Source organism: Pongo abelii, chromosome 6 (genome assembly GCF_028885655.2).
Source record: "Pongo abelii isolate AG06213 chromosome 6, NHGRI_mPonAbe1-v2.0_pri, whole genome shotgun sequence".
Taxonomy (NCBI): Eukaryota; Metazoa; Chordata; class Mammalia; order Primates; family Hominidae; genus Pongo; species Pongo abelii.
Genome location: NC_071991.2, coordinates 78,154,217 through 78,298,395, shown reverse-complemented (window position 1 = coordinate 78,298,395; position 144,179 = coordinate 78,154,217). Strand labels below are relative to the sequence as shown.

Here is a 144,179-nt window from a genome sequence, read left to right as displayed (position 1 = left end):
TTTCCCAGAACTTGGAAAGCCTTGCTCCATATTTTTCTTAGCATTTCATGATGCTGATAAGAAGTTTGATGCTGGTAATTAAGTGTTCTGTTCTCCTCTCTCTCATCTCCGGTTTTAGAGTATGTGAGTTGTGTTTATGTGTATAATTGCTAGATAAAAAGGAAAGTGTATATTTCACTGTAGTGAGCCGAATAATGCTCCTCCTCCTCATCCCCCTCAAAGATGTCCATGTCCTAATTCCCAGAACCTGTGAGTTTGTTGTCTTACACAGCAAAAGAGATTTGACAGGCATAATTAAGGTTACTGACCTTGAGATGGGGAGATTAGTCTGGATTGCCTGAGTGCACTCAATTTAATCACACAAGTCCTTGAAAGTAGACAACTTTCCTGTCTGGATCAAACTTGAAACAGAAGGAAGAGATTTGAATCGTAAGAGGGACTGGAGCTGCCATTGCCAGCTTTGAAGAGAAAAGACTATAACCATGAGCCAAAAGTACAGGCAGTTTCTAAATGATAGAACTACTCTCAGCTGATAGCCAGCAGGACCACAGGCAATTTGGATTTACATATTATCTGCAAGGAACTGAATTCTGCTAGCAACCAGCATAAGCTGGAAACGGATTCTAGAGCCTAGAAACCCTAGATCCTAGGAATAGATCATAGAGTTTCCAGAAAAGAACACAGTCCTGATGACCCTTTGATTTTAATCCAGTGAGACTCATACCAGACTTCTGACCTACAGATCTTAAATTAATAAATTTGTGTGTGTCTTTAAATATGTGTTGTTTTAAGCCACTACGTTTGTGGTAATTTGTTACAGCAGCAATAGAAAACCATTTTTTAAAATAAATGCTGCCAAAATTTCATCCCCCAAAGCTAAATTTATTTATACTTATACCAACAGGTGATGAGAAAACTCTTCCTCAAAACCTTCACTGACAAGGGATATTTTCAATATCTTGATTTTTCCAAGCTGATCCTGAGAAATATTTCACTTTTGTTTTCATTTGCAGGCCAGGCCTCTAATTTTTTAACAAGGTTGAGCATCCTTTATATATTTGTTTAACACATTCTGTTTTATTTGGAATTACACCATTTTGTAAAAGTCCTTAGATTTCTAAAATTTCAAACTATTAATATTTATACTATGACTATGCATATAAAAATATGTCCTGTTTGGTATTTGTTAAACACTTTTAATTTAATGATTTATATCTCCCGCACTGGAAATTATTTTGCATAGTAAACCCTGTGGCAGAATCTGCTAGCTGCCTAGCTGAATATCAACACTCCTCTCCTTAATAAGCACATCTTGATCTTTTTAACATCATATTGCTGCCCAGAATAAAGGACTACATTTCCCAACTTTCCTTGCAGCTAGGTTTGGCCAGGGAGATATAAACGGAATTATTGAAAAGCTGCTTAAAGTTAGTTCCCACAGCTTAGAAGGGCCTTTCCCCACACCACCCCGACTTCACTTCTTTTTCTCGTCTGGATTTAGACTTAAAGGATGCAGTTCCAGCAGCCATCTTGAACCATGAGGTTGCCGTGCACATGGAAACCATTTAGGGCAGGGAGTGGTTGCTCAGCCTGTATTCCCAGGACTCGGAGAGACCGAGGTGGGAGGATCGCTTGAGCCCAAGAGTTTGAGATCAGCCTGGGTAACACAGCGAGACCCTGTCTCTACAAAAAATAAAAATATTACCTGGACGTGGTGACTTGTGCCTGTAGTCCCAGCTACTCAGGAGGCTGAGGTGGGAGGATCGCTTGAGCCAAGGAGGTCAAGACTACAGTGAGCTATGGTCACACTATTGCATTCCAGCCTGGGCAAGAAAGCAAAACACTGTCTTAAAAACAAGAATGAAACAAACATTTGGTAGATGATAGAATGGGAAGGTAAGAGCCTGGTGATCCTAATGCCTCACTGAAGTCACCAATCCACCTCAAAATTTTCTTTTATGTGAGTGAAAAACTTATGTCTTTTCAATCTTCTATCATTTTGTGATTTTTCTATTGTATGCAGTCAAATCCATTCCTAATACAGAATTCTCACAGTGATCTGTTATGTATTTTATGTTATCTTTTGATCCCTCTCTCTTTTTATTTTCCAGGTGAGTGCCTTGATTTCATCTTTAAAACTTTTTTTAAAAAATTTCTGCAATTATAATTTCATTTTCTAAGAGTTATTTCTTTTTCATAGCATGTATTTTCTTGTTTTGTGTATGCATAGCTTTTCAAATCTCAGAAGTCACTAGTTGGAAAGTCTGTCCTATTTTGAAGTATACTTCTGTTCTCTGAATTCTTTCCTTTGATGTCACTTTTTTCCCGATGGTTTATTTTGAGTTTTCCTTTTCATGTTAGAGACTTTCATCTGATGTTTATTGATCCTTGGTTACTGCTCACACTAAGAATGAGACAATAATGGGGTAAATTTACATTACGTGCCTTATCACAAGATATGCACTGAGGAAAACACTGACTTCGGTGGTATTCTTGCCAAAAGTGCATGACCTGAATTTAATCATGAGGAAACATTAGACAAACTCAAACTAAGGGACATTCTACAAAATAATTGACTTGTCATCTCAAATATCAATACCATGAAGCACAAAGACTAGGAGATTGGGCCCCATTAAAGGAGATTAAAGACATAAGACAACTGAATGCAACATGATCTAGACATTTCCTTTCCTGAAAAGGACTTTTTAAATAATCAGCAAAATCTGAATAAGGTCTATATTTAGATAATAGTATTATATCAGTATTAATTTCCTGCATTTGATATTCTTCCTCTAACTATGCAAGAGAATGTTTTTAAGAAATAAGCACTGGAATATCTAAGTATAAAGGGGCATCATGTCTACAACTCTGAAATGGTTCCACAAAAATAAATTGCATATCTATCTATTCATCCATCTATCTCTCTATATATCTATGGAGAGAGAGAAGAGGATAAAGCACATATGTTAAAATGTCAATATTTCAGAAACTTAGGTATACTGTATATGGGAATTCTTTGTACTTTTCTTCCAACTTTTCTGCAAATCTAAAATTATGCCAAAGTGAAGCCTTTTAAAAAGAATATGGCCCATATAAAGATTTTCTGGGAGCTTTGTGGGCATAGTCAGGACTGGTTAATGACAGGCTTCAATAGTGTGTGTGTGTGGAGGCATGAAGCCAGCTGTAACTCTGGGAACCTTTAAATGCCAGACTTAAGAGGTATTTACTCTAAGAGTGCTTTCCCTTGCCATCTGCCCAATTTTTTCCTGGGCAATGTCTTAAGATTATTTAAACCCTCTAATTTTTGGCTTGGGGCAAACGGCTGCCTGCAAATCCTTTCAGTCCAATTTCTCAAACCCATTTCCCACACTATCTACTACAGCCTTTCTGAGTGTCTGCCAGGACAGTCAGCTTCATGGTGCTCCCTCGGCTATGGCTGTCTACTCAGCTTCATCAATCTTGAGAAAACTTCCAGAAATGTATTGCAATCTCTTGTCTACCAATTATTCCCTCATTCTTTTTATGGTGCTATTTTTGTTTTTATTCTTTATATACTTTATTTTTATTATTTATATAATTGTATTTTTGTTTTTATTCTTTATATACTTTATTTTTGTTCTTATTCTTTATATAATTTTATTCCTAAGCATGTGCTTCATCCGCCATCTTGAATCAGAATTCTTTAGATAATTTAATGTTAATTTTTATCTGTAACTGGTTATGCATTATTTAGGAATGCATACTTTTTTTTCTTTTTTGGCATATCTGATAACCCTTCAGCTTTTCAACATTCCATATTGTCATAATATGGAATCACTATGGATCATATTGGATTCTCACTCTTTGGTACTTTTTGTCATATTATTATTCATTGGGCCATTTAGTTAACTTACATAATTCTTTCATGTGCATTGTCTTCTATAGCTTCACCTCATAGATACTAAGTTTGCTATTAATGTTGCCTAACGTCAAGTACATTATTTATTCCTTTCTTTTACCTGAAGTAAATATATGCCCAGAAGAATAAGCAGTCCAACACATTACATGCTACCTCTTCTTCCCCCAGCCATGGATGATTAGGTCAGGTATCTGCTCCAAATGGGCAGCCAATCTGTTGGCTTATCACAGACCTCTGATTGGTATGGCTTGACTAGGACAGATGATCTCCATCAATCAGATTCCCTCCATCATTATTTTAAACTATAAAATACAGAGATTGTTACGAGTCAGGGGTGGACATTGAAGTGGCAAAGTCATGTCCACTTAGTGGTGGAGGAAGCCATTTGCAAGATGATGAGTAAGCAAATGAAATTGATTTTTAGAGAGATGAAAGTGGTATAGTGGTGGAAAAAGAAGCTGAGATTAAGTGAGAGAGAATTAATATTGGTTCTAAACAGCTTTCTAGTTTGTATGAGGCCCAGTTTCACACAATTCTGTGATATATCTGTAACATTGAAATTAATCTTCTTTTCTAAGCTAGTTTGAGTGAGTTTCTAATTCTTTCCAACCAATAAAAAAAGTTTCAACTTTTAATTTTATGATTTTAATTTCCTGGTTTTTGTTTTTCCAAAGGAAAAGAATTCTTTATTAACAAAACTGTGCATAAAAATTAACATCTATACTAATCATTCCACAATTTTTTTTTTTTTTGAGATAGTCTTGCTCTCTCACCCAGGCTGGAGTGCAGTGGCACAATCTTGGCTCACTGCAACCTCCACTTCCAGGGTTCAAGTGCTTCTCCTGCCTCAGCCTCCCTGAGTAGCTGAGATTACAGGTGCATGCCACCACACCCAGCTAACTTTTGTATTTTTAGGAGAGACAAGGTTTCACCATGTTGGCCAGGCTGGTCTCAAACTCCTGACCTCAGGTGATCTACCCACCTCTTTCTCCCAAAGTGCTAGGATTACAGGTGTGAGCCACCACACCTGGCCCATTCCACAAATTAAAGTGTCAAAGAATTAGAATTTTTTACAAATCCTCTGATAGAATATGGAATCTTCTTCACTAATCCTTGACTGTTTTTACTGAGTTTAATCCCATCACTAAAGTAAAAGTTTCTTTTGGGGAACTTTGTTGCAAGAATCAACGATCAGGCACAAATTTTCCATTGCAAGCTCGCCTGTCAGAGTTGCTACCAAAAATGGATTAGGGAAATGCCATGCGCCCTCCGTTTCCTTCATTTGTCCTTCTTCTTCTTTCTCCAGAAGCAACAGGAGAAAGACCCAATGCTTCAATGTGTTTCTATAGTTGCTCTTGTGAAATTATGACCTTTATATGCACTTTGGCCTTTGAAGCTAGAATTTCTTCTTGTTTTTACATCAGATCAATCAGATATATTATAGGTTTTAAAAAGAATATATAGAATTATAAAAATATCCAACCAGGATAAAATTATTTAAACACACTTAAACAAATCTTAATTTTGAAAGAGGGTTACAAAATAATTTTACAAAAGACCTCCAAAGTGAGTTCCCAAATGTAGGGACCACATCTTTTAATTCCTTTGTATGTTCCCTCCAAAATGAGAAAACAAAAAAAGATTCAGAGTTATAGCAACTTTCAGCTGTCCAATAAATGTGGTTGAATTGAATCACTTCAATTACCAGAAGAAAATTGTATTAAACTTCCATGCCAAGTTTCAATTTGAAAATACTTTTAAAACAATGTTTGGAAATGATATTAAAATTTTTGAGTTGCAAAAGTCGGCAATTAAGAAAAGTACTCCAAAATAAGCACGTCTCATCTCCTGTGAATAAGCAGTTTACTTTGGCAATGGCAGAAGCTTGTCTTGGGTGGATTCATAATATCCCACTCCATAGCTGTTAACTTCCAAACCAGTGAGAGATTTATTTTTTATTCAACTATCTAACTGATTGCTAAAGCTAAAACAAATGTGTTTTCATAACAACAATTTTTTCCACTTTAAAATAGTTTATGTTCATAAAAGAAATTTTTGAAAAGTATGACAAAGTTGGAAAAAGAAATTATCTAGAGTTTTATTCTCCAGCTAGATCCACTTTTAATATATTCTTTTTATTATTTCCTTATTACAGTCCAAAAAATACACTAATTGCTTTTTTCATAAGATAATCTAATCTGCATGAAATGTTGAGTAACTGATTATCTAAATTACAATGTACCACTTGTTCGTGGATTCTCCCAGACTTACTTCTGTGCTCCAGATTAAAGTTGCCCTGCTGGGGGAAACACTTTGGCCTCAACCACAGGATGTTCAAGTATATATATGTTAAGGAAAGAGAGGGAAGCATCCAACAACAGTGCTTCTCAAATTTTTCTGCACTTAGTAATCATCTGGCAATCTTGTTAAAATGCAGAGTTGGCATTTTAACCTAGAATATAGGATAATTAATGGAAATTTTTGCCTTAATACATCTATCTACCATTAAGCAATTACCCCAACTCTAACCCATTTCTGGGAATACGTAAGAGTATTTTTCATACCTGGAAAGTTTCCCATAGTCTGAGGGTGGGGTAGGATTTATTTATTGCAACGCAAGTGAAAGTGTTGAGCAACTATGGTGAGTCCCTCTGCACACGAAACCTTCCAAGGTTCGCGAAATACTTGTTCATTTCTTCTCCCTTGGTAGTAATACACATCATCTCTGGGCACATAGCTTCCTAGAATAAAGTTTGCATTTCCCAGCCTCCTTTGAAGCTGGATGTGGCCATGTTACCAAGTTGCTGCCAATGGGATCTAAGCAGAAGCAAGTGTACAAGCCATGTTTTAGGATGGCAATTATATTTAATTAAGATATTTTGTTTGTCCAATTCAGGTTAAGTTACAACCCAAGGGCAGTCAGCTAAAATTTCAGTTGAAAGTTTGCACTCCAGAGGTGGCATTAATGTTCTAATTAAAAAGCCTATATCATAGAAGTGACTGTTTCTGTCATATCATATCTGGGTCTTTGCTAATATTCTCAGTGAATTTCAGAAATGGGCTTTTAAGGGTGAATAAAATTAACAGTCTACTAATGAATGCTAGAAAGGAATTGTCATTGGCTAAATTAATGATATTTAAGGTACAAGGTTAGCTAAAATATTTTAGAGACACTCCCCACCTTTGCACGAGTGGAATAAAAGGATCCAGTGTGACCTGTGGCCTATGGTCTGTACCCTTAGGAAAAATGCCCGTGGCTTAATCTCTAAATGATCCTGGGTTCAGTATTTGGTTTTAACGACTTTTTAGCTCCCTGACGCTGACTACACAGATAACAGATTCCTGCTTCTGGAATGCTGTCATAACTGCCTTGGTTCAATTTTTCATGTCAGGTGAGATTAGAGATTGGAGGAAGGAGAGCCAAGACTACGTTCAATTGAAAGAAAAGACTAAACTATTCTTATGCTTTCTTATAATTAAATGTTTTGTTATAAATGATTGCTTTTGTGGCAGAATTTGTTCTGCGACTTGCTTTCCATACAACCTGATAGCAAGGTTGAAGAAGCAGCTGATACTTTCATCTCAAATCTAGTATATTCTACCAAAAACACCCTAAGAGTTGTATGGGACCAAATGGGCTTGTGTCAGTCCACAGTACAGAGCAATGGGATAGAAAAAGATACGTCTCCTAAAATGCTCTGGACTGCTCTCCTCCAGACAGGTTGTTGTGTCCAAATTGAAAAATAAATTTCCAATGTGTGCCAACCTTTACCATCCTATGTTTTCTGTTATTCACAGCAGAACCTATCTGATAGCCCTGTTGGCCCCAGTCACCATCACAGGGAAAACTTCTCATGGAAAACTTTCATGATTTAACCTCCCCCCTCCTCAGGCTTGTCCTCCTCTTTAGTTTAGGGTTCTCTCTTGCTCCTCCCTCACTCTACTTTCAGATACTCTGCATTCCCCTTTAATGTTTCCAATCAGAAATATCTACTCTCCCAGAGAAGGATCTTCTGTAATATTGCTGCCTTGGTGGGGACTTAATCACTTACCATTACTATTTCAAAGAAAAGAGTTTTGTTGTTGTTGTTGTTGTTATTGTTGTTGTTCATCTTTTTGAGATGGAGTCTAGCTTCATCACCCAGGCTGGAGTGCGGCGGTGCCATCTCAGCTCACTGCAACCTCCGCCTCCTGGGTTCAAGTGATTTTTCTGCCTCAGCCTCCTGAGTAGCTGGGATTACAGGTGCCTGCCACCACACAGGATAATTTTTGTATTTTTAGTATTTTTAGTAGAGACAGTGTTTCACCATGTTGGTCAGGCTGGTCTCAAACTCCTGACCTCAAGTGATCCACCTGCCTCAGCCTCCCAAAGTGCGGGGATTACAGACATGAGCCACCACACCTAGCCATCAAAGAAAGAAGTTTCTAATCCTAATTATTTTTCCAATGACAGATATATCAGAAGTCACATATTTAACCCTTAGACTCTATATCTTACCACATATAATTTTAAAAATAAAAATGATCAGTTGTTCAGGATCAAATATAATCCAAAGCCCATATAACATGATATAGTATTTCCTTATTTTTTCAGGTACTTTTTAAAAAGCTCATCTTTTCACATGAAAAAATGCTCATCATCACTGGCCATCAGAGAAATGCAAATCAAAACCACAATGAGATACCATCTCACACCAGTTAGAATGGTGATCATTAAAAAGTCAGGAAACAACAGGTGCTGGAGAGGATGTGGAGAAATAGGAACACTTTTACACTGTTGGTGGGACTGTAAACTAGTTCAAACATTGTGGAAGTCAGTGTGGCGATTCCTCAGGGATCTAGAACTAGAAATACCATTTGACCCAGCAATCCCATTACTGGGTATATACCCAAAGGATTATAAATCATGCTGCTATAAAGACACATGAACACGTATGTTTATTGCGGCACTATTCACAATAGCAAAGACTTGGAACCAACCCAAATGTCCAACAATGATAGACTGGATTAAGAAAATGTGGCACATATACACCATGGAATACTATGTAGCCATAAAAAATGATGAGTTCATGTCCTTTGTAGGGACCTGGATGAAGCTGGAAACCATCATTCTCAGCAAACTATCGCAAGTACAAAAAACCAAACACTGCATGTTCTCACTCATAGGTGGGAATTGAACAATGAGAACACATGGACACAGGAACGGGAACATCACACAGCGGGGTCTGTTGTGGGGTGCAGGGAGGCGGGAGGGATAGCATTAGGAGATATACCTGATGTTAAATGACGAGTTAATGGGTGCAGCACACCAACATGGCACATGTATACATATGTAACTAACCTGCACGTTGTGCACATGTACCCTAAAACTTAAAGTATAATTAAAAAAAGAAAAGAAAAAAGAAAAAAAACCTCATCTTTTGTGTTCATTTCACAATTTTTTTTAAAAAACCGGTTTTTCAAGATTACAAATGCCTCAAAATTACATAATATTTAAGATTACATAACATGGCTTTACCCATTACAATGCCTTTTAGGCCTATTACCATTCTTTGTCATTCTCTTCATACTTACACTCCACTTCTCCAAATAGTAAATAGAAAAAGGAACTAAATAAACTAAATAAAGGATCTAAGACCTCTCCACTATTTGCACAGATCAGTACCATAACTTGAATTCTTCGAGGATTTCTCTTTGTGTAAAGTTCAGCCTGTGATGAAACAGGAGAGTCTGATGATTTAGCATATGCTCTAGAGGCAGTCTGAGTTCAAATTCTGACACTACCTGTGTGCCCTTAGGCAAATAACTTAACCACTTTGTGCCTCAGTTTCTCACATGAAAATGGGAATAATAACAATACCTACCTCTTAAGGTTGTAAGGATTAAAGAAGATATTAAAGAGCTTAGTATAGTGCTTAGCATGAAGTAGCATTTAATAATATTCAGTTATTCAACAAATAATTACTCAATGTGTGCTTTGAGCAAAGTACTGCTAAACACTGTAGGGAAATAAACACTGATGCAGACTGGCTTCTTAGTCTTAAGGAATGTACAATCCGGTAAGAGAAATAAAACATGCAAAGTACATAACTAGAATAATAGAAATGGATATATGTGAAGCTATTCAGATAAATTATTTATTGCAATATATTAAAGATGGTTGCAGATCATTTGCTATTCCTGCTATTGAGTTTAATTCTCCTCACTTTGAATCTGGAGCAAGTCTTAGTACTTTGCTTTACTAAAAGAATGTGAAAATGATCCTGTAGGACTTCAGTGTGTCTCTTAGAATGCTTGCTCTAGGGGAAGCTAACCATTATGTAAGAACTCCAGGTATCTGGGACCACCATGTATAAGGAAGCCCAAGATATCCCCCTGGTAAATCTGCATAGACATGGCACTAGGCCTAGCTATTCCAGCCATCCCAACCAAGACATCAGACATGTGAGAAGAAGTTGTCTGGCAGCATCTTGGCTACCTCTGTGAACATGAAGTAGAGAAGAACCAAGGAATCCAACTAACAGCCAGAACCAAGGGTTCAGACCTATGGTCCCAGGTGAACTATCGTAGCCAACTAACTAGATAAGACTTACAACAAGCTAGTCAGCCTGTCTGTGCTACAGATGAGTTATCTTAAATGAGATTATGTCAGTTGTCATTCTTATGTCTCTCTGAATGCTGGAATGAAGAAAATAGTGTGAGCAGAATAGTTAACAGAGCAGGCCTGAGCCTGCTATCCTTTGAAAGGCCCACTTACAAGATCAGCCTTTAGCTGGCATCTGGGAACTTGGCTGGTAAAAAGTTTCCTGCACACATTTAAAAAATTGCCTAAATAACAAAGGTGACTCACTATGGCTATACCCTTTGTGTAAACAATATGTTTACGGTGAACACCTCCCTGGGAGGGGAGCCTGGAATTTTGGTATATGGTAGGAAGAGGGTTCCTATTTGACAAGCCTTCAATAAAAGAAACCTTGGACACCAAGTCTCTTCTGAGCTGGCCCAGTAGAAAGCACTTTGCATGTGTTGTCACAACTCATTGCTGAAGGAATTAAGCCACTCCACTATGGAAGAACCCTTGGAAGCTTGTGCCTGGTTTTCTCCTGACTTTGTCTCATGTGCCTTTTCCCTTTTTTGATTTGGCTTTCTATCTTTTCATGGTAATAATATCATCCATAAGTACAAATATATGCTAAATTATTTGAATCCTTTTACCAAATCATTGGAAATGAGGGGTGGTCTTGGGAACCCCTGACACACAGCATTCTAAAAATTGTGAGAGAAAAGTTGGGAGAAATGAGATTGCTCTTCTACTTTCTTTTTACAAAAGGAGATTTCTCTCCTACCTTTCCCATGTTCTTCCTCTTTTCTTCTTCTTTCCCAGAATATGCATGCTGGACTTCCTTACTTATTCCCCACCAAAGTCCACAGTGGCTTGTGGACATAAACATAACTCTCAGGGACAACACTCTTAGTTCCTCAGCCCTGGAAAAGCTATATAACTGCTATCTTGCATACAAATACAAGATTGGCTTTGCCTGTATTTTACTTTTTATCTAGTTGTGTTTACTTTGTATGGGTATAGTATAAAGACCTTTATCTTATTGGGCTAAAGATATTGAAATTTATTTTTAAAGTATTTACCCAAAGACTAAACTAATGATAAAAAGTGTTTTCCTTGCAATTACATAGCAGCCTTCTTATATTTTTGGCTAATCTCGAAAAGAACTGACACTATAGCAGGAATTTATGTCTACCGCATAAAATCTATGCAGCATCTCCTGCTATGTAGTATATCCTTCTCACATCACACAATATGCATGACTTATTTTCAGATGATTTTCCTGATAAGCTTTGTGATTATATTTTGACAGGTCTGAGTATCGTTTCTTTAATCTTGGAGAATGACAAGAGCTTAGGCACTATGACAAGCAAAGTTCTTGGATTTGGCTCTAAAAATTACTAACTGAGCACAGTATATTTTAAGAAGTCATGCAAGAAGCCAGTAAACTACTGAGAATTATGTGCAGGAATTCTGTTAAGTACTTTAAATCACGTTGTAGACATAGGGACTGAGAGTTAGGAGACCAAGTTCTGACCTGGTCTATGTTTTAAAGATATGGCCTTGGGAAATAATTTTTCCTATTGGGACCTCTGTTACACCAGCTGTAAAATGACAGGTTTGAGTGAATCATTTTTTTCCATCTCAAACATTCTATGGTTCAATGATAATAGGAAGTGTGGGATAAGTGTCAAATGAGAGAATACACATGTATTTCATGGGAGGGAGAAGTCCCCAGAGGCTGAAATGAGAGACTTTAGTTGGCCAAATAGAGAGAGATACTTCTGGGGAAAGGAGCTTGAGTGAAGGTAAAGAGACACAATGCACTTTGTGGGATCTTAGTGAAATGTCAATGTGCAATCATAATGATATTAATGATAGTTAACCTTTATGGAGCATTCACTAAGGTAATATGTGTTATCTCATTTAATTCTCATACCAATCCTAGGTATTATTATTATTCCCATTTTACAGAAGAGAAAACAGGCACAGAAAGATTCAGAATTTGCATGAGGTCAAATAGCAAGTGGTAGAATCCACATGTGAACCTAGGCAATCTGATACTCCAGAGAATAACTTCTAATTACTGCTGTGGCAGTAATGCATGTAAGTCAGAAATAAAAGGCTCCATAGAAGCACTATAGTTTTCGTGAGTTTGACTGGAAAACTAGCATAAACAGAAAATGATAGGCTGTCATCAAGAAGAATAATGATAGCTATTATTTACGTAGTGCCAATTGTGTGCTTTTCATACATTAGTTCTAATCTTCACAGATGTTTTTGTTTTAAATGACCATTTTACGGATAAGAAATCTGGGCTCAGCACATGCAACTTGTACAAGGTCAAAGTTTGTAGGTAGAAAGCTGGGATTCAGCTCTGAGTTTGCCTTATTTCAAAGACCTTCCTTAATCCACTATGCCACGCTAGATTCTTGGCTAGAGAGAAGAAACTATTTTCAAATATTAAAAACAGCTGTATATTACTGTAGGCTTTCATTTATATGAAATTCTAGAACAGGAAAAACTAGTCAATAGTGACATGAATCAGATCTCTGGTTCCTTGGAGTGGGAGAAATGAGGGGATTGCCTGCAAAGGAACACAAAGGAACTTTTTGGAATGACGGAAAGATTTCATATCTTGATTATGGTGGTGATTACATTTACATCATATCTGTCAAACTCACTGAATTGTACACTTAAGATAGGTGCATTTTATCATACACATATTATACCTCAATACAGTTGATTTTTGAGAAGCCCAGCTGAATCTAGTATTTGGTCTTTGACAGAGGCTGGGGCCACTGGCATAATGTGTCTTTTTATATGCATGGGACCATAGTGATGGATATAAAACCCTAGCTTTTAGCAACCATTCCAAACACCTTCTATACTACTTTCCTGTATTGCAGAGGCTGAAAATCTCAAAATTAGATTTCTCTCACTCCTTCATAGCTAACTTTCTGATTGTAAGTGACATACTTCCAATTAAATAGCTTTGAGTGAGACTAGGGCCACCTGCCTGCTATGATGTTTGTTGCTGCTTGGTAAGCAGGACCATGCAGGCGATGGGTATTTCTGCAATAGCATTCCAATATCCAATGCCCAGCTTTATGAATGTTATGATTAGTAGCTACAAGGATGATGGTGGCTTCACCATCCTCAGATTGCAACTATAGCAGTGTGTTCAAGAATCCAAAAGTTTCCATGGCATACTCCTGATTTCACACATTTAGGACTGGGACAGAAGATACAGCTCCTCAAGCAAATCAGCTTGATGGTTATCTCCTGGGAGTTATTTCTGGAGGCTCAGTTTAGAGACTGCTCTTCCAGCTCTCCAATGATTTGACAAGCACATAGTTACCCTTATTACATCTCTTTCTATATGAAATTGCTGGAGTGATTTCTGTTTCTCTGGAACTATACATTGACATCACCATGAAAATTGGTATGTTTTTCTTCAGTCAAAATTATAACTAAAATGATTACCAGCATCATCAGATTAACAGCAACGTTTTCAGGGTACTGACTTTCTGCTAGGATAAATGCAGTAAGATGCAAACAGAGCACACCTTTATTCTTTTTCCCATGCTACTTAAACTGTATGGGTAGATTGTCCCCTACTGCATGAATGAAATGAGGCAGGTCTCAGATCATAAAATCAGTCACTCTCAGATCATCAAAAGTTCTCCAATTCATGTCAGTCCCCAAAATGATCTCATTTTAGTTAGTAAAATGTCCGATCTGGGGTTAATACTACATAACCCAATGCGCTTCTTGTCCACTTACATACACCCCCAGCTTGAGATTCCTTGGGGTTGGAGGAGGACATGGTTGGCTTTTGCTCAGTTTCTCTGTAAGATGCCTCTCCATTTCCCTTCTCTTTCCTCTTCCCCTTCTATTTCTCATATCTTTCTCTCCCACTTGGTGTCCTCTCATGTGGGAATACAACTGGGAAGAGGTAAAACTGGGAAAGGGGAAGAGCCTCTAAACTGGTCTGGATGTCATCTGGCATCGAGCCCTCTTAGTATGGCAGATTCTCAATGCTGATTCTTCCTCTGCTGGGGTGCTGGCAGAGCTTCCTCAGAGAACCTCCATTGCAGCCTTCCCACCGCAGCTTCTTACTAAGCTGGCCAGTGTTGAATCCCTCTCAGTTTCTGTATCTGACGGTATACTCCAATTTCTTTTTGCCAAGATCCAGTTTGGCAGGAAGCCCCCTCAGACAAGTCCTTTTGAAATGACTCCAGGCTAGCGTCATCCCTCCAGCTCACTGGGCACACAGGAAATTCCTCACTTCATTGTTCTGCTGTCAGTGGCAGAGCATCTGGACCCCTGCAGCCATCAGGCAGGCAACTCCAAACATAGCCTCCCACATTTAATCTTCACAGGTGTGAGTCAAACATCAGGTCCTACTTCCCCTCAAGCCCTCAGAAGGGTTCCTGTCACCTGACCTGAGGTGAGGAGGAAGCATTGGGAGCAGGAAGAAAAATTCTCTCTAAGAAACAATTTCCCTCTACTGGCCTTATCAGCCTTGATTCCTTTTTCAGTAGAGCTGAGTGGTTGCATATACCAGCCCCAATAGTTTTATACTGTCTAAGCATGTCTTGCATAGGTGGTCTAGCAACTCACTTTAGAATGTGAATACTTTGCAATTAATTCTTTTGTTTTTGTTCTTTGAGGCCATGGCCAAAATTGAGACAGAAGGAGCTCTACTCTAATATCATGTTACTCATATATTATGTAATGATCTCAACAACCCTATAAAATAAAAATCAATGACCCCATTTTAGAAACAGAGGTTCAAATGGCAGCAAATGGGATTCCAACACAAATGAGTCAGCCGCTAAGTCCTTTGCTGTTAACCATCACGTTTATATGATTGATATCACAAATACTGATGATTGTTGTGGGTTGAATTATGTACCCCAAAATTTATACATTGAAGTCCTGACCCCTAATACTTCAGAATGTGACCTTACTTGGAAATAGGGTTATTGCAGATGTAATTTGCTAAGTTACAATGACGTTGTAATGGAGTAGGGTGGGCCCCTAATCCAATGTGACCAGTGTCCTTACAAGAAGGAAAATATCTGGACACAGACACACAGGGAGAAAGCCATGTGAAGACTGAGTTATGCTGCCACAAACCAAGGAATGACTAGAAGCTAGGAGAGAGGCTCAGGGTAAATCCTTTCCTTGTGCCTTCTGAGGGAGAATGGCCCTGCAGACACCTTGATCTCAGACTTCAAGCCTCCAGCTTGGGAGACAATACGTTTCTGCTTTACAAGCCACTTTGTGTTGGTACTTTGTTAAGGCAGCCCTAGAAAACTAACAAAACTACTCTGTGACAGCCATAGAAATATGATGGAGATTTCACGGTTGAAATCTGCCTGTGTAAGGGAGCACCTGAGCTCTGAGGGAAGAAAAGGCACTGGAGCAGCCAAAGTAGAGCCTGCTATTGTCCATGTTCAATGACAACATTAGTTTGGTCACTAAAAACTTTGGATAGGCTGTGAAGTAGAAAGCTTCTAAATTAATTCTACTTCCCTTATAACAGAGAAAGATTACTTGGAAAAACTTGAGAAAGTTTGCCTTGAAAAACTTTTAAGAAAATAAATCTCAAACTAGAATTTTGCATAATTGTTTCTGAGAAGGCCTAAAGAAATTTGAAAGCGCCTCAAACAGGATATTATACCTGTATCTGAATGTACAGAACTAGGGGTAAACGAAAGGACAATACAGTACAAGCTTATATTTAATATTTAATGTCTTGCTGGCTTTGAGAACAGGAGCGCTAAGATACTGGAATAAGTGTAATGGAATTCTCTTATACATCCATGGGACGTCCAAATGCGTAAATAATTATAAAGATTTTCAAATTGTAATTCATGCAGAATGTGAAGACACATCTGCATGTTCTGATCAATATATGCACACACACATTATTGTTTTAGAGATTTTAGTTTCAATCAATTTCCAAAAATATTGGCTCAAGTAACACAGATATGCAATTAAATATTAATGCAAATATCCAAAATATCTCAATTGCTTATCAGAATAAATATTTATTTTTTGCTCACATCACAATCCAGGGTGGGTCAGATGGCCCTTCTATAGTTTGTAACTATGCCATCTAGAACATTTGACCTGCACTGCAGGGGAAGAAAGGGATAGAATAAGGCACTCTGGCTCTCAATTGCCTCAGTCCAGAAGAGACATAACACTACTTCTGTTCATAGTTCACTGGCCAGAACAAGTCACATGGCTCCCAACCTAACTGCAACTGAGTAATATAGAAAAACAGCTGGAAAATTTTGGAAATGCTAATTGTCTTTTCCATAAAAACAATACAATAATACAAAGGGAATAAGTGTGTAAAACACATTAACTCAAATAATAAGATGTTTGTTAGATGATAGTCCAGTGAGAATCTGATCTCATTAATCTTAACAAGGGGACAGTCTGGTGCCTTTCTATCTATGTGAAAATTATTTAGTATGGCTCGATTACTAAAATTAAATGCTGCTCAAGAGATCCCTATTTCTTCTGGAAATTCCCAAAGTAGTGGCTCATATGTGACCTCGCCACAAAAAAGCTAAATTGTTCCACATATAAAACAAAAAGGAACTCAAGAGTTTCCAGGGCAGCCTGGAAGCAAGGAGATAGCAGTAAGAGAATGCCAGGACTTGGAAGTGAAGTAAAAAGATGGAGGAGAGGGTCTCAACAGAGGGCAGGGGGCCCAGTCAGATGGCAGCAGGGATGAGCCCTTGAGAGAAGGGTGGACAGTGATACATCCCCCATGTCAAGACAGTGATGTCTAATGTTCAAGTTTAAATCATTGTCAATTCTTTCATGAGCTTTTGTACTGTCCGTTAGTCTAAACAATACAAAAAGTCTACTATCCTTGAGCAAGAGTCTGACCTTCAGGGTCAGGGAAGTTTGGAATAGCTGCAGAGACTTTATTCCTACATTCTCCGGGGTAAGGCCATCGTCTGGTCCCACATTCTACAAAAAGTCCACTTCCCAGACCTTGTGTCCCAATTTTGTCTTCAAAAAATATTGTCATTGTGAAATCATCCCTGTGGAAAAATTGGAAAGAAAGATTCTTCTGTGCTGCAGGGAAGGCCCCATAGAGAGCAGATGACAGCACAGATTTGAAAGTGGAACCAGGCAGCATAGCTTTTGCCAACAGTGTTCAACAGAAAGAAAAGAAAGATCTATATTTTTATTGTATTAGATTTGCATAAGTAAACCCTAGAGGGATATCAAAGAAGCTAATCAAGTAAGTACTTAGGGTGGGGCGAGGTGGGGGATAAGGCAGATGATGGCAGAGGTGGGAGTGATAATTTTTACTATGCATACTTTTATATTATTTGATTTTTGAACTATGTGAATATATTATATATTCAAAACATTGAAAGCAATTGAAAAAGAAAAAAGTCTTCCAACCATCACAGCCTTGTGTTCAAGCTGTTTTGGGAGAACAAAGGAGTAGGACAGAATCCATCAAGAGGGAAGCAACATAGACAGAGGACAGTAGTCAAGGAAAGAACTACAATGTCAAGATAAGCAGGAAATGTGAACATGAGGGAATCAAGGGAACCAGGAGTCCCTGACTCAACTCCCCCTTCCTTGAAGTTCCAGAAATACTTAGGGGGAGAGGCTTAGGATGAGGAGGAGGATGTTGGGCTTTCCAGAGAATGTGGAATAGGAGCTAGAGACTTTGCAACTTTGAATATTAGAAGAAAGGGTGGCCCTAGAAGGGTGGTGTGACTTGAGGACATCCAGGTGGCAGATACTTAGATTATATTAGCATGGCATCCAAGGCCCTTGACAATTTGATCTGACCCCTTACTGACCCTCACTTCTTTCCTGCAGCACTTTTCTCATTAAGGACCAGTCCAAGCTAACTGTTGGGGACACAGGATGAATGCAGGATTAAGGAGCACCCAGTCTGATTGATAAAAGCTGATTTAAAAACAAGATGTTACACATGCTCTACTAGTGAAGTGTACAGTTTCAGTAGGGACTCAAGTGCAAAGTGGACAATTGTGTGTTCCAGGGCTTCATTCACTTGTCAGGCACTCTAGCCAGGGTGATGAAAATAGCCAGGGATTGGCTGGGTTTCTCTCTTTTCACCAAATCTCTCATCATTCCATAATCTAGCTCTAGCTTCAGTACATGGAAGCTGGATCCCAAGAGTCTAAAGAAATCTGCAAGCCCTCTTAAGGTCTAGGCCAGCAAGTCACATTGCATCATTTTCACCACATTCTATTGGTGAAAGAAAGTCATGGGGCTAGTCCAAATTCAGTGTACAGGAAACAGATACTACCTCTTGATGGGAAGATTAGAAAAGTCACATCACAAAAGGGCAAATAGTATGACAAGGATTATGGAGGCTGTCTTCAGAAATGAACTACCTTAGTGGCAAAGCACTAATTTGAGATATCTACAACTCAATTACAGACTCTCACTTAACCACTCATTAAAGACTTGCTCTCTAAATGTAGTGAACTTAGATTGATAACCCAATATCTGGACTGCCATTCTAAGTATGGGTATCTTCCTTATGGTACCCATACCCTTATGGCCCACCACTAGACTTTAACACCCAAAGAGTAAGATTCTATCTTAATCATCCTCTACATTCAGGATTGAATATGATACCTGGCACTTAGTAACAACATAAAGTATTCAGTAATTACATTTGTTGAATTAATAAATAATAAAAGTAGGTATTTATTGGGCACTCTCTTATACCAGAGACTATTCTAAATACTTTAGATGTTGTATTTTTGGCTGTTCTCATGCTGCTAATAAAGACATACCCAAGACTGGGTAATTTATACAGAAAAGAGGTTTAATTGACTCACAGTTTCACATGGCTGGGGAGGCCTCAGGAATCTTAGAATCATGGTAGAAGGGGAAGCAAACATGTCATTCTTCACATAGCAGCAGGAGAGACAAGTGCAGCAAAAGGGGAAAAGCACCTTATAAAACCATCAGATCTTGTGAGAACTCACTCACTATCATGAGAACAGCATGGAGATAACCACCTTCATGATTCAATTACCTCCTACCGGCTCCCTCCCACGGCACATGGGGATTATGGAAACTACAATTCAAAATGAGATTTGGGTAGGGACACAGCCAAACCATATCAGATGTTTTGATTTATTTAAGTAGTACAACTCTGGCTATAATTTGCCTAAGATTATATACTTTGTGTGCAGTGGCCCTGCATGTAGATCTACTTTATTTGGCTCCAGAGCCTGTGCCCTGAAGGCTTTGCTGCCTTAGCAAAAGAGTAAACAACTGTAGTGAAGACAGGATTGAAAATTGCAGAAATAATGGACTTGTAAAAGGACAATTGTCCAAGGCATGAATCACTTAGAAGCATTTTAGTATACTGGTTAAGAGTGTAGTCTCTTTTAGTTTGAATTTTAGTGCTGCCAAATACTATCTTGGGTGGGATGCTCTCCGAGTCTGTTTTCTCATCTGAAAAATAAGTCTAAGAATAGTGCTTATCTCATAGGGCTGTGGTGAGGCTTAAATGAGATAGGGCAAGTAAAGTGTTTATCTTAGTTCTTCAAACATAACGAATGCTCAGTGAGTATTTACCATTAATCACACAGACAAGCAATTAAAAAATGAAATGGCAAAACAGTGCTTAAAAGTAAAAATTGGAGTCAGATGTAAGTCGTTTACACCATGCATGATAAAAATTCCCTTCAGAAATGTTTATTTTTTAATACAAAGAAACCTAAATTGGAAAAAGAAAAACAATTAAAACTATTAGAAAGTCAAAAGAACTTTGAACACTGAGCAACTTTCTCTTTATCGACAATGTTTTGCTAACCTTTTGAAGAGGAAGATTACATCAAAAAGGTTTTAAAGGCTACTGCAGGAAGAAAATAAAGGCTAGCTATAATAAAATCATTAAGCATTATAAATCTCAAGAGTCAAGAAGACTATCCGATGAGCAAAACACAGAAAATGATTGAACTCTATAAGAAAGGAAAAGAAAGAAAATTCCAGCATGCTAAAAAGCTAATACCAGCTTTCAAATTAAGATTCAAGAACACTATAAAGAAATCAATATGTAAACACCAAGTGATGAAACGCATGAAACCTATTGACACAAATTTTATTAAAAGGAAACCATGCTAGATAAGTTGAATAAGGCTATGATTGATATCTGATGAGAGAAAAGTCACAGACATGATCACTAGGGTTGTCAAATAACGTTTTTTGGCACTTATATGAAACCTTTATTAGAAAATTAGCAAATAACTTCTAGAGAAATAAAAAATGATGCATCTTAAATTACATTTCAGTCATCATCCCTCAAGCTACTGTGGCTTCCCCTTCTCCTATGCCTTTCCCTTCGTCCCTCTCTCGGGAGAGTAAAGGAAGTGGGAAGGAGAAGAATTTGAGTGGCAGCAGTGGTGGTGAGGAGGAGATGGGTGCAAGCTTCTGAAGCTATTGCTTTCTTGTTTCTATAACATATAACAACACCAAAAAAGGCTTGTTTTCCATGTAGATATTGGACACTTTGTTTTGGCTTTAAATTATAAATGTCAATTGAAGTAGAAGTTTATAATAAACTATGTAGGTTTTTCAAAAGAGGACTTTTCTAAAAGAACTGGCTTTATAAGGCTCTATAAGACTAAAGACTATCAGGTGTTTACAGTGTTCCTTTTTCACTTCGCATGTTCCTCATGCAGCTCTGTAGACTGTAAATGATGCAGCACTATAAGCACTTTGTGGAAAAGAGGCATAAGAGGCAATATTTATCTTAGGTATAGGAAGCGTAAGAGCATGTTTTAAAAGGGAAGATAATATACAAGGCTACTTGACTTTCATTGACTAAAATGATGGGATTCATTTAATCGTGCATTCAGCAAATACTTGTGAAACGTACCCTATGTGCCAGGCACTATTCTAGACACTGGGGAGACAGCAATAAACATGACAAAGTTCCCACTCTCTTGTGCCTTGCATTCTAGTGGAGGGAAACAGACAATAAGCAAAAAGACTTATAAAAAGTTATTGGGCCCTATGAAGAAAGATAATTCAGGGTAAAGAAAGGAGGGAAGAGGTTACAAATCTCTTTAGGTAAGGTATTCAGGGAAGGCCTTCTGGGGAGCAAAGACCTGAATACAGTGAGAGAGTCTTGCAGGTATATGAGGAGAGAACATCCAGGATCCAGGCAGAGGACATGCCAAGTAGAAAGGTCATGAGGCAGGGTTTGTGATCCATATACTCACATGGGTCCCCACTCTCAGAAGGACTCTGTGCTTTCTTCAATGCTCAGCAGTCACTGTCTTAAAATTCTTAGTAATTTTTGAGCAAGAGGCCCCAGGTCATTTTGCACTGGGTACCAAATATTATGTAGCCAGTCATGTCATGAAATGGGAGTGGTCTTAGCATGTTTGAAGAACAGCACAGAAGGAGCAGGGATGGAGATGAGTGATCAGGTGAGGAGTAGGAATGTAGGAGATGCAATGAGAGAGGTAGAAGAGGAGGGAGCAATTAGGACACTGCAATAATACTGCTAATTAATGAGCTGTTACAATCTCAGATGATCATCATGGTGCTTGATAAGATACTCATAAGATATGTTTCCTGATAAATGGATCACTGATATCAGATCTACAAATTCCTTGTCGTTCATTATAAATTGCAGTACTATTGGTACAACACTGTATAGTCATGTGCTGCATAACAATGTTTCCCTCAAGGATGGACCACATACCCTTGGGTGGCCCCAGAAAATCATAACTGAGCTGCAATATTCCTATAACCTAGTCACATTGTTGATGTTGCAGCTATCATAATGTTATACTGCAACCACATTACATTTTCTATGTTTACATACACAAATACTTAACATTGTGCTACAATGGCATGCAGTATTCAGTATAGTAATATGCTATACAGGTTTGTAGCTTAAGAGCAATAGGCTATTACCATTCAGCCTAGGTGTGTACTAGGCTATGTTGTCTAGATTCGTGTAAGTACACTCCATGATGTTTATACAACGATGAAATCACCTAATGATGCATTTCTCAGAATGTATCCCCATCATTAAGCAATGCATGGCTGTATTCAGGATCAAATAATTGAATGAAGCCCAAGCCCTTCATTTCTAGGAAACAACTAATTTGGTATCTGTTACTAGAGAAACTGCTAAATAACAGTAGTGAACAAAGGATTTCCTGGGTGCTGACACCCAGTGCCTGGCTCTCTCTTTTAACACTCTTCACAGGTATTAAATAAAAATCATAGCAGGTCATTGTTTTGGACTAAGCTCCTGCACTAGGGTCCAATAGACCAGACCAAAAATCAAAAGGGAGTCAACTGTGCTAAAGTTCCATACTACCAAAACAAAACTAGATTGTTAGGTGACTTTGAGAGAAATCAGAATAGAGAGATGACAGCCATCTGTCCAAACAGGTCAGTTTTAATCTTAACAGGCATGATAGTGACATTCCCTCTGTTTTTGTTTGTTTGTTTGATTATTGTCCTTTAAGTTCTAGGGTACATGTATACAATATATGTATAAATGTGCCATGTTGGTATGCTGTACCCATTAACTCGTCATTTATATTAGGTATTTCTCCTAATGCTATCCCTCCCCCATCCCTCCACCCCAAAACAGGCCTCGGTGTGTGATGTTCCCTGCCCTGTGTCCAAGTGTTCTCACTGTTCAATTCCCGCCTATGAGTGAGAACATGCGGTGTTAGGTTTACTGTCCTTGCGATAGTTTGCTCAGAATGATGGTTTCCAGCTTCATCCATGTCCCTACAAAGGACATGAACTCATCCTTTTTTATGGCTGCATAGTATTCCATGGTGTATATGTGCCACATTTTCTTAATCCAGTCTATCATTGATGGACATTTGGGTTGGTTCCAAGTCTTTGCTATTGTGAATAGTGCCGCGATAAACATACGTGTGCATGAGTCTTTATAGTAGCATGATTTATAATCCTTTGGGTATATACCCAGTAATGGGTTGCTGCGTCAAATGGTATTTCCAGTTCTAGATCCTTGAGCAATTGCCACACTGTCTTCCACAATGGTTGAACTAGTTTACACTTCCACCAGCAGTGTAAGAGCATTCCTATTTCTCCACATCCTCTCCAGCACCTGTTGTTTCTGACTTTTTAATGATCGCCATTCTAACTGGTGTGAGATGGTAGCACATTTTGGTTTTGATTTGCATTTCTCTGATGACCAGTGATGATGAGCATTTTTTCATGTGCCTGTTGGCTGCATAAATGCCTTCTTTTGAAAAGTGTCTGTTAATATCCTTTGCTCACTTTTTGATGGGGTTGTTTGATTTTTTTTCTTGTACATTTGTTTAAGTTCTTTGTAGATTCTTGATATTAGCCCTTTGTCAGATGGGTAGATTGCAAACATTTTCTCCCATTCTGTAGGTTGCCTGTTCACTCTGATGGTAGTTTCTTTCACTGTGCAGAAGCTCCTTAGTTTAATTAGATCCCATTTGTCTATTTTGACTTTTGTTGCCATTGCTTTTGGTGTTTTAGTCATGAAGTCCTTGCCCATGCCTATGTCCTGAATGGTATTGCCTAGGTTTTCTTCCAGGGTTTTTATGGTTTTAGGTCTAACATTTAAGTCTTTAATCCATCTTGAATTAATTTTTGTATAAGGTGTAAGGAAGGGATCCATTTTCAGCTTTCCACATATGGCTAGCCAGTTTTCCCAGCACCATTTATTAAATAGGGAATCCTTTCCCCATTTCTTGTTTTTGTCAGGTTTGTCAAAGATCAGATAGTTGTAGATGTGTGATGTTATTTCTGAGGCCTCTGTTCTGTTCTCTTGGTCTATATCTCTGTTTTGGTACCAGTACCATGATGTTTTGGTTACTGTAGCCTTGTAGTATAGTTTGAAGTCAGGTAGCATGATGCCTCCAGCTTTGTTCTTTTGGCTTAGGATTGTCTTGGCAATGCAGGCTCTTTTTTTGGTTCCATATGAACTTAAAAGTTTTTTCCAATTCTGTGAAGAAAGTCATTGGTAGCTTGATGGGGATGGCATTGAATCTATAAATTACATTGGACAGCATAGCCATTTTCACGATATTGATTCTTCCCATCCATAAGCATGGAATGTTCTTCCATTTGTTCGTGTCTTCTTTTATATTGTTGAGCAGTGGTTTCTAGTTCTCCTTGAAGAGGTCCTTCACGTCCCTTGTAAGTTGGATTCGTAGGTATTTTATTCTCTTTGAAGCAATTGTGAATGGGAGTTCACTTATGATTTGGCTCTCTGTTTGTCTGTTATTGGTGTACAGGAATGCTTGTGATTTTTGCACATTGATTTTGTATCCTGAGACTTTGCTGAAGTTGCTTATCAGCTTAAGCAGATTTTGGGCTGAGACAATGGGGTTTCTAAATATACAATCATGTCATTTGCAAATAGGGACAATTTGACTTCCTCTTTTCCTAATTGAATACCCTTTATTTCTTTCTCTTGCCTGATTGCCCTAGCCAGAACTTCCAACACTATGTTGAATAGGAGTGGTGAGAGAGGACATCCCTGTCTTGTGCCAGTTTTCAAAGGGAATGCTTCCAGTTTTTGCCCATTCAGTATGATATTGGCTGTGGGTTTGTCATAAATATCTCTTATTATTTTGAGATATGTTCCATCAATACCTAGTTTATTGAGAGTTTTTTAGTGTGAAGGGCTGTTGAATTTTGTCTAAGGTCTTTTCTGCATCTATTGAGATAATCATGTGGTTTTTGTCTTTGGTTCTGTTTATGTGATGGATTACGTTTATTGATTTGCATATGTTGAACCAGGCTTGCATCCCAGGGATGAAGCCAACTTGGTCTTGGTGGTTAAGCTTTTTGATGTGCTGCTGTATTCAGTTTGTCAGTATTTTATTGAAGATTTTCACATCAGTGTTCATCAGGGATATTGGTCTAAAATTCTCTTTTTTTGTTGTGTCTCTGCCCGGCTTTGGTATCAGGATGATGCTGGCCTCATAAAATGAGTTAGGGAGGATTCCCTCTTTTTCTATTGATTGGAATAGTTTCAGAAGGAATGGTACCAGCTCCTCTTTGTACCTCTGGTAGAATTCGGATATGAATCCATCTGGTCCTGGACTTGTTTTGGTTCATAGGTTATTAATTATTGCCTCAATTTCAGAGCCTGTTATTGGTCTATTCAGAGATTCAACTTCTTCCTGGTTTAGTCTTGGGAGGGTGTATGTGTCCAGGAATTTATCCATTTCTTCCAGATTTTCTAGTTTATTTGTGTAGAGGTGTTTATAATATTCTCTGATGGTAGTTTCTATTTCTGTGAGATCAGTGGTGATATCCCCTTTATCACTTTTTATTGCCTCTATTTGATTCTTCTATCTTCTTTATTAGTCTTGCTAGTGGTCTATCAATTTTGTTGATCTTTTCAAAAAACCAGCTCCTGGATTCATTGATTTTTTTGAGGAGTTTTTTCTGTCTCTATATCCTTCAGTTCTGCTCTGATCTTACCTATTTTTTGACTTCTGCTAGCTTTTGAATGTGTTTGCTCTTGCTTCTCTAGTTCTTTTAATTGTGATTTGTGGTGTCGATTTTAGATCTTTCCTGCTTTCTCTTATGGGCATTTAGTCCTATAAATTTCCCTCTACACACTGCTTTAAATGTGTCCCAGAGATTCTGGTACATTGTGTTTTTTTTCTCATTGGTTTCAAAGAACATCTTTATCTCTGCCTTCATTTCGTTATTTACCCAGTAGTCATTCAGGAGCAGGTTGTTCAGTTTCCATGTAGTTGTGTGGTTTTGAGTGAGTTTCTTAATCCTGAGTTCCAATTTCATTGCACTGTGGTCTGAGAGACAGTTTGTTATAATTTCTGTTCTTTTACATTTGCTGGAGTGCTTTACTTCCAACTATGTGGTCAGTTTTGGAATAACTGTGATGTGGTGCTGAGAAGAATGTATATTCTGTTGATTTGGGGTGGAGAGTTCTGTAGATGTCTATTAGGTCCACTTGGTGCAGAGCTGAGTTCAAGTCCTGGATATCCTTGTTAACCTTCTGTCTCATTGATCTCTCTAATATTGATGGTGGGGTGTTAAAGTCTGCTATTATTATTGTGTGGGCATCTAAGTCTCTTTGTAGGTCTCTAAGGACTTGCTTTATGAATCTGGGTGCTCCTGTATTGGGTGCATATATGTTTAGGATAGTTAGCTCTTCTTGTTGAATTGATCCCTTTACCATTATGTAATGGCCTTCTTTGTCTCTTTTGATCTTTGTTGGTTTAAAGTCTGTTTTATCAGAAACTAGGATTGCAACCTCTGTTTTTTTTTTTTTTTTTTTTACTTTCCTTTTGCTTGGTAGATCTTTCTCCATCCCTTTATTTTCAGTCTATGTGTGTCTCTGCATGTGAGGTGGGTCTCCTGAATACAGCACACTGATAGGTCTTGACTCTTTATCCAATTTGCCAGTCTGTGTGTTTTAATTGAAGCATTTAGCCCATTTACATTTAAGGTTAATATTGTTATGTGTGAATTTGATCCTGTCATTATGATGTTAGCTGGTTATTTTGCCCATTAGTTGATGCAGTTTCTTCCTAGCATTGATGGTCTTTACTACTGGGCTTTTTTGCAGTGGCTGGTACTGGTTGTTCCTTTCCATGTTTAGTGCTTCCTTCAGGAGCTCTTGTAAGGCAGGCCTAGTGATGACAAAATCTCTCAGCATTTGCTTGTGTGTAAAGGATTTTATTTCTCCTTCACTTATGAAGCTTAGCTTGGCTGGATATGAAATTCTGGGTTGAAAATTCTTTTCTTTAAGAATGTTGAATATTTTCCCCCACTCTCTTTTGGCTTGTAGGGTTTCTGCCAAGAGATCTGCTGTTAGTCTGATGGGCTTCCCTTTGTGGGTAACCCGACCTTTCTCTCTGGCTGTCTTTAACATTTTTTCCTTCATTTCAGCCTTGGTGAATCTGACAATTATGTGTCTTGGGGTTGCTCTTCTCAAGAAGTATCTTTGTGATGTTCTCTGTATTTCCTGTATTTGAATATTGGCCTACCTTGCTAGATTGGGGAGTTCTCCTGGATTATATCCTGAAGAGTATTTTCCAACTTGGTTCCATTCTTGCTGTCACTTTCAGGTACACCAATCAGACGTAGATTTGGTCTTTTCACATAGTCCCATATTTCTTGGAGGCTTTGTTCCTTTCTTTTTACTCGTTTTTGTCTAAACTTCTCTTCTCACTTCATTTCATTAATTTGATCTCAATCACTGATACCCTTTCATCCACTTGATCAAATCAACTACTGAAGCTTGTGCCTACATCACATAGTTCTCGTGCCATTGTTTTCAGCTCCATCAGGTCATTTAAGGACTTCTCTATACTGTTTATTCTAGTTAGCCATTCGTCTAATCTTTTTTCAAGGTTTTTAGCTTCCTTGCAATGGTTTCGAGCATCCTCCTTTAGCTTGGAGAAGTTTGTTATTACCGACCTTCTGAAGCTTACTTCTGTAAATTCATCAAAGTCATTCTCCATCCAGCTTTGTTCCATTGCTGGCAAGGAGCTGCGATCCTTTGGATGAGAAGAGGTGCTCTGGTTTTTAGAATTTTCAGCTTTTCTGCTCTGGCTTCTCCCCATCTTTGTGGTTTTATCTACCTTTGGTCTTTGATGATGGTGACCTACAAATGGGGTTTTGGTGCAGATGTCCTTTTTGTTGATGTTGATGCTATTCCTTTCTGTTTGTTAGTTTTCCCTCTGACAGTCAGGTCCCTCAGCTGCAGGTCTGTTGGAGTATGCTGGAGGTCCACTCTAGACCCTGTTTGCCTGGGTATCATCAGCAGAGGCCACAGAACAGCAATATTGCAGGACAGCAAATATTGCTGCCTGATGCTTCCTCTGGAAGCTTTGTCTCAGAGGGGCACCTGACTGTATGAGGTGTCAGTCAGCCCTTACTGGGAGGTGTCTCCCAGTTAGGCTACACAGGGTTCAGGGACCCACTTAAGGATGCAGTCTGCCCATTCTCAGAGCTCAAACACTGTGCTGAGAGAAGCATTGCTCTCTTCAGAGCTATCAGACAGGGACGTTTAAGTCTGCAGAAGTTTCTGCCATCTGTTTTTCAGCTATGCCCTGCCCCAGAGGTGGAGTCTACAGAGGCAGGTAGGCCTTGTTAAGCTGCGGTGGGCTCCACCCAGTTCGAGCTTTCCAGCTGCTTTGTTTACCTATTCAAGCCTCAGCAATGGTGGCTGCCCCTCCCCCAGCCAGGCTGCCTCCTTGCAGTTTGATCTCAGACTGCTGTGCTAGCAGTGAGCAAGGCTCTGTGGGTGTGGGACCCACTGAACCAGGCACAGGATATAATCTCCTGGTGTGCCATTTGCTAAGACCATTGGAAAAGTGCAGTATTTGGGTGGCAGTGTCCAATTTTCCCGGTAGAGTCTGTCATGGCTTCCCTTGGCTAGGAAAGGGAAATCCCCCAACCCCTTGCACTTCCCAGGTGAGGTGATGCCCCGCTCTGCTTCAGCTCACCCTCCGTGGGCTGCACCCACTGTCCAACCAGTCCCAGTGAGATGAACCAGGTACCTCAGTTGGAAATGCAGAAATCACCCATCTTCTGCGACGATCACGCTGGGAGTTGCAGACTGGAGCTGTTCCTATTCGGCCATCTTCAATGTTTTCCTGACTTTCCCTGTTTTAATCTTCACAACAAAAAGTCACCTGCAGCCAGGCACAGTGGCTCATGCCTGTAATCCCAGCACTTTGGCAGGCTGAGGTGGGTGGATCACAAGGTCAGGAGATTGAGACCATCCTGGCTAACACGGTGAAACTCCATCTCTACTAAAAATACAAAAAAATTAGCCAGGCGTGCTGGCAGGTGCCTGTAGTCCCAGCTACTTGGGAGGCTGAGGCAGCAAAATGGCGTGAACCCAGGAGGCAGAGCTTGCAGTGAGCCAAGATTGTGCCACTGCTCTCCAGCCTGGGTGACAAAGCCTGGATCTCAAAAAAAAAAAAGAGTCATCTGCAGTAAGCAGATGTCAGTCAGTTATATTTCTATTTTTCTGTCTCTCTATTCCTGTCTTATAATAAAAGTAACTTTAAAATGACTGCATTGTGTTCTTTGTTTCTGTTTTCTTCATCCCTTTCTGTGTGTAAAACCAAACCCTTCTGCACATCTCAATGGAACACTTATTTTATGGAATGAAGTGTCATCCTATTCTAGAATTGCAAATAAAGCCAGTTAAGCCAATAAATATCTCAGTTAAGATCTTTGTCTAAATTGATTGTACTTTTTTCTTTTGACATGAGCTAATTGTTTTCTGCTGAGAAGGTTTTGCAGTTTGCATTGTGGGCTATTAAAGATGCTGCCTATCTGAGCTGCTTTACCTGCCTGAATGGTAGGCTCAGTGGCAACAATGACAAATCATACACATTTTTATCTTTCTTTATCAAAAGTCTTTCATTTTTCTTCTGTATACAACTACATTATCAACTCTTATAGGAAATGTTTTAGCTACATATATGAAAGCAATCAGTGACTCTGAACCCAGGACACATTACCATTATCCAAAAGAAGGCTGTTTGCTTAAAAAGTTCCTTTGATTAAAAATGTCTTGTAGCTTGATAACATAAGCCCAAATCACCTTAATAAAATTACAATTGTTCTCTTACTGATGCAGGTAGGGTACCTCAATGACTTTCCTCATTGGCCTGGCCTGTAGCTAGTTTACAATTTTACAAATGCTTTTCTAAGAACAAATGACAGGTAAACCACACATTTAAGTCCATGCTAATAACCAATTGTAAGCATCTTCCTCAACCTTATGGTCAAATTTACAAAGCGGTCATATTCTTGGCATCAGTGGGAACCAGTTGGAAAGGCCTTTTTGAGGTACGTCATGCTGGTTCTTTTGAGTAGGAAGAGGCTGGGTTGGCCACATATATCATAGACTACCACTTCCCTCTTCTTTGGACCTGGAGATTGGCTGTGGCAGTGAGTATTCTGAAAACTGCTCCTCATGGGTTCTATGCCATGGATAATTACTATTGTGGGTAGCAGTTTACACCCTCATTCTGGTTCACATGGGGCTCACAGAAACTACTGGATTCTCCATCAAGCCTGCACTGAGATTCTGCACAAACTCCTGTTATCATTGCAAACAGTTTATCTCCTCTCCTTTAATCATATTCGGTATTATTTTTTAGTCCCCTTGGGCATTTGGATCATCCCTGGTGAAACTGAGATTCCAATGAGTAGTACAACTATCATTAAGAATTTCTTATAGGTAGCTGTAGATATGCGGCGTTATTTCTGAGGGCTCTGTTCTGTTCCATTGATCTATATCTCTGCTTTGGTACCAGTACCATGCTGTTTTGGTTACTGTAGCCTTGTAGTATAGTTTGAAGCCAGGTAGCGTGATGCCTCCAGCTTTGTTCTTTTGGCTTAGGATTGACTTGGCGATGCGGGCTCTTTGTTGGTTCCATATGAACTTTAAAGTAGTTTTTTCCAATTCTGTGAAGAAAGTCATTGGTAGCTTGATGGGGATGGCATTGAATCTATAAATTACCTTGGGCAGTATGGCCATTTTCATGATATTGATTCTTCCTACCCATGAGCAGGGAATGTTCTTCCATTTGTTTGTATCTTCTTTTATTTCATTGAGCAGTGGTTTCTAGTTCTCCTTGAAGAGGTCCTTCACGTCCCTTGTAAGTTGGATTCCTAAGTATTTTATTCTCTTTGAAGCAATTGTGAATGGGAGTTCACTCATGATTTGGCTCTCTGTTTGTCTGTTACTGGGGCATAAGAATGCTTGTGATTTTTGTACATTGATTTTGTATCCTGAGACTTTGCTGAAGTTGCTTATCAGCTTAAGGAGATTTTGGGGAGACAACGGGGTTTTCTAGATATACAATCATGTCGTCTGCAAACAGGGACAATTTGATTTCTTCCTTTCCTAATTGAATACCCTTTATTTCCTTCTCCTGCCTAATTGCCCTGGCCAGAACTTCCAACACTATGTTGAATAGGAGTGGTAAGAGAGGGTATCCCTGTCTTGGGCCAATTTTCAAAAGGAATGCTTCCAGTTTTTGCCCATTCAGTATGATATTGGCTGTGGGTTTGTCATAGATAGCTCTTATTATTTTGAGATACGTCCCATCAATACCTAATTTATTGAGAGTTTTTAGCATGAAGGGTTGTTGAATTTTGTCAAAGGCCTTTTCTGCATCTATTGAGATAATCATGTGGTTTTTATCTTTGGTTCTGTTTATATGCTGGATTACATTTATTGACAAACCTGAGAAAAACAAGCAATGGGGAAAGGATTCTCTATTTAATTAATGGTGCTGGGAAAACTGGCTAGCCATTTGTTGAAAGCTAAAACTGGATCCCTTCCTTACACCTTATACAAAAATTAATTCAAGATGGATTAAAGACTTAAACATTAGACCTAAAACCATAAAAACCCTAGAAGAAAACCTAGGCATTACCATTCAGGACATAGGCGTGGGCAAGGACTTCATGTCTAAAACACCAAAAGCAATGGCAAAAAAAGCCAAAATTGACAAATGGGATCTAATTAAACTAAAGAGCTTCTGAACAGCAAAAGAAACTACCATCAGAGTGAACAGGCAACCTACAAAATGGGAGAAAATTTTCGCAACCTACTCATCTGACTAAGGGCTAATATCCAGAATCTACAATGAACTCAAACAAATTTACAAGAAAAAAACAAACAACCCCATCAAAAAGTGGGCAAAGGATATGAACAGACACTTCTCAAAAGAAGACATTTATGCAGCCAAAACACACATGAAAAAATGCTCACCATCACTGGCCATCAGAGAAATGCAAATCAAAACCACAATGAGATACCATTTCATACCAGTTAGAATGGCGATCATTAAAAAGTCAGGAAACAACAGGTGCTGGAGAGGATGTGGAGAAATAGGAACACTTTTACACTATTGGTGGGACTGTAAACAAGTTCAACCATTGTGGAAGTCAGTGTGGCTATTCCTCAGGGATCTAGAACTAGAAATACCATTTGACCCAGCCATCCCATTACTGGGTATATACCCAAAGGATTATAAATCATGCTGCTATAAAGACACATGCACACATATGTTTATTGCAGCACTATTCACAATAGCAAAGACTCGGAACCAACCCAAATGTCCAACAATGATAGACTGGATTAAGAAAATGTGGCACATATACACCATGGAATACTATGCAGCCATAAGAAAGGATGAGTTCATGTCCTTTGTAGGGACATGGATGAAATTGGAAATCATCATTCTCAGTAAACTATCGCAAGGACAAAAAACCAAACACCGCATGTTCTCGCTCATAGATGGGAATTGAACAATGAGAACACATGGACACAGGAAGGGGAACATCACACTCTGGGGACTGTTGTGGGGTGGGGGGAGGGGGGAGGGATAGCATTAGTAGATATACCTAACGCTAAATGGCGAGTTAATGGGTGCAGCACACCAGCATGGCACATATATACATATGTAACTAACCTGCACATTGTGCACATGTACCCTAAAACTTTAATAATAATAAAAAAGAAAAAGAATTTCTTATAGGAAGTATTTGAATTTCATTACAGTATTTGGACTGAAGCAGCATTAATGTCAGATGAGTGCCTTCACCCTGTTATCCTCAGTCTGATATGTACCAGTGTGCTCTACTCTGCCCCAAAGTCCCATATGTGGATTTAGTACTACATATGGCTTTAAATACCATCTATTCACTGATGACTCCTCAATTTATGTTTCTAGCATAGGCTTCTCTTGTGAACCCCATACTTACAAATTCAACTACCCACTTGACATCTTCAACTGCATGTCTAATAGGCATCTCAACTTAATGTGCCCTAAAACAAATTTGTAATCTTTCCTGAAATATGTTCCTTTCTAAGTTCCCCCATCTCAGTAATAAATAAAATCTCTCCAGTTGTTTAGGTCAAAAGCTTGGAATCATCTTTGATGCCTCCTGCTTTTATATACCCCACATTTGATCTATCAGCAAATGCTGAAGACTGTGCCCTCAAAATATATCCAGAACTCAATGACTTCTCATCCCTTCCTTTGGAGCCAACCTAGTCCAAGTTATATTACCTTTTGCAATAGTCTCCCAATTGATATCATTGCTTCTGTTTTTGCCCCACCACAAAGAGAGTCAGATCATGTCACCCCTCAGCTCAAAACCCTCCAATGTTTCCCCATCTCACACAGTGCAAAGTTGAAGTCCTTTCACAGGCCTACAAGGCCCTACATGATTCTCAGGTACTTCACCTATTTCAAATCTCTTCTTCCTTCATGCATCTTCAGCCTCACTTATCTCACTGTTCTCCCAAAATACAGGATATAGGCCTGCCTCAGGGCATTTGAACTTGTTACTCCCTCTGCTATAAATGCTTGTCCCTGAGATAGTCACATGTTTTTCTCTGTAATCTCTTTTAGGTTTTTCTTCAAATGTGCATTTCTCAGTGGCCACCCTATTTAACATTACAGCTCCTACTTGCAGCACTCTCTGCTTTTTTTTTCTCCATTGCACTTATCACTATCTGACATCGTGATTGTTTATGGTGTTACTCTCCCCACCCACCAAAATTTAAGCTTTATAAAGGAAGGAATTTTTGTTCTCCTGCTTCAAAAGTCTAACCCCAGATCAAAAGCCTGGCCTATACAGCTAATCTTCTGTATCTGTGGGTTCCACATCCATGAGTTCTACCAACCCTGATTAAAAATATTAAGGAAAAGGTTCAAAATAACAGTACCATAAAAATAATGTAAATATAGCATTATAATTATTTACATAGCATTTACATTGCATTAGGTATTACAAGTAATATAGAGATTATTTAAAATGTACAGGAGGATGTATGAGGGTTATATGCAAATACTATGCCATTTTATATAAGGGTCTTGAGCATCTAGAAATTTTGGTATCCTGCAGTGGTCCTGGAACCAATCCCCCTCAAATACTGAGAAAAGACTGTATTAAGTACTCAAGAGATCTGCATTGCATGATTACCACAGCTGTCAGTAGTCTCTGGTGAGCATGAGTCTCCAGTGTGTTTGCTGGTGAGTAGGCTAGGGTATGACAGGTCCTTAGGACCAGTGGAATTAAAGAACCTGACAAGAAAACATACAACTGCTCAGAATTCTCCTCCTGGAATGCCTGGGAGGTTAGGGAGACCAGAATGGCAGCCTGCCTGATGGGGAGACATCTCTCCACTCCCACAAGCAGCCTCAGGAACACAGGGCTGGGTAGGCCTCCTTATCTGGCCATCACATGGGGTATGAAGCAATACTCACTTACAAGAGTTCTTTTCATTGTACCCAGATCCTGACGCTTCCTGGGCCTCATGCAAATCCCCAGGACCCCACCCCCTCTCCTTTAGACCCTTGGGCACAAAAAGTTCTCCCGTTTCTCTGAAAACAGAATTCCACTACCTTTGAGAAAGCTCCCAGAACTTAGAAAAGCTAGTTTATCCTACATGGAGGGTAAAAGGTTCTGGAATTCAGAAACTTTAAAGAACAAAGACCTTCTTTTATCCTGTCTCAATACCTGTACTGTGTGTGTGTGTATGTGCGCACACAGGCGCAAATACCTACCATTAGTCTCTTACAGTCACCAGCCCCTCCCTTCTGTAGCAGGTCACCACCTTGCTAATCCTGTTATTTGAATACTGGAGGAAATTGAAATAGTGCTAGAAGTCAAAATAAAATCATTGAATCCAGTTTTTAAATAAATAATAATGAGGGAAGATTTGTTTTTGACCAAGGGCCTATGAGATGATCAGGAAGCTATGTTTAATCAATCAAATTATATAGCTATATCATAGGAGTATATGGAGGCTTATGTGACAAATCTAGCATGTTGGCTTCTTTTTAAAATATTTTAAAATTATTTTAACTGGCATTTTAAATTTTAAATTGGCATTGTAAATTTAAATTTTAAATTTTAAAATAAAAATTTTAATTTTTTCTTAGCAGAGATGGGGCCTTACTTTGTTACCCAGGCTGGTCTTGAACTCCTGGGCTCAAGTGATCCTCCTGCCTCAGCCTCCCAAAGGGGGATTACTGGTGTGAGCCACTCCTCCCAGCCTGCATGTTGGTTTCTTAAACACAAAAGTTAGTTGAAGGCTACAAGATAAACGAGCTTTTTACTAACTAAAGAATCAATAATTTCTACTTTTATTTTTTGAGACAGAGTCCTGCTCTGTCATCCAAGCTGGAATACAGTGGCACGATCTCCGCTCACTGCAACCTCTGCCTCCCGGGTTCAAGCGATTGTCCTGCCTCAGCCTCCTGAGTAGCTGCAATTACAGGCGCGTGCCACCATGCTGGGCTAATATTTGTATTTTTAGTAGAGATGGGGTTTCACCATTTTGGTCAGACTGGTCTCAAACTCCCGATCCACCCACCTTGGCCTCCCAAAGTGCTGGGATTACAGGTGTGAGCTACCATGCCCAGCCAATAATTTCTACTTTAAAAAATATATACTAATTAAAATGCTCATTTTACTAAAATATATTTTTAACTGGCATTTCTTCTGAGAGAAATATGGAGACAGAAGTGCCATAAAGGGCAAAATGAATGGACTGAATTGCTTCAATCAGTAAAGGTGAAACTTGGCCCACCAAAAAACAAGGTCATCTCCATTTACAGGTGCCTAATACAACTTAATTAAAGGTAATAAAACAAACTAATAGTTACAATAAGTAATAAAGCTGGAAAGTAAGCCAAGGTCAAGTACATAGAAACAAATGGTTCCAAGAAAAGCAATTGCCTGAGGAGTGGTAAAAAATAAGGTAACAGAGACTCACCTACATAATGGTGATATATTAGCTAGAAAACGATAATCTTTGCTATTCAAATGTGGCTGGAAAAGAAATTTGAAGTCACTGTCATGCATATTTCTGTTGCAATCTTTGATCTGCAATAATTCAAAGGAAGGAAAGAAAGGTATAAACACATACAAATTTAAATATAGTTTTTTAAGGAACTATATTTCCTTTGAATTATATTTAATAGTTCCTGAAGGAAGGAAAGGTGTAAATTTAAACATATTCAAATTTAAATACATAAAACATAGGTTGAAACTAACATTGAGGGGTATTTATGCCACACATATCCGTTATGCTATTAATATTTCATCAGCCACAAACCCTACTGAGATGGGCATTATCTTATCCATTTTACTAATAATAAAATTGCCTCACAGAGAGATCTTGTAACAGATTCAAGTTACAAAACCAGCAATCACTAGTATGGGATTTGAACCCAGGTCTGTATAACTCCAAAACCCTTGTTTATTCTACTTAATGACCCAGCCTCTTTTCTGATCCTAATTAAACAAGTCTTGATAAGTGAAATGCAGGCAATGATTGTGGAACCCAGAATGCAGGGTAGAACAGGACTGAACTTTGGGCTGCAGAGCCAAAGGCCAAAGATATTTAATGACAAAAACAACAATAATTATATATATATACACATATATATTCACATATATATACATGTATATATATACATATTATATATACATGTATATATGTATGTGAGTGTGTGTATATATATACACATATATGTGTGTGTATATATATGTATATATATATACATATGTGTGTGTGTGTGTGTGTGTGTATATATATATATATATATATATATATATATAATTTCAGTGGCTGGTAACCACTGAACCAGAATACAAAGCCAAGAAGACAGTCCAAAAATCTGTCAAAAAGATGTTAACCAGTGTTCCAAGAGGAAGTGGGCCGTCATTGGACACTCTCTCTTTCAAAAAAAAAAACCCTGAAAAAAAGGGTGGGGTTTTTAACACCAAGAGAAATAGAGTGGTATAAACGGAAAAGCCAATCACCCGTAAGTGGGTGAAATTTGACAGTGACAAAAGCTATTACATAAATACCCAAGGGAAGTTAGGGTAGGGGATAAATGGGGCATTTATATCTCTTTCATGAGATAATAGTAATGATAATAATGTCAACAACAATAGGAGCAACAGAGCTAACACTTATTGAAACTTGTCAACAACTATGTTAAGCACTTTGCAAACATTACATTATTTGATCACAATATCCCTCCAAGGTATATGTTCTCAAGGAGGCCTGCAGAGGAATTTGGCCCCAGAACTCTCAACTGCTACATTATAGATTCCAATTTCCTAAAGAAATAACCTATGCTCACTAGGGAAATTTTCTGCTTTTAACATAATTTTTGCCCCCTCCCCTCCCCTCCCCCACTACCCCCCTCACTTCCTCTCCCCTCCCCTCCCCTTCCCTTCCCATCTTTTTAAAGAGACGGTCTCACTCTATTGCCCAGGCTGGAGTGCAGTGGTGTGGCCTGGCTAATTTTTTGATTTTTAACTTTTTTATAAAGAAAGACCTCACGATGTTACCCAGGCTGGTCTCAAACTCCTGGCCCCAAACAATCCTCTCACCTTGGCCTCCCAAAGGGATGGGGTTACAGGTATGAGCCACTGTACACTATACCTGGCCTCTATTTCTTTTCTTTTCTTTTTTTTTGAGACGGAGTCTTTCTGTGTCACCCAGGCTGGCATGCAATGGCATGATCTCGGCTCACTGCAACTTCTGCCTCCCGGGTTCAAGCGATTCTCCTGCCTCAGCCTACCAAATAGCTAGGATTACAGGCACCTGCCATCATGCCTGGCTAATTTTTTTATTTTTTAGTAGAGACGGGGTTTCACCTTGTTGGTCAGGCTGGTCTCGAATGCCTGAACTCAGGTGATCCACCCACCTAGGCCTCCCAAAGTGCTGGGATTATAGGCGTGAGCCACCACGCCTGGCCACCTGGCCTCTATTATACTCTAGTCTTATTATGCAAAGATTTATTATTTCAAAATTCTTTTCTTTCCCTCAACTATTTAAAAGTATAAGAACTGGCTGGACATGGTGACTCTCTCCTCCTCTCTCATATTCTCCCACTTCTTCCCCCACAACCCCCCCTCTGCCCCCACAAAGGGAAAACCCTATCAGATGACACTGCCTTCAGGTTTTAACAGGCACCAAGGAGCTATAAGTGATCATCTTGGCAAGCTTAAAATTTATGTCAACCAAATATAATGGGAAAACATAAATTAAGGACACATAAAAGCTAAACTATTTATAAATGACATTGAATGAATTGAAATCATGAAATGCTCAGGAAAATAAAATATAAGGTAACATTAAAATTTACATTTTCATTGATATAAAATTCATTTTAAAGTTTGTGTGTATGTGATTTAGTTCTATATTTATTGAAAATGAAGGATGATTATGACATATTTAGAGAAAAAGACTGCAAAAGAATATGACCATATGATTCTATTTTTGTTTTAAACATGAGTGTGCATTTGTTCAAAGAATAAAAATGTCTTAAAAGATAACAACAAAAATATGTATAACATAGTAGTTATCTCTGAGTGATAGGATTATAAATAAATATTTTTTCTAACTTTTCCAGAGTAAACATAAATTGTTTTTGTAAATTTTAATACTTAATGAAACAAATCATGGCCTGGCACTCAAGAAACATTTTACTCTGGGATAGGGAGCAGGATTTATTTATTCGGGGGCCAGAGAGGGGAGTGAGTAACAATATTTAACAGTTATATTTTGCTGGTTACCAAGTTTTGTTTTTCTGTTTGTTTGTTTTTGCGATGTTTTTGAAATGGAATCTCGCTCTGTTGCCCAGGCTGGAGTGCAGTGGCACGACCTCAGCTCACTGCAACCTCTGCCTCCCAGGTTCAAGCAATTCTCATGCCTCAGCCTCCCAAATAGCTGGAATTACAGGTGTGTGCCACCATGCCTGGCCAATTTTTGTATTTTTAATAGAGACGGAGTTTCACCATGTTAGCCAGGCTGCTCTTGAACTCCTGACCTCAAGTGATCCACCTACCTTGGCCTCCCAAAGTGCTAGGATTACAGGTGTGAGCCACCGAGCTCAGTCAGCCAGTGACCAAATTTTTAAAGAGATCCTCACTAAGCATCAGAAAATTCTGGATCCATTTTCTGGCTCTGCCATGGGCCACCTGGGCATGTTGGACAAGTCACGCTGAGACACAGTTTACCTATTTAAAATGTGAAGGTGTAAATGTACTTAATCTAGAATTTCTTTCCCAGAACTAATATTCATTGACTTCACATTCCTAGTTCTGTGGTAACCAGTAACATGGTGATATGGTTTGGCTGTGTCTCAGATGGAGATAAGGAACTTTTGAACCTCTGCCTAGATTTCAGAAGATATATGGAAATGCCTGGATGCCCAGGCAAAAGTTTTCTGCAAAGGCGGGGCCCTCATGGAGAACCTCTGCTAGGGCAGTGCAGAAGAGAAATGTGGGGTCAGAGCCCCCACACAGAGTCCCTACTGGGGAACTGCCTAGTGGAGCAATGAGAAGAGGACCATTGTCTTCCAGACCCCAGAATGGTATATCTACCCAACAGCTTGCACTGTGCACCTGGAAAAGCCACAGAAACTCAATGCCAGCCTGTGAAAGCAGCCAGGAGGGAGGCTGTACCCTGCAAAGCCACAGGAGTGGGGCTGCCCAAGACCATGGGAACCTACCTTTTGCATCAGCATGACCTGGATGTGAGACATGAGTCAAAGGAGATCATTTTGGGCTTTAAAATTTGACTGCCCTACTGGATTTCAGACTTGCATGGGCCCTGTAACCACTTTGTTTTGGCCAATATCTCCCATTTGGAATGGCTGTACTCACCCAATACCTGTACCTCCACTGTATCTAGGAAGTAACTAGTTTGATTTTGATTTTACAGGCTTACAAGCAGAAGGGACTTGCCTTATCTCAGATGAGACTTTGGACTGTGGACTTTTAGGTTAATGCTGAAACAAGCTAAGACTTTGGGGGACTGTTGGAAGGCATCATTGGTGTTGAAATGTGAGGACATGAGATTTGGAGGGGCCAGGGGCAGAATGACATGGTTTGGCTGTGTCCCCACCCAAATCTCAACTTGAATTGTACCTCCCAGAATTCCTATGTGTTGTGGGAGGGACCCAAAAGGAGGTAGTTGAATCATGGAGGCCAGTCTTTCCTGTGCTATTGTCGTGATACTGAATAAGTCTCACGAGATCTAATGGGTTTATCAGAGGTTTCCGCTTTTGCCTCTTCCTCATTTTCTCTTGCTGCCACCATGTAAGAAGTGCCTTTCTCCTCCTGCCATGATTTTGAGGCCTCCCTAGCCATGTGGAACTGTAAGTCCAGCTAAATTTCTTTTTCTTCCCAGTCTCAGGGAAGCAGCATGAAAATGGACTAATACACATGGGTAGAGCTTTTCTTTTCCTTCCCAGGTATTAATTAATTTAGTAATTTATTTATTCCTCCATCCATGCATTCATACATCTATCTCTTTGCTCGAATAATATTTATTGGCAAGCTATTATTTGTCTAGAACTTAGCTGAAGCATTTCCTATGATTTTTTGGTTGAAGCTTGTTTTCTCTGTATATTTCTCAGGGAATAATATTCATTCAGTTCTTGCATGCTCACAATTGCTTTACTTTTCTGTAGCTTTTATATTTTAAAGTAAGTTTGGGTATGTATAAAAATTTCATTTTTTTTTTTTTGAGACAGAGTCTCGCACTGTTGCCTGGGCTGCAGTGCAATGGCATGATCTCAGCTTACTGCAACCTCCGCCTCCCGGGTTCATGCGATTCTCCTGCCTCAGCCTCCCTAGTAGCTGGGATTACAAGCACACACCACCACACCTGGCCAATTTTTGTATTTTTAGTAGAGATGGGGTTTCACTATGTTTGCCAGACTGATCTCAAACTCCTGACCTCGTGATCCGCCCTGCCTTGGCCTCCCAAAGTGTTGGGATTACAGGCATGAGCCACTGCACACAGCCTACTTTTTTTCTTTTTAATAAATATATTGCTCCATGGACTTATGAAATTTGATGTAAATATGATTTTATTTATGATTTTATTTTTGATGACTTGGTCTTTATGCCTGAATGTTCAAAGAGTTTTTGTATTTTCCAGTTATACTGGAATATGTCTTGGTATTGGTCATTCTGGCTCCACTTTTCCAAGGTTAATGGTGTGCTCTTTCCAAATAGGTGTTCAATTTTTTTCTAATTTTAAGAACGTCTTTTTGCATTATGGATTTTTGTATTTGCTTTGTTCCATTGCTTTCATTTTCCTTCCAACGTAAGTTACACTTATGTTGGATTTTCTTTTCCTGTCTTCTATATCTATTATTTTTCTCTTGAATCCTTTTTATTTCTTTCTTTCTGTTTTCTTTTCCTCCTTTGTAAATTGTATTTCCCAAGTCTTGTTTCTAAAAATAGTGAACTAGGTTGTTTTAGAACAATTTGAAGGTATTGAAAAACCACTCAGGTAGTGAGGACTTATGGGGCCAGGATCCAGAAGAAAAGGGAACCCCCAGAGAGCTGAGCCTGACATGTGCCATTGCTTTTAGTCTTGAGGCATTTGCCTATTTGAGAACAATGGCTGAAAGGATGAGAATTTGAACAAAACTTTCAATAGACTCAAGGAGTTGAGGGGAAAATTGGAGTTCTGAGCTGCACAAGGAGGATGAGATCTAAAATAAAACAAAAAATGAAAACACTAGGCTTTCAATTGGGACCACAAGAGACCACATTTTACGAAAAAGGATAAATTAGAAATGGACCAGTGACTCAACTCCAGTTCTGAATTATATCAATCCCCAATTGATGTTTAGCCATCTTGTCTCTGAGTTTCCTGGTTCTAATATATGCTGTTATTTTATAGTTTCTATTATTTTCTTAATTTGCTTCCATTAATTTTGTTATATTATTTAGTTTTCATTTTTTTAAATTATGTCTTTTCTGGTACATATTAACTACCCATTTTTTCATTATTTAGTTCATTTTCTTTATAATAGTATACTTGTTTTGTGTTCAACCATATTCTTTCTGTTGCTTTTGTATAAACAAAATCAGGTGTTCTGTACTTTTAGGAAATGGTTCCCTTGAAGGGAAATGGGATATGCCATGATAGCCTTTATAGTTTCAGTGCTTAAGAGATTCCTCCCCTATTATTATCACACAGCAGACAGATTGAGATACACATGTAGACGTAGATGGCCTTTGTGTAGTCACACCCACTTCCAGAAATCTGCCTTCTCTGGAGACCCACCTGACCTCCCAGTGTTTGATCTTTTTCTCTCAACAAACAACAAAGGCATTGTAAGGTCGTCAAAATATTGGATTTACTCTCAGAGTTTCTATCCTGCTGAATTTGAATTTTCTTCACAGAAGTGTTTTCCTCAGGAAAGATATTTTATTGGCTATTTCTGAGTTCTTTGAGTACATAAGCCACCCAGTACCTTCTGATCTTCCCATTTTCTCTTAGTGTATGGCTGAGATATTTTTATTCTACTCAGCCATAAATTGGAGTCAGAAGCCTTCTCCTTTTTACTGTTATTTTCACAATATTTACCTGCTGAGAATCTCACTCAAGGTAAGACCTTCTCTTTTTGAGTATTTGTGGACAATTTCTGTATTGCAGTGTTCGTAGAACCTTCTAAACTCTTGTTCTTTCCTGTCCACTGCCTCTGCACAGCCGCTAAAACTAGGCATGCTCTGTATGAGTTCTGCCGCTGTTGTCTGTGGTTTGGGTGGGGCAAAACCCACTGGCATTCTGAGGCTCGTGGGGATGTTTTTTCAGTTGGCTTTCTGGAGGATGTGGTGAGTAGAACTTATCTTTTGCTATTTTAGTTGGTTCAGTATGCTTTTAGGAATGGATTTGGGGAAATTAAAAAACTGTACATCATAACCTTGCCCTGACCTGAAGTCAAGATGGGTTTATTTTTAAATCATGAATCTATCAATCAAGGCACCGATTCCATGTTGCTCTACTGTCTTGACTGGCTTCTAAGACTATATTTATTTCAATATAGTTTCTGTTCAACTTAGTTAAGTGTCTGTTAGCTTCCCTAAAGATACTCTTTTGAAGTATAATCAACCTCTATCTCAGAGTTGCCAACATTCTTATATTGCTTTCATTTTCTTTACCAGCACACTTCAAATTTCAGTTTCTTCATTAGCTAGCCTCAGTAAGGGTATGTACATGTACATTCTGAACAATTCCTTCAATCAATGAGATCTCTTTTCCTTTAAAATCAGATTTTATTTGAGAACTGTCTTTTTGCTAAAATTGCTGTATTTTCCTCCTAGGCATGTTTCAAATTGTCCTTTATACTTCAGGAATCTCAGTCAGAATGCCTCCTTTAATGTTCAGATAACTTGCTAAATCAAAAGTAGTTTCCTCAAGTTGCTGTTGCATTAACTTAGCAGTACATTCCTTTCACATGAAAATTGGTGTATTCAAGCCTGTTACCCTCACATGACCACAGCTGAAATATTTCTCTGATGAATAAAGCAAAATTACTATATCCCTCTGAAGTTTTGTAGAGTCCACTCTAGTCTTTAGAACCTGTTAGAATGTCCCTTCCTTTTTGCTAAAGAAAAGAAATTAAATGGGAGGTTAGGGTGGGGTTAGGAAGAGTGGTATCTAGTCTCCAGTGATCTACTGCAGGGCTCTATACGTGACTCTGTTCCATCTAATTCAATCAGCATTCCAGTATTCCATTAGCACCTCCTATGTGCTGAGTTTTATGTTGAATAGAAAGGAAAAATAAGTCTCCAAGAAGGCATTGGAGTTAGATGTGGATTCAAATTCTGATTCTACTCTTCACTAGCAGGTGGCCTGAGTCAGCTGTTTGATCTCTCTGAGTCTCAATTTCCATATCTGAGTATAATGATTCCTATATAACACAGCTATTATAAACATTTAGTATATTTTTTCTATTATATTTTACATATTATATACACGTACATTTATATATATTTATATATTACATAAACATTTGTATAAATGTACAGGTATATACACATGTATCTATATATGTATGCATGTATATGTATATATACATATATATTTCATCTATAATTTTATAAAAGCTGTATCATGTAGGACTCATATACGCATATACGACATGTAATAGGTGGTCAAATAAGTGTTTGTTCCTTTTGGATAATGTTATGACCTGCTTGTAATTAGATAACATTTCTTTCCTTTTTTGCCTCCCCAAACACACAAAATGGCTGTTAGATGGCCTATTGATTTTCTTAATGGATTAAAATTAGCTGTGTTTTAAGACATTCTATCTCAAACTGTGTGACATTTGTGAAATATATTGAGACAACGAGCAGGGTTCTTGATCTGAGGGAATTCGTAAACTATTAAGGGGTTCAGGGAGTTTTTGAATCTTCTGAAATTATATGCAAATAGGGCATCTTTGTGACTTATGCATTTTTGGAGTGAAGCAATTCATTGCTATCACCAGATTTTTAATGGGACTTAGAAACAGGAAAAAAAAAAGTCAAGAATCATGAAGGTGTTATAAAACCACAGCTGGGACTCAAATGATTGTATGCTTTTGGAGGTCGGAAACTGTCTATGTAATTTCCTTTTTACAATGCTTGGCACAGAACCAGAAAGAGTTAAGTACTTAATTTTTATTTTTGAATGACTGTAATATTGACCATCTTTTCTCTACTAGGAGGGGCAGATATAAAAAGTAGAACTAAAAAATAAAAAGGAAGAGATTGGAAAGACGCAGGACAAATACCAAGAGCAGTAAAAGACTAGGAAGCAAAGAAAAAGAAGGAAAGAAAGAAAACAGGAAGAGGAGGGGGAGGAGGAAATAGAGTGGAAGAGAAATAGAAATGCAAAGCAGAAGAGAAAGAGAAAGGAAAGAAAGTGGTGTGTTGGACTGTGCTGATTTGTTTCCTCTCTTCTTGTCCCCTTTCCCCAATAATCTCTTCAAGGCAAAAGGTTCCCTAGAGGCCCAATAGAAACAGAACTCTTACAGACTAAATGAAGGTGCATGAAATTCTGATTTTAGCTTAATTAGATAGTAATGCCTTTGGAAAGTCACTATTTTTACACGTAGATTTTCTTTATCCGCAATCTTTAGATAATGTTAGCAAAGTTAAAAAAAATTCGCTGTCTCCATGTAAGCTATATTCAAAAAAATTCATTTTAATGTGATTCAATTCAAAGAATACATTTTCCTATAGAAACAGTGTTACAAAGAGTATCACTACAGTTCATAAAAACATACTTAACATGTAATGGAAGAAAAGGTAACTGGCCTTTCAGCTATCAGCTCCGAGCTTGGTAAACTGGAGCACAGCATCTCTTTTCATTTCCTTTCTCACATCCTAGGGAGCTTTGCACCAACCCATGTTCATAAATTGAGGGATATGTCTGCACTTCAAAGATCAATGGCAGCAACACCGTGAACAGCTGTTCATACGTAAGTAAAACTAGTTAAATTTCCTGATTCTTATTCTTTCCCTCAGCTGTTTCCTGCCCAACATGTGTGTCCTTCTTGTCCCTAGTACCTTTCCACATTTTATATTGGGTACACGTTCCAGCAGCCTCATGGAACTAGAGATCTGTTTCTTCTCAACTCTGGAAAATTTTTCTATTCTGTTTCTGCATATGACCTTTACCTTCCATCTAGATCTTTTTGGTCGTCAACTGTATAGAGTGTTATCTCTTTCTTGAACCTCCACTTTCTACCTCCAACCCCTAATCCCTGCCATTTGCCTAATCAGGTATATCCTTGACAAAAGTCTGATGTACAAGGGGACAGATAATGTTACCTTGATTGACAGTGTTCTAATACATATATTAAGCAGTTGATGTAGAACAGGCAGGAAGACAAAATGTTACCCTGTTTCTCATGAGAAAGGAGGCTACACTGCTCTTCTTAGGAAGTAGGAAGATAGATGCAGAGACAGGTATTTAGAAGGGGAGGAAAATAAAAATGGTCTATGTGTCTGCTAGCCTAAATCCATTCAGTAAAAAAGAAGTCAAGTTCAGTTCAAGATAGAAGTAAGGTTGGTTCCAAAGGATGGACACATACATGCAACTCATTCCTGGGTATAAAAGATGAAATAGAGGGTATGTGTCCAAGTACATGTCCAAAGGTATGAAGTAGCTGCAGGAATTTTATCAGAGAAACCAGTCCCCAGGACTAATGTTAACAGATGACAGAGGGAAAGCTGTCTGAATTATTTGCCAGTAGACTACTGGTCAAGAGGACTTGGAAATATAGCTGAAAAGAAACTTAGAACTACACACACAAACACAGTACTAATCAGCAGAAGTAATGAGTATTCAGAGAAAACAATGAGCCATAATTTACAATCAACTTAAATAGAATTTATGCAACTGAAATCTAAGACAGAATAATACGCAGTAACTTCCAGTTTATAACAATGACTACTTGTGTAGTCATTACTACGCAAAATTACTGACTACTTGTGTACTGACATGTATTTTGCACAATGATATGACAGACTAAGACAAACTGAATAGTTTGCAAGTAAACTACTTGTCAAGAGGACTTGGAACCATAGCTCTATTGACATGTAACCATCCTTACCAAAGACAGACTCAAATTCTCAGAAATGTTCGCTTCTATTTTGGGGAGATCATCCAAATCTATAAACTTGTGAGGCTTTAACAGTGGGAAAAAAACCTTACAACTCACTTAGTCTAACTTCTTTACTTTAAAGGTAATTGTCCCTTGGATGAAAATCACTAACATTTTAGTATAAACATATTTATAGTGAATAACTTTACATTTACTAGCCAAAATTTGTTGCCAAGGGACTAAAAAATGTGGCAATAAATTGAAGTATTTGTTAAAAAGATATTTAGTTTTAAAATTTTTTGTCAGTCCACTTTTTATTATGAGAGTTGCTGATAAAAATAACTACCATTTATTGAATACTTATAACATGTTAGACCCTTTGCAAACATCCTCCCCTTTAACCAGCACAACCACTAGAAAAGACAGGCATCATCATCTTCCTTTTACAAAGTTGAGGACCATGAGGCTCAGAAAATAGTAGATAGTAGCTAGTAAATAGTACAGCCAGGATTAAAATACATGTTTTCTAATACTTAATACTCTATCAGATTGTCCCAATGGTATTTAAAAAATTAGAAATATAGGAAAACATGAATACTTTCCATATTTTCTATAGTAGGTGCTATTTTGAGTATCCTTAAAATATGTGTGCAAGTGCAGAAGATTCTATTGAAGTTTACCTTAAGGCAAAGATAGTCATAAAGAGGTCATAAAGAGGGCTGACTTACTGAAAGTACTTCAAAATTCTACCCTCTTATTAAATGTGAACAGTTCAAAAACTTTAGTAATTGTCATTGATCAGCACGGTGAAATGATTACGGGCTCATTTGTGGACAGGCCTGATAGGTTGTACTGGATCTATCTTTCTTCATTTCTCATGTGGAACATTAATGTTAACGGGTCTATGATGTATGAAGAGCTAACTCTAAGTAAGCAGAAGTAAGTCAAATTCTATAACCTATTGATCTGAGATACCTAAAAAGGAGCTTGGATTTCAGGAGGATTGGGATACAGCTCTCCTCTTGCTTTATATTTTGCCATAGGCTGGGTTTTCCAGAAAACAGACTCTGAAATGGAGATCAGCATGTAGAAAGTTTATTAGGGAAGACTTTTAAGATCAGTACCTGTGCATGGAAAGAGACAGAAGCAGGATTGGACAGTGGGAAAAGTTGGGCTGTGATGTAGTCTTAACAAAGTCCTCAGTCAACCCGATGGGGAACTCTGAAGGTGGAATGGCCCTAAAGAGTATCACAGGTCAGGGAAGGAAAGCTCTATTTTTAATACCCCTATGTCGATCAGTCATTGGATGTGGGTGCCTAAGAGGGGGCATGGCTTTAAGTTGTTTGCACCTGAGGCAGTTCCCTGAGAGGGCTGTTAGCTGAAGGTCATCTGCTGGCAGAACTCCCAATAGTTGTGGAAATAAATCTTTCTGTCCTGAAGGAGGAACAGGGCAAACCATTAGTGTTCACCTTGGGTTTGCTGCCTTTGATTGCATGTAAATATTATTTTGTATTATTTAAGATGTGTAGGGTGAGTAAAATGCCCTAGAAACCCTAGCAAAGATTAACCTTGCCTGTCAACTTTATTCATTTATGTGTTTCTTTTAGATTTGAAAGCCTCGGAGAAGGACCAAACAGTGTCTGAGAAGTTTGAATTTAAAATAAAAGGTTGGTCTGGCATTTTCATGTGAACAGAACTAGAAATCACAGTAGCCAGGAAGAGAAAATGGCCAGATAACTGAAAGACAGAAGGTAGGTTAGGAAGGAACTCAGGCCCGGTTGTCCACCTATCTGTGTTAGAGGATGGTGATCCTTGTGCAAGCAGATATGGAACTAAATAAAGCCCCTTTACTCACTGTGGGGGGATTATGTGGAATAAAGCATGCATCTAGGAGCCTTGACTATTTTTCCATTGCTTCATTTTACGTAATTATACCCATTTAATTTATCCTTTAATTTTTGTGAATGCATCACTCTATTTCAGTTATGCTAAGGGAATAAGAAAAAAAAATGTGTCCACATTTGGATTAGAGAGAAAAGACAAACATCATATCCATGGGGTGCAGATGAGATAGGTGTAGGAGAAATCAAAGTGAGAAAGATTAAGAGGACGTTTCAGTGTAGGAAGCTCTAGATGCAAGAATTCAAAGCTTTCAAGACAGGAAGAAAGAGTCCAGAAAGGCATGTACTGCTATATATTTTCTCATTTCCTTCTCTGATATGTTCCCTTTCAGGAGAAAAAAAAATGAATAGTTGTAAGCACCAATTTTTGCTCACATGGTACCAGTTGAGCATCTGTAATCCAAAAACCCAAAATCCAAAATGCTCTAAAATCCAAAGCTTTTTGAGCATCAACATGATGCTACAAGTGGAAAATTCCACACCTAACGTTATGTGATGAGTCACAGTCAAAATAGAAAAACTCGTTTCATGCACAAAATTTTTGAAAATATTGTATAAAATTACCATCAGGTTATGTGTATAAGGTGTATATGAAACATACATTTCATGTTTAGACTTGGGTCCCATCCCAGAGATATTTCATTATGTATATGCAAATATTCCAAAAGTTCAAAAAGTCTGAAATCCAAAATACTTCTGGTCCCAGGCACTTGAGATAAGGGACACCTGTACTAGGCATTTTCACATTATCTAATTTACTGATAACAACCATGTGAAAAAAAGATATATTACTGCCATTTTATTATGAGAAAAACTAAGACTCAGGGAGAATAATTAGGTTTCCTAAGCCCACACAATAAGTGATGGAACTGGGAAGAGAGTGTAGCACAGGTTTAGGGTGAGAAACAATTGGATTAAATGTCCTTCAGTATTTGAATGAATACAAAAATTGTGGTATATTCTTAGAATATTACTGAACAATAAAAAGTAATAAACTATTGATAAACATAACAATATGGTTTAATTTCAAAGTAACAATGCCAGTGAATAAAACCAGATACGAAAAAGCACATAATGTATGATTTCATTTTTATAACTCTAGAAAATGCAAACTAATCTCTATTGACAGAAAGCAGATCAGTGGTTGCTTGGAGATGGGGCAGGGTGGGAAGTGGCAGGAGGAAACTTTTGGAGGTGATAGATACGTTCATTATCTTGATTGCGGTGATAGTTTCATGGGTGTATACAAATGTCACAACATCAAATTATACTCTTTATGTATACTTATTGAATGTCAATTATACCTCAATAAAGCAGTTAAAAACAACTGAGTTGAAATCCCTATTATACTATTTACAAAATGCTTAATCTCTGAGACTACATTTTTTAAAAATCAGTTAAATGGAGTTGCTAATGCCTACCACAGAGGGTTGGTGTAAACATTAAATCAGTAAGGCAAGTACTTAGCACACTGTGTAATACAATAGTAAGCATGCAGCAGTAGTTATACAAGGAGTCCTAGACTGAGTCCTTCCTTCTTAGAGCTTTCTCCACTTTAATTAATCATGTTAGTCCTTTTTATTTACAGCTGGAATTCAAACACAGCAGTCTTACTCCATAGACCAAGATCTTTCCACTAAACTGTGCTAAGTCATGACAAATTTTATGATTTGAGTTGAGGAGGGCATCCCCTGATTGGACACCAGGCTCAGAGTATTCCACATAAATGCTCCTCTGTATTACCCCAGGGTCTGGAAAAGTCACTCTGGGCCAGGGAGGAAGACCAGTAGTTCAGCTGCATATTCTTTACCTATACTCCTTCAGATTCTATCTCTGCTCCTTTTTCAGATCCCTACTGGCTAAACAGCAATGAAATTGCTTACGCAGTGTACAGATAAATTGAGAGCAACAGGTCCTGTTTCTCAGGAGTTTGCCCCGAATAGCAGTCCAAACTAGACATAATATTGGGAGAATAGCATTCATTGAGATTAACTGACTTACTCTTTATGAAACACTTGCTTTCCTGGATAAAATAGTGTATTAAGAATGTTATACGTCATGTATTAAATATGTTATACTGCATATTACACATCACACATTTAATCTTAAACTATATGTAAATTTATAAAATACATAAACAATGATAAATCTCCCATGTTTATTTTCTAAAGACTACTGTTAAGAGTAATACATCTTTAATATGTCCAATCAAGATGCCATTTCAGGGAATTATATAAGTTTTTTTTGTTGTTGTTCATTTTTTTTTTTCTCCAAGTGATAATCATTGAGAGGGTCAAAACAAGCAGAATTTGTGGTACGCTGACATCTTATAAGATTGTCCTTGGACATTCCAATTCACCAAAATTTGGACCCCCTGATACTACAGCTCTTTCCTTGGCCTACTACCCCCAGGCCTCTTCTCACAGTGCCCAGACCCTTATTCTCCTGAGACTGTTCTTTCTCCTCTTTTCTCACCCTCCCTTTCCCTACTCCTACGAAGCAGCAAAAACATTCTCCTAGACCCAGACTGAGCAGCTTAGTTCTTGTCTCTGAAGGCTTGGTTAGCATCAGCCTTATGGAATCCTAAGAATCTTACCTTCTACTCCATTTTTTTTCAAGGTTTTAAATTTTCTTTCAAAGAAAGACACATTTCTTTCTTAGAGAAATTCTGATGCCATCTATAAAGAAGCATGTTCTCCACATTTCACAAGGGAATGAATAAATTCATGAATAGGTAAGCAGAGATGGTGAATGCAGACTGCTGTTTCAAAAAACCTAGTGATAATGCAAAGGAAGAAGTGTGCAGCAGTTGCAGAGGGTGGTAAGGTAATGGGATATAGAAGTCAGAGGAGTGACAGAAATTGGAAATTTAGAAAAGATGCAGGTTAGTCGCTGAGGCAAGTGCTGAAGAGGAGGGAGGGGCTGGTCTCCAAAGCAGAGTAGGGCTGGAAGGCCAGCCTAGAGCAGGAGGAGACAACACTTCAGAAGTTGCTACTGAGGGAAGTTTGCAGGTAGAAGAGAAGGAGTTGAGGTATATTATCTTAAAAAATACCACCTGGTGAGAATAAAAGTGAAGCAAATAAAGGAGCGTGAATATTGATTCAAGTAACTTTCATGGGAAATGGCAAAGAGAACTAATTGGAAAAGTAAAAGGAAAGCCGCCAGGCCCCAGCTGAGACAACAAACCTAATAGATATAGTAGACAGATTTCTTCCAGCAATCTTTTCCTGTTTTTCCTGTTAATGATAACTCTTAACAGTTACCATTTTCGCAGTTACAGAATATTTCATCAAGTAGATGTATGATAATCTATCAAGATTACTCAATTCCTTTTCAAATGAATTAAAATATGGTATTTTTAAAAAGACAACTAAGCATACTTTAATTACCTGTAAGAATATTGTCTACCTACAAATAATTAAAGTCTCTAAAAAAGGAAGCAAAACAATACATTTGCCTTTTCTGCCAACATTATTCCTTTCTTCAGCAAAACACTGTAATTTAAAAATATATACAGAATAATTCTTTTATTATGATAACATATACACAACACAAAGTATGACATTTTAACCATTTTAAGGGTACAGTTCAGTGGCATTAATTGCATACATGCTATTGTGCAAACACCACCACTATCTGTCAACGAAGCTTTTCCAGCACCCAAAACAAATTCAATAACCATTAAGCAATAACACTCCCTTATCCCCTCCACCTTTAACCTATTTTCTGTCTCTATAAATTTGCCTATTCTAGATATTTCATATAAGTGGAATTATACAATACTTTGTCATTTGTCTGGCTTATTTCACTTAGTATAATGTTTTCAAGTCTCATCCATGTAGTAGCTTATATCAAACTTGATTTTTTTCATGGCTGAATAATATCCCACTGTATGTGTATAAAATATTTTGTTTATCCATTTCTTGGTTGATGAACACTTGGGTTGTTTCCACCTTTTGGCTATTATGAATAAGGTCACAACAAACGTTCATGTACAAATATCTCTTGAGTCTCTGTTTTCAATTATTTGGGGTGTATATCTCAGAGCTGAACTGCTGGGTTGTATGGTTATTCTATGGTTAGCCTCTTGAAAAACTGCCATGCTGGTTTCCACAGTGGTTGCACCATTTTACATTCCCACCAGTAATGTAGAAATGTTCCAATTTCTCCACATCCTTGTCAACAATTGTTATTTTCTGTTTGGGTATTTTGTTTTGTTTTTTCTTAGTCTTACAGCTATCCTAGTAAGTGTGAAATGGTACCTCATTGTTGTTTTGATTTGCATTACCCTAATAACTAAGGATGTTGAACATCTTTTCATGTGCTTATTAGCCATTTGTACATTTTTTGAGAAGTGTCTATGCAAGTCTTTTGTCCATTTTTAAATCATGTTGTTTGTCTTTTAAGTATGCTGTTGGATTCAGTTTGCTAGTGCTTTGTTGAAGATTTTTGCTTCAATATTCAGAAGGGATATCAGTGTGCACTTTTTTGTGATGTCTTTATCTGACTTTGGTATCAGGGTAATGCTGACCTCACAGAAAAAGTTAGAAAGTGTTCTTTCCTCTTCTATTTTCTGAAAGAGTTTGAGAAGAATTGGTGTTAATTCTTCTTGAAATATTTAGCAAAGTTCACCAGTGAAGCTATCTGGTCCTGGACTTTTCTTTTTGGGAGGTTTTTGATCACTGGTTCAATCTTTCGCCTTGTTATAGGTCTACTGAAATTTTCCATTTCATCTTGAGTAAGTTTAATTAATTTGTGTGTTTATCCATTTCATTTAGATTATCCAGAGCTGGCAGTAATGCCCCTATTCTCATTTTAAATTTTAATCATTTGTGTCTTTCTTTTTTCTTTTGTCAGTTTAGCTAAAGGTTTGTCAATTTGATTACTTTTTTTACAGAGTCAAATTTTGGTTTTACTGATTCTCTCTGTTGTTTATTCTGTTTTATTGATCTCTGCTCTAATGTTTATTTCCTTCCATTGGCTAGTTTTGGGTTTGGTTTGCTCTTCCTTTTCTAGTTTCTCAAGGGATAAAGTTAGGCCATTGGTTATCTTTTGTCTTTTTTAATGTAGGAATTTACAGTTATAAGTTTTCCTCTCAGCACTGTTTTTGTTGCATCTTACATTTTAATATATGTGTTTTAGTTTTCATTATTAAACATCTTATGTTAGGCTGGGCGTAGTGGCTCATGCCTGTAATCCCAGCAATTTGGGAGGCCGAGGTGGGCAGATCACCTGAGGTCAGGAGTTTGAGACCAGCCTGGCCAACATGGTGAAATCCCATCTCTACTAAAAATATGAAAATTAGCCAGGCATGGTGGCGGGCGCCTGTGATCCCACCTACTCAGGAGGCTGAGGAAGAGAATCACTTGAACCCAGGAGGCAGAGGTTGCAGTGAGCCAAGATTGTGCCACTTCACTCCAGCCTGGGTGACAGAGCAGGAGTCTGTCTCCAAACAAACAAACAAAAACATCTTACGTTTTAATATGTGTGTTTTCATTTTCATTATTCTAATTTTTTATTGTAGTTTGTTCTTTGACCAATGAGTGCTTGGTAGTGTGTAGTTTAATTTCCATATATTTGTGGATTTTGCAGTTTTCCTTTGATTTTGATTTGTAGCTTCATTCTACTTGGTCAGAAAAGATACTGTGTATGATTTCAACTTTTTAAAATTTATTCAATTGTTTTGTGGCTTAACATTTAATCTATCCTAAAGAATCTTCCATGTGCCCTTGAGAAAAATATGTATTCGGCTGTTATTGGGTAAAATGTTCTATATACACGTTAGGTCTAGTTGGCTTATTCAAGTCTTTTATTTTGTGACTTATCTTCTGTCTAGATATTCTATTCATTTTTGAAAGTAAGTATTGGAGTCTCCAACTATTATTGTACAACTATTTATCTGCCTTTAATTCTGTCAATATTTGCTTGAAACATCTTGGGTCTCTGTTGTTTGGTGCATATATGTTTATAATTATGATAACTTTTTGATGATATATATATATATATTTATCTATATATCAATATATAATGTCCTTGTCATTACAACAGATTTTGACTTGAAGTTTTTTGCCTAATATTAGTATAGCCTCCTTGGCTCTCTTTTGGTTACTATTTGGATATAATATCTTTTCCATTCTTTCACTTTCGACCTATTTGTGTTGTTAAATCTAAAGTGAATCTCTTACAGACAGCATTTATCCATTCTGCCAATCTCTGCCTTTGAGTGAATAGTTTAATCCATTTATATTTAAAATAATTACTCATAATGAAGTTCTTCTGCCATTTTGATACTCGCTTTCTGTATGTCATACTTTTTTCCTCTCTCATTTTCTCCATTATTGCCTTCTTTTATGTTTAGTTGATTTTTTTGTAGTGAACCATTTTGATTCGCTTCTCATTTCCTTTTGTATATATCTTTCAGATATTTTCTTTGTGGTTACCACAGCAATTACATTTAATGCCCTAAATTTAAGGCAATATATTTTGCATTGATACCAACTTAACTTCAGAAACATTTAAAAACTATACTACTATACATCTTTATCTTCCCCCTTTATGTTGTTAATGTCTTTTTACATGTTTAACATTGTGTTCCCAACAGGAGATTTATTATTTTTATATATGTGTTTGTTAAATCTTATTAAAAATAAAAGGTAGAGTTACAAACAAAACTTAAACAGTACTTGTTTTTATATTTGCCCTACCTTTACTGTAGGCCTTTATTTTCTTCACATGGCTTTGAATTGCTGGCTAGTGTCTTTTCATTTCGACTTGAAAGACTTCCTTTGCATTTCTTGTTGGAAGGAAATGTTGAACTCAACTTTTGTTTATCTGAATATGTCCTACCTTTTCCATCATTTTGAAGGACAGTTTTGCTAGATATAAAATTTCAGTTAATAGGTTTCATTTTCTTTCACCCACTTAAATATGTCACTCCACTGTCTTCTGGCTTCCGGGTTTTCTGATAAGAAACTGGCCTTTAATTTTAATGAGGATTCCTTGTATGTGATGAATTACTTCTTTCTTGTTTGCTGCTTTCAAGATTCTGTCTCTACCTTTGGCTTTTGATGGGCTGGTTAAAATGTCTTAAATGTGGGTCTTTTTGACTTTATCCAACTTGGAGTTCATTCAGTTTCTTGGATTTGTAGGTTACTATATTTAATAAAATTTTGGAAGTTTCTGGCTACAATTTTTCAAATATTATTTCTGCCCCTCTCTTTCTTTGTCATCTAAAACTCCCAAAACATGTATGTTGGTCCTCTTGATGGTGATGCACAGGTCCCTTCGTCTCTGTAAACTCTAAAAAAAAAATTAAGACTTTATTTTTAATGCCATTTTAGGTTTACAGTGAAATGCAGTGGAGTTACAGAGAATTCCCATATATTCCTTACTCTCACACAGATACAGCCTCCCCCACTATCAACATCTCACACCAGAGTGGTACATTTGTTACTATCAATGAACCAACAGTGACACATCATTATCAAGCAAAGTCCATAATTTACATTAGAGTTCACTCATGGTGTTATACATTCTGTAAGTTTTGACCAATGTATAATGAAATGTATCTACCATTATAGTACCATAAAGAATAGTTTCCCTGCCATAAAAATCTCTTATGTTCCACCTATTCATCATTCCTTCCCCTCATCTGATTGGAATCATGCAGTCTGCAACCTTTTCAGATTAGCTTCTTTCACTTAGCAATATGCACTTAAGGTTTGATATAGTTTGGATATTTCTCTTTGCCTGAATCTCATGTTGAAATGTAATCCCCAATGTTGGAGGTGGGGCCTGGTGGGAGCTGTTTGGACCATGGAAGCAAATCCTTCATGAATGGCCATCCCCTTGGTAATAAGTGAGTTCTTGCTCTGGTTCACATGAGATCTGGTCATTTAAAAGTGTGTGGCATCACCCCTCCACCTCTCTCTCTTGCTCCTGCTCTGGCCATGTGATGGGCTTGCTCTCCCTTCACCTTCTGCCATGATTGCAAGCTTCCTGAGGATTCCCTGGAAGCCAAGCAGAAGCCAGCATCATGCTTCCTGTAAAGACTGCAGAACCATGAGCCAGTTAAACCTCTTTTCTTTATAAATTACCCAGTCTTGGGTATTTCTCTATAGCAATGCAAGAATGGATTAACACAAGGTTCAACCATGTGTTTTTTTGGCTTGATAGCTTATGTCTTTTTAGCATTGAATAGTATTCCATTGTCTGTGTGTACCACAGTTTATTTATCCATTTACCTTGTATTAGTCTGTTTGGGCTGCTATAACAAAATAGTATAGACTGGACTGGGCACAATGGCTCATGCCTGTAATCCCAGCACTTTGGGAGGCCAAGGCAGCAGATTGCTTAAGCTCAGGAGTTGAAGACCAGTCTGGGCAACATGGTGAAACCCTATTTCTATAAAAAATACAAAAAATTAGCTGGGCATGGTGGTGCATGCCTCTGGTCCCTGTTACTCGGGAGGCTGAGACAGGAGGATCACTTAAGCCTGGGAGGTGGAGGTTACAGTGATCCTGCCAAGATCATGCCACTGCACTCCAACCTGGATACCAGAGCAATACTCTGTCTCAAATTTTTTTTTAAATAGGAAAAAAATAATATAGACTGAGTGGCTTAAACAACAGAAATTTACCTTCTCACAGTTCTGGAGGCTGGAGATCCATGACAACAGTGCTGCCAAATTCACTTTCTGGTGAGGGCTCTTTTCCTGGCTTTATAGGCAGCTATCTTTTTTTTTAATGTCCCCACATGGCCTTTCCTCATGTATGCTGAGAGAGAGGAAGAGAGAGTGCTCTGGTATCTCTTCTTGAGAACACTAATCTTACCAGATCAGGGCTCCACCCTTAACTTGCACTACCCCATCTCCAAATACAGCCACACTAGAGGTTAGGGCTTCAGCATAGGAATTCTGAAGGGTACATAAAAGGGCATCTTGGTTACTTTCAAGTTCTGGCAATTATTAATAAAGCTGCTGTAAACATTCAAATGCAGGTTTTTGTGTGGACATAAGTTTCACCTGATCTGGGTAAATAAAAATGAGCCCAATTGCTGGATTGTATAGTAAGAGTATATTTAGTTTTGTAAGAAAACTGCCTTTCAACATGCCTATACTGAACCAGGCATGGTGGCCCATGCCTGTAATCCTAGCACTTTGAGAAGCTGAGGTGGGAGGATCACAAGCTCAGGAATTCAAGACCAGCCTGGGCAACATAGTGAGAACTCATCTCTAGTTAAAAAAGAAAAAAAAAAAAAGTAGCTATACCATTTGCATTCCAACAACAAATGAAAATTTCTTCATTCTTTTTCCTTTCTGCTCCTCACCCTCAATAATTTCAATGGTCTTATCTTCAAGTTCACTGACTCTTCTGCTTGCTCAGTTCTGTTGCTGAAGCCACCTAGATTTTTTTATTTTTATTTTTCAGCTTCAGAATTTCTGTTTGGTTCCTTTTTATAATTACTATCTCTTTGCTGATATTCTCATCTTGTTCATACATCATTTTCCTGGCTTCCTTTAGTTCACTGTCAATGTTTTCATTTCCATGTATAGCATTTTGAGCATATTTAAGACAATTGTTTTAAAGTCTTCGTTTAGTAATTCCAATGTCTGGACTTCCTCAGGGACAGTTTCTATCCATTTATTTTGTTCCTTTGAATGAGCCATACTTTCTTGTTTCCTTGTACGCTTTGTGATTTTTGTGTGTGAGCTTGAAAAGTGGACATTTGGCTCCTATGATGTGGTAACTAGAAATTAGATTTTCTTCACTTTCCTAGGGGGGTTTGATGTTTTCTGGTTCTTGAAGGCTGTAGCAGTCAGCTTATTTGATGCCTGTCTCAAACTATTATTTCAAAGACTGTATTCCTTGTCAATATGGTCACGGAAGCCTCTGTCCCTTAGCCTGTGTTCAGCCAGTGTTTTGGCAGATTTCCTCGAATGCCAGAAGCTCTCACAGTCTTTGCAAAGTGGCTCTAAGCCAGGGCTGTACTTCAGTTCTTAGTCAGGCTTGCACTGTGCTAAGGGATCAGCCCAAAATGAAAGCTCAGGGTTTTCTCAGGTGTTTTCTAAGCAAGTGTTTTGCCCTGGACATGTGCATGGCTTTCTAAATTCCCATGTATACATGGTTGCTTTTGAATATTTTAATTTCCCAAAGAAACTCTCTCCAGATTTTGCCTTAGGCAGTCTATTGCATGTTTCAACTGTAATCTCTGCCTCCAGATGTCTAGGGTTATTACTTCAGTTTGCTGTGTTTTCCAGCTTTTTCTGCCCTAAGTTCTGAGTTAGCAAAACAGAGGAGAGGATCTTGCATCAATCTTTCAGGTAGCCCTTTGTATTAGTCTGCTTGGGCTACTGTAACAAAATACCACAAACTGAATAGCTTAAACAACATAAATTTATTTTTCACAGTTCTGGAGGCTAGCAAGTCCAAGATCCACATTCTGGCTGACTTGGCTTCTGCTGAGGGCTTTTTTTTTCTGGTTTACAGATGATTGGCTTCTCTCTGTGTCCTTACATAATGGGGAGAGAGAACTCTTCCTCTTCTTAGAAGGGCACCAGGTCTGCTGGATAAAGGGCCCTACCTTTATCCCCTCATTTTACCTTTATTACCTCCGTAAAACCCCAAAAGGATAGGGTTGGGGGGCTTTCCAAACACATAGAGTTTCCTAGAGGTTGGTATGCCTGGGGACAGCATGGAAGCTACATGCCATTTCTCCCATACCTTACATTATACATCTCTTCTATCTGCCTACTAATCTGTATCCATTATAATAAGTGAGTAAACATAGGTAAAGTATTTGCCCAAGTTCTGTGAGCCATTTCAGCAAAATGGGAATTTGTGGAAAAAGGTCAAGGAAGGAGATGCTTCTCAATGGAGGATGAATAGAAACTAGAAAAGGTATCTACTATAGGTCCACCTTTAAATTTAGAAATACAACTTGAAATAAGAAAAAAAAAATGCCACATTATGCAGCTACACAATTTGTAAGTCAATTAGTTCTTTTCAATAACAGATGCAACACATACATTTATAAATAAGTTACTCCTTTGGGATTTCAAACTAAAGAAACTTCAACTATTTCATTTACAACAAATGTTTCTGCTTCTGTTTCTCATCAATTGAGAAAACAATTAAGGAATACTGTTGATTCTTATTTCAGGGAACTAGAGGAACAAAGAGTAACCCCAGGGATTCTAGCCTCGTAAGCTGAGAATATTTTTCTAGATGACACAAGTTCCTCAGTGCACACATGACAGTCTCTGCTTTCAAGCTAATATGCTGTGAGTCACACTGAGTCCTCTTCCCTTGAGGTTAAATGTATTTTCTAGACTTTTTTTCTTTATTTCTTCCTCTTCTCTATTCTCCATCTTAACCCTATTCCTTTGTCAGTCAATTCAGAAAACAACACCAGCCATTCCAATTGTCTCAAAATCTTGGTAAATTTTGTGAAGATGTAGCTGCAAGGAATAAAAACTGTTTAGAAAATGGTCTCTTAGGTTATACAGGGTGGCATTGTCAGGTATTTTCAATAGGAGATGAGAAGCTCTGTCTAAAAGCACAATGTTGCCAGAAGGATTTCCCTCATCTTTGTTTCCTGGTGTCCATTTTTCACTTACTCCCTAATTTAACATAGGAAATGAGGTGCATGAAGCTCTGTTCCTTTCTTCCCCCTAGAGTTCTTCTTTTTCTTACTCAGGGATCATCCACAACAACAAACAGTCTGATATCTAATTAGGCCAGTAGTTTCAACTGATTTGGGCTCACAGCTGAATAGCTGAAAGCAAGAAAAAACCATACAATTAAATTAGGGACCTTGTGTTTAAGGCCATTCATCCACTACATAATCAGGACTTGAATCTCATACTAAGGCTCTGTCTTACTCATTCTAACATATTTACCTCTCAGGTTAGTCATGCCACAAAAATGTGCATTGTTAATAATTGCCTCATCTCCACCTTTGATGTTCTAGTATATAAAGCCTTCCCCTGTGTGCCCTAAGTTCTGCCCTCTGAAAGAGAAAGACACGTTTTCTGCCATTTATTTTCTTGCTATTGGGTGCAATTTTGCTCTAGGATGAACTCATAAACTCAAATAACCAGTTATATATATGTTTGTTATTAAGTTTGTTTAAGTACCTCTGTCACAATAAAGAGGAGCAGATATACTCAGCCACAGTTACAAATTAATTCATGAAAAAGAAAAAGGAGCCAGTGATAATTATGCATTCTTTTAAAAGAGTAATAAATTTTCAACAGGCTCATAAAATGAGATCTGACATATAAGCTACCATTCTGCCATACTCTTAAACCCAAACTGTTTGCTATGAATGATGCTACTATTTTATACAGTACACAGTAAAATCAGTAAATAAGTTGTCACTTCCTGAAAGAAAGATCTCCATGGTATTCATGTAAAATACTTAATGCTTAATTGCTTAAACATCAGGTAGACCTCATCAGCCTAATTTAATTAAAAGAATGCTAATGCTTTATATAAAGCATATTTACATATAATCTCATTGACTGCCTTTTGGGGTACATTGGGATAATTTTCCCCAGTTAGTGGATAGGGAAATTGAGATTCAGAAGGGTTAGGTGACTTACTATACAGGTCATCCAGCTAATCAGTGATAAAACTGGGGGCACTGAAAGATAAGTACCTGGATTGGGCTTACCAAAGTGGTGGCTACAAAAAGGCTGGAGCTGTGTTTAAAAGTTTACAGGAGGAGCCATCCACTTTTAGTTGACTTTTTTAGGAAATGATTCAGTTTGAAAAGGAGCAAGAATGCAAGAATCCTGCAACAGAGGGATTTGAGAGAATTTAGATCTGTAGATTCTGAGCTTTGAATAGATTACATCAAAGCAGAATTGAACCACCCCCTTGGTAGACCTGAGAAATGCAGACAGACCTGTTGGTGAGCCATGAAAATGTTGCAGAGAGAGTCATCAAAGGCATCTGTAGCTAAACATGCTATGCATCAGACTGGTCATTTGTGAAGAGAAATAATACAGCCAACTTTGTGAAATAGTATTGCAAGCCCTCTGGGCAAATTTGTATTGAGTCAATCTGTAATTTGCTTGGAGATGGCAGACAAGATGGCTGTCTGGTTTCAAGACATGGTTTAATTTTGTGTTAACTCATTAATTTTTAAAAAATTTAAAAAAATTGATTGAGGAAAAACAACTGGGGGCAGAATTCAAGTTTCAAGGATTCCATTGTTCTATTCACCATGTTACTTCCACAACTGGCGAAGTTTAGCTCTCAGTAAGATTCACACTTCATCTCTCTATAAGAGATCAAAAACCCTTAGATAATACAGGTGTCAGGGAGCAAAGATAATCCTAACATTGTATGCTACCCACTAAAGTGAAAAAGATGTACTTCATTCAATTATTTATTCATTCAAATAACAAATAATTGAACACCTGCATGTGTGCCAGCCATTGTGCTAGGCTCTATTATATCCAGCTGTATGAGTTACCTATCGTTGCATAACAAACTATCCCAAAACTTAGTGGCTTAAAACAACAATCATTTAAACATTTAGTATCTCACTGTTTCTGTGGCCTAGGAATTCAGGAGCACCTTAGCTGAATGGTTCTGTCTCAGGGTCTCTTTCTAGGTTACAGTCAAGATGTTGACCATGATGTATGCAATCATATGAAGGCCTGATGAGTTGGAGGATCTGCTTCCAAGCTCACTCACATGGCTATTGTCAGAAGGCCTCAATACCTCACCGGTTGTTGGCTAGAAGCCTTAATTACTCACCATGTGAGCCTCCTTATAAGTTTCCTGAGTGACCTTATGACTCTGACATAACAGCTACCTGGCCCCAACAAGTAATCCTAGAGAAAGAATAAGAAGGCTGGCATGTTTTATAGTCTCCCCTCAGAAGTCACATTACATCATTTCCACTACATTCTATTCATGAGAACAAGTCATTTAATACAGTCCAAACTCAAGGTGAGGGGAATGAAGTTTGACCCTTTGAAGGAAGAAGTATCAAATAATTTGTGAACATATTTTAATACTACCATATGAGTTAATAAAATTTAATTCACGAAATTTAACTTAATTATTATAAAGTGGTGTTAACATATTTGTAAAATGTAGGTATTTCAAGGGAAACTAAGTCTATTAAAGAAGACAATGTTTTAATGTTGTTGCTAGCTTGTTTGCATTTTCTGTCACCATTTTCACCTCATTCTGTCTATTAAAAAATTCTGTATATAGTGCTAAATAAATGGTAACTTGGCCTATCTTATTATGTCAACTAAGAATTGCATTTGATGCTTACAACAGACAATAACAAAATCTTATATAGAAGGGATATAATCTTCCTCACCTAACAACAAATCCAGAAGTGGATAGTCCAGAGCTGGTAAGTTGGCCCTCCAAAGCAACCATGGACCTAGGCACGTCTGGTGTCCTACACTATTAATAGTGTCTGTGTGGCTTTTGTTATTATGGGTGAAATATGGCTGCTCTACCTCCAGTATCATGTCCCTGTTTCAGGTTAAAAAAAAAAAAAAAAAAGGGGATGGGCGCAGATCAAATAGCTAAAGCGATATTTCTTCCATAAAGCTTTCCTTGAGCCTCCTCTACAGAAATTCACTTTTATTTAATTGATGGTCACATGGCCAGCCATGACTTATGAAAGTCTAGGAGCATGAATATTTTTAACTGGACACATTGTCACCCTGAAGAAATCAGAGTTCTACTAGTAAAGAAGAAAGGATATTGGTTTAGACAACTAGTAATGTCTACCGACCTACTCCAAGGAGCTTTGACATGCATTATTAAACACTAGACACAAGACAAACAACAATACTGAGGTTTATCTGTGTTTCAAATATGTTTCAAATGGGAGAATCTGGTCAGTTTTGAGTCCCACATATAAAGTACATTTTTCAAAGTAATCACAACTTTTATTCTCTAATTGAAAATGTTGAAGAATTGGCTGACATTAATGTCACTTCTAGGAATGTGTCCAAGGAGATAATTGCACAATTGTGCAAAAGCCTATGGATACGAATGTTCATCAGAGACTTTTTTTATGGTAGTAAAAACTTGGAAACATAAATGTCAATCAATAGAATACTGGTTGGATAAATGATGGTATATCCATTTAACAGACAGTATGCAACTTTTAAAAATGATGTTATTCATGACTGTTGTTCACTGTGCAGATAGATAATAAGATCCAATTTATAAAATATTATATTTATATGTCTATATGTGCTTTTATTCTTAGAGAGACGCCTAGAAGAATGTAACACAAAATTTAAGAAATGGTTATCTCTATATTATGGTATTTGGACAGATTTTAACTTCTCTGCATTTTTGTTTAAATTTTTTTAATTTGTTTGCATAAGCATGTATTGTTTTTATAAAACAATAGTTATTAGCTGGGTGCCACAGCCTGTGCTTGTAATCCCAGCTACTGGGGAGGCTAAGGCAGGAAGATTGCTTCAGCCTGCAGTCCAGTTGTCTGAGGCTGTTGTGTGCCAAGATGACACCTGTGAATAGCCACTGCACTCCAGTCTGGGCAACATAGAAAGACCATATCTCTTTTAAAAAAGAAAAAAAAATATATATTTTCAAAGAAAGGCAGGGTGGGGGCAGGGCTGATTTGGTCCAGTATTGTTTCTAGCAAGTAATTTTCCCGGATAAGGCTGTGGCTGACCTTATCTTAGGAAAGGGTTCTAATCTTTGCTCAATGGAAAAAAGTGTTATTCTTTATTAATTATAACTTTTAATAAAATTAAAATGAGATAAGGAGTTGTGAGTTTTGGTTTCTATTTGGAACACTGACCTCTGTGAGTCTTCCGTGTTTCACAATGGGTGGCAAGATATTGCGGAAGGGTGGAAGGATATTGCGGAAGGGTGGAAGGATATTGCGGAAAGGTGGAGGGGGAGGAGGCTGAGCAACAACTGTATACAAGTTGGGGAGGCGTAGAGAAAGGACGTAAGCATGTAAGGGAGAGAAGTCTGGACCCATGAGCCAGGGAAAGAGCAATAACCTGGACATCAGGATAGCTGCACTTCTCTTCTAGCATGGACCTATCAGTTTATCTTTCTGGCCTTAGTTTTCTCATCTGAAAAATGAGACATCTGTATTAGAATCACTACATGTGCCTTATGTTTCACAATTCTTTTGGATATATTGATGCTATGTCCTGAGAAACTACACTACAGCGGAACCTAAGCAAATTAAAGGAAAAATAACAACAATAACTAAAGTATATTATTATTTGTCTCAGGCATTCTAAGTAACTTGCCAATAGGTGGAGGCACCAAGATGTCAGCCTAGGCAGTCTGATTTCAGAGCCCATACTCTTTAACAACCATGCTGTAGAGTACTAAAGAACCGCTTGGATAGGGCATTTAAAGGAAGCAGGATAGCTTTCCTATTCTGGAACTTGGTATTGTAGATAATGGTTAACGCCAGTAAAGCCTATACCTTACCTTCACCTCATGACTATTGTGGGGTTGCCTCAACAGGTGGCAGTCTCCTCCCCCTATTCCAAAGATAACTTTCTTATTCAGAGCCCAGCGAAAGGGGAGATAGGTTTTGTTAAGCCCCTAAGAAGCTCTTCCGGCCATTGCCCCACAGAACCGAAGTGCTGACAGAACCAAAGACGAAATGTGCCTACAGAAAGCTTTCTGGTATCATTATCTCGCTTTTCAGCTCTTCCTGGTTCTCACATGATGACCCAGCACCCGTATGCATACTTCATCTTACTTCCTTTCATTAAGCCCAGAGAGATACTGAGTAAAGAGAGTACGGGGAGAGAATAAAAAAACAAATGAACGGGTTAAGAGCAGGCTAAAGGCCACCAGAGTCCTGCAGGGTTAGAGCGTGTACCTCAGACAAGGTCCCTCAGGCATCCCCTTTCTCGTTCCCCATTGTTGCCCTCCTTTCGTCCCGCTCAAGGTCTGGAAGCTAGTGCATAACCTTACAGCAGGATCAGAAAGGTGGAGGGTAGCAGACACAAGCCGCAAAGAGGATACAACAAAATCTACTGCTCGTGAGAGATCCGACTTCCCAGACCCCTTCGCATTAGGGCGGAGCGTGCGCCCGGCGGCCAATCCCCGCTTCCTCACGTCGCCGTATCCCCGCCCACCGCCCCTCCCGCTTCGCCCTTCCCTGGGGCTGGTGCGGCGGCGGAGACGTCAGCGCCAGGAGACTCCGGGTGGCGGCTGCGCCGTAGGCGGGCCACGGCCTGGACGCGCTGCGGGGAGGGGCGGAGCGAGCGGGCGGGAGCGCGCGCTGGGCCCGCCTTGGCCGCCGCCGCTGCTTCTGCCGCTGCCGGGGAATAATCTGGGCGGCAGCGGGCGGCCTCGGCTAGCGGCCACGAGCCACTTCTGCGGCTGCCCAGAGAAGCGAAGGTCGCCGGTCCCAAGTCGTCCCCCTCTCCGCCCCCCAGGAGGGGCGAGAGGGAGCCGCAGCTGATGTCAGGTATGGCCGGCGGAGGCGCCCTCAGGCTGCGGGTCCAAGGTCTCGTCTCCCCTCGCCCTCCCCCCTCTCCGGGTTGGTGGGGAAGCGTGGAGGATGGAACCAAACCTCGGGCGCGGCGGAACAGGTGTCTTGGGGTCAGAGCCGGGCTGGGGTCGTCCGGGCTCCTGAGGAAGGCGCGAGGACTTCCTGCTCCTGGAGCCTTAGCGATCTACCACAGCGTCCGGGTGCGTACCCGGCCTCAATTTTGTGGACATGTACCCTCCTCTTCGTCGTGGGTCCTTCCCTTGTGCCCGCTCGCGCCCCTCTTCTGCTGGCCCGCTGCCTGGCGGCGCGGCGGGGCGTGGAGTGCGCCCGGGCCGGACCACTTAGCGGTCCTGCGCCGCCGGGCCCTCCCAGTCCCTCCTCCCGGGCCCTTCCCCGCCCCGCCGCGGACCTGTGGGTCGCGCCGGACTCGGCGCCCAGGTGTGGGGCACCTTCGCCGGGGAGCCATTCGGCTGCCGCGCCGCCTGAGCGCCCAGCGAGCGGGCTCCTTCCAGAAGTGCCTGGAGCTTTCTTGGGTCTAGCTTGGATCATCAGGTTTGTCTGTAGCTAATTTATTTCTTTAAGTTTCCCTGCCGCAGAGTGAACCAGATACGTGTGTGTTGGGGCATTCGCTGCGTGGAGGAGGAAGAAAGGCATTAAAATTTTTTTTTTTGCTTCTGCACCCCATTTTCCCCCAACAAATTGTGATGGGATTAGTAAGTGTTGACAGGTTGTCCATTTGCTTTGAATTTGGGTAAGTTGTACACTCTTAAAAGATGACCATAATTTAGAGCTGTGGATTTATTCTTTCCTAGCCCTTACCGTCTCCCCACCCCCCACCACCCCGCATTTAAAGCAAACAACAATATCAGCAACAAAAAACCCACACATCCTGGAAAAATTCTCGAGATTTCTAACCTGGTTCTTTATATCCATTGTACATATTACGGTATTTCCTTTTAACGCTTTTTAAGATAGAAAACTATTGTGCTAAGCATGGATTGATTTCATTATGAATTTAAGTTATAAATTTAGAACCATAATGAATCAATGAATAATTAGGCCAGTGTGTAAGAGAGAGAAATATGTTAACTTACTAAAAGCTGGGCATAGAACATAGCTCTGCCAGGAAAAAGTGTGCATAATTTCAAGTTGCTTGATTCTGGTGTGAGTTTGGAAAGTGGGAATCCGAGTTTTTATAAGGTATTTAGATGACAGCTTTTTCACCCTCTTAGGTAAATGGCAATTGAGCTTAATGCACATGATACTGTATGTTCTAAGTATTGTATATAGTAAACTATACTTTATGCCAGTCTTTATATATAGATGTACAGTTTAAGTGAATATAAAGTTTCAAGTTAGCAAACAGTTAACTCTTCACCTTATGTTAAGTAAAACAATGACTTAGTAAGGAAAGTATGACTCATTTAAAATTCTTCATAAAGAGAATAATTTGTCAGTATTAGTGGAGAACTATTAAATGCCTCTCTTAAATTTGCCTGGAATGTGTATTTTTTTGTGTCTTCCTACTTAGGATTAAGCATTTTAGAAATATTTTGTGTTTCCTATTTGAAGTTTTTCATAATTATGCTTTTTAAGACTAGACTACGTTGAGTAAATTCAGTATCCAGTTATTCTTAAAATTGCATCACAAATTTATTTCAGGGTACATATAATGAGTTCTTCTTTACCTAATAGAAATATGAAAAAGTATGTCACTAGGCATATGCTACCATTTGTATATTGATTTGTGCTAAAATTAAAATTGCATTATGCAGTTTAACTTTATAAGCCATGGTAATTTAGAGTCTTTGTGTGGTAAAATCATTGATTGGAATTTTTGTGACAGTGCAGTTATAAATAAACCTTAAGTAGAAAATGGAAAGCTTGATGCTGAAATTAAATTCAGATAGGCTTAAAAGTTTAAGCTTCCCAATACAACCATCTTTTCTTTTAGAAGATTTCTTAAGATTTGATTAAAGAGGCTGATGTACAAACTATAGCAAGGCTGAAAGGTATGACAAAAATCTTTTTACTTCAAATTCAGTGGGATTAAGTCATTCTTTTAAAAGAAGAAAGCGGGGGTGGGAAGGAGACTTGTTCCATAAAATGAGAAGTTAGCCTTTTATCTTAAAATCTGGTTAGAAAGGAACTCCAATGTGTGCTTAAATTATTTTGCAGCTAATTCAAATGTCCAAGGGGAATATATATGCCAAAATCTGTAATGTGTGAGAATAGGAAGTGTCCCTTGGAGAGAAAAAATATATATAAAGAAACTGGTGTTTGTGATTTAGGGAAGCACATAAGAAGGTGGGGGAAACTGAAAGGAAAGTCTAAATAAATTATCTAGCACCTGTAGTATGTGCTGCCTTGTACATTGAAGGTGCATGTTGGGGGCAACGAGAGGCAATATTAGGGAGATTCTGGGATGGGAAACCTGTATATTAAAGCACACTTAAACGGGTAGATGTTGGATAATAGGTAGAATTTGAAATTAAATACAGCTTGGCACAGTTATTTGCATTCTTGGTCATTGTATTTTCTAGGGCTGCGGTAACAAAATACGACAAACTGGGTGATTTAAAACAACAGATTTATTGTCTCAGTTCTGGAGGCAAGATGTCTGAAATCAAGATGTAGGTACGGCCATGCTCTCTCAAGGTTCAAGGGGAGAATCTGTTCCATGCCTCTTAGCTTGTTGTGTTACTGCCAATCCTTGGCGTTTTTTGGCTTGCAGCTATGTCACTCCAGTCTCTGACTCTGTTATCACGACATAATCCCTGTGTGGCTCTGTCTTCATATGGTGTGCTCCACTTCTTACAAGGATACTAGTCGTATTGGATTAAGATCCACCCTAATCACCTCATCTTAGCTTGATTACATCTGCAAAGACCCTATTTTGAAATAAGGTCACATGCAGAGGTACTGGAATTAGGACTTCAACCTTTTTTTGGGGGGGACACAGTTTAACCTGTAACAGTTACATGGTTTATCTTTTACAGCGTTCAGTAAATGTTTAGCATTGTAGACTGAATCAGAGGCTATAGTGGAAACAGGATGGGACACCTACATTTATTTACATATATCAGTGATGTCTTAATCTGTTTTCTGTTGCCTCTAGCAGAATATCTGAAACTGGGTAATCTATAAAAAAAAGAAATTTATTCCTTACAGTTAGGAAGGCTGAAAAGTCCTGGTTCAGGGGGCCACATCTGGTGAGGGCCTTGCTGGTAGGGACTCTGCAGAGTCCTGAGGTAGCACAGGGCACCAGATGGTGAGGGGGCCGAGCATGTTAGCCCAGAACTCTTTCTTGTAAAGCTACCAGTTCCTTTCCCATGATAACCCATTCATGAGGGTGGAACCCTTAGGACCCAGTCACCATTTAAAGACTCTAGCTCTCAATACTGCCACAGTGGCAATTAAGGTTCAACATGAGTTTTGGAGGAAGCAAACATTCAGACCACAGCAAGTGCTTACTATGTGCCAGGTCCTAGAGATAAAACAGTGGATAGGCAAAAATCTCTGTCCTCGTGGAGCTAACATTCTGAAACACGGGTTCTAAAAATGTGGTCCCTGGATCTGCAGCAGCATCATCATCTGGGAAGTTGTTAGAAATTGAAATTTTCAGGCTCCATCCCAGAACTCTTTATTTAACTAGCCTTCCAGATGATTCTGATGGAGACTCAGGTTTCAAAACCACTGATCAAGATGGAAAAGAGACAGTAAACAAGATGGATAAGTAAAATAATATTAGATATTAATAGGTGCTGTAGGTAAGCATAGGGTGGCCAGTGAAGACTCCTGAAAAGTAAAGACCGGAAGGAGTTGGAGAGTGAGCCATATGAGCATCTGGGTGCATGTTCTTAGCAGAAAACCGTAAGTGCAAAGACCCTGGCACGTTTGAGGAATGGCAAGCAGTTAGTGTTAGGTTCAATCTATGAAATTGCTGCTGTTTGTTCATTTTTGACCTACAAAAACACCAAATACTGGGGAGAAGAGATCAGAAAGAAAGGGGTGGAGCAGGATGCAGGTTGTGGGAAGATGGTTGTAAGGTTTTGGCTCTCTGAGATTAGGAACACGGGAGGGTTTTGAGCAAATGAGTGATGTGATCTGATTTCAGTTTTAAAAGGATCATTGTGGCTACTGGTAAAAATTGGCCAAAGAAGGAAAGGCTAAAGGAAGGGAAAAGTTGGTTAGAATGTTGTTGCAGTAGTTAAAAGACAGAGAGGTTGTTCAAACCAGGGTGATAGCAGTGGAGAAGTCAGAAGAGGTACAAGACTAAAAATGCACAGTAAATGTTTTGAAAAGTAAGTTTTTTTCATCCCTCTCCGGTTACCCCAGTTACCCAGTTGTCCTCAAAGGCAATTAGTGTTAAAAGTAGTCTTATCTCTATTCTTCCTGAGATTTTTTTTTTTTTTTTTTTTTTTTGAGACAGAGTCTCACTGTGTCGCCCAGGCTGGAGTGCAGTGGCGCGATCTCAGCTCACTGCAAGCTCTGCCTCTTGGGTTCACGCCATTCTCCTGCCTCAGCCTCCCCAGTAGCTGGTACTACAGGCACCTGCCACCATGCCCGGCTAATTTCTTTTTTTTTTTTGTATTTTTAGTAGAGACAGGGGAGATCTTTTATGTAAATATGAGAAACAGTTTTAACAAATTAGTGGAGAGGTTGTTACCTGGAAACATTTAGCAATGTCTAGAGACATTTTTGTTTGTCACAACTAGGGGGAATACTACTGGCATCGAGTAAAGGCCAGGGATGCTGCTAAACATCCTGCAGAGGGCAGGACAGCTTCCACAACAGAGAGTTATCCAGCTCTTGATGTCAGTAGCGCCAAGGTTAAGAAACCTTAGTTTAATGGGATTTACAGAGGTTGGTGGGAAGCAAGTGTTGTAGTCAGAGAAGACGGTAGGAAGAGGAGCTGACCATATTGGGGACCTTTCAGGAACTGTAGATAGTTCAGGATTGCTGAAGCAGACATAAATTATAAGGCACAGAATAGCAAAAGATGAGGCTGGAAACCTGGACAAGCTCTAGATCATAGCCTTTATATATATATCGTGTTAATAAAAAATGTTTAGTTTTTGTCTTGTAGGCAGTGGAGTTCCGTGAAAGGATTCATGGGGTGACATGGTCAGCTTTTCATTTTAGAGAGCTCATTCTGGTGACAGAGGGGGTATGAGTTAAAGAGGGATAGCACTTGAGTCAGAGAGGTTAGGTATTGTAATAGCCTGGGGGAGAGAGGAGAGTCTGAAATAGGATAAATACTAGAAATGGAGAGGAGACAATGGATTAGAATAATATTTAGGAAGTAATGTTGGCAAGACTTGGTAATTGGATTTGGGGTGAAGATAAGGGAAGCCTTAAGAATATCTCTGTACTTTGTAGTTTAGATAATCCTATGGCTCTGAGTGAAATAGGAACCCATTGGTGAATAATTTAGGTAATTACCAGTAATTAAGGTAAAATGAGCAGAGGAAAGTAATGAGTCACTTTGGAGGTGTTGAATTAGAGATGCCTATGGTCCAGGTGGAAGTATTTAGCAGGTATTTGTGTATGTGAATTTGAAACTTGGAGAAGTCTGAAAGGATCAAGAGATCATTTTAACAAGTGTGGAGAAATTAGTGAACTTTAATTTTTATCATATTTCACTCTGTAGATAAAAATTGCCTCCCTTTATTTAATTTTTATCAGAAAAGTAATGTGTATACCTGATGCAAAATTAAAACATCAAAAGGTTATAAAATAAAAAAAATTTGTCCTTCCTTGCTCATGCCACCCAGTGCTAGTTCCCAGAGATAGCTCTTGTTAAATATCATATGTATATATATCTTAACAGATTTTAAAATATATACAGAAACATTTAAAAAGCCAAGTGAAATCATACTAGAAAATATTTCAGTACATTGTCTTAAAAAATAAAGCTTTTATCTTATACAGTTGTTAAAATGAATGACGTTGTGTTATGGATAAAATAAATGAAGGGGTAAAGTGCAAACTAACTGATAAGCATGATCTCTGATGTAAATTAAAAGCTGAACATACATACGTGATGATATAGGCATTACGGAATGCCTATATCAATGATACGAAAGCAGTTAATTTTGGGGTGAGATAGTGGTAGAGATAGTAAAGAAAATTTACTCTTTTCTGTCTATGATTTTCTTTCATTTGTTTAGGTTTGTTCCTTTTGTTTTCTTTACATTTTCTGATGTTTAAAAAAATACCCAGTATACCTTATTAACAATAAAAAGTAACCTTTGTCAAAAGCACAAAGATTTTCCTTATCAGCACATGTAGATCATTGTTTTTAACAGCTACTACTATTCTATGCTATGGCTCTATCTTTTTTTTTAAAACTAGTTCCTCATCAACAGACAGACATCTTATGGTTATGGCTGTCTTGAGCATCTTGGCTGACTTCTATGATTGTATCTGTAAAATAAGTTTCTGATTATGAAGTGATATATCAAGGCATAATTAGTTAAAAATTTAAAAAGATGTTGTGAAATGCCCTTCCAAAAGACAGTAAAAGTGTGTATTATGAGAAGAATACAGAACTACCAGTTTTCTTATATCTGTGTCAATAACAGCTGTTAATAAACTTTAAAAGTTTTGCCAATATGTTAGGTTAAAAATAGTATCTCTTCATTTGATTTACCTTTGTGAGTGAAATTTGAACATCGTTGACCATTTTTTACTGTGAATCTTTTATTTTCTTTGTCTGTTTTTATATTTGGTTAACTATTTATCTTTTTATTATTTATGATACTTTTTGGTTCTTTTTGCTGTACATTAAAAAAATATATTTCATAAAGAAATATGCCCTTTAACCAGCGACTTCACTGCCAGAAATTTATCCAATGAATAAACTCATAGTTTTTTAATAGTCACAGCTTTTGAGTGTGGGAGAGATCTCAATTCGTAATATAAAAATGCAAAAATATATTTTCTTCCAGTTTTGTTTTAATTCCATTTTCTAAAATACTGAAATCTTAGAAACATTTGAAATTGTTACCAGAAAGTAAGGATCCAGCTGGTTTTGTTTTTTTGCCCAAAAGATTAATTAATTCAATACCATTTCTTCAATAAGCCACCTTTTTCTTGATTTGAAATGCTGTTTATTATGTATTAAATTTCCACATGAATTTTTGTTTTTCATAGACTATTTCAACCTGATAAAGTCCCTTTATAAGATTCATCTGATAAAGACCACCAGGGACACATCTGTAGGCGGACAAAGGTTAATTAGCTTGCTGCAGTGAGGGAGACTTGCACAGAAGAGGAAATGTCAGCATTTCTAAAGAAGGAACCAGGGTTATTATAGGATTTTGGAGAAGGGTGGAGTTTGGACAAAGTTTAAATGCAACAATATTTGATAAACTTAAAGCCCAGCAAGACTGTGTGTCAAGGGTTAATAAACATCAGGCCTGGGCTGAGAAGCTGACTCAGGATTCTGATTCCCTGGAGACTACAAAATCGAGATGCATGTGGAATGTTGTGTCTGGAAACCCCTTATCTGAAGCTCTGAGTTGCAAAGTGAGGCTGCTTCTGTTTCATAATGATATACCATCAGTGCAAGAGTGGAATGTTCCATTCTCACTTTATAAAATTTCAAACAACATAGTTTCTGACAGTCTGACGTAGAGAACAGTTTCTCAGCGCATTGTCTTTAGTATTAACAAATGCATTTTTTTAAACAGACTCAGAGTCTGTTCAGCATAAATACCAAATTGTTTTCATTACCTTTTTTTAAGGTAATATATTTTTATATGTAGTAAACTTTGTCTCTTCCCCTCCCCCAGTTCCCCTTTCAAAAGATTTCCAGTGATACCTATTTTTCCAGATAACATTTAGAATAATTTTTGCCACATTAATTTTTTAAAATCTTTTTTATAACTTAAAATTGATCAGATCAGATTAGTACACCCCTTCCGACAATGCCCCTTTCCAGAATTTCCCAGTTACATCCACATGTTTATTGGTCCAAAGTTTTAGAATACTTTTTGCCAAGTTATATAATTTTTTAAAATCTTCCTGTGTTTTAGCTGGGATTACTTTACATACGGGTTAATTCTGAGGAAATCAACATCATTATCATTGATACCTTTTTTTTTCAAACTTCTTAAAATTATGGTAAAACACATATAAAGTTTACCATCATAATTTTTAAGTTTACAGATCAGTGGTATTAACTACATTTATATTGTTGTGCAACCATCACCGCTGTTTATCTCCAGAACTCTTTATTTTGTAAAACTGAAGCTGTATATCCATTTAAACAATAGCTCTCCATTCTCACCTTTCCACAGGCCCTGGAAACCAAAATCCTACTCTATCTCTGATTTTTCACTACTTTAAAGTACTTCATGTAAGTGGAATTGTGCATTATTTGTCCTTTTGTGATTGGCTTATTTCATTTAGCAAAATGTCCTCAAGACTCATTCATTTTGTAGCATGTATCAGAATTTCCTTACTTTTCAAGGCTGAATACTATTCCATTGTATGTAAATACCACATTTTGCTTGTTCATTCATCCTCAGTGAACACTTAGTTTGCTTCACATTTTAGCTCTTGTGAATACTGCCGCAATGAACATGAGTGTACAAATACTTTCTTGAAACTCTGCTCTCAAGGGGTATATATCCAGAAGTGGAATTGCTGGATCATATGGTAATTCTGTTTTTTTGTTTTTTGAGGAATTTTCATACTGTTTTCCATAGCAGAAATAACATTTTACTTTCATACCAACAGTATATAAGGGTTCCAGTTTCTCCACATTCTCTTGAACACTTAAACTATTTTCTGAATTTTGATGGTAACCATTCTTATGGGTATAAGGTAGCATCTCATTGTAGTCTTGATTTGTTTTGCTAATGATTAGAGATGTTGAGTATCTTTTCATCTGTTTATTGGCCATTTGTGTATCTTTGGAAAAATGTGTATTTGAGTCTTTTGCACATTGTTGAATCAGGTTGATTTTTTTTTTTTGGTTGAGTTTTAGGAATTTTCTATATATTTTGGATACTAATCTCTTATCAGATAATATGATTTGCCTATATTTTCACCCATTCTGTGGCTTGCCTTTTACTGTTGGTAGGGTCTTCTGATGCACAAATTTAAAAATTTTTCGTCAAATCTAATTTGCCAATATTTTCTTTCAATGACTCTGCCTTTGTTGTCACATCCAAGAAATCATTGCCAAATATAATGTCATGAAGCTCTTTTGTTCAGTGTTCTAAGAATTTTATAGTTTTAGGTCTTATATTTAGGTCTTTGATCCATTTTGAGTTATTTTTTCCTCTTTTTTTTATTTCAATAGGCTTTTGGGGAACAGGTGGTGTTGGGTTACATGGATATGTTTTTTGGTAATGATTTTTGAGATTTGGGTGCACCCCTCACCCAAGCAGTGTACACGGTACCCAATGTGGAGTCATTTATCCCTCACCCGCTCCCACCCTTTACTTCAAGTTCCCAAAGTCCATTGTATCATTCTATGCCTTTGCATCCCCATAGCTTAGTTCCCATTTATGAGTGACAACATACAATGTTTGGTTTTCCATTCCTGAGTTACTTTACTTAGAATAATGGTCTCCAGTTCCATCCAGGTTGCTGTGAATGCTATTATTTCATTATTTTTTATGGCTGAGTAGTATTCCATGGTGTGTATGTGTATATATTATACATACCACATTTTCTTTATCCACTTGTTGACTGATGGGCATTTGGGCTGATTCCATATTTTTGCAGTTACAAATTGTGTTGCTATAAATGTGTGTTCAAGTGTCTTTTTCGTATAATGACTTTTTTTTTTCTGGGTAGATACCCAGTAGTGGGATTGCTGGGTCAAATGTTAGATCTACTTTTGGTTCCTTAAGGAATCTCCACACCATTTTCCATAGTGGTTATACTAGTTTACATTCCCAGCAGCAGTGTAAAAGTTTTCCCTTTTTACCACATTGACGCCAACATCTATTATTTTTTGATTTTTTGATTATGGCCATTCTTGCAGGAGGAAGGAGGTATTATTGCATTGTGGTTTTGATTTGCATTTCCCTGATAATTAGTTATGTTGAACATGTTTTCATATGTTTGTTAGACATTTGTATATCTTCTTTTGGGAATTGTCTATTCGTGTCCTTAGCTCACTTTTTGATAGGATTGTTTATTTTTTTTCTTGCTGATTTGTTTGGTTTTTTTGTAGATTCTGGATATTAGACCTTTGTCAGATGCATAGTTTACCAAGATTTTCTCCATTCAGTGGGTTGTCTGTTTACTGATTATTTCCTTTGCTGTGCAGAAGCTTTTTAGTTTAATTAAGTCCCATCTATTTGTCTTTGTTTTTGTTGAATTTATTTTTGGGTTCGTGGTCAGGAAGTCTTTGCCTAAGCCAATATCTAGAAGGGTTTTTCTGATGATATCTTCTAGGACTTTTATGGTTTCAGGTCTTAAAAGATGTAAGTCTTTGATCTAATCTTGAGTTCATTTTTGTATAAGGTGAGAGATGAGGATCCAGTTTCATTCTTCTACGTGTGGCTTGCCAGTTACCCCAGTACCATTTGTTGAATAGGGTGTCGTTTCCCCACTTTATGTTTTTGTTTGCTTTGTCAAAGATCAGTCGGCTGTAAGTATTTGGCTTTATTTCTGGGTTCTGTATTCTGTTCCATTGGTCTGTGTGCCTATTTTTATACCAGTACCATGCTGTTTCGGTAACTATAGCCTTTTAGTTTAGTTTGAAGTTGGGTAATGTGATACATCCAGATTTGTGGGTTTTGGGGGGTTGTTTTTGTTTTTGCTGAGTCTTGATTTGGCTATGTGTGTTCTTTTTTGGTTTCATATGAATTTTATGATTGTTCTCCCTAGCTCTGCAAAGAATGATGGTGATAGTTTATAGGAATTGCGTTGAATCTGTAGATTGCTTTTGGCAGTATGATCATTTTCACAATATTGATTCTACCCATCCATGAGCATGGAATGTGTTTCCATTTGTTTGTGTCATTTTTGATTCTTTCAGCAGTGTTTTGTAGTTTTTCTTGTAGATGTCTTTCACTTCCTTAGGTATATTCCTAAGTATTTTATTTTTTTTGCAGACATAGTAAAAGGGGTTGAGTTCTTGATTTGATTTTCAGCTTGATCACTGTTAGTGTATAGCAATGCCACCGATTTGTGTACATTAATTTTGTATCCTGAAACTTTACTGAATTCATTTGCCAGTTCTAGGAGTTTTTTGGATGAATCTTTAGGGTTTTCTTGGTATACGATCACATCATCAACGAACAGCAACAGTTCGACTTCCTCTTTACTGATTTGATGCCCTTTATTTCCTTGTCTTGTCTGATCCCTCTGGCTAGGACTTCCAGTACTATGTTGAATAGAAGTAGTGAGACTGGGCATCCCTGTCTTGTTGCAGTTCTCAGGGGAAATGCTTTCAACCTTTCCCCATTCAGTATAGTGTTAGCTGTGGGTTTCTCATAGATGGCTTTTATTACCTTAAGGCATCTCCTTTCTATGCCAGTTTTGCTGAGTGTTTTAATTATAAAGGGACACTGGATTTTGTCAAATGCCTTTTCTGTGTCTATTGAGATGATTATGTGATTTTTGTTTTTAATTGTTTATGTGGTACATCACATTTATTGACTTGTGTATGTTAAACCATCCCTGCACGCCTAGCATGAAACCCACTTGATAATGATGTGTTATCTTTTTGATATGCTGTTGGATTCGGTTAGCTAGTATTTTGTTGAGGATTTTTGCATCTATGTTCATCAGGGATATTGGCCTGTAGTTTTCTTTTTTGTTGTTACATTATTTACTGGTTTTAGTATTAGGGTGATACTGGCTTCATAGAATGAATTAGGGAGGGTTTCCTCTTTCTCTGTATTGTGGGATAGTGTCAATAGGATTGGTATCAGTTCTTCTTTGAATATTGGATGGAATTTAGCTGTGAATCCATCTGATTCTGGACTTTTTGTTTGTTGGCAGTTTTAATTACCATTTCAGTCTTGCTGCTTGCTGTTGGTCTGTTCAGAGTTTCTATTCCTGGTTTAATCTAGGAGGGTTGTATGTTTTCAGGAATTTACCCATCTCCTCTAGATTTTCTAGTTTGTGTGCATAAAGAGGTTCATAGTAGCCTTGAATGATCTTTTGTATTTCTGTGGTATCAGTCTAATATCTCCATTTCATTTCTCATTGAGCTTATTTGGATCTTCTTTGCTTGGTTAATCTAACTAATGGTCTATCAATTTTGTTTATCTTTTCAAAGAACCAGCTTTCTGTTTCATTTATCTTTTGTGTTTTTTGTTTGTTTCTTTCTTTGTCTCAATTTCCTTTAGTTCTATTCTGATCTTTGTTGTTTCTTCTTCTGGGTTTGGGTTTGGTTTGTTCTTGTTTCTGTAATTCCTTAAGGTGTAACCTTAGATTGTCTGTTTATGCTCTTTCAGACTTTTTGATATGGGCATTCATTGCTGTGAGTTTTCCTTTTAGCACCACTTTTGCTTTATCCCAGAGGTTTTGATAGGTTGCATCACTTTTATCATTCAGTTCAAAGGATTTTTAAATTTCCACCTTGATTTCATTGTTGACTGAATGATCGTTTAGGAGTAGGTTATTTAATTTCCATGTATTTACATGGTTTTGAGGGTTCCTTTTGGAGTTGATTTCCAATTTTATTCCACTATAGTGTGAGAGAGTACTTGCTATAATTTTGATTTTCTTAAATTTGTTGAGACTTGTTTTGTGTCCTATCGTGGTCTCTCTTGGAGAAGGATCCGTGTGCTGATGAATAGAATGTATATTCTGTAGTTGTTGGTAAAATGTTCTGTAAATATCTGTTAAGTCAATTTGTTCTGGGGTATAGTTTAAGTGCATTGTATCTCTATTGATTTTCTGTCTTGATGACTTGTCTAGTGCCGTCAGTGGAGTATTAAAGTCCCCCACTATTATTGTGTTGCAGTTTATCTCATTTCTAAAGTCTAGCAGTAATTGTTTTATAAATTAGGGATCTCCAATGTTAGGTGCATATATATTTAGGATTGTGATATTTTCCTGTTGGACAAGGCCTTTTGTCATGATATAATGTCTCTCTTTGTCTTTTTTTAACTGTTGTTGCTTTCAAGTCTGTTTTGTCTGATACAAAAATAGCTACTCCTGCTTGCTTTCTGTGTCCATTGGCATGGAATAGCTTTTGTTGTTGTTGTTGTTTTTAATGTAATTTAATTTTATTTTTTATTATACTTTAAAGTTCTAGGGTACATGTGCACAACATGCACGTTTGTTACATATGTATACATGTGTCATGTTGGTGTGTTGCACTTGTTAACTCATCGTTTGCATTAGGTATATCTCCTAATGCTATCCCTCCCCCCTCCCCCAACCCTACGACAGGCCTCAGTGTGTGATGTTCCCCACCCTGTGTCCAAGTGTTCTCATTGTTCAATTCCCACCTATGAGTGAGAACATGCAGTGTTTGGTTTTCTGTCCTTGCAATGGTTTGCTCAGAATGATGGTTTCCAGCTTCATCCATGTCCCTACAGAGGACATGAACTCATCCTGTTTTATAGCTGCATAGTATTCCATGGTGTATATGTACCACATTTTCTTACTCCAGCCTATCATTGGTGGACATTTGGGTTGGTTCCAAGTCTTTGCTAATGTGAATAGTGCCGCAATAAACATACATGTGCATGTGTCTTTATAGCAGCATGATTTATAATCCTTTGTGTATATGCCCAGTAATGGGATGGCTAGGTCAAATGGTATTTCTAGTTCTAGATCCTTAAGGAATCGCCACACTGTCTTCCACAATGGTTGAACTAGTTTACAGTCCCATCGACAGTGTAAAAGCATTCCTGTTTCTCCACATCCTCTGCAGCACCTGTTGTTTCTTGACTTTTTAATGATCGCCATTCTAACTGGTGTGAAATGGTATCTTACTGTGGTTTTGATTTGCATTTCTCTGATGGCCAGTGATGATGAGCATTTTTTCATGTGTCTGTTGGCTGCATAAATGTCTTCTTTTGAGAAGTGTCTGTTCATATCCTTTGCCCACTTTTTGATGGGGTTGTTTGATTTTTTCTTGTTAATTTGGATATTAGCCCTTTGTCAGATGGGTAGATTGTAAAAATTTTCTCCCATTGTGTAGGTTGCCCGTTCACTCTGATGGTAGTTTCTTTTGCTGTGCAGAAGCTTTTTAGTTTAATTAGATCCAATTTGTCTATATTGGCTTTTGTGCCATTGCTTTTGGTGTTTTAGTCATGAAGTCCTTGCCCATGCCTGTGGCCTGAATGGTATTGCCTAGGTTTTCTATTAGGGTTTTTATGGTTTTAGGTCTAAAATTTAAGTCTTTAATCCATCTTGAATTAATTTTTGTATAAGGTCTAAGGAAGGGATCCAGTTTCAGCTTTCTACATATGGCTAGCCAGTTTTCCCAGCACCATTTATTAAATAGGGAATCCATTCCCCATTTCTTGTTTTTGTCAGGTTTTTCAAAGATCAGATGGTTGTACATGTGTGGTTTTATTACCGAGGGCTCTATTCTGTTCCATTGGTCTATGTCTCTGTTTTGGTACCAGTACCATGCTGTTTTGGTTACTGTAGCCTTGTAGTATAGTTTGAAGTCAGGTAGCGTGATGCCTCCAGCTTTGTTCTTTTGGCTTAGGATTGTCTTGGCAATGCAGGCTCTTTTTTGGTTCCATATGAACTTTAAAGTAGTTTTTTGCAATTCTGTGAAGAAAGTCATTGGCAGCTTGATGGGGATGGCATTGAATCTATAAATTACCTTGGGCAGTATGGCTATTTTCATGATATTGATTCTTCCTATCCATGAGCATGGAATGTTCTTCCATTTGTTTGTGTCCTCTTTTATTTCATTGAGCAGTGGTTTCTAGTTCTCCTTGAAGAGGTCCTTGACGTCCCTTGTAAGTTGGATTCCTAAGTATTTTATTCTCTTTGAAGCAATTGTGAATGGGAGTTCACTCATGATTTGGCTCTCTGTTTGTCTGTTATTGGTGTATAAGTATGCTTGTGATGTTTGCACATTGATTTTGTATCCTGAGATTTTGCTGAAGTTGCTGATCAGCTTAAGGAGATTTTGGGCTGAGACAATGGGGTTTTCTAAATATACAATCATGTCATTTGCAAACAGGGCCAATTTTACTTTCTCTTTTCCTAATTGAATACCCTTTGTTTCTTTCTCTTGCCTGATTGCCCTGGCCAGAACTTCCAACACTGTGTTGAATAGGAGGTTGAGGGAGGGCATCCCTGTCTTGTGCCAATTTTCAAAGGGAATGCTTCCAGTTTTTGCCCATTCAGTATGATATTGTCTGTGGGTTTGTCATAAATAGCTCTTATTATTTTGAGATACGTCCCATCAATACCTAGTTTATTGAGAGTTTTTAGCATGAAGCGCTGTTGAATTTTGTCAAAGGCCATTTCTGCATCTATTGAGATAATCATGTGGTTTTTGTCTTAGGTTCTGTTTATATGATGGATTACGTTTATTGATTTTCATATGTTGAACCAGCCTTGCATCCCAGGGTTGAAGCCAACTTGATTGTGGTGGATAAGCTTTTTGATGTGGTGTTGAATTCAGTTTCCCAGTATTTTATTGAGGATTTTCACATTGATGTTCATCAGGGATATTGGTCTAAAATTCTCTTTTTTTTAATTGTGTCTCTGCTAGGCTTTGGTATCAGGATGATGCTGGCCTCATAAAATGAGTTAGGGAGGATTCCCTCTTTTTCTATTGATTGAAATAGTTTCAGAAGGAATGGTACCAGCTCCTCTTTGTACCTCTGGTAGAATTCGATTGTGAATCCATCTTGTCCTGGACTTTTTTTGGTTGATAGGCTATTAATTATTGCCTCGATTTCAGAGCCTGTTATTGGTCTATTCAGGGATTCACCTTCTTCCTGCTTTAGTCTTGGGAGGGTGTATGTGTCCAGGAATTTATCCATTTCTTCTAGATTTTCTAGTTTATTTGCATAGAGGTGTTGATAGTATTCTCTGATGGTAGTTTGTATGTCTGTGGGATTGGTGGTGATATCCCCTTTATCATTTTTTATTGCATCTATTTGATTCTTCTCTCTTTTCTTCTCTATTATTCTTGCTAGTGGTCTATCCATTTTGTTGATCTTTTCAAAAAACCAGCTCCTGGATTCATTGATTGTTTTTTTTTGAAGGGTTTTTTATGTCTCTATCTCCTTCAGTTCTGCTCTGACCTTAGTTGTTTCTTGCCTTCTGCTAGCTTCTGAATGTGTTTGCTCTTGCTTCTCTGGTTCTTTTAATTGTAATGTTAGGGTGCCAATTTTAGATCTTTCCTGCTTTCTCTTGTGGGCATTTAGTGCTATAAATTTCCCTCTACACACTGCTTTAAATGTGTCCCAGAGATTCTGGTATGTTGTGTCTTTGTTCTCATTGGTTTCAAAGAACATCTTTATTTCTGCCTTCATTTCGTTATATACCCCATAGTCATTCAGGGGCAGGTTGTTCAGTTTCCATGTAGTTGAGCGGTTTTGAGTGAGATTCTTAATCCTGAGTTCTAGTTTGATTGCACTGTGGTCTGAGAGACAGTTTGTTATAATTTCTGTTCTTTTACATTTGCTGAGGAGTGCTTTACTTCCAACTATGTGGTCAGTTTTGGAATAAGTGTGATGTGGTGCTGAGAAGAATGTATATTCTGTTGATTTGGGATGGAGAGTTTGTAGATGTCTGTTAGGTCCACTTGGTGCAGAACTGAGTTCAATTCCTGGATATGCTTGTTAACTTTCTATCTCATTGATCTGTCTAACGTTGACAGTGGAATGTTAAAGTCTCCCATTATTATTGTATGGGAGTCTAAGTCTCTTTGTAGGTCTCTAAGGACTTGCTTTGTGAATCTGGGTGCTCTTGTATTGGGTGCATGTATATTTAGAATAGTTAGCTCTTCTTGTTGAATTGATCCCTTTACCATTATGTAATGGCCTTCTTTGTCTCTTTTGATCTTTGTTGGTTTAAAGTCTGTGTTATCAGAGACTAAGATTGCAACCCTTGCTTTTTTTTGTTTTCCATTTGCTTGTTAGATCTTCCTCCATCCCTTTATTTTGAGCTTGTATGTGTCTCTGCACGTGAGATGGGTCTCCTGAATACAGCACACTGATGTGTCTTGACTCTTTTTCCAATTTGTCAGTCTGTGTCTTTTAATTGGTGCATTTAGCCCACTTACATTTAAAGTTAATATTGTTATGTGTGTATTTGATCCTGTCATTATGATGTTAGCTGGTTATTTTGCTCATTAGTTGATGGAGTTTCTTCCTAGCCTTGATGGTCTTTACAGTTTGTCATGTTTTTGCAGTGGCTGGTACTGGTTGTTCCTTTCCATGTTTAGTGTTGCCTTCAGGAGCTCTTGTAAGGCAGGCCTGGTGGTGACAAAATCTCTCAGCATTTGTTTGTCTGTAAAGGATTTTATTTCTCCTTCACTTATGAAGCTTAGTTTGGCTGGATATGAAATTCTGGTTTGAAAATTCTTTTCTTTAAGAATGTTGAATATTGGCTTTCACTCTCTTCTGGCTTGTAGAGTTTCTGCAGAGAGATCCGCTGTTAGTCTGATGGGCTTGCCTTTGTGGGTAACCCGAGCTTTCTCTCTGGCTGCCTTTGACATCTTTTCCTTTGTTTCAACCTTGGTGAATCTGACAATTATGTGTCTTGGGGGTTGCTCTTCTCGAAGAGTATGTTTGTGGCATTCTCTGTATTACCAGAATTTGAATCTTGGCCTGCCTTGCTAGATTGGGGGAGTTCTCCTGGATTATATCCTGCAGAGTATTTTCCAACTTGGTTCCATTCTCGCTGTCACTTTCAGGTACACCAATCAGACGTAGATTTGGTCTTTTCACATAGTCTCATATTTCTTGGAGGCTTTATTTGTTTCTTTTTACTCTTCTTTCTCTAAACTTCTCACTTCATTTCATTCATTTGATCTTGAATCATTGATACCCTTTCTTCCACTTGATCGATTTGGCTAGTGAAGCTTGTGCATGCATCACGTAGTTCTTGTGCCATGGTTTTCAGCTCCATCAGGTCATTTAAGGACTTCTCTATGCTCTACGCTGTTTATTCTAGTCAGCCATTCATCTAATCTTTTTTCAAGGTTTTTAGCTTCTTTGCGATGGGTTCGAGCATCCTCCTTTAGCTCGGAGAATTTATTACCGATCGCCTGAAGCCTTCCTCTCTCAACTGGTCAAAGTCATTCTCCATCCAGCTTTGTTCTGTTGCTGGTGAGGAGCTGTGTTCCTTTGGAGGAGAAGAGGCGCTCTGATTTTTAGAATTTTCAGCTTTTCTGCTCTGGTTTCTCCCCATCTTTGTGGTTTTATCTACCTTTGGTCTTTGATGATGGTGACGTACAGATGGGATTTTGGTGTGGATGTCCTTTCTGTTTGTTAGTTTTCCTTCTAACAGTCAGGACCCTCAGCTGCAGGTCTGTTGGAGTTTGCAGGAGGTCCACTCCAGACCCTGTTAGCCTGGGTGTCACCAGCGGAGTCTGCAGAACAGCAAATATTGCAGAATGGCAGATGTTGCTACCCGATCCTTCCTCTGGAAGCTTCGTCTCAGAGGGGCACCCGGCTGTATGAGGTGTCAATCGGCCCCTACTGGGAGATGTCTCCCAGTTAGGCTACTTGGGGGTCAGGGCCCCACTTGAGGAGGCAGTCTATTTGTTCTCAGATCTCAGACTCTGTGCTGGGAGAACCACTGCTCTCATGAAAGTTGTCAGACATGGATGTTTAAGTCTGCAGAAATTTCTGCTGCCTTTTGATCATACAGGTCACCAGGGAAGTGGGGGAAAGCAGGCAGTAACGGGCCTCACCCAGCTCCCACAAAGCCCGAAAGGCCAGTCCCACTCCCAAGGTGCCCCTTCCAGCAGCACTGAGTTAATTTCCAGGCAGCTGCTGAGCAGGATTGAGAAGCTGCCCCAGGCTATAAGCCTCCCCCCGCCCCCCCGCCGAGAAAGTAAGCAGGGCTTTCAGGTTTCATGCTTCCCTACCTGCCATGGTTTCTTTGCTGCTTTCTGCACTGCCTGTTTGCCTCCTCCCCTGATTCTGTCCAGGAAACTTCATGTTTGTTTGAAATTGTTACACAGTTCAGCTGGAAGTTTCCTTCTCCTTGTGGTCTTTCCCCAATTCCACTGGCAGCCCTCCCCAAGGGCCTCTGTGAGACAAAGTCAGGAATGGCTTTCCTGGTGACAGAGAGTACCCACAGGGCTCTTCTGCTTCTTCCTTTATCCCTATATTTCTCACAGCTCTCTAAATTAATCTCAGCTCCAGGTGAGGTCACATCCTTCTCTCGTGAATTGGCCCTTGGGGATCCCCATTGAGGATGTGTGTTCAGGGGCAGACATTCCCTTTCACACATTGGGCACTCACAGTTTGGCTGTCTCAGGGGACCAGCAGCTGTAAACTGCTTCCTTTGAAAGGTCTATGGATTCTCTTGGCTTTCCTGGTATGTTCCTGTGGTAGTAGTTCTTGGAGCAAAAGTTCATGGTGTGAGTCTCCACACACTACTCGGTGTGTCTGAGTGGGAGCTCCAAGTTAGTTATGCGCCCTATCTGCCATTATTTTCCCATTTTGAATTAGTTTTCATATATTGTGTTACGTAAAAGTCCAACTTCATTCTTTTGCATGTGGATATCGAGTTTTCCCAGCAACATTTGTTAAAAACCTGTCCTTTTCCCATTGAATGGTCTTGGCTTCCTTCCCAAAAATCCTTTGACCATAAAGTGAGATGCCTTTTTTTCCTCTGAATTCTTTATTTCATTGTTCTGTATGTCTGTTTTCATGCCAGTACTGCACTATTTTTATTAATGTAGCTTTGTAGTAAGTCTTGAAATCAGTAAGTATGAGTTTTCTAGCTTTGTACCTCTTTTTCAAAACTGTTTTGGCTATTTGGGGTCCCTTAATATTCCATATGAATTTTAGAATGGATTTTTCTCTTTCTGCAGAAAACATTGTTGGGATTTCAGTAGGAACTGCATTGAATCTGTAGGTCACTTTGGATAGTACTGACATCTTAATATTAAGTTTTCTAATTGATGAACATGTAATGTCTTTATTTATGTATTCTTTAATTTCTTAAAGCAGTGTTTTGTAGTTTTTGTTGTACAGATCTTTCACTGTCTTGGTTAATTCCTGAGGTTTCTTTTTTATGCTATTGTAAATGGAATTATTACTTCAAGAAATGTTCTAGTTAGTGCGTAAAAATGTAACTCATTTTTGTGTTGACTTTGTATCTGCTTCTTTGCTAAATTATTCTAACAGGTTTTTTTTTTTTTTTTTTTGGAATCTTTAGGGTTCCCTGCATATAAGATCATATTATCTGTAAGAAGATAATTTTACTTTTTCTTTCCAGTTTGATTGTCTTTTGTTTCTTTTTCTTTCCTAATTGCTCTGGGTAGAACTTCCAGTACTATGTTGAATAGAAGTGATGAAATCAGGAATTCTTGCCTTGTTGTGGATCTTAGAGGAAAAGCTTTGAGTCCTTTACCATTTGATCTTAGAGGAAAAGCTTTTAGTCCTTTACCATTGTGTATGATGTTCACTGTGGGTTTCTCATATATGACTTTTATTATGTTGAAGTAGTTTCCTTCATTTCCTAGTTTGTTGAGTGTTTATATCAGGAAAGGATATTGAATTTTGTCAGATACTTTTTCTGCATCAGTTGAGATGACCATGTAGGTTTTTTTTTTCCTCCTTAATTCTATTAATGAGGTGTATTGCCTTGATTGATTTCCATACATAAACCATCCTTGCATTCCAGGATAGATCCCACTTGGTCATGATGTATAATCTTTTAATATGCTGCTGAATTCAGTCTGCTAGTATTTTGTTGAGAATTTTTACATCACTGTTAATAATGGATATTGGTTTGTAGTATTTTTTTTTTCTGTTTTTAGGCTGTTCTCATTTCTTTTTCTGAAAATAATTTTAATTGACACAGTCATTGTACATATTTATGGAGTACATAGTGATGTTACAGTACATATAATGTATCAGGGTAATTAGCATATCCATGATCTTAAACACTTCTTTGTGTTAGGAACATTCAGTATCCTCCTCCTAGCTGTTTGAAACTATATTATTATTGTTAATTATAGTCATCCTATAGTACTATAGAATACAATAACTTATTTCTCCAACTATTATCATTAGCTGTAATTTTGCATCCTTTAACACATCTCTCCCTATGCCTCCCTTCCCCTTCTCGGTTTCTACTATCCTTTGTTGGTTTGTGGTTTTCTTGTGTGTCTTTGTCTGGCTTTGGTATCAGGGTAATGCTGGCCTCACAGAATAAGTCAGGAAGTGTTCCCTCCTCTTCTGTTTTTTGGAAAAGTTTGAAAAGGCTTGGTTTTAGTTCTTTTTCAAATGTTGAGCAGAATTCACCAGTGAAGCCATCATGTCCAGGTCCAGGGCTTTTCTTTGTTGGGAGGTTTTTGATTACTCGTTCAATCGCCTAACTGATACAGGATTTTCAGAGTTTCTGTTTGTTATTCTGTTTCAGTAAGTTTTGTGTTTCTAACAGTTTTTCCTCATCTAGGTTATGTGGTTGTTGACATTCAGTTGTTCATAGTATCCTCTTATCATCCTTTGTATTTCTGTGAAACTATTAGCAATGCCCTACTTTCATTTCTGATTTCAGTAATTTGAGTCTTTTCTTTTTTTCTTAGTTTAGCTAGAGATTTATCAGTTTTGTTCCTTTTTGAAGAACCAACTTTTAGTTTCACTGATTTTTCCATGTTGCTTTCCTGTTTTCCATTTTGTTTATCTCTGTTCTTTTCTTTATTGCTTTATTTCTTCTGCTAGCTTTGGGTTTAGTTTGTTCTTTTTCTAGTTTTTGAAGTTGTAAAAATAGGTTCTTGAATTGAGAACTTTCTTTTTGTTTCATGTAAGTGTTAATAACTATAAATGTCTCCCTTAGTACTGCTTTATCTGTGTCCCATAAATTTTCTTATGTTGTGTTTTTCGTTTGTCTCTAAGTATTTTCTAATTACCCTTGTGATTGATTCTTCACCCCATTGGTTGTTTGATTTCCATGCATTTGTGAATTTTCCATTTTCCTTCTTTTATTGATTTCTAACTTCATTGTATTGTGCTCAGAGAAGATACTTTGTATGCTGTCTTTTAAAATCTATTAAGACTTTATTTGTGGCCTAACATGGTCTGTCCTGGGAAATATCCCCTGTGTACTTGAAAACAATATGCATTTGGTTATTGTTAGGCAGAACGTTCAGTCTATGTCTGTTAGACCAAGTTGGTTTATTATGTTGTTCAAGTTCTCCATTCTGTGTGGTTCTGTTAATTATTGAGAGTGGGGTACTGAAGTCTCCCAACTATTATCATAGAACTATTTCTCCTTTCATTTTTTTCACCTTTGGTTCATATATCTCAGTGGTCTGTTATTACGTACATAAGTGTTTATATAGCTGACCCCTGAACAACACAGGTTAGGGATGCTATCCCCCACACAGAAATCTGCATGTAACTTTTGACTTTTCTAAAGTTTACTAATAGACTACCGCTGGAAGTCTTACTGATAATGTAAGCAGTTGATTAACACATTTTATATATGTATTATTTACTGTGTTCTTAGGATAAACTACAGAAAATAATATATTAAGAAAATTATAAAGGAGAGAAAATTTATTTACAGTTCATTAAGTGGAAGTAGATAATCATGAATGCCTTCATTCTTGTCATCTTCACGTTGGGTTGAGGAAAAGGAAGGATTGGTCTTGATGTCTTCTGGGTGGCAGAGGTAGAAGAAGATGCATATATAGATGGACCTATACAGTTCAGACCCATGTTGTTCAAGGGTCAACTATAATTGTTATATCTTTTGCTGTATTGAATCTTTTATTAATATGTAATGTCCTTCTTGTCTTTTGTAACTTTTTTTGATTTTAAGTCAATTTTGTCTGATATTAGTATGGCACTTCTGTACTGTTTGTTCTTGTATGAATGGAATATCTTTTTTCCATGCCTTCACTTTCACCCTGTTTGTGTCCTTGGGCCTAAAGTGAGTCTTTAGTAGACAGCATGTAGTTGGATGATGTTGATCCATTCTGCCAATCTCTGCCTTTTGATTAGAGTTTAACCATTTACATTTAAAATCATAAGGAGGAACTTCTGTCATTTTGCCATTTTTTTCTATGTGCTTTATAGCTATTTTGTCCTTCATTTCCTGCATTACTGGCTCATTTCTTTTTGTGTGTATTCTATAAGCTATTTTCTTTGGTTACTATGATGATTACACTTAATATTTAAAAATTACAATATTTATACCAGCTTAATTTCAGTAACATAAAAAAATTATGCTTCTTTACAATTCCATCCCCACCACTTGTTGATGTTGCAGAATTATATCTTTATACATTGTGTGTCAAAAAATATAAACTAATTTTTTAATGTGTTAGTCTCAAGTTATGTAAAAAACAAAATGTGGAGTTCCAAACCAAAGTTACAATAATACTAGAATTTATAATTGCCTATGTATTTACTGTCACTGCAATTTTTATTTTTTCATATAGCTACAAGTTATTATCTAGTATTCTTTTGTTTCAACCTGGAGAATTTTGCTCTATAGAGCAGGTCTTTTGGTAATAAACTCTCAGCTTTTTACTTGAGAATGTTTTATTTAAGAATGTCTTGAGAGGCTGAGGCAGGCGAATCACCTGAAGTCGGGAGTCAAGACCAGCCTGACCAACATGGAGAAACACCGTCTCTGCTAAAAATACAAAAAAAATAGCTGGGTGTGGTGGCGCACTCCTGTAATCCCAGCTACTTGGGAGGCTGAGGCAGGAGAATCGCTTGAAACCAGGAGGTGGAGGTTGTGGTGAGCCAAGATCGCGCCATTGCACTCCAGCCTGGGCAACAAGAGCGAAACTCTGTCTCAAAAAAAAAAAAAAGAATGTCTCAGTTTTTGTTTTAAAGGATGGTTTTTGTGGATGTAGGATTCATGGTTGGCATTTTTTTTTTGTTTTATTATCTTAATTATATTGGCCTATGCCTTCTGTCCTCCAGACTGTCTGATGAGAAATCTGATAATTTTATTGAGGACTGCTTATGTGTGATTAGTTACTTCTTTCTTTCAGCTTTCAGGATTTTCTCTTTGCCTTTTAGTGGTTTCATTATAATATGTTTTGCTGTGAGTCTCCTTGAAGTCATTCTACTTGGAGTCTTTTTCAGCTTCTTATATGTTTATATTCATGCCTTTTATTAAAATTGGGGTTTTCAACCATTGTTTCTTCAAACATTTTTTCTCTCTCCATTACTTGGGACTATGACAGTGTGTATGTAGGCCTACTTGCTGGTGTCACAAGTCCCTTAGGACCTTCACATTTCTTTAGCCTTTTTTCTTTGTTTTCCTAAGACTCAATAATTTCAATTGTTCTCTCTTCAAGTTCACTGATTCTTTTTTTCTTCCTGTCCAGATCTGCCTTTCAGTCTCTCTAGTGGATTTTTAATTTCATTTATTGTACTTTTCAGCTTCAGAATTTTTTGTGTGTATCCTTTTAGGTTTCCATTCTCTGTGTTTCTCTTACTCTATTGCTTTTTTTTTTTTTTTGAGGTCTGACTCTGTTGCCCAGGCTGGACTCAAACTCCTGGGCTCAAGCAATCCTCCCATCTCAGCTTCCTGAGTAGCTGGGACTGTAGTTGTGCACACTGTGCCTGGCTCAGATTTTCCATGTGTTTATTCATATTTCCATTTTGTTCATACATAATTTTCTTAACTTGGTCCACATTTTCCTTTAGTTCTTTGAGCATTTTTCAGAAAGTTGTTTTATAGTCTTTGTTTAACAGATCTACCATCAGGTCTTTTTCAGGGACAATTTGTTAGTTTATTTTCTTTCTTTTAGTGGGCCATATTTTTCTGTTTCTTTGTATACCTTGTGACTTTTTGTTGAAAACTGGATGCTTAAATTTAATTTAATGTGGTAATTCTGGAAATCAGGTAGTATCCCTTCCCCAGGGTTTGCTTTTTTTCTTTCTTTTTTTTTTTTTTTAATTGTTGCAGTCTCTTTGCCAAAGATCAGTCTGAGATTTTGTAAAATTAAGGTATTTTCAGGTCTTTTCTGTGCCTGTGCCTTAAGCTGGATATGTAATACAGTAGTCCCTCTTTATCCCTGGTTCCACTTTCTGAAGTTTCAGTTATGGTCAACAGTGGTCCAAAAATATTAAATGGAAAACTTCAGAAATAAACAGTTCATAAGTTTTAAATTACATGCTGTTCTGAGTAGCATGATGAAATCTTGTTCCAACCTGCTTGGGACATAAATTATCCCTTTGTCCATCATATGCACATTGTATATGTTACTCACCCGATAGTCCCTTAGCAGCTGTCTTGATTATTAGGTTGACTCTCGTGGGATTGCAGTGCTTGTGTTCAGTTCAATAAAGTTAAGGTTCAATAAAGTTAAAATAAAGTTTCAATAAACTTAACCTTTATTTTACGTAATGACCCCAGGGCATAAGAATAGTGATGCTAGCATATTGTCATGATTTTTTTTATTATTTAATATCTTATTGTGCCTAATTTACAAATCAGACTTTCTCATAGGTGTGTATATTTAGGAAAAAACATAGTACGTGTAAGGTTCTGTACTACCTGAGGTTTCAGGCATCCACTGGGGTTCTGGGAACATATTCCCTGTGGATAAAGGGGGACTACTATAGTGAATTTCTGTTTTCCCTTATATATGCAGTTTCTTTTGAATGCCTCAGTCCTTAATGTCTGGCTCCTAAAAAAAGGAAAAGGACAAAAGTGAAGAGGGTTGGGGAAAGCACCAGCCTTTAAGTTCCTTGGAAGTTACCTCAGCTAGAGGGGGAGGGGCTTGCATCAGTGGATGGAGGTACAACCACAATGGCTGCCAGCCCCTGCACCTATATCTTCGTGATCAGAAGTAGCAGTCAACAGTCAGAACAACCATTCCTGATATTTGGAGGACGGGGTCCTTATTGCCCACCCTAACTGCCACAGCTACATATAAGCTGCTCCACAAACAACGTGCACAGTTGCCTGCCTGTGGGAGTGAGGGTGGGGTGGGGTGAGTAGCTGCTGCTGAGCAAATAACTGAAATTGACTGAAATCAGCCACAGTTTACCTTACTGTCCAGGACTTTTTCTTGAAGTTTGAAGTTTTCAATATACTTTGAGAGCTTCAAAATAGTTGTATGAGATAGATTCTACCAGCGTAAGTGTTCTCTGGGTATACAGACTCATTCTTGGTGCTTTCTACTCTACTGTCTTCCAAGAATCCTCTGACTTAATCATGGATTCTTCATATCTCACAACATATCTTGTCTTTCCATTTAGTCGTTTTATTTTAGATCCTTTATGGAATTATAGTTTTCTTTATGTAGAGCCTATACATTTATAGTTTTGTTATTCTTTGTTACTTACAGCTTTTTTGTTTGCTATTGAAACGTGACCTTCCATTATAAGTTGCATATTATCTGCATATAAAAAGTGATTGACTTCACATACTTTGTAAATGGCAGCCTTAAGTGAATTTACTGGTTTTTTTGGACAGCATTTTAGTATTTTTTCCGAAGATGGCCATAGTATCTGCAGTTAATGATGACTTTCCCACCTCTTCTGAAATATTTGTACCTTTATCTTCTTGTGCAGTTGGATTGGCTAGTGCTTCCAGTATTAAATAGTGTTGATAACCTGCACCCTTGTCTTAAATGAATACTTTGTGCATATAAGTGTAGAAATAGGAGCATGATGCAGAAAGAACAAGCTCTTCAAGAATAATCTGCTTCCAGGTATGTCTTACAGCCTTCTGAACCTTGTAATGGATAAGGATCAGCCTACTTCTGGGACAGGCAGATAGGACATTCGTGGAGAAAGAATATTGGATGTTCCTAGAAAGTTTTCAGTGTGATAAAGCAGTATAATTTTCTCCCAGCCTTGGGTATTGTAGAACCTTTCACTCACATCCATGTGAAGAGACCACCAAACAGGCTTTGTGTGCGCAATAAAGCTTTTTATTTCACCTGGGTGCTGGCGGGCTGAGTGCGAAAAGAGAGTCAGCAAAGGGAGATCGGGTGGGGCCGTTTTACAGGATTTGGGTAGGTAGTGGAAAATTACAGTCAAAGGGAGTTGTTCTCTGGCAGGCAGGGGCGGGGGACACAAGGTGCTCAGTGGGGGAGCTTTTGAGCCAGGGGAAGGAATGTCACAAGGTAATGTCATCAGTTAAGGCAGGAACAGGCCATTTTCACTTCTTTTGTGATTCTTCAGTTACTTCAGGCCATCTGGATATATACATGCAGGTCACAGGGGATATGATGGCTTAGCTTGGGCTCAGAGGCCTGACAGAACCTGTTGAGGTTGCAAAAAATATTTGTGACTCTTGGAACAGTAACAAAAAGTTGTTCTGACTTTTTATTTTCTGAACCTGGAATTGTGGGACGATTTTAAAGAGTATAATTTCAACTGGAGACTTGGGTAACTTGATTTTGATTGCGAAGCATCTGTATAGCTCATGTTGTATGTCCAGTTTATGGCTTTGTATTATAGAAATGTATTTAAAGCTTCAAATGATGAGACCGTACATAATTTCATGGTGGGCAAATTCTTTTTTTTTTTTTTTTTTTTCGGTTTTAAGGAGTGGAGAGTTTAATAGGCCAGAAAGAAGGGAGAAGGCAGAAGGAAGAAGCTCCCCCATACAGAGACAGACGGAGGGAGGCTCCAAAGCCAAGAGAAGGGATCCCCAAGTGCGGTGGACACCAGCCAGATATATATGCAGAGGCTGGAGAAGGTGGTGTTCGATTTGCATAGGGCTCAGGGGATTGGTTTGACTACGCACATCGTTCATGTAGCTCATGAAAAAGCTGGCCCTCCCACCCTAGTCTTTTAATATGCAAATACATGGTGCAGTGATGTTATATGCTCGTGGGGGTTCCAGGAACATGTAGGGCAAGGGCAAGAAGGCTGTGGGAATCGCCATGTTTGGGTGAACCCAGTTTCTAATGGCCTGCGTTTACATATGAAAGGTTGCTGGCCTGGCTTTAACAGCCGGGGCTTTACAAGAAACTTTTCCGGAGATGCTTTAAAAAATGAAAACTTTCCAAGGACCCCTTTTTCTTCTCTGCCTAAAATAATTTCTTAATAACTCCTACAACATTCCCCCCTGTGGAGATGCCACACTGACTGCTGTTAAAGGGTTTTGGGCAACAACTCCTTCTGGCTACTTCCTGCTGAAAAGGGACATCAAATGGGGAACAGCAACTAGGGCTCCTCCTGGGGTTGATCTAAGGATCCTCTGAAGAATGTCATGTCCATGTGTGGATCAGTGTGCAGCTGATTTGGAGTTGATTTGCTTCTAGGTGAGTTTGGAGTTTGATTGCTTCTAGGTGAGAAGAAACAATTTGAGTTACAGTATTGAGTATACAGGGCCCAAATATCAATACAAGACATATAAACAAGAGAGGGCTTAATAAAGGAGTTAACCAATTCCATAAGGAAGACTGGAATTTATTAAAGAAGGATTGTAGCCACCTGGGGCTGAAGCTAGCGTTTTCCCTGAGCCTGTCAATAATTTTGATTTGATCTTTAAGTACCTGTAGATTTTTCTCTACTTTACTAGAGGGGTTAATCACCACTAAACCCAAAAAAAGTCCTAGCAGACTCAGCGATAGTAAAACTTTCATGCTTCCTTGTCAGTAACTATTATTCCTGTTCTAAGGATAATAATTAAGCAAAATACAACAGCAATGGAAACTGTCCAATATTTCAGTTAGAAGGTGCTACCGTGTGTATCCCTATTGCAAACAGTAGAGTCAGTATAGCAGTTCCCACAAGTGTGGTGTAGTAGATAATTTCCATCTAAAATTTTACTTGCCAAGATAATTTCCCTTTGGCGATCTATGAAGCTTTGGTTTTATTTTCCTAAACACAGAAACCTTTGGGTTATGGATACCTTACTCACTTTTATTACCTGGCAGAATTTGCAGGATAATTGCCCACAACTAGTATACTGATTGAGATTTTTACATTACCCATCCCTTTTTCTTTCTTCCAAGCTGCAGAAGATTACCACTTGAGTCACAGGAATAAGCAGGGTTAGTTTAAAATGTAGGCAGAAACCTTAAAAACAATTAATGAGACTAGGATTTAATGACAAATGTATGGTAAGCTTTGGAGCAAAATTTTTCTCTCCAGTTCTCATTTTTGGTAAAAACTAATTGTGAATGAACTTTAGTCTTATACTTGGCCTGATTATTTGCATGAAGTGTTAGCAAGAATGGTTATTTCTACATAAGTCTTTTGGATTGGCTTTGATAAAACTCTGTTCCACAAGGAGTCTTAGACAAGACCTTTAAAGCCTAGCCCAGCCCTGGGTTTGTATCCTCAAATACCTGTGAGTTAGGTGATTCTCTCTTCTTGAGGTCCTAAGAAACTCAGAGCTTCCGGACCTGTTAGAAAGTGATGTTCTTTACTGACCACAGGTTAGGAGCCCTGTACGGGGACTGTGTAGACAAGGTATGATGCCAGTTCTCCCAGGGGCTTTTATGGCTCTGCATGTCAAGCTTGATTCCTTAAAGGGAAACACACGCTTTCAGTCAAAGCCTTGGTATAATAACCAGTTTTTCCAATTGTGTCCTGTTGACAGAGAAAAATTGATTCTTATTGCACTAATGCAAACAACTATATTGCCGTAAGTTAAGAGTACTTACAGGTAGTCTCCAAATTATAGAGGAACCAGGTGGGGAAAAATGAACATTGTTACTTACGTCCGTATAAGAGACCACCTGAGCAGGCTTAGTGTGATCAACAAGGCTGTTTATTCACTTGGATGCAAGTGGGCTGAGTCCGAGAAAGGAGTCAGTGAAGGATGGTGGGATTAGCATTGGTTTTTAAAGGTTTGGGATAGGTGGTGGAGTCAGGAGCAATTTTTTGTGGTCAAGGGATGGATGTTATGAAGTACATTCACAACGGTGGGGAGGAATGTTTCAGTGTACATTCACAAGGGAGGGGAGGGTGTATTGTCACAAGGGTTGGGAGGAATGTTACAAAGTACATTCACAAGGACAGGGAATATCACAAAGTACATTATCACAAAGGCAGGGGAATGTCACCATGGCTTGACCATGGTGCAGCCAGCTCAGAGGACCTTACAAAACATGCTCCAAATTTTGTTTACAGTAGTATACCTTACTCAATTATTAAAGGTCATAAATAGTTTAAAATAAGTTTCCTTGACTCTGAAAAACAAAACAAGGATCAACAATATTCCAAGCAAAAGTTAAAAAGTTGCTTAAATTTTTTGAGTGCAGTCCACTTAGTTAACTCTTGTTTTGCTTGATATTTGTGAGCATGTCAGTTCTTTAGGAGTCCCATACCTTCTTTCTCAATTTCAGTGTTACAATCTTCAAAGCTATTAAAAACCTGCAGTTAAAGTCCTTAATATAGCTTGATTATAAACCGTCTTTTGAGAAGGAACAAAGCAAGACAACAATTGTCTGCAAATGACAAAATTTTCAGGATAGCTACAGTTAAAAACATGACTTGATAGTTTATTACCATGGTTTACAGTAACTTTACCCTTAATTGTGATTGACAGCATATACTTGGGCATTAGAATTTTAGAAATCCCATACAATTTTGGAACGTATATTAGTATTATTTACCAAAATATAATTTAAAGAAGATTGGACATCATTTTGGCAATCTTATGTGACTAAACATGTCAAATGATTCTATCTTTTCTCTGAATGTTTCAGGGGCCCTCTGAGACATCCAGAAAGCCAGGCATCAGGAAGGACAATTTCCAGATTGGCATAAATATTTTGCCAAAATGGTGACTTAAAAGGCAAAAACCTTTCATTAGCCTTTACTATGACATGAAAATTTTGTTTAAAGCCAAATTTTACCCTTGCACTAGTTTATTAATGTTAACCCCAATTAGTTTAAATGAAACCTTATGGATTATTTCATCTAATTTTAACCACTTTGACCATGAGGTAAAAATCTTTACAAACCTTTTATAACCTTTTTACTAAAGGGCAGATTAGTGCCTTAAGACTTTCTTGCTATGCGTTTATTTCAATGCTTAATTTATGAAAAGAACATATAAATATTATGGGAGAAGACACTGTAGTTCTTCTACCATGCATTTCATTGCAAGGCAACCCAAAGCCAATTGGCTTATTTTGTAATCAGTCCATCCCTGATGGGAGGCTCATCTCCCAGTGGGGGATGGGGATGTTTCCTTATCTTCCAGGTGGCCAAGAGCATGCTTTCTAATTTATAACTACTATTAGCCATCCCTACAGTGTATTTTCTACCTAGTTATTACATACCAAAGCTTTTCAAATGTGAAGTAATTTGATACCCCCCAAACTTAAAACACAGTAGATAACACAATGCAAAACAGAATAGAGCCTTTGATTTTGAGAGGGATCCATCTCCTTTTAATTCCTGGGATTTCATGAGGAAAAAAAAGTTTTTTTCCCAAAACATGGTGTGTGGCATCTCCTGTTTTTCCCAAGGAGTTCCATGCTACCAGAAGTTATCTTAGGACCTCTCATGCATGCATTAAGAGTGGTAAGACAAAAAATGGAGAAAAATAATTCAGTTGACTGAGGAGAGCCTTTTTCCAGAAAAACAAGATCCAAGAAGAAAAAAACATAAAAGCCTTTTAAATATACCTATAACTTGCATATTCACTTTTAATTAAGCTGAGCACTCTTTAAGGAGATCCTTTTAAATCCCCTGTTACTTGACTTTAGCCATGCCAAGCAGTTAAGATTTTCGGCTTTCGAACTTTCGAAAGTAACCTCACAGGTGAAACCAACAAGTCTTAATCAGGTTATGACTCAACTGAGGGTGTACAAAGTATTTTCAAAATTGAGACTGAGACAGTGAAAGAGATCCAACCCGAACAACTCCATTTGGTTTCCAGCCCCCAAGCTGTCCTTGCCCATCCCGGGGGTAAGCCGAAGAAACTTTCGGAGGAGCCGGGTTTACATTCTGCAGTCCAAAACAAAGATGATAATAGCCACTTCCCATGATATACTTCCCTCTTGCCTGGGGACCAGCCCAGGAAACTAGCTACAAGATTAGAAACCTTGGCCCAGGAGCCATGCAGCTGGAGGCTACAAGACTTTGACCCTCCCTAAACTGCCCTCAAGAGCAGGCTTAAGATATTTTGTAAACCCTGCCCTTGATGGATGAGCTGGTACCATCCAGATTGACTAACTGGATTATCTGATTTTGTGGCCCTCACCCAGGAACTGACTTAGCACGAGAAGACAGCCACCATTGTAAAATGGTGGAGACTAAAACAAAGTGTTGCCATGCGGTTACAGATCGTGTTCCCAAGGACATGAAACAAGATGGAGGCTGTAGCCAAGTTTGCCACTGACTGCTTTGCTAGGCTGGCTTGAACAGCAGGCTTACGGAATCCTGAGCCTGCATCCTAACCTAAGGTACCCTTTCTTTGACAGAACCATACAGAAAGACATGCAAAGCACACCAGATTGTTTATAACTTAAGACCAACCTCACAAATCCTTCTTCATTAATTATAAATTTATAGAGAGTATAAACAATGATCCTTATTATCCCTTTTGCCGGTTTGTGCAGGGAGAGAAAAGCCAAAAGCCCGATTGGTAAGAAATTTTTACGCTTTTGCCAGCATATCAGGCTTCTGGGTTCCCTTCCCCCTAGCTTAACTTTAAGCCAAGCATTTTAAGGTTTGGAAAATTAACATTTTTCGGGTTGGAAGAACATTATAAAAGAGACAGAAGCCATTTTAAACTGCGAAAGAAGGAAAAACACCATAGAAAGGAATTCGAATTAGGGTTTTCAAGAAGTATTGCCTCTCTTCCTATTGGGAATGGTGTTTCCCCTATTTCTTTGCCTTTCCTATTTTTTCTTTTCCCTTTTGGCATACTATAGGAGACATATTGCTTATCTCCAAAATTTTCTTCTGCTTGCAGAGCTGCCTGTTTTAGCTGCAGTGAGGGCTTGAACTTAGCAGCAACATAACATCCTCCTGTGTGAGGTTAAATACCTGAGTTAAATTTTGGAAAGTTTCTGTACACCTATTAGGGTCATTAGAAAATCAGTCTAAGTCTCCTTTTACTTGCCTAAGGTCCTGCAATGAGCAGGGAACTTGAAGGTGCCCCAAATAAGGGGGACCCCTAGATGATTTCCCTGAAAGTTACTTTTTTTTTTAATTTTGGGAGACTATTTTCCCTGGGCCTGCCCATGGTGCTAAAAGATCTGAGTTGATCTTACAACGCTTGCAGAGGTTTAGTAGAAATGCCATGCTCTTGTGCAAAAGAAAATGAGTTGCTTTCTTTAAAGTTCTGAGGTTAAGGAAGTTCCAGTGTTTGAGAGTGCACTCCAGAGAGGTGCAAGCTGAAGATAATTTATTACCCATTTAGAAAAAGAAGCGAGAATAAAAGTGTTTTCTTAGTCTCCTTCCTTTCTGTATGACCCAGAGTGGAGGAGAAGACAGGGAGTATCCTCTGAATGGCTTACCTCCCCAGTTTCTGGATTCCGGCACCTTCTTCTGGTTGTAGGCATGGTCCTCCAAGCTGTGGATCCGGATGAACTATGTGATGGAGCTAACCACATCTACCCAAGCAGCCTTAGTTTATCCGCCTTGTGTGATTTCTCTTTGACTTCCTAGAACCAGTGTGATTTGCCTGGATCCCCCCCTCCCCCCCCCAAAAAAAAACATCTGGAGAGACTGTGTCGCCTTTGGGCAAGGCTCCTTTAATGGAGGCAATGTGCTATAGATTGCCTGCTATTACGGCCCATGCTAAAGCACTTACCCTTAAAAGAAAACAGTTCTGGTTAACTTCCGAACTTAAACTTCCCTTACTAATTAAGTACTACCTTAATCAGAGACAGAATAGATGCCTTAAAAGAAAGTAGGAATAGAGTGGCGGTTTTCCCACTGATGGGACAATATCAGGACTAAAATCTGGCTTCCAGAGAGATTTTACTCCTAACTTAAAAGCAGAAACTTCCATTCTCAGAAGAGTCCTAGAGCCTGATTTCTACTAAGTGGCTTAGAAATAACCATGTGCTTCCCAGAGAAACCATAGAGAGAGTGAGTTATTGAGTTACTGCCTGCGGTGTCTCTATCTTTTCTAACAGACCTTTTTTTCCTAAACTGTAAGTATTCCTGCACATTAGACACACACACAGAGAGTAAGAGACTGCGGATAAAAAGATAAAATTTGGCGACAGGGTAGATGGAAGAGAGCATTGAGATTATAGGACAGATTTAAAGTTGAAATCCACCACATACTCACCAGTCTGATGAATGAACTTCCTTTACCGGCCAGTGCACCAAAATGATAATGGTTCTGATGAGTGAAGGAACACCAGGGTTCCTGGTACTCGTGCTGGTTTAGATAAAATGACATGGACACAGGTGGAGAGATTTTAAGGAGCGGAGAGTTTAATAGGCCAGAAAGAAGAAAGAAGGTAGAAGGAAGAAGCTCCCCCATACAGAGCCGGGGAGCTGGGGTGGAGGGTGGGGGGGCTCCAAAGCTGAGAGAGGGAATTCCCCTACCCACCCCCCACCTTTTTTTTTTAAGAGACATGGTCTTGCCACATCACCCAGGCTGCAGTGTAGTAGTCATTCACAAGTGATCCTCCTGCCTCAGCCTCTTAAGTAGCTGAGACTACAGGCACATGCCACCTGCACCTGGCAGTGGGTAAAATCTTAATGATAATGTGGGCACATGCTTTATTCACTGATGGATTATTGCATTTTTATTCCTTTTTGTTTAATAAGATAGAAACTTCTTTAAAAGCTTTGAGAAAACTATTGAAAACTTAAGAGGCGTAGGCATGATTTGAAATACAACAAAAGCAGTTCTTTTGTTTTTATGTTTTTATTTAAAGAAGCAGAGTCTCACTCTTGCCCAGGCTGGAGTGCAGTGGTACAATCATAGTTCATTGCAGCCTTGTGCTGAGCTCGAGTGATACTCCCACCTTGGCCTCCTAAAATTCTGGGATTACAGGCATGAGCCACTATGCCTGGCCCAGAAACAGTTTTGTTTGGTAAATCAGGCAGCATAGATAATGATTTAGAAAAATCATTTCAATTGTAGCTCTCCCCTCCCCGCCGCAAAAAGCTAGATGGCTTTTGCAAGCTGAGCAGTATGTTAGGTACTGGTGAGAGAAAGACACATGAGCCCATAGCTGCCATTTGTGGGGAGCTTTACTGATGAGTATGGTAAAGGTGTAAATGAAGGAATAAGGAAAAATTTGATGGGATAGTATTATAGTTTGGCCATGGGAGTTAGGGAAGGGGAGCAGTGGAAAGTGCTGAAACTAAGACAACCTTTAAAAGTTAGTTACAGGTCTATGGAGTAGACAAAATCAGGCTAGGCACTCCAGTCATAAAGACTAAAATGGTCAGTCATCTGTATAAAAGGCCATGGAAGACTTAGAGAAGGGCTCAGTGTAGGCTTAGGGATGGGGAATGTCAGAAATAAAATGGCAGAAAGGTGAACTAGAGCTAGACCTTGTGTACCAAGTTAAGCAGTTGGATTTAATTTTGTGGCATTGGAAAGTATTATATTTTTAAGACAAGACTGTTAGGTGAAGTCTCTATGGGGCTGTTTGCAGAGAGTAGTAGAAGTTATTGGCCCAGCGAAAAATGATCAAATAATGGAAGGAGAAAAGTGTCATCAGAGCGGTTAAAATGGAGCAACGTAGAGATATTAGATTTGGGGGTGGGGGATGAATAAGGTGAGTTGCTTTGCCCTCTCATTACAAGCTAGTTCTTGTGTATTGCACTAGTGCCTCATAAAAAGAATCATAGCAACTCTGAGAGGTAAGATATTCTGTTTTGCCTTATTTTGCCTTCTGAGAGTTTACACTGAAACAGTAGAAGATGTGCTAGTGACTATATCTTTGGCTCCTAGTATAATATTTAACACTTGGAAAGGTCCTCATTTGGTAGCACCTTCCAAAGATTACAGAAAACCTTATTATTGGGTTTAAAATCGGTATAAATCTCAAACCATGTTTCTATTTTTTTTTTTTTTTTTTTTTTTTTGAGATGGAGTCTCGCTCTGTTGTCCAGGCTGGAGTGCAGTGGCGTGATCTCGGCTCACTGCAAGCTCCGCCTCCACAGTTCACGCCATTCTCCTGCCTCAGCCTCCTGAGTAGCTGGGACTACAGGCGCCCACCACCACACCCGGCTAATTTTTTGTATTTTTTTTTTTTAGCAGAGACAGGGTTTCACCGTGTTAGCCAGATTGGTCTCGATCTCCTGACCTTCGTGATCCGCCCGCCTCGGCCTCCCAAAGTGCTGGGATTACAGGCGTGAGCCACCACGCCTGGCCCAGAAATAGTTATTTTTCATAAAATACATTATTTGTGTTAACAGGTAGAGGGTTTAACATTACTATTTTGAATAGTTTACACACAGGCTTTTAGGGGAATGAAAATATTCTATGATATTGTAATGACAGATATGTATTATTGTACATTTGTCCAAACCCATAGAATGTACAACACCAAAAGTGAACCATAATGTAAACTGTAGACTTTGAGTGATAATGATGTGTCAGTGTAGGTTTATCAGTTGTAACAAATGTACCCTCTGGTGAGGAATGTTGATACAGGAAGCTAGGCATGTGTTGGGGCAGAGAGTATTGGGAAATCTCTGTTCTCCTCCTTCCTCTCAGTTTTGTTGTGAATCTAAAACTACTCTGAAAAAAATAAATCCTTAAAAATTTTTCAGTTTTAATTTCTAATAAAAATCTAATCAGTAGATAAAACCTACATAAAGAAAAACTATTTGGAGATCCTCACTAGTTAAGAGTTTAAAGGGATGGATCCTAAGATTAATTTTTGAGAGCTACTCAAGAAATATATATTCATTAAACTCAATTTAGAAAAATAATCTTAGTTGGCCCTTATCCAATTGAAATATTAGAAGCATTTTAAATATTTTGGTTTATTTTCTTCTAGTCTTTTTTTAGTATCACTTTTTTTAAGCACATAATTGGAATAACATTGTCAATAAAATTTTGTGTGGAATTGTATATAAAATTATTGTATATAAAATATTTGTGTTCACTTATGTTCTAATATGTTTTCATAATAAAATGTAATCTTCAACAATTTAGCAGCTGTATAATCTACTTAGTGGGTATATCTTAATTTACATAATTTTACCTTGTATTGATTCTGATTTGGGATATTAAATCTTTTTCATTTAGCACATACTTGGAAGCTTATGTACAGGCACTGCTCATGAATGCTTTTTATTTTTAAGATTTTCTTAGATTAAGAGTTGAGTGGCTGAATAAAAAGAGAGGAATGTGCTAAAGAGAATCTTGTCTTTTGAGTTTTTTTATAGTAGCAGGCCATATAGCAAGCAATTAAAATTAATAGGAATTTACACAACTCTGTTAGCCAGCATAGGGTTGTGGAAAGTTATGGTAAATTAATTTAAAGCACTTAGAAGAATATCCTTTTCGATGAATAATTACTAAGTGTTAGCTATTTTTATTTGCTATATTATACTTTAGATTTGACTGTTCTTCTTAATTTGTAATTCAAATATACAGGTGACCAATTCTGAAACTTCTCCCAGTCCCCAGACCTGTATCTCCAACAGCTTGCTCAACATTTTTTACATCAGTGTCCTACTGGTTTTAAAATATGGTATATGCTGAGCATTGATCTAAACAAAATCTGTCATGTCTTTAAAGTATCTTTATTCTTTTTTTTTTTTTTTTTTTTTTTGAGACGGAGTTTCACTTTGTCACCAGGCTGGAGTGCAGTGGTGCAATCTCGGCTCACTGCAACCAACCTCTGCCTCCTGGGTTCAAGCAATTCTTCTGCCTCAGCCTCCCAAGTAGCTGGGACTACAGGCACGCACCACCATGCCCAGCTAATTTTTGTATTTTTAGTAGAGATGGGGTTTCACCATGTTGGCCAGGGTGGTGGTCTTGATCTCTTGACCTTGTGATCCGCTGGCCTCGGCCTCCCAAAGTGCTGGGATTACAGGTGCGCCCAGCCCAAAAGTATCTTTATTCTTCCTCATACTTGTTGCATAGTTTGGGTATAAAATTCTAGGTTGAAAATTATTTTTCCTCAGAATTTCAAAGGATTTTCTCCACTGCTTTTTAGCTTTCAATGTTGGCAAAAGTCCAGAACCACTTATTTTCTGGTCCCTTGTATGTGACCTTTTGTTCCTCTCTCTGAAAGTTTGCAGGATGGCTTCTTTGACCCACGCGTTCTGAGGTTTCATGATATGTCTTTATGGGTCTGTTTTTATTTACTGTGCTAGGTATCATTGGATCCTTTCAGCGTGAAAATGAAAATGTCTTTGAAATATTAAGTTAGTGATTTCCTCTTCTCTTTTATCTAGACCTCTAAAGTGATCTTTAGTTTTCACAATTTTTTTTCTAATTTTCCATCATCTCGTCTTTCTTGTCTTTTAACTTTGCTTACTTTCAGGGAGATTTCTTTATCTGATTTACAGCTGTTCTATTTGAGGTTTTCAATTTTCTTATATTTTAATTTTTAGGAGTCTTTTGTCTTCTGATTTTTAAGAACTGATATTCTTGTTCTTCATGAATGCAACGGCATGGCATCTTTTCTCTCTCAAGATATTAATGGTGGTATTTTGTTTGTTTTTAAGTTTTCATCTCATTGCATAATCTCTACCAAATTCATTTAAATGTGACTGTGTTTGTCTTTTTCTTTCTTATCAGAGCCATTCCTTAAAATGTCTGGTGATTGATAACTGGTGTTGGTAATTTAGACTAGCTAATAAAAAGCTAATTGAAATATCTGTACAAGTTGTTGGGACTAATCACCAGTGGTTTTTAACTGTAGGATGATCCCACTGGGGTGATATATTGCTCAACCTCTTAAGAATTCCATAATGCAAATCCAAACAAAGTGGTTTTTAACTTTCTGTATCCTAAACTTACTGTGGCAGATGATGCCAGTGGTCTCTCCATAGGCCTGTGTTTCCTTCCTGCTCTCAGACTCCTAGTGTGTGTTGATTCTCAACATCTAGCTCCTAAGGCTTGTTGCAAGGCCAGCCTCACCATGCCAGAGCCTGTTTTGCCAATGTACATGCCGTGGAAGTTTCTGGAAAATTTGCTTCCCGAGGACAGCCCTTAACCAATGACTAATGATATGAGTAAACTCTGAGGTGTGACCTACGTTAACACCAGAGCTACCCTGAGGGACTGAGCTAAAATTACCCTCTATGGGACCTTCCTTGGTGTCTTACCCTTGCTTAGCTTCCTTCCCTTTCCTGTCCTGTTTCCCTACAAGGTTTTCCATAGAATACTTTCTAATAAATCACTTTGACACAAGCGCCTCATCTTAGAGCTTACTGCCAAAAGACCCAACTTAACTACTCATAATTGTGCAGCATTCTCTTTAATTGGAGTGAAATCAGACTGAAGTTTTCTATGCTGTTCTTTGGGTTCTGTTTGTCAGATAATATCATCAAACTTTTATATTAAAGAAGAATTGGTTAATTTCTGCTCCTTAATTTTCTGGAATGATTTATGTGGTCCAAAAATTATTTTTTGAAAGATTGAGAGACTTCATCCAGGAAAGTCTGGACCTTTTTGAAGTCTGGGTCTTTGACAACATTTTATTTTTTCTATGGTTGTCTATTGGGTTGTGTATCCTGAGTCAGGTTTGATAATTAGCTTTCTTTTAAATAGAAATATGTGTTTCATTGAGGTTTTTATGTTTAATAGCTGTTATACGAAGTGTTTTTTTTCATTTTATCTGTGAACATGAATACTATTTGAATTCTGATTTGAACAAACCAACCACGAAAAGACATTTTTGTGCTAATTGAGACAGTTTGATTACAGAAGACAGTTGTGGAAATTTGATTACAGACTGTAGGTTAGATGATTCCAAATAATTATTGCTGTTTTGTTAGGCATTGAATAATGGGGTTGTAGTTTTTAAGTAAATGTTGATATTTTCAGAGAGGTATACAGAAGTATGTAGAAATGAGATGACTTTATGTCTAAGATTTGCATTAAAATACTATAATCATTTGCAGAAAGAATAAAGTAAATATGCCAAATTTTGTATTATAATTCAATCTGTATGACAGGTATGTCAGTTTTTTTGTTTTATGCATGTGTGAAGATTTTTGTAGTTAAGCTTTTTTTAAAAAAATGACAACTGAGTTACTTACGTGATGAAATTAGAACACATACATCTTACAAGCACATTCTCTCCTATCCCCCACTTCATTTCAATTGGCAACATAATGCCATTTTTGCCCAATTATAACATAAATTAATATCATTTTATTTTATGGAGTTTTTCTTTCTGGGATAATAACATTTCTGCTTTGTTGCATAATTATCACACACAGGTTTTTCTTTTTTTGGAGATGGAGTCTTGCTCTGTCACCCAGGCCGGAGTACAGTGGCACGATCTTGGCTCACTGCAACCTCTGCCTCCCGGGTTCAAGCAATTCTCCTGCCTCAACCTCCCCAGTAGCTGGGATCACAGGCACCTGCCATCACACACAGCTAATTTTTAAAAATATTTTTAGTAGAGATGGGGTTTCTCCATGTTGGCCAGTCTGGTTTGGAACTCCTGACCTCAAGAGATTCCCCCACCTCAGGCTCCCAAAGTGCTAGGATTACAGGTGTGAACCACAGTGCCTGGCCACACACAGGTTCTTTAGTTTTATATGGGAAGAGATTGCATGTCTTTTGCCAAGCCTTTCATTGTATGATTTCTCCATTTGTGAGTTTTATGGGTTTTCTTTTTGTTTGTTTTTTAAGACCAGGTGTCACTCTGTCACCCAGGTTGGAGTGCAGTGGCTTGATCTCATAGCAACCTCCACCTCCCCAGCTCCAGCAATCCTCCCACCTTAGCCTCCCGAATAGCTGGGACCGCAGATGGGCACTGCCACACCTGGCTAATTTTTTGTATTTTTGGTAGAAACCGGGTTTCGCCATGTTGCCCAGGCTGATGTTTCGTTTCGTTTCGTTTCTTCAATTTAGATTCCTTGCTGAGTTACATCTTTAGGTAGTATATCAAGGGTATATGGGTACTGAATCTGTACATATTTGAAAATGTCTTCCTATTATTTTGATTCTTGAATGACATTTTGCTAATTATCTGAGACTGTGAGCATATGTTTTTCCATTCAAAAACTTCAGTTTTTACAGCATTTGTTTTGCCATATAATGATAAAGAGGAGAAAGCTGCCTGTTTTTCCTTTGTAGTTCTGCCTAAGGCTTTTCCTTTGCCTTGCTTGCTTTTTTTCCTGGATACTTAAAGAGTTTAAGAATAAAGGTCAGGATGTTTTTTAATACTGATCTGTGTATATATTGCATTTTTCTGGTTCATATATGAGGCCTTTAAATATTCAGATATATGGCCTTCATTTCAGTGCATTTTCTTTTATTATATCTTAGACTTTTTTCTTATTCTGTTGTTTTTTGGAATATATAAGTTATCTCTGTTGGTTCTCCATTGCCTGTCTTTCATATCTGTTAACTTCTCTATAATTTCCTTCATCTCTTCAATTCCTAAATGTGTACAAAACAGTTCTGTATAGTTTATGACTTCCTTATTTTACATGGAATAAGTATTCAGAACTGTGTCTTTCACCTCTATTTTGTATCCTGTGTTTCATTTTTTTTCCACTGCAAGATTTTTATGTAGAGTCGATACATTTCTATTTATTTTTAAAATAGAATTAGTTCTAGCTAATCTTAAGAAATGTGTGGATGAAAATCTTTTTTACTTCTTTCCACAGACAATTGTTTTATACATCATTTGGATCATTCCCTTTAAATTTTAGCTGGAGTTTTATGCTGCTGCTGGTTGATAGTCTCTGTGTAGACATTTAGCTGCCTGAGAGAGGTAAATAGGTGATCTGGGACCTGGGGCAAGTGCAAGTAGAGATTTATCTTGATCTTTTCTGTGATTTTTTTTAAAAGACTCCAGGAGATTGGGTGTGTGTTGGGGTGGGAAGCTTTACCAGACTGGGGGCGTATCATTCAGATTTGTTTGGTATATTCCCCATTTTGTCAAGATGAATAGTGTCCCAGTTAACAAATTGGGTTTAATGGTTTAGAACATATTTTTCTCTGCATAGTTACCTTTGATCCATAGTAGCTTGACACTGTTTTATAGTCCAACTAGCAATGTATAGTAATTCAGTTTCTCTACATCCCCACCAACATTTGGTGGTGTCACTGATTTTTAAATTTTAGCCATTTTTATAGGTGTGTAGAAGAATCTTGTAGTTTTAGTTTGCATTTTCCTAATAATGAATGATGTTGAATATGTTTTCATGCTCTTATCATCTATAGATCTTTGGTGAAATGTCTTTTGCCCATTTTTTATTGCATTTTTATTCTTGTATGTTATTGGTTTTTTGGTTTTGAGAGTTCTTTTTTTTTCTTTTTTTTTTTTTTTTGAGACAGAGTCTCACTCTGTCGCCCAGGCTGGAGGGCAGTGGCGCAATCTCCACTCACTGCAACCTCTGCCTCCCAGGTTGGAGCGATTCTCCTGCTTTAGCCTCCTGAGTAGCTGGGATTACAGGCACGTCCCACGACACCTGGCTATTTTTTTTTGTATTTTTAAGTAGAGACGGGGTTTCACCATGTTGGTCAGGCTGGTCTTGAACTCCTGACCTTGTGATCCACCCTCCTGTAGCCTCCCAAAGTGCTGGGATTACAGGCGTGAGCCACTGTGCCCGGGCAAGAGTTCTTTGTGTACTTCAAAAGTGAATTCTTTTTCAGATATGTGTTGCTATGTTTTGAATGGTCCCTCGAAAACTCATGTTGAAATTTAATTGTCTTTGTAACAGTATTAAGAGGTAGGACCTTTAATAGGTGATTAGGTCATTAAGGCTCTGCCCTCATGAATGGATTAATGCCATTATCACAGGAGTAGGCTCTTGATAGGAAGGATGTTTTGCCCGGTTTTTCTCTCTGTCCTGTGCACACTTCCTTGCCATGTGATGCCTTCCACCATGGGATGACCCTCAACAGGTGCCAGTGCCATGCTCTTGGACTTCCCAGCCTCCAAAACTGTGAGCCAAATAAACTTCTGTTCTCCATAAATTACCATGTTTGTGGTATTCTGTTATAGCAGCTGAAAATGATCTAAGACAGGTACTTTGCAAATATTTTCTTCCAGTCTGTAGTTTGTCCATTCTGTTAATAGGGTCTTTCACAGAGCAAGAGATTTAATTTTGATAAAGTTTAATATCAGTTTTTCCCATTTATAAATTGTGCTTTTGGTTCCACGTCTAAGAGCTCTTTTCCTAGCTCTAAATACCAAAGTTTTTTTCTTAAAAGTTTCGTACTTGCATGTTTTAACATTTAAGTTTATGATCATTTTGAGTTAATTTTGTCTCAGGTGTGAGACTTTGGTCTAGGTTTATTTATTTTTTTGCCTAGGAATGTCCACCATCATTTGTTGAAAAGGCTGTCTTTGCTCCATCACTTGCTTTTGTACCTTTGTCAAAAATCAGTTGAGCATATGTATGTGGGTCTGTTTCTGGGTTTTCTATTCTGCTCCATTGATCCATGTGTCCATTCACCAGAACTATAAGGTCTTGATTTCTATAGCCATATGATGTCTTGAACTCAGGTAACTTATCCCTCCCCTTTTTCTCATTTTTCAAAATTGTAGCTATTCTAGTTCTTTTGTCCTAACTTACAAATTTTAGAATAATCTTGTCTGTCTCTACAAAAAAATCTTGCTAGAACTTCAGTAGAAATTGCATTAAGCATGCATGTCAATTTGGGGAGAATTGACCTCCTTACTAAGTTGAATTTTTAATTCCATGAATGCGGTATGAATCCTCATTTATTCGATCTTACTTTTCTTCATCAGCATTATTTAGCTTTTGTCATACAAGTCGTATACATGTTTTTTTAGCTTTATACATAATTCATGTTTTTTTGAGCAGTTGTAAATGGCATTGTATTACTTTAGTGTCCTTGTGTTCATTATTAGTATATAGAAATACAATTATTTTGGTATATATATCTTATATCCTGTGACCATGCTGAATTTACTCTTTCTAGCATTTTTCTTTTCACAAAATCCTTGAGATTTCCTTCACAGTCACATTATCTACAAATCTGCAAATAGGGATGGTTTCATTTTTTCCATTACAATCTATATGCCTTTTCATTCTCTTTTTTATTTTTTTCCTTTATTATACTGACTAGAATTTCCAGTACTGTATTGAGTAAGAGTGATGAGAGTGGAGATCCTTTCCTTGTTCATGAACTTAACGTGAAAGCATTCAGTCTTTTACCATTAAGTGTAGCATTAGCTGTTAGTTTTTGATACATGTTCTTTATCAAGTTAAGGAAATTCTTTCTGTTTTTGTTTTTCTGAGAGTTATTTGTCATGAGTATTGGATTTTGTCAAGTATTTTTTCTGCATCTTTTCATTTGTGTGAATTTTCCTTTTTAGTTGGTTAATAGGATTAATCGTGTTGATTTTTAAATATTGAACCATCGTTACATACTCAGAATAAACTCTACTTGATCATAATTCTTTTTACATAATGCTGAATTCTGTTTACTAATACTTTGTTAAATATTGATACTTCATTAAGTATTAGTACTTAACATGCTAATTCATACTTTTAAGTATTTTGTTTCTGTATTTCTGAGAAGGGTAGTAGTCTGTAGTTTTTTTGTTTGTTTGTTTTTGTACTGTCTTTGTTGGATTTTGGTATCAGGGTAATATGAACTTGATAAAATGAATTGGGAAGTGTTCTCTCCTCTTCTACTTTTTGGAGGAGATTGTACGAAATTGATGTTAAAACATTAAAAAATAATTTTTAGAACATCTGTTAGAATTCTCCAGTAAAACCATCTGGACCTGGAGATTTTTGTGGGGGTTGGGGGTGGGGGTGAGGGGAGTTTTAAAATTGTGAGTTCAGTTTCTATAAATAATTATATGGCTGTTCAAATAATCTATTTCATATTGAGTGAATTGTGATGGTTTATGCTTTTCAAGGAATTGGTCCATTTCATCTAAGTTGTCAAATTTATATGTGTAGAGTTGTTTGTAGTATTCCCTTATTATCCTTTGATATCTGCAGGGTCAGTAGAAATATCCCCTGTATTATTCTTGCTATGTAGTTTGTGAATCAATCTTTAGAGGCTGTCCATTTTATTAATCTTACCAAAGAACCAGCTCTTTTGTTTACATTTTAGGTTCGGGGTACATATACAGGTTTGTTACAGAGGTAAATTGTGTGTCATGGGGGTTTGGTGTATTTAAGCATAGTGTATTTAAGTGTTTTAAGTGTATTAAGTGTATTAAGTGTATTAAGTGTATTTAAGTATATTAAGCATAGTGTATTTAACCAATAGATAGTTTTTGAGTCCTCACCCTCTTCCCTCCCTCCAGTCTTAGGTAGTTTCTCGTGTCTGTTATTCCCTTCTTTGTGTCCATATGTCCTCTGTGTTTAGTTACCACTTAGAAGTGAGAACTAATAAGGTTTTCTGTTCCTGTGTTAGTTCACTTAAAATAATGCCTATTTTAAATTTTATTAATTTCTGCTCTTTATTATTTTATTCCTTCTTGCTTTGGGTTTATTTTGCTCTTTTTGTTGAGTCTTGAGGTAGAAGCTTAAATAATCAATTTATTTCTCTCTTTTTTAATGTAAACAGTTAGTGCTATAAGTTTTCCTCTTAGCACTGCTTTTGCTGTGCCGCTCTATTGTTTCCAAACTGTTTCTTTGCTATTTTTACTTCCCTGTATCGTTAGCAAAACTAAACTTCAGGAAAGCAGGGAAAGGTACTTGCTTTTTGCTTTTCCCAGTATATAGCATAGTGCTGTATATTTGAAAATAATTTTTGAGCTTTAAAACTTAGATCTCAGCTTGGCAGCTCATGTCTACTTATAACCAGGAACTGGAATAAACACAATTAATACAAATATTCCCTAAAATTAGAAGAAAACTATAGAGGGTTTATTGCAAGTAAAATTCTACTTAATAAATTTATTTTTGTTTATTGAAAACACTGTATGGGTTAAGTCTTTAGCAGTGTGTTTGTCTTTTGTGTTTAAGAATTTTTATAGAGAAACATTTGAGCTTTTTAATGGCAAGATTAAAGAGCAGAGGCATGAACATTTAGTCTGAAACCAATTCCAATCTCTCAGCAAACATTAACATCCTCCCAGTCCATTCTTAGAGCCTATGGACTTTTCGATATCTTATTTTCACCTCAAGATTTATAAATAGAGCAAAAGTGGTTTCTTGTTGGACCTACTGATGACATAACCTTTTAAGTATTCCATTTAAAGATAATTTTAGAGAGAAAGGGAAAGGATATGGAAAGTTAATAGACAACTATAGGTGAGAGAGTGGTGTGTGGAAAAACTAGTGAACTTTAAATGAAATGGGGGTGAAAATTCCAATTTACCATGTTGGCTGGCTGGTTTGGGTCAATTTAATTAACCTTTCTCATACTCAGTTTCTTCATCTGTAATATGAAGGGGATACTGCTATCGAGTTTTCAGGTTGCTGTGAGGATCAGAAAAAAACATAAAAATTTCTAACATGGTACCTCACATGTACTATATTTGTAAATGTAAGGTGTGTGACTAAGATTTATATCACTTTCATAAGGAAAATCTTTTGGGAAAATATAAAGATGTATCAAAAATTATTTTAATATGGTTAGAAGAGGGAATATATTTTGAATATGTAAATGCAGCAAATGAATGTCATAATCCAGAGCAAAATTAGAAGTACCTGATTGTCACCTTGGCAAAATGTGGTATAAAATGTTAAAATTTAAAAAAAAAAAACCAACTAGAATTTCAGGGACTTTATTGTGAATTACACTGACTTCCTGAAAGCCTGAAAGGAGGAAGACATGCGCTCATGGTAAAGGGCATTAAAATCTGGGTGAAAGAATATTCTTGAACTGGTGGAGTGACTGAAACCCAAGCATAAGAGAAGAGGATAAAGGCTGTGTTCTCAGAATTCTCTGGCACCCATGTAAGAAGACCATGGAGTAATATTTACAAAGTTCTTAGGGAGAAGAAAGTTTGTGCAATAGCAGACATTCTGAAGCCTGCAAGAATTTCAGATATGGCAACAATTAGTACCATTAAAAAAAACTACTTGCTGAAACCCAGCTAACAAAAACATGATATTAATGAAAAACTCCAATTTAGAGGAGTTGTGATTTAAAAGGACTCTTGGTGAGCATGGAATCTAGTTTAATGTAGATCCAGGATTAAGCAGTCATGGAATTACAGTTCATAATTCATATAATGTAAACTATGTACATTTTTACCAAATAAAAGCAGTTAACAAAAATTGGTTGGCAGAGGGAGTGTGTGTATGTATATGTGTATATATTTGTACATGTGTGTATCCATGCTGATTTCCACATTTCACAGCAAGAAATCAATAGATAGTGCCTAAAATTGAGCTTATTTAATAAGAGCCCTCCAACTCCTTTCTGTTTCTTTGTAAACTTAATTTTTAGAGGTATCCTTTAGAGGATGGGGGTCATATTACAAATGTCTAGGTGACATTCAGATTTTTTAGATTCATTTCCTTTCCTTTATTTCCTATAAATTCAAATAAATCTAATTAATATGTTAATTCTTTAAAAACGAGATGACTAATATAATTCCCATTCTGTAAAACTGTAGTGTTATGGTTTGAATATTTGTCCTCTCTAAAACTCATGCTGAAATTTAATTCCCAGTTTGGCAATATTAATAGGGCCTTTAAGGAAGTGATTGGTTTATGAGACAGACCTCTGCCCTCATGAATGGTTTAATCCATTAATGGGTTAATAACTTAATGGGTTATCATGGGAAGGGAACTGTTTTGGCTTTATAAAGAAAGGGAAGAGGAACAAACCTAAGCTAACACGTTAGCATGTGTATCCCTCATGCCATGTAATACTCTCTGCCACCTTGAGACTCTTCAGAGAAGAGTCTTCAACAGCAAGAAGACTCTTACCAGATGTGCCCCCTTTGGCCTTGGACTTCCTAGCCTCCGTAACTGTAATAAATGCTTTCTCTTTATAAATTACCCAGTTTCAGTTGTTCTGTTATAAATACCAGAAAATGGACTAAGACATAATAGCAAAGTGGTTAAGAGTCTGAATTCCTGATTCAGATTGCTAGTGTGACTCTCTGTGTCTGAATTCATCTGTAAATGGGAATACTAGTCCGTACTTTCTAGTTTGCGGATGCTCTTAGTACAGGGCTCAAATGTTAACTGTAATTACCTCTCCTATTTTTGTTATTGCTAGAGATAAACCTGTAATGATAATCACAAAATATTAATGATTGTTTCTGGGTAGTAGGACTTGTGATGATTTCTTCCTTCTAAATGCTTTTTTAACAATGAATAGCATAAAGCTGTCCCTTTAAAAATAAAATATAAATTTTAGTTGTCCCGGGAGTTCTTTTGTATCTGAAACCTCAGTTGTTAAGCCTGGAAATCTGTACTTTTAAAATATCCTCAAGTGATTCTGATTACACATCAGGTTTGGAAGCACTTGGCATAAAGAACTTCCACCACCCAATTCAAAGAAATGGTATTTAAGCCCTCATAATGTGCAGTGTGGTTAAGCTATGTCTTTTTCCAGTCTAGTCTACCTCAACACTCTTGTGGACATGATTTTTGCCAAAAATCTGAGTGAGCTTTGGGGTGCATTCTACCCCCATGAGATGGCTATTTTATCCCAGGAGCAGGAAAAAAAAATGGGAGTTTACAGTTATTTAGTCATAAGGCCGGAGTCCTTTAAATTGGAAGGGAATGTGGTAAACACAACACAAGAGGAGCCAGCACATTCTGAGTGTGCTGATATTCTGGGGGAGAAGAGTAAGAGAGTATGACAGGCATCAGACAGCATCACAAAACATTTTAAAGTTAAAAACAATTATGTAACACCAAGAAGTCAATTTTCCCTACATTCACTGCAGGATAGATGCCTTGCTTAAAAGTGCCTCTTCAGCTAAGAAAAACTGTGTCCGTAAGTACCTCACTAGCTTTCCACAAACAGTAACTTTTTTTGTGTTATAGAAGTAGGCTTGTTCTGAAGCTCAACATGTCCTTGGAAAATGATTTGAGTAGCATGTTAGTATTCATAGTTGATGGAGCTGGGTTAGCACTTCTTTAACTTCATATATCCACTATGATGATAGAAATAGGGATTTTCTCTGGTCCTGCAGTCCTTCCTCTTCTCAGTCACAGTGCTTTCTGCCTAAGTGGTACTGAATGGCATTGTGACTACTGCTTTCTTCTCCAGTGCCAGGAGCGGTAGACTCTGCAGCAGTAAAATACTCTTTGTTCCTTTCTGAGATGGTGAAGTGGCTGTATATGGTATTAAGGCAAAATCACAGCTAGGACAAAAAGCAATGGAAAACCAAGATCAGTGTGCTGTAAGGCAAAGTGTTAGTGAGAGAATCAGAGGATGTAGAGAGTGACACCTCAGTATCTGCTAATGTTACCTTAAAAGTCTTCCTCCAGGTTCACTGCTTCAATCGTATTCTGCTTGTCTTCCTCCATAAGAAATTAAGAGTTAAAACATCTTTCATTTACTTATCTTGGCTTCATGTTTTCAATTCATGGTACTTTCACATCACATACCTCTATTGTAGATTGTCTTGATCATGTATACTGCTAAAGGAAGGACTTGTATAATATCAAACAGATATTTGAATAATCAGTTCTCTGGCTGTTTGAATGAAATTTCAAACCAAGATTTCTGGTTAGAGCAAGGTCTGATGAACTGGGCCTCAGACAATTAAGATATTTAGAATTTCAGAACAATCACTTAAGACAGGAGGGATATGTTTTATTGTATCTTTTGGATATAAAGGTTACACTAACGGCCAACCTGAATGAGGGAAAGGGGGCAGTAGGGAGGGAGAATTTGAGACCCCCCTCATCAGAGAAAACAACAGAAAGACATGGTAAACTTGTTTCTGCTTTTCCTGTGGGAAATTTGATTGAGGGTAGAGAGAGGGATTGTTGAGTGGGGCTATGTACTCATCATCCATGAAGGCCTATCTTTCTGAACTTGAAGGTACAGTCAGGATAGAGCAAAAGGTGCAAACAAGTATCTGATAGTTTCAGATGGTTAATTTACATCTCAAGATACTGGGCAACTTTGCTTATACTGTGCTGTTCCTTCACCTCTCCTCTTCCTCTTAGGGTTGTTCTTCCCAAACTGGAATTACAATACAGGAGAGAGCCTGAAATATGAGATATATAATGCAGCATAAGCATGGTGTGTTGTCATGGCATGTCAATTTTACTTGTAGATTTTGGGATATATATTTTTATATCAAATATGAATATATTAAGTATGTACTTAATGGGATAAAGACACATGAAGGGGTTTTTGTATACACTTTTTACTGAAATAAATGTTAATACAGAAAAGTATGTAAAATCATAAATGTAGAGCTTAATGAATGTCACAGAGAACAAGCCACGTAACTACTAGTTTTTTTTTGTGGTATCCATAAGCTTTCCTTTTATTACTGTTTGTATGGTATATCTTTCTATTATTTTACTTTCAACTTTATAAATCTATTTAATATGTGTCTCTTGTAAGCTGCATGTAGATGGGTTTATTTTTCTCAAGTCTGGCTGGCAATCTTTATCTTTTAATTGTAGTTTTTAGTCTATTTGCTTTTAATATAATCATTGATATGTTTGGTTCTAAATCAACCACCTTACTATTTATTTTCTATTTGTCTCATCTATTCTATATTCCCTTTTTTTTTTTTAACATTGCCTTGATTTGGGGTATTTTCCCATTTCATTTTTTTGTATTTGAATTTAATTATATTGTTTTACTGTGTGTTTGTTTGTTTAGAGATTATATTATACATCCTTGGTCTTTTAAAGGCTATTATTAATTAGTTGTTGTTGTTTTTTTTTTTTTTTAACAACTCCTGGACAGTGAAATGACTTTAGAGCTCTTAAACTCTATGGACCCTCCTTATACTTTTTGATGCCAGTTTTGTAATTTGTTTTAATAGTAATAATACTAATATCTTGTGAGACTTTCAAAAAATGTTTTATTATAGCCAATATTTATTTGGATTTACTTACATACATACCCTTTTTATGACTCTCTCTTCCTTCCTACATCTCTGAATTTTTATCTGAAATTCTTTTCCTTCTGCCTGAAGAATTAGAATAGACCCGTTAGTGATAAATTCACTTAGGTTTTGTTTTTCTGAACATGTTTTTAAGGCTCATTCTTGAAGGACATTTTTGCTGGATACAGAATGCTAGGTTGGTAGTTCTGTTCTTTTAGCACTTTAAAAATAGTTCACTGCAGTCTTGATTCTGTTGTTTCTGCTAAAAAGTCAGCTGTCAATCTTATTACACCTTTTAAGTTTTTTTCTCTGTCCTTGGTTTTCAGTAGTTTGACTGATGTACTTAGGTAATGTTTTCTTTTTCTTTGTAATCTTCATTGGGTTTTGTAGATTTTTAATGTGAGGGTTGGTACTCTGTCAGTTTTGGAAAATATTCAGTCATTATTTCTTGAAATACCACTTCTCCTGAGTTAATACGCCTCTTCCCTCAAAGATTCCAGTTAACACTTATATTAGACCCTTTCACTTTATTCTGTTTTTTTGCTCAATTCTTTTTCAATCCATTTGTTTTTCCATACTTCATTCTGCATATTTTCTTCTGACCTGGCCTTTTAGGTTATTAATATTTTTCTTCAGCTGTGACTATTCTATGCCTAATTTCTTAATCTTGCCATTTAATTTCTTGAGTTTATTAAGAATAGTTATTTCTAAGCTAAAGATATGAAAATCTTATTTGAGTCTTTTGGCTCTGTTTCTATTGTCTACTTTTTTGTGTTTAGCCGTCATTTTCATCTTGATGCCTGGTTGTTTTGGACATTGTGTATCAAAATTTTGTCCATGTTGTATACCAAAAAAAAAAAGTAGTGATAATTTGAGGTTCTTCATGATTTTATATTTCTCCAGGAGAATATTTTTGCAGTTAGGTTAGGGCGGATCATCCAGTCAGTGGCTGAGATGACTCCAACATAGACTTCAGCCCTTGTAAAGATTGGTCTATTTTTGTTTTGTTCTTATTCTCAGATTGTAGCCTTTCAGAGTCCTTGATAAGAGCATAGGTGTTTTTCAGGACCTCTTCTCCTAAGCAGACTTTGGACATTAATTTTTGCTTAGCTTTATTGCCCTTGCTGTTTTCTCTTTCAGAATCCGTCATTGTCTTGAGGATAGAGCTATGCCAGATGTCTGGTCTGCCTCTTTCCTTCCTTCTTCCAGATTTTGGCCCTACTAATTCTCACTGCCTTGATATCTTACCAATGTCTTCAAACGTGTATTTATGTTTTTTTACATTTTGTTCAGTTTTTCTGATTGTACTTGGTTGTTCTAAAAGAACCTAGTCAGCTATTCCAGAAATACATGAAGTTGTTTTATTGTTGTAGTGGTGATTGTTGGTTTGTACTTTTGCTTTCACAAAATATTTCAAAGCAATTTTGATTTTTAGGGTTATATTTCCCAGACCTCTACTTTCACTGCCCATTGCCCTCTGCTGTTAGTGGTGATTAGGTGAAGAGTTTGAGAAATGTAATGGAAAGGGCATGGGCTTTTTTTTTTATTTTTTTGAGACAGAGTCTTACTCTGTCACCCAGGCTGTAATACAGTGGCATGATCTCGGTCCTGCAGTCCTGCCTCGCAGGTTCTAGTGATTCTCCTGCCTCAGTCTCCCAGGTGGCTGGGATTACAGGCACGCACCACTACGCCCGGCTAATTTTTGTATTTTTGGTAGAGATGGGGTTTCACCATGTTGGCCAGGCCGGTCTTGAACTCCTGACCTCAGGTGATCTGCCCGCCTTGGCCTCCCAAAGTGCTAGGATTACAGGCGTGAGCCACCACGCCCAGCCGGGCATGGGTTTTTTAAGCACACAGACCTACATTCAAACTGTGACTCCTTCTGATTGTGTCAACCTATATGAATTACCTGTTTAAAATTACCTTTTTAAAATTTCTCTTTCCTCATCTGCAGATGGGTTTAGTGAGAATGAAAAAGGACATTGAAATTAAATTTTATTTAAAATGAAATAATGTATGGACAGCTTCTGGTATATAATAAATGCTTAGTAAACTTACTTTTTAAATTATCTTGAGGAATAGGAAACTAGAGTTAAGACCAATCTTATAAGGAATTTAATAGAAGTTTATAACTTCACCATATAGTAATTGTTAACAAAAGCTTAAAAAGGGCGTTTGTCGTTTATGTTTGGTTGTGGGGCAGTTCAACAGGCATCTGTGTCCCAGGTACCCTACTTAATCTCGTTAATATTATAGATTCCATCCAAGATCTAGATCTTGCAGTATAGAGCAGAGGTCAGCAAAGTTTTTTTTTTTTTTCTGAGACAGAGTTTCACTCTTTCACCCAGGCTGGAGTTCAGTGGTGCAGTCTTGGCACACTGCAACCTCCGCCTTCTGAGTTCAAGTGATTCTCCCACCTTATTCTTACCAATTCTTTCCAAATATTCACCTTATTCTTCCCAAGTAGCTGGGACTGCAGGCACATGCCACCATGCCCAGCTAATTTTTTACCATGTTGTCCAGGCTGGTCTCAAACTCCTGACTTCAAGTGATCCACCCGCCTCGGCCTCCCAGAGTGCTGGGATTACAGGCATGAGCCACTGTGCCTAGCCAGCAAACTTTTTCTATAAAGGGCTAGGTACGGTTTTGTGAGACATATTGCCTCTATTGTAGCTATTCACTCTGCTGTTTTAGGGCAAAAGTAGCCATAGTCAATATATAAATGAATGGGCATGGGTGTGTTCAAATAAAACTCTATTTACAAAAACAGGTAGCAGGCCAGCTTTGGTCCATGGGTCCCCAAACTGTGCTGACCCTAGTCCTCCACAAGCTACAAATGTTTTTTACATTTGTAAAGGATTGTTTAAGAAGATGCAACAGAAACCACATGAGACCCAAAAAGCCAAAAATATTTTATTTCTAGTTCTTTACGGAAAGGGTTTGCTAACTTTTGGGTTGGAGAATGGGTGGTGGTTGCTACCAAAGATAAAGAAGTAGACTTCCGTACTCAGAGTTAACAGCAAAGAAAGAAAAACAACATGACAGGTAATCCTGGATCCACAAAGGATCCTGGTGGGAAGAATAGGAAATTCTGTGTGCAATACTGACATACTTATCCATACCCCACCCCAACTGTGACTGTCCTACTAATTAATCTGTTTTTATGGATTTTCCATAATGTGCTGTTTTCGCAGCAAATAGAGGGGTAAACTCATAGATAATAGCTAAATACTGTTAGAAATTAACTTTCCATTATAGCTAAATGTTACCAGAATTTTTACTCCGGTTATGTATCTTGCTTTGATTTTATAACATCCTGCTAATTTTTGTTCTTACAGAAATACACTTTCGGGAAATGGCCTCTAAATCCTGGCTGAATTTTTTAACCTTCCTCTGTGGATCAGCAATAGGATTTCTTTTATGTTCTCAGCTATTTAGTATTTTGTTGGGAGAAAAGGGTGACACCCAGCCTAATGTTCTTCATAATGATCCTCATGCAAGGCATTCAGATGATAATGGACAGAATCATCTAGAAGGACAAATGAACTTCAATGCAGATTCTAGCCAACATACAGGTATGGTTTACTTTATTAAGCAGTAAACATAAGCAGTATTTTAGTCTAAATTTTGTCATATCCCTGTCTTTATCTGTTAATTAAAATGGGCTATATATTCCAGATATTAAAAATAATTCTTGGTTTGCCTCAAGAGAAGGGAATTGCTAAAACTCAGATTTATTTAGGGAATAAGATATTAATTTTGAATTAGTTTTTAAGTAGAAGTAGTTCAGAACCCATGATTTGGGGAAGGGCATAACTATTCAGATTTGATTTGTTTCTGAAAATGTTTTTCTAGGTCCAGTTTTGTTATATGTGTGTCTTTGGTTTTTGTTACTTGTTTTGGTCATAGCTTTTGCTTAAGTCTTGTTTTCCTAGAGAAACTTGAGGTGTATGTAAGTTTTGATTTATATTTTTATAATTAGTTAATATAACTAATCTTTTTTTTCCTCAAGAGGCACAAAGAACAAGGAAGTTAAAAACCAAGGATGCGTTCTAAAGACTTCATTTTCTCCTAGCCTCCTACCTCTAACCAGATTTTCTCAGTTGAGTTATTTATGTGTCCCTTAAGTGTTGGTTACTCCAAGTTTCTGTCCTTTAGCTGTTTGTCTGTGTGACATCAACCCTCATAATTTTAATTTCCATCTATTTCTTACTGTCTTTAGCCCAGTTCCAGACATCGTGAGACGACATTAACACAATGCAAAGATCTCTGCAAAATACGGTTTGACAGAAAATAATATAAGTAGCTTGAAAACACTTGGAATTCTGGGATGCAGAGGGTCCACTATTCAGAGTTTTTTCTCTTCTCAGTAGTAAATTACTTCTTCACCACCTCTCAAGCAGAGGTTGAAGGGTGAGATTTCAAAGCCTGGTTCCATTTTATCAACTAGCAAACATATACATACTATTACAAAGTATGTCGTGTTTTGTGATTGTTTATGTGACAGTAATTCAGCTCTGAGCAAGTGCTCTGTGTTCTTACAGAACAGTTTGGTCACTGTGTATTTGCTCTGTAACATAGCTACATGTCTTTAGATGATCAATTGGAGCCAGAGTTCCCTACTAATAGTAGGCCGTACTAGGCCTCTCCAGGCATGTGTATTAGATACATACTTGTCCAGCTCAATGGCCTACAAAATGTGGGGTATGCTAAAAGTTTGTCTACTCCCTTCAGACTCAGCATGTGTAAATTGAGTCTCCTTTTCCTTCCTACTCCTAGAAGTTGCTCTTCCTCCTCTATTCTTTCTTTTATATGGCTCATTACCATCTGTCTGTGCCAGAAATTAAGAAATCATGGTAGGTGCTTGCCTTCACATGCTAGCCAATTCGATTTGTCAGTATATTCTAACAATGCTACTTCTTTACCATTTTTCATCTCCTTTCCTCTCAGTCCACAGTGCATTTCTGATTCAGGCCTTCAGCTATACCCATGTACCTGCACTCAACCAAACTTCACCATTCCTTTTGGTGAACTTATAACCTATTTTCTGTGTTATCTATCTCTTTATTTTTTAATCTTTCTCTTTGTTCTACCTAGGTCCCTATATACCGCTCTGTAGGATTTATTGGCCACTATTTTCTTTTCCTTCAGCACACTGAATCCTTTGTTCATACCGCTATAATAACGTCTCTTAGTATTTAGCAATTATTGGTTTGTGTGTCAGGCTCAGGCTCCCTGAATGGACTGAATTCCTCTGCAGCAGGAAATGTGTCTTACTCGTTTTTTTCATCTCCTATGCCAGCCCATGCCCAGTACAAAGCAATTAGTGAATGAAAAATTATTTATCAAGTTCAGCAGTGGACAAACCTGTCTTGCCTGAATGAAACAGATTGGGGATTCCTGCATTCACTGTTTCTGTCCATTCAAGGTCTGGTATATTTGTATAGCCAAGAGATTGGGCTCCTCAAGGATATGAGATGTCTATGCTTTCTGACTGAAAGTAGGGTGATTTTGTCTGCTATTGTCCTTTTGGATTGTGAATCTTGATACTCAGAGGGACATGAGAATTTTTTTCTTTTCTTTTTTTTTTTTTTTTTGAGATGGAGTCTTGCTCTGTCACCCAGGCTGGAGTGCAGTGGTGGGATCTCGGCTCACTGCAACCTCCGCCTCCTGGGTTCAAGCAATTCTCCTGCCTCAGCCTCCCGAGTAGCTGGGATTACAGGCGCCCACCACTACGCTTGGCTAATTTTTTGTATCTTTTTTAGTAGAGGCAGGGTTTCACCATGTTGGCCAGGCTGGTCTCGAACTCCTGACCTTGTGATCTACCCACCTCAGCCTCCCAAAGTGCTGGGATTACAGGCATGAGCCACTGTGCCCAGCCGGGACATGAGAATATTTTTATGTTCCACCCAGCTTTTCTCATTATTCCCTCTCAGTTGGTTAACTAGTATATTATATGCCTCCATTGTTAATTTCTCATAGGACTAAGCTTCTGTAACTTACTGTTTGACCTTAATTTTAAGCATATGCTTCGTCAGGATACTGCCCAGAACATTGCTACTGAAAGTCAGTTCATAGACTCATTCTGGTCCTATAACTAAAGAATATCTGCTTATTTGGGAGTAAGCAGAAACTTTTATTGTAATTGGAGTAATTTTGTCTGAAGCTAAAAATAAAAGTTTAGGGCTTGTTTTATATTTTAGTTTTATTTTTCTTATAATTCATTTTTATCCTATTTACACAGTGTAGACCTCTATTAGAAATAAAAGTTGGCCTTTCACCACAGATAGCTTGAGAAGTACTCATCTAGAATCTCATCATTGAGCTCTTCCTCTATACCAGTGCTACTCAAAATGCGGTCCTGGCCTGACAGTTTGTAAACTGACTGTCTGCACAAGATAATGCGGTTCCACTAGGATGTAAATCAATTTTAAGCTCACTGCTTAGTTAAGTGGACAGTTTTAAGTTTCAGTTTTAAGCTCACTGCTTAGTTAAGTGGACATTTTGATTGGTTCTGATAGTAGGCCTTTTTCAAAGTAATGTGTTGCTTTCTATTCTGGTATAAGCGCCTTATTTCTTTGAAAACCTGTAGTTTAAAGAGCACTGCTCTAGACAATCTTGGAATTCCCATGTCTACCATTGTTCTCTTCTGTTTCTGATTGGTGGATTTACATTTTGGAATGAGGTATGTTACTATCAGAAAGTAATCTCAACTCCTGTGCTTTGACCTTTTACCACCTCAGGGTACTTGTAGAAATTCTTAATAGTGGATTATTGTGAACTTCAAAAATGAACTGCCACTTCAGCAGCATGTCTTTCCTGCTCTTCAGAAACTCATTCAGAGCAGTGAGAAATTTCTGTCAATAATCTATTAAAAACTGGCTCCTTTCTTTTATGAAGTGCCAAGCAGAGACTATTTAAGGCAGCATTTAGCATGCCTATGAAGCACCAGGAGAACTTATTAAAATGCTGATTCTGATTCAGTAGGTCTGGGCCTAAGATTATGCATTTCTAACAGGCTCCCAGGTGGTGATGCTGCTTTTAATCAGTAAACTACAGTTTGAGAATAATTTAGATTATAATGTCAACTCTTACTAGCTCCAGTGATGTCCTGGATAACACTGACATGAAACCAATAAATCAGAGTGTCAGTTCACATTAGGATGAGTTTGCTTTCCTTTGGCTAAATCACTAATAGAGGGATAAATAGGAGGACCTTTGAAATTAGGAAAATGCGTTCTTCAGTATAATTTATTAATATTTGGATTTTACATCTATGTAAATAACTTTTTTAAATGTTTTGTTTAATAGATGAGAACACAGACATTGCTGAAAACCTCTATCAGAAAGTTAGAATTCTTTGCTGGGTTATGACCGGCCCTCAAAACCTAGAGAAAAAGGCCAAACACGTCAAAGCTACTTGGGCCCAGCGTTGTAACAAAGTGTTGTTTATGAGTTCAGAAGAAAATAAAGACTTCCCTGCTGTGGGATTGAAAACCAAAGAAGGCAGAGATCAACTATACTGGAAAACAATTAAAGCTTTTCAGTATGTTCATGAACATTATTTAGAAGATGCTGATTGGTTTTTGAAAGCAGATGATGACACATATGTCATACTAGACAATTTGAGGTGGCTTCTTTCAAAATATGACCCTGAAGAACCCATTTACTTTGGGAGAAGATTTAAGCCTTATGTAAAGCAGGGCTACATGAGCGGAGGAGCAGGATATGTACTAAGCAAAGAAGCCTTGAAAAGATTTGTTGATGCATTTAAAACAGACAAGTGTACACATAGTTCCTCCATTGAAGACTTAGCACTGGGGAGATGCATGGAAATTATGAATGTAGAAGCAGGAGATTCCAGAGATACCATTGGAAAAGAAACTTTTCATCCCTTTGTGCCAGAACACCATTTAATTAAAGGTTATCTACCTAGAACATTTTGGTACTGGAATTACAACTATTATCCTCCTGTAGAGGTAAGTTTAGAAATTTTATTACTATGTTAATACTTGGACTGACTGAATTTTGTTGATAAAAACGTGTTAATATGTGTATGTTTCTTTAGTACCAATAACAAGGACTCTTTCTTAGTCTTTTTAAATAGAGTGGCAGTATAACAAAATAGATGAGAACAGGGACATCAGCAATAGTCACTTAGCAAGTATTTGTTGGTGCTGTTATATGCCAGGCACTGAGAATGTAGAAGTAAATCACAGCCAAGTTCCAGTTCTTGTGAACCTTACATTCTGGATGAGGAGATATACAGTAAACAGGCAGACTTATAAATATAAAATAGGATTTTAGTAGTAAGTGCCCTGAAGAAAAATAAGCCAAGTAAGGGGATGGAGAGTGACCCAGAGTGGGATGGAGTCCTCCGGTTTGGGTGATTAAGAAGGCCTCTCAAAGAGGTGACTTTTGAGCAGAAACCTGAGTGCTATTAGAGAGCAAGTTGTGTGAAGATCTGGATAAAGAGCCTTCTAGTCATCAGGAGGACTTAATGGAGGTTCAGAAAGACCTAGAGTCAAATCCTGCTCTCTCACTTAATAGCCGAACAACCGTGGATGGACAGGAGCCTTGGATGACATCTGAGCTTCAGTTTCCTCATTTATAAGATGGACATAATGTACCTGTCTTATTTAGTTGTTGTAATTACAACATAGTACAGCCCTTCACACAGTAAGCATTTAATAAGCCTTGGCTCACATTCCTGAGAATTTTATCTAAAGTGCATTATTTTAGGAAGTATTCCAGTGGTACAAATATTTCAGAATATACATTGTACTTATCCCCCATCTTTACCAAATATTAATCTTTTGCCACATTTATTTCAGAGTTTTTTAAAGAAAAAAATGCTATAGTTGAGGCCTGTGTACCCTCTCCAATCTCCTTCCCTGGAGTTAACCACTGTCATGAATGTAATATTACTCATTACCATGAATGTTTTGTATTTTTCCTACATGTTTATGTATCCATTAATAATATATAGTATTGTTTTTCAGATTTTTAAATAAGTATCTTTCTACAACTTGCCCTTTTCGCACAACATTGAGATTTATCAATGTTAATTGCATGTCTGCTGTGTTCACTATTATAAGCATTGCTTCAGTGAATAACTGAATGAGACCAGGAATCATGAAACCTAGCTTTTAGACTCAATTCTGTTACTAATAATGCCTTTAGGCAAGTCACTAGTTCTCTATGCCTTCTTTTCTCTGGACCTAACATATAAATAATACACTTCATGCTGCTACTGTCATCTTCATAAGGCAGTGCTTTCAAATCATCATCTGGAACACTGATTCTCAACCCAGGGCAATTTTGCCCCCAGAGCACATTTGGCAAGGTCTGGAGACATTTTTGGTTGTTAGAGCTAGGAGGCTGCTACTGGCATCTAATGGGTAGAAACCCACTATATTATAAACCTACTAAACGCTAAACATCCTAAAATGGACAGGACAGCCTCCTACAACGGAGAATTACTCTAGCCCAAAATGTCAGTAGTACCATGGTTCAGAGACCCTGGCCTAGAACATCTGACCCAAGCTTTAGGTAATCAGCTTTAAAAGGAAACTTTTGATAGTCTGTTTTTCTATTTTAGTGAGAGTACTACTTTGGATGCTTTTTTGATGTAAACTTGTCTTAATATATTCTGACCATTCCAAGATGACTTGATCTTTTTTCCTTTCTTAATTCTGTATCCTTTTCCCGTATAAAAAATTTACCCAAATTCAAGAATATAAACATGTAGCAAATATATCCAAATGCATATAAGATCTTACTAAGAGTATCTGATGTTGGATACACATACAATAGTAGCAAAGGGACGTCATAATTGTCACTATTTTGTAAACAGTAAAATAGCCTTCCTTCCAAAACTACTGCCTACAATTCCTATTTACAAATAAAGTATACCTAACCATATGCTTTATATGAACAAAATAAATATAGTGCATCCTTTATTTACACTGTAGTGGTTTATTAAATGGATGGCAAATTTGTTCTATAAAAATTTATCAAATTATGTTGAAGACCATAAAACAGAATTAGAATTCAGAGTACCAAAATTGACCCATCAATCTGACATTGCCTGTTCTCCCTCAGGAGATTCTTACATAAACCCAACACGAAACTAAAATTCTATTATTATCCATCTATCATTTAATAAGTTTTCTTCCCCCTGAATGAGTTTAAATCTTATACATACTTTTTTTTTCTATATACTAATTACTGAAAATACAGAAAATTTGTATCTAGCAAGTCAGGGTAAAAGATACTCTAATTCATGAAAGAGTTACATTCCTAAATTGTTCAGAACTGATTCTTCCCTCTTCCCACTCCACCTTCTTAGTAGTAGACTTTTCACCAGAGAAGTTGCAGTGAGTCTTAATATGGTAGATTTAAAATATATGTGTAATTGTTTACATATGTATATCTCTCTCTACATGAAAAATTGACTTTTCTGTAGGTCAGAAATGGTCAAATATGATTTATTTTATTCAGTTTTATTTACATTATTCTATCTGAAACATATTAGTACATAATTGAGGTAGAGAGCTCCTGATTTTTTAAAATTCTTAACTAATTATTCTACTACCATTTTTTAACTCATTACTGATTTAAAATATCCCCTTTATCGTACACTATAACCTTACTTATAGTAGGATCTAAATCTGGGATTTCAGTTCTATGCCATTGTTCTAATTTGATTTTGGCCCAGCACTATAGTGTTTTGAACCTTGTAGCTTTACAGCAGTTTTAAGTTATTATTCTAAGGGCAAATTAACTCTTCTTTTTTTCTAAGTGTTTTGGCAACTCATTTCTTTATCTTTGCATACAAACTCATTAATTTAGGGACAATAACGTCTTTGCCCAGGATTTTTTGTAAGTTGCCTTTTAGGTCCTTTGGTCAAATTTTATCAACTATTTCCATAGGTATGCAATATTTTTGTTACTGTTCTACTTGGGCTTTTAACTTTTTACTGATATATATGAAAACTTATTTGTTTGGTTTTCTTTTTAAGCATCTTTAAAATCTGGCTTTGTAACTGAATTCTCTATTTCTGATGATTCTTCACTTGAGATTCTTGAGTTTTTTTGGGTAACCATAGTTGTCTGCTAGCTCTTGTTTTCTAATAATTATAGCTTTTTTCTTTTATTGTCTTTTATTGCATAAATGTTTAACAGAATCCTGGCCATCCAGTAAAATATAAATAAGTAAGAGTAACATAATTAATGCAGTAAATCTTATCAAAAATATTATTTTAGAGAATATAAAAATTGCTTCCAGAGGTCAGCAATTTAAAACTATTACTGGTCTAGTCCTTAAGTTTAATATGCACTGGACAGTATAGTAGCCACTAAGTATGTGTGGTTATTGAGCACTTGAAATGTGCCTGGTCCAAATTTGAGATATGCTGTAAATAAAATACACACCTAATTTCAAGAATGGTTTCATTAATCATCACAAAACTATTGCATGTTAAAACAATATGATGAAATTTTTCAGTTAAGTAAAATGAAATTAATTTCACTTTTTTTTTTTTTTTTTTTACGTTTTTAATGTGGCTACTATATGGCTTACATATCTGTTGGACAGAGCTAGTTTAGATAATCACAAGTTGACTTATCTGGTTATTTTTCCTATTTGCTTTTATTCTGATATTTCCTAAAGGTGCAGGAGGAGGTTGTCTAAGAATCTACATATCCAGTGTGTGTTTCAAAGGAAAGTTTAGAGATAACAGCAGAGAAAACACAGTGGACAGTTTGATAATTTTTACACACTGTAAGCTACATACTTCCAAACATAAATTATTAGATTTATTAAATATTCAATCAATATGAATCTTCTCTTGGAACTTGCCAGACTGTCTCCCTCATTCTTTACAAAGATGTCAGATGGAGCCTGAAGTTTTGTTGGAGTCACCTGGATGACACCAACATTCTCCAGATACCAATTCTGACTCTAGGTTGACTGCTTAATTCATCTCTTTTTCTGTCTTCTTAATTTTCTTGCTTTCTTGTTCATTGTATTGTTGTTGTTTTATTTTAAACTTTGTTCTCATACCAAACCTATTAGGAATTTATGAAAATTACATAACTGGACAAAGGTTTAAATCTGACCTACCTGAGGGCCACCTGATATGATTTTTCAGTCAATAAAACCTAACATTTATTGAGCATTTATTTTAAGCAAAGGGTAATGCCAAGCATTTTACACACATTGTCTCCTTTAAATAACCACCTTTTACAGATGTGGAAATTGAAGCTTATGGAGATTAAATAACTTTCTCAAGGTCGTATACTAGCCCACAAAATTTGGGTTCAAACCCAAGTCTGGCTTGAGAGCTTTGTCTCAAATACTGTACTGTTCGGGTTGATACATATATAGATGAAGTGTATTGGGTTGTAGACACCTAATGGGCAAGGCTTTGTAGTCACTGAATGCCCTAGAGGTATGTTTCCGAGTCTGAGCCACACAAAAAATTACAGTGAGAAAATTAGGAAGAGAAAGCAGATGTTGGAGAAGGAGATTTCTCCTTGTATAGCTGCTCCTTTGATTTGAAGAAATCTCAATAATTTTATCCGCTAAAGAGTGTGAGAGAATATTGTTTCAGTTAAAAATACTTTCCACAGTTTCACTTGGTTTCACCAATTTCAATTGGTTTTAAATCATTAGGACGTCTAAGTAAACTTGATTTCTTCCACAGGTCTAGGACATTAGGTTCCTCTGCTTTACCTTGCCATCTTTAATGTTTGTATTCTTTTAAAATTAGCTTGTCCTTTATAAGTATGTAAATATTGTATGCTAGCAATGTGCTGTTTATTAACAATACCTGTTTCCACTACTTTTTTAGGGTCCTGGTTGCTGTTCTGATCTTGCAGTTTCTTTTCACTATGTTGATTCTACAACTATGTATGAGTTAGAATACCTCGTTTATCATCTACGTCCATATGGTTATTTATACAGATATCAACCTACCTTACCTGAACATATACTAAAGGAAATTAGTCAAGCAAACAAAAATGAAGATACAAAAGTGAAGTTAGAAAATCCTTGAAAGAAAATCATGAATGAACAAAGGTAAAATGTCTAGCATTGCACTGAAAAAGGACTTCTGCATTTCTGACATAGAACACTGGAATCCCAGTGAGGAATTCTAAGTGAACATTCCTTATAGAAACCTTTCACATGAATGACTATAAACTGAAGCTTTAAATGAGCTGTGAAGTGTGTTAAAATGTGTTTTGATACAGTAATATATAAATATATCTATATATATGAAGAACTTGTGTTTTTTAAATGGTGGCCAGGTAGAGGAACTAGAAAAGAGATTTTGTTGCCTGTTTTCTGACCATCTGTGTTATTGTCACTGAGAAACTAAAATAGTAAATTTACTAAAACTACACTGCACCATGTTAGTAATAAACAGATCTGCCTTAAAGAAAATTTTAGAAAGAAATATTGTTGCTCAGTGTTGTTAATACAGCTCAAGAATTGAGTTTATATTTGCAGTATGATATAAATGATAGCCTCCCACCACACACACACACAGTTTTTGTCTAATGAAAATGTTGCTGTGATTATTTATAATTGGTAGTATTTCTTCCAGAAGAAGCTAAAATAAGACTGGCACTTACCGTGAAGTGCATTAATAAAACCACACTTTAAAATTATCATGGGCCTTGACTATATTATATACTTGATTCTAATTAGTAATCTTTTACGCAATCTCTGTTGTCTCTTTTCCAAATGTGTTTAGCCACTCTTGAATACCATTCTCCACTATTAACATTAATTTACTCAAACCGTTCATAGCATTCTGTAAACATGTATTTTACATATTTGTTCCCAAATTTACCCATTGTTAATTATGGGTAACTAATAATAAATTTAATGCTGTTTCAGGATGCTCTTCTTATAACATGCCACTCTCAGGAATTACTAAGTGACATTTTAAATTGATTATTTTAAACTCTTTCCAACTACATAGTTATGGTTTATTTCATTCTCATCCTGTTGGGATGAGAACTTGTTTGTGCCTTTCATAACTTGTTTAAAGCAGAGTTTTAAAATTAATTTATAGGGTCTGAGGTGGCTATTAGTTACAGTGGCAAGATTTTGATGAGAATTAAAAACAATAGAAAATGCAGAGTGCTTAAACAAAAATGTTACATATTGAAAGAAAGAGTAGATACTTAATTTATAAATAACAGTCTGAAGGTTGATGCTATTTTGGGATAATTGTTTTGCTAATGGATAATTCTAACAACGCAGAATACCTAGTCAAGACTGTCATCAAAAACATTCACAAATGTTTCATTCTATTATTAGTGACTCTGTTTAAAGAGTTTCTGAAAGGAAATAAATTATTTTTATTATCTTTAGCAGTACTGAGTGTGTCATAGCCCAATATTTTACAGACTTTCTATGAGATTATTTTTATGGTACAAAGTATTTACATTTCCCTTATGTTTATCATTATGCCAATTTTACATAGCTGTCATGCCACTGACTCTGCTATTTAGCTAAGTAATTTCTTTTTTCGGAGACCGTCTCACTCTGTCTCCCAGGCTGGAGTGCAGTGGTGCGATTCTCCTGCCTCAGCCTCGAGTAGCTGGGATTACAGGCACACACCGCCACGCCCCTCCAGTTTTCATATTTTTAGTAGAGACAGGGTTTTGCCGTGTTGGCCAGGCTGGTCTTGAACTCCTGACCTCAGGTGATCCACCCGCCTTGGCATCCCAAAGTGCTGGGATTACGAGTGTGAGTCACAGCACCCGGCTAAGTAATTTCTATTTATTGTGCCAAAACATGTCAAAATCATGACCTCTTTGAATGGTATATTTGAGAGGATGTTCATTTCATTGGTTAACCATGGATTACTCTGTCCACATAGTGAAAACATGCACCAATTTTTACCTATTATCATGGTAGTATCATCTGCCAAAATTTCAAGGCATTCATTTTATTCTTTGAACAACTCTTCACCATGGTGTGGACATGAATTTTCATATGTGTTACTTGACTAGAAGTATAAATGGTTTACTATAGATATCCAAAAACCTTAAGATTTGCTCATAGGAAATGAATATTGTGATGAATCCTGGGCTCTAGAGTCAGACTTGCTTGGGTTTAAATTCTTGCTCTAACACTTACTGTTTTTGTAACCTTGAGCAATTTTACTTAATCTCTCTGTGTCTCAGTTTCCTCATCTGTTAATTAGGGATGATAATACTACCTACCTCACAGGATTTTTATGAGGATTAAATGTAAGGTTTTTAGAACATTGATAGGGAGCAATAAATAGAAGATTGTATTATTATTCTGTTACCTTGGAGTGTAAATACTGCATTTAAGTGAATGAAAAATTTGCTTTAACCAGATACTGAAGGAAATAAGTAATAGCTAGTATTTATCCAGTGCCAACTGTATGCTAAGTACTGTGCTTAGATAATCTGTGTATAATAGTGTTAATCCTCAAAATTTGGGTGTTATACCCATATTAAAGGAAACTGAGGCTCAGAGAATTGAAGTAACTTTGTCACTGTCACAAAGCTAGTAAGTAACAGAGGTAGGATTTATATTCAAACCCTGTGTGTTCATTTGAACCGTATCAGGCTTGGGGCTATTCATTTAGCATTATTTCCATTTTTATGTATATGATATATGACGTCTGATACATTGGCCAGTAATAGTCAAATTAACCCAGCCAAATTGTCACAGTGATTCTTAAACTGTGGTTCTCACACTTGCCCAGGATGTTGTTAAATGCAGATCTGAAGACCCCAATCTCAGAAATTCTAATTTAAGCATGGGGCCCAAGAGTATGCATTCTTACCAGATACCCTAGGGCAGTGATTGTCAAAAGTGTGGTCCCAACAAACAGCATTAACATCACCTGGGAACTTGTTGGAAATGCAGCCTCTCTCAGGGCCCCATCTCAGATCTACTAAATCAGATATCTAGGGGCAGGGGCAGGGGCTAGCAGTTATGTTTAAGCAAACTCTGCAGGTGTCTTTCTTATCCTAGTTTGAGAACCAATACCCAACAACCTACATGATTTTGGTGCAAGTAGTGTTTGAAACACACTGAAGATTATGCCCCATTACTAAGACATTTTTCAAAAAGCATGTTTTAAATCAGTGTAGTCCAGGATCACATTATATTAAATATAAAGTAAAGATAACTTAAAGGATCATTGGATCATTCATTTTGGCCAAATTTTTAGCTTCTCCAAAGTGACTAACATCAGGGCCCACAATAAAATCTGTAATTCTCCAAGTTTAGTAATTTTTATATTGAGGCAGGAAGGGTTCATTAAGTACTAATAAGTACATAATTTATTAAAAGCATACATAAGTGTCATCAAAAAGGTCCACAGTTGTTAGTAAAAAAAATTAAATTGAAGTAGTAAATGCTATTTTATAACATACATTTTTCTGCTAATTCATTCTGTTTTGTGTGACCTAATAAAGCAAAAGAAAAATAAAAAAGCAATTCTCCAAGTACTTCATAGAGCACATAAAATCAGATTTCATGTTGATGATGTATTCACTATCTTTTAGATTAAGATCTTTGTTATTTGGTAAATGATTTCAGTATGGTTTCAAAACATAAGGCTTTTGATGTCTTATGTTCTCTAATAATGGTATGCTTGTATTTTCTAGTGGAAAGTTCATAGATAAAGCAGATTTTTGTCCCAGTTTGCTTTCAAATATAAATTTCAGAGGAGTTTTTCTTACTGTAATGAGGTATGAAAATAAATCACTGATCAGCTCTTAATATTTTTTGAATATGGAATTGGATTTGAACAGTCAATTTGCTAACTGGTTATTTTCACAATTTTCTTGAATGTTTTTCACTTCTTTGAGACTGTCCAACTATATAGTTACTACCAGGTTGATGCACTGTACTTGAAAGAATCCCTTGATTAAATTACATCTAGCATTTTATTTGCCATTTAAATTTTCAGTTCATTAGACTATAATTCTTTGACAGTTTCTGCCTGGTGTTGATTACCCTTCCTTGTTTGCTTTATTACTAACTTCCATTTTCTAGTTATTCTTAAATGCTGCCTTCACAGGGTTAATTTGGCTAATAGTGATTAGAATTTTTATTACTTAATTGATAATTTTAAACCTACTAACTAGGGTTCCATAAGAAATTGAAAGTAAAAGTCTAAGAATAATGCCTGCTGGCTCTCGAGATACTTGCCCTACTTAAAAATCTATAATTTTAAATTAATTCTACATCTACAGTTATTAAAGGAAGTAAAGTTATTTGGGTTCTTCCACTCACCCTTTTCTCAAAAACAACAACAACAAAAAACAAAACTCATTTTATTTTTCTACTTTATAATAGGCCTGACAGAAACATACTGAAGCAATCTGGGAGACAACCTGTGGTAGATTTTATGCTAAATGTTAATGTAACCTCTGTTGATTTTTAAAAAATGTGTTTATATATAAGATTTGAAATAAAAACTTTAATACAGGCTAGAATAAGGAATTTTACAAATTCTCTTTAGAGAAACCAACATTAAAGTTTTAGAGTTGAATTTTGCTTTATTTCAACTCCCTTACCTCTCTAGTTTTCAGTTTATATTAAGTTTTAATAACTTTGCAGGGCCCTGCAAATTAATAATCTACATGAAGTATATTATTAGAGGGAAACTAATCTTACTGCTAAGCAGTGTGCTGTACTACATAGTGAATGTTGGTGTTTTGGAATTTAAAAATTATTTAAGGTAATGGTGTTATGAATGGTTTAAAAATGTCTGGTGACTTGCTTATTTTAAGTGATCACCATTAAGTCAGAAAAATGTATTTTTAAATGTTTCTTGAAGTGCCTTTTGAACATTTTTAAACAGCGGATTTAAATAATGCATAAAATAAATTGCCATGTTCAAAGTTGTTTCATCTGATTATTTTTAACCAATATAAAAGTTGTGAGATAAATGTTGTCTTTTATGGGTAGTTCGGGGTTATTTTTCCAAAAGTTTAAAATTGTTTTCCCATCAAAGCTATTTAGTTCGAATAGGCTTACGTAAGTTTTACTGCAATATATATTATTTACTTTAAAGCAACAAAATATTCCACCTCTGAGAATAATATACTGTAAAAAAATTAGAAACACTGTAGTCCAGGTAAGTGTGTCTACATGGGTGGGGGCAGAGGAGGGGAGAGAATCTCATATATTTAGAGAGAGATTGCTTCTGTGCTCCTTGGTATATTTTGATCTATCTCATACACTGAGAAATTAGTTTATTCAACAAATACTTATGCCAGGCATCTGCTAGAAATACAATGGATGTCTTAATTCTAGAATTAGAAAATAAGCTAGTAGATGAATAAACAAAGTATTTCATAGAGTGGTATTAGGAAAATAAAAATATTATCAGAACAATTTTCTGGATGGGGTATTAAGGAAGACTAGGAAGTAACATTTGAGCAGAGACTTGAATGTTGAATAACACTTCATATACTTCAGAAGTTACTTTTATCTGTGAAATTATTTGCTCCAACTATGTGTTTAAAAAAAAAAACAAACAAAACAAAACTTTCCACCTTTGCTTAATCATGCTGTAGGTATATGTGAAGGCTTACTGAAATGTAAACTATAGGCTAAAAAACTTTGTGTTTTTAGGCATACTTCATCCAGAGCTCAGGTCTATTGATAGATTTGTCTGGGAGTTTCAGGATATGAATAAAAATAGACCTAGTATTTTATCTCTTCCTAGGCAAACAGTTACAAATTCCATAAGGCCCTTGAGTCTAGCCTATATGCCTTGATTTCTCAGTAATCTGCTACCCAGTATGTTATTAGCATGTGTGTGTGCACACGCAAGCATGCATACACACACAGTTATTTGGATTAGACAGCTTTAGAAAAGCTGAGGAGATAAATACCACTTCATACTACTTTAGTAGTGGAGTTGTGTAATTTAACATATTCAGACAGCTAAATTTTTTCCAACTAGCTGTACTGATAATTGTTAAGTCATTGGAAAGTAGATATATTTACCTAAATATATACAATTAAACCTATTTTAAGTTTTCCAAAGGTATGACTTCATAGTACTGGAAAGGATACAAGAAGATTCTTGCTGAATTTATCTCCTTGTTAAAGGGAAGTACTCTACAGGGCTCAACATAGTTTTCGTCTTAAAGTCTAATAATGCTGACAGTATGGATTGTTCAAGGGAAATTTTTTTAGCGGTTAAGAATGAACGAACATTTAACAACTAAAGTTGAATAAGTTCAGCAACATTGGCATTCTCCAGATATATCTGTATTAGTAAAACAGAAGTGAACTTTGTTTTGCCATGAGTTTATTACTAATTAATGCATTTTGTATTGCTGCCTAGAACTTAAAACTGTCTCTGTGTTGCATTTCTTCTACCAAATGTGCTAGTGTTTCTTGTATTATTATCAATATTGCTTTTCTCCAGGACTGAAAATTTGTCCAGGGCATTATATACTTTCTTATATATTGCCCCTGTATAGTGCAGGTCAACAACAGCTTACTTTGAAATAACAAAATGCTCATTTTTAAAAAAATGAGATTCAATCCTAGAACTTAGGCTCTTTGGCTTTTCTAATGAATGCCTAGTGAAAGATTAACAGTACTTCTTCATTTCTAGAACTGCTGAACGATGTGCTATCATAGAACTAATTTGGGTACAGTGTCTTCATTTTTATAACTAATCAGGTTTTGACTTCCATAAGCTTCAATTTTTTTCATAGAACTACCTAAACTGCATTGTCTCCCCTTCTATACCTCTAACAGTTCATTCTTATTAATTTTCTTGTCTAATTGTTAGATTGTGGAAAGGTGGTGATAAAATCCAGGACATAGGTTTGGAAGAGAAGCAATATTCAACTTTTCCTTTAGTTCTACACATGACTGTCTTCCTTGTTTTTATACTTTTTGGTGGGGTGTGGGTAGGTGAGTGTGGGTGTGTATATGTCAGAGACAGACAGAAAAAGGAAGGTTATGATTATATTTTAATAACTGTATTTTTAATGTAATTGAAGTATTAAAACCACTGCATTTTCATGTTGATTAGGTTTATATAATAAGCGGTTTGATGAAGTGAAGGTAACTATGTGTTTAGAATAATTGGCCACAGAGATAATTTCTGATTTTTAAAGTAATTTTTACAAACCTACTTGCCTGACTGAATTTCTCTCTTTTTTGGCCTTTGAATTTATAGCTCTTGGAACCTTCTCCTACTCATCTCTCATTCCATGTTTTTTTCTTTTACCCTTTCTTTTTCTTCTAATTGGCAGCAGCAAGTCTTTAGTTTCTTAAGACTTTTTATTGCCCCCATTCTTTTTTTTTTTTTTTAAATAGGGACAGGGTCTTATTGTGTTGCCCAGGCTGGTCTTTAAACAGTTTGGCCTCCCAGAGTGTTGGGATTATATGCATGAGCCACCATGCCTGGCTGCCTCTATTTTCTATCAAAATGGATGTGTTTAAGACTTTTTTTTTAAATTGTGTATCTTTTGTGAACCTCAGTTCCCTCTCACCAGCCTAGAAGTTGCTGAAAGAAAGAAGAGATAGCACTCAAAAAATTGATGCCTGCATTATCCTGCAGTTTCCTCTTTCTTAAGGAAATGTTTCCTTCTAGAACCTACTCAGTGAAAATATGGGTGCTTAAATACCTGAAAACCAGTGGGGAGAAAAACTTAACCTTTATAGATAAAAGATTTCAGTGTTCAGTATTAAGGCAGTCCTCTCTCACATCTTAAAAATGGTCACTATGACCTGTTGAATAAAATGAATATAACCTCAGATTATGTGACCTTCCACAGCCTGACCCTAGCATGTATTCCCTTTTTAAAAAATTGCTATTCTTTACCTAAACTCCAGACAAATTTAGCTCCAAATCATTTAACCAACATTTGAGTGTCTACTAAAGGTATTGAGCTAGATAATAGGGATAAAGTGGCAAATTATATTTGTTGCTATCAAGGAACTCACCTTCTATTAGAAGCAAAGTACCCAAAAAAGTAGTTGTGTGCAGTAGTTATACTCTCAGGCAGTGTGCTAATTGTTTTACATTGCATTATCCCATTTAATTCTTACTACAATCCTGGTGGATGGATTCTACTATCTACTGTTTCAGGCATCTACTGGGGATCTTGGTATGTATCCCCCCGTGGTTAAGGGGGAACTACTGTATTTTGTTAACCTCCAGCACTTTACACAAAAGGGGAACTGAAAGTACCAGATGTTACATAGAAGAAAGAATGGAGTGTGAAGCAAGAGACTCTTCTCGAAAGGGGCCATTTAAAGCATTTCATTTCCATATGCAGCCATAACTGTGTAAAAACTTCCACATCATTCAATGGCTTTTATACTCTTAATTCATATTGCTAAGAAAACTTCTGGTTTATTCTTCTTGTTAAAGTTTATGAAGTATCCTGATACTGGGCGGGGGGGAATGCCATTTCTATGACATAAGCCCATTAACCCACCCAAGTTGTCAGAATCAAGAGGAGGTGTTTGAGAAATTGTTTCCTCTTTTTAAACATTTAACATTTTTCTTTTGTGTTAGTTTTTCTTCAAAACTTACAAAAAAGTACGCATCATTGTATCTTGTGTATTTACTACCGACTTTTACTAAATAAGTCATCTTTCCATTAAAAAAGTGATAAGCTCCATTATTTTAAAAAAACAAACATTCATTACAGATGACCGTTTCAAAGATGAAAATTTTAAAAGGGCCCCAAACCCCACCACCCCCCAAAGTAATTCCAATTAATGCATAAATATAAATTGGATAGTAAGCTAAATAGATAGAAATGGTTTTATAAAAGTGAGATCGTGTAACAAATGCTAATTTTAACATTATAATTTAAAAAAAATACAGTTGCTCTTGATCTGGCCAAAATCTGCAAATTGTCCTGGGGGCAGGGAGAAGGGAATGTCATCTTAGCAGCAACAAAATTGAGTGATTTCTTTGGGAGGGGGAGATGGAGAGAGGAAGAACGGACTGGACTTAGGCTTCTCTGTAGCAACATTCAGTGCTAAAGCAGAGTGAAGCAAAGTCTACCAGATTCTTGGGGGAGGAAGAAGCCAAGTGATTTCAAATGTAAGGGTAAATTGAAAGAGTCAGGGTGGACACTTCTTGAAAAATCTAGATGATGAAGCCCATCTAAAGAGATGAATGGACAAACATTGAGAACAGGACTGGTGGTGGTTAATTATTTAACTATGTAGTTATAGAATTATTTAAATAAGGCTATAGAAGCATATTGAAATGTTATAAATCTTGATATAGAAAAGATGATTAACAAGTTAGAAAATAGAATATCAAAGATAAGGTAAGAGGTAATATATACATGCCCTAATTGGTTTTACTTTTCAGAATAGAAATTTTGTAAAATTGATAATATATCAAGAAATAGGGATGTAATATTCTGAATAGTTATGAAGGTAATCACCAAAACTCTAAGCCTGATAACTATTAAAATGAAAACACAAAATTAAAGATAACACAGGCCATATAAGAAAGCTAAAGGCGGAATTTAAAATAGATGACAGAATTAAGACCAAACATAGATATGATGTCAAATAAGGATAAATATGATTTAACTTATAAATGTATGAATATACAAAAACTGTTGGCAGTACCTTTGGGGAAGGGTACTAAGATTGGAAAGAAATTCAATAATTCACTGTTTTCCTTTTTGAACTTTTAAAAAATCATGTTATTGTTGTCATAGTTTAGAGAACTAAAGTGGGAAAAAAAGCTGTTGGCCCTGGCTCCCTAGGGTTTCTACAACCGGTGGTGAAGAATGTCCACAGACATTCTTAAGTAGCAGTAGAGGTAAGCAGGTACACACATGAGCTGGAAAGATCTCAAAGCTGATTTGGATTCTTTTATCTTGCCATAAGAAATTACTTTCTTCAATCAAGGGTATAAAGACTGCGGAACTAGTTCATAATGAGGGTAGATGAAGGAGGTATCCATCTTAAAGAGTGGTAAATAGTTGACCCATACAAAGGACCAGCAGCCTCATGTGGACCCATGTTAGCATCCTTCTCGCCTACTCCAAGGGTGAAGAGTACTCAGAAGTTACTATTTATTCTCAAAGCCTTGTGTCAGATTATTTTCATATCTTTCTTAGATCTGTTCTGGCTTAAGTCTTACTCTCTTATTCATGGAAATAGAAGACATTGAGCCCTTTCCCACATAAAAATATAGGACTACTGATTTCTAGAGCTTAAAGATGTTCTAACACCTCGTTGGAAAGATTCAGAAACAGATCTAGAGATGTTAAAGTTTAGAAAAATGACACAAATAAGGCCAGAAGTGGCAACCGAACTCAATTTTCCTGACTCCCAGGTTAGTGGTCTTTGTACTAAATGCAATTTTGTATCTTCCCTGAACAACCTGAGCTATGTACTTTTTTTTAACAAAATTTTTTGTGGGTACATAGTAGGTGTACATATTTATAGGGTACATGAGACACTTTGATACAGCCATGCAATAAGTAATAATCACATCATAGAAAATGGAGTATCCATCCCCTCAAATATTTATCCTTTGTGTTACAAACAATCCAATTATACTCTTTTATTTTTAAATATACAATTAAATTAATAACTATAGTCACCCTATTGTGCTATCAAATACTAGATCTTATTCATTCTTTCTGTTTTTCTTTGACCCATTATACTGCTAGATAGAACTCACATATTTGGTCCCTGCCTTTTCCCACCATTTGCAAATAGATTCTAGGCACGATCCTAAAAGTTGCCAGGCACTGTTATCAGAGATCATGTCTGTCTTGTTTCCAATTGTGCCTGGAACATAATAGGGTGTTTTTTTTTTTATTAAATAACAAAGCCACGTGTAGTGCTGCATGCCTGTTGTCCTAGCTACCCAGGAGGCTGAAGCTCAGGAGTTCAAGTCCACCCTGGGCAACAAGACTCCATCTCTACAACAAAAAAGTTTAAAAAGATTACTATACGATTACTATACATTGTATGTATCAAAATATTACTCTCTCTCCTGTAAATATGTGCATTATATATCAGTTAAAAGGAAACAAATGGTGAGCATCCTTTCACTATGAAGAAAAGTTCTCCATATGCCCCCTACTTACTTCTGTTTCATTTTTTGGAGACCTCTAAACAAAATGCTTTTCTCATGGATATGGAGGGACCCCTAAACAGGTTTTCTACTTGAGAAAATCTTGATTTGAACTCCACATATACCATCGGGCAAAAAGCCTCGCATTTATATTGGAGAATATAGGCCAGAAAAAGAACAAAACCTCAAGTGTGGGCAGAAGATTGTGTTTATTTACTGTTAGGGAGGAGAGCTCAGGTTCCTTTTCTCTACAGTGACCATTAGACATTCCAAAGCACTGTCACTTGGTGTATCTCAGTGCTCTTGGTTACTGAAGCAACAAGTGGTCTGTGATGACAAAAAAAAAGGTAGGGTCGTTCCTAACACTGGTAAGGAGAAAACTGTGTCGAGTTAATAATTTACATTTCAAGTTACAAGTTTTCTATCCTAAAATCCAAAAAAAGCAACAGCTCTTTTTTTTCCTCCAGTCATTAAATCACCCATTCAACAAACTTTTACCAGGCTCATGGTTTGTCAACTACAGAAGAGAGAGGAGGACGAAACCTGTGGTTAAGGCTTGCCTGAAGGATCTCACATTTGGGTTGGGGGCTGACATGCAAGTGAACCAATAGCCTCCTCAGGACTATGATAGAGGTATTTACAAAGAACTATAAGAGGACTGTACATTAAGTGTTTAGGGATCTAAGAAGTTTCAAAGAAATTGTGGCATTTGAACTAGATTTAATAAGGCTCAGGTACAACTTCATGTGAAAGAGTCAATATATTCACAAATTTGCCAAAGCCCAGTTATCGTCATTCTTCTAGAGTTCCAGTTTTTTCCCAAGTGCAGTCAGTGTACCATTTTTTATGAGACCCAGAGCCATTTTCTTTCATTGGCATGTTTTTAGGTTTATTTTTCAATAACTCCAGTACCCCTGAAGTTTCCTTCCTTAGATCTTGAACAAATATATTCAAGTTGGGCATTACTGCATGGTTTGAGGATAATGTCTTTCCTGTTAAAAATCTTTTTAAGTTTTTATACAAAGGTAATATATGCGCTTGGTAAAAGAGAATGAATATAAAATGAAAAGCAATAATCTACTACAGCCCCACCCAGCAGTCCCTTTATCCAGCCATAAACAGAAAATAACAGAACTATACTCATTTCCAAACTAAACACATCATTCTGCTCCTTGCCTTTTCTGCTTACTGTTTAATATCTTAGAGATAATTCTTTTTAATAGTTAACTAGATCTCTGTATGGATGTGCCATAATTTTTTAGCCATTCCTCTATTGATAATTGAGTTGGATACTTTTATTATTGTAATTATTGCTGCACTGAACATCCTTGAAATGATTGTGTGGGTACAGCCATAGGATAAGTTCCTAGCAAGGAATTGCTGAGATAAAGAATGTATGCATTTAAATATTTGTAGATACTGCCAAATTGCCTTCTTAAACTGTACTACCTTATACTACCACTCAACATTTGTGAATATATTTTTCTGCCCCTTTTACCAAAGTTTTTGATTATTAAACTTACTAGTTTTATCACTGCATTAATATCTGATACTTGTTGATTTGTACTTAAGGTTTGAGTGTTTTTTTATACATTGGTAATTTGCATTTCATCTTAGCCAGTTTTTAATATTGAATTACTACGGTTTTTAAAAATTTTTATAAACTCTCTGAATATTGGCTTAGTTTATATGTATTAGAACTGTTATGATTATTTCGTACTTACGTTGTTTTTTTCCCACACAAACCAATTAATCTTTTCTTAGGGCTATTGTGTGTCTTGCTCACACCAAGGTTTATTTATAATATGCTTATGTTTTCCTCTTACTTTCATAGTTTCATTTTTTGTGTTTATATTTTTGATCCCTCCAGAATTTATTTTCTTATATGGAGTGAGGTAGGAAAATGGCTACCCGTTTGTTATAATACACTTTATTTGACGATCCTTTCTTTCAACATTTATTTTAAATCACCATTACCACATATTTCATTATCGGTTTGTGTATAAACTGTATTCTGGTCTGCTTATCTGCCTATTTCTTCTGCAGTACATTGTTTTAATGATTTCAGATTCATAACACTTAATAACTGACAGAATGAATTACCTACTTAAATATTTTGTACAGACACTGGTGGATTCTGCTACATATCATGGCATTATGCCATGAATCCTTTCCAGCATTATTGGCAGAAATAGCCACCCTTAAAATATTCCCCTCATGATCCTCAGCGGTTCCCAGGGTACAGTGTCATGTGTACCCAGAAATGGGTTGCCCTCTTGCCCATTCCTGGGCTGCCTCCTAGGGACAGTGACTCCAGTTAACTTGCTGCTTCAGTGGGCACTACCATCTTCTGCTGGTGACTTCTATCATCTTGTTTGACCCTGGGGAAAAGACTTATTTTCCTCTTTGTTGCCCACAGTAGAGACCAAACTTTCCTGACTGTTCCAGAATAATGAAAGAAAGGGTCCAGATAGTACTTTATGAGAGCAGCCAAGCTCCAGTGGAATCCTCTCCACCCTTACCAGGCTAGTGCTCTGCCCTCTTTGCTACCTGTTTCCAGGTCACCAAAAGTAGTTCAGCTACCCCACTAGAAACCTTCAGTTATCAGCACTTCTTTAGAATTGGAGCCAAATTGACATCTGCACTAAAGGAAATGT

The 144,179-nt window shown here is 37.4% G+C and overlaps 1 protein-coding gene and 2 long non-coding RNA genes across 5 annotated transcripts; 2 read left to right on the top strand and 1 right to left on the bottom strand.

Moving 5' to 3' along the window:
• The first annotated feature begins 43,070 nt into the window (after positions 1–43,070).
• Positions 43,071–50,164, top strand: LOC103891165 (uncharacterized). The gene is made up of 3 exons (XR_655413.4): positions 43,071–43,169; positions 45,715–45,805; positions 48,541–50,164. It is a non-coding gene; the product is annotated as an uncharacterized LOC103891165 (long non-coding RNA).
• An 825-nt stretch (positions 50,165–50,989) lies between these two features.
• On the bottom strand, positions 50,990–65,955 carry LOC129060392 (uncharacterized). The gene is made up of 3 exons (XR_008527077.2): positions 65,704–65,955; positions 57,473–57,608; positions 50,990–56,133 (listed from the first exon to the last, which is right to left on the bottom strand). It is a non-coding gene; the product is annotated as an uncharacterized LOC129060392 (long non-coding RNA).
• A 64-nt stretch (positions 65,956–66,019) lies between these two features.
• On the top strand, positions 66,020–131,089 carry C1GALT1 (core 1 synthase, glycoprotein-N-acetylgalactosamine 3-beta-galactosyltransferase 1). Of its 3 annotated transcripts, none has more exons than XM_024250075.3 (4): positions 66,020–66,297; positions 120,751–120,987; positions 124,724–125,391; positions 130,270–131,089. In XM_024250075.3, the coding sequence occupies exons 1-4, from the start codon at positions 66,291–66,293 to the stop codon at positions 130,471–130,473; spliced, it is 1,116 nt and encodes a 371-aa protein (XP_024105843.1). In that variant the 5' UTR covers positions 66,020–66,290; the 3' UTR covers positions 130,474–131,089. The 3 variants fall into 3 exon arrangements, with proteins under 3 accessions (XP_024105843.1, XP_063582143.1, XP_063582144.1); XM_063726073.1 differs by lacking the exon at positions 66,020–66,297 and adding an exon at positions 66,323–66,521; XM_063726074.1 differs by lacking the exons at positions 66,020–66,297; positions 120,751–120,987 and adding an exon at positions 121,411–121,514 and having other exon boundaries at positions 121,635–125,391.
• Positions 131,090–144,179: the final 13,090 nt, after the last annotated feature.

Bases quoted from the DNA above. Each gene is read 5' to 3' on its own strand.
- C1GALT1 (XM_024250075.3), top strand. The intron at 120,988-124,723 runs GTATGGTTTACT...TTTGTTTAATAG, and splicing joins AGATTCTAGCCAACATACAG to ATGAGAACACAGACATTGCT. The intron at 125,392-130,269 runs GTAAGTTTAGAA...CTACTTTTTTAG, and splicing joins ACTATTATCCTCCTGTAGAG to GGTCCTGGTTGCTGTTCTGA.